At 35.8% G+C, this 144179-nt stretch overlaps 1 protein-coding gene across 6 annotated transcripts; it reads right to left on the bottom strand.

Annotated features, from left to right (window-relative positions):
* Positions 1-46127: 46127 nt before the first annotated feature.
* Positions 46128-136149, bottom strand: LOC149560793 (inositol-pentakisphosphate 2-kinase-like). Of its 6 annotated transcripts, none has more exons than XM_089824815.1 (8): positions 135934-136149; positions 101897-102040; positions 101411-101623; positions 48497-48644; positions 48015-48055; positions 47608-47718; positions 46867-47508; positions 46128-46592 (listed from the first exon to the last, which is right to left on the bottom strand). In XM_089824815.1, exons 2-8 carry the CDS (start codon positions 101996-101998, stop codon positions 46443-46445), a joined length of 1407 nt encoding a protein of 468 aa, XP_089680941.1. In that variant the 5' UTR covers positions 101999-102040; positions 135934-136149; the 3' UTR covers positions 46128-46442. The 6 variants fall into 6 exon arrangements, with proteins under 6 accessions (XP_089680941.1, XP_089680940.1, XP_089680943.1 ...); XM_089824814.1 differs by having other exon boundaries at positions 101897-102030; XM_089824817.1 differs by having other exon boundaries at positions 135348-136009.
* Between the last annotated feature and the right edge of the window lie 8030 nt (positions 136150-144179).

Genomic DNA, 144179 nt, shown 5'->3' with positions numbered 1-144179 from the left:
TTGACCATATAAACCTTAAAACTTCATAATTATTGCTTAGTACTTGCACAACTATAAGTTTGGCTACAATAGCAATCATGCCTCACTTGGCTTCCATGTATTTTTCTTCATTCTCGGCATCCACTATGAGCTTAGCCAATACTATCACTTATGATAGCTTGGAATCAACTAGATTTCACTTGACAACTTAGGTGAAAATTTTCATGCTCAACAACAATATGAAAACTGACAAAGCTTAGAGATTTCTACCAGGTTCTAAACAATAATTTACATCTTTCTTCATGCACATATAATCTTTTTAGAACTAAATCATTGGAATTGATGAATGATATATCCTTTAAATTTGAGTCCCACACATAGCTCTTGATTACCTAGTTGGGGATGGTGTGATCACCTGATCCGTTGGATGAAGTGATCTCATCTAAACTTGATGTAATACAATCTTCCTTTTTCTTCTATGTTTTGTTCATCTATATTTTTACTTCTTCAACATTTTCCTTTCCTTTGCCTTTATTAATCTCACTTCTTGGTGCCGTTGACTTTGTTGGATAGTGTCTGCTAATGTGAAAAGTCTTTAAGCAACTAAAAAAATGTAGTTTGACATAACCATATACTATAATTACTTCTAAAAAGTGTTTCTTATGTAGTACTCAGAAACATGTCCATATTCTTGACAATAGTAACAACTATACCTTGTATTATAATCCCAATTATAAGAGTTGTCATTGTTCTTTACCTTTTTCTGCTTGTTTGATGACCACTTGGGTTTGGATTTGCACTCATATGCTCTATGTCCTTACTTCTGATAGTTATAGTAGTATCCTTCAAATCTTTGTGCTCTTGTGATCTTGGTTCTACATTCATGTGCTTAATTTCCTTGTTTATTGCACTTATGGTAGTGACCCATGAACTTCTTCTTAGAATTCTAATTTATAGTCTTGCTCCTACAAACATTAGTAGTATGACCTATCTTACCACAAGTATGACAAGTAGGTTTGGAGTTTTTACCATTGATATTCCTTTGTTCACTACTTTTAGATGATTCTCCTTCTTCAGTACTAGTGTAAACCAATCTAGTAGTATCACCATTGGATCTAGGAAATCTCATTAGTTGCTCAAATTAGTTGATGGCTTCACTAGGTCTGTTGAAACTTTCAACAAATTATTTTTCTCTTATTAGATCATTTCTCACCTGTTCATTTTGTAATTTTAGTGTTGTGATTTCAATATCTTTTCCATTCAATTCATGATTTGAAATTGTCATTTGATTCAATGTTTCTAGTTGCTTGTGAGAAATCCTATTCACCTCTGATGTCTTCTCTTCTAGTCTATTGGTCAGTATCCTTTTTTCATCTTCAATCATGACTTTGTCTTCTTCAACTTTTTTTTTTTTCTTAGTCATCTCTCATAGCAATACTGATCATAATTCTTGTTCTATCTTGAGATTTTTGACCTCTTCAGTTAGGTCCCCATTCTTTTCCATCAAATTTGCAAGAGCTGCATCAAATTCACTTTTTTTTTCCATCTATAAATAATCCAATAGTGTAAATATCTTGGTAATGTGTGTTATTCTCTTTAATAGCTATATCTTTCCTTCTCTTCAATGATTGCTTCAACTCATCTCTTGCTTCATTCAGCTAATGTAGGGAAAGCTAGATTTCAATATCCTAATTCTCAATAGTGTTTCCCAACTTGTAGACTTTCGTCTCCAAGATCTTTCCTCAAAGTTGTAACGTGTTCCTTTCTAGAGAACTAAGCTCTAATACCAATTGTTGAAAATACAATAGAGAAAGTAGACTTTGACTGGAAGTGGGGTGGGTGAATAAATCCTTCAAAACTTTAACCATAAATTCATTCACCACACATTGATCTCACAATTTGCATGAAAACTGAAACAGCTAGCTAAACATATTCATCCATAGTAGAAAAGCAAGTAACATTCAACATATGTATGGCACAAGATATTTGGTTACCCAAAAACCTTCCAATGAGAAGGTAAATCTGGGGTGGGGATGACACCCATAAATCTCCACTATTGCAGTAATAAAGTGTATCCAATGAAGCTTATAATGTTTGATCATGAAAAATGATCTACCCTATGAAATATTACTCTATTAAAGGCTTACAAGATTGCTAGATCTTACGTTGTTAAAGGATTTCAACACCCTATTAGAAGTGTGTGTGATAAAAGGACTTTAACTTACAATGAAGTAAGCACCTTGTTAAAGTATTTAAAACAACCTGTTAAGACTATTCTATTAATAGATTTAATTGATTCACCTATTAGAATATCTTAAAAATGATCTCATGGTTAGCACTTTGTTGCTAGATAATAGATCACCTCTTTCTTGACATGTACTTGATCCTTACTAATCATATGTATCTCTTCTATCCTCTAACCTCCTTTCCATTCTTTTCTAACTGATTTTGCAATGTATATCAATTCAGAATACCTTAGTCACTAGGAATGCTCTATTTGTGGATGCAAACTTCTCTCTTTTCTCCTTCTACATACACAAAAATTTTAGGGTTTGTATTCATAGGGTCCTCCTTAACAAGACCTAGGTGACTTAGGGTTAGGTATGAATCAATGATTTTGATTCATCCATATTGTTGTTTAATCCTTCCCTTTTTCTGATTGGCTACATATTCTACAGAGAGATTCTCAATTAAGATTCATTCTTATCATCTAGGATCGCAAAAAAATCCTCAAGTTAGCTTCAAAATAGTTTACATAGTAGTTTGTGCCATTAAAAAAAACTATGTCAAAACTATATTTCTCGGCATTTGAAGTTTATGATGCTTGACATCAACTGCAACTTCAATGTTATAACTTGGCATCTAAGTGACTCCACATCCATTAGTTACACAACATCTAAATCACTTGGCATCATTTTTTTGCATGACACTTGGGTGACTTGGCACTAAACATTTACTCGACACATACTAAGTATCTCACTCAACATGCACTACTTGTTGAGCATGATCTGAGTTTTGACTTGTATATGACTTAAGTGTATAGACACTTATATATCAAAACCAATATGATATTAACAAAAACTTGCCAAATTTCAACATTATTTGTTACAATAGGTCTTTTAATAACTTTTACATAATTTTTTCCTTTATCTTTGCTGATTTGAGTTGGAATATCATATTGTGCACCAATTGTAGCAAGTCTTTTAGTGCTATGTATATTCTAATTTCTAGGCACAAATTACAAATCAAAAGCTTCTAAACATTTAATTTAATCCCACACAACATGCTTATAACTTTTTAATAGATCATTATTAGATGTATGAATGCCTCTAACTTGATTAAAAATCAATTCAGAGTCACCAAAAACTTGCAAACAACCTATAACTCTTTTTATAGCCCATTTTAATCCATGCACAAGTGCTTCATATTCAACAAGATTATTGGTACAGCTGAATGTAAATATGAATGATTTGAAATACCTTTCATTTACTGGTGAAATCAACATACAACATCCTCCTGTACCAATTTTGTTGCATAAATTGTCAAAGAATAATTTCCAAACAACATTATATTGCTAGTCTAAAATTAAATCTACACCTTTCATAACATTTGGCAAGAAGTCAGTGGATTCATGAATGACATAATTGCTCAAACTTGGCTCCTCAACTTGTTCCTTTGTAATTTCAACATTTTTAGTAGCCCAACCATCAGTAATATATTAGGAACAATGTCTATCTATGTATTGGGGTCATGAACAATAGTAATTTCCTCTTGATAAAATAAAATAGTCATTGTTTCATTTTCAGTAGTAACAATATTTTCTTCAATGCAATCCTTTGCAATACGTTCAAATGGGATTGTGACCTTTTTTAACTCCAGAAATTGCACCCTATCTCTACATCAAAATACTAGAGATTTGTGGAGAACATGGAATCAGTCCAAGGTGTGGGTGACCTAAAACAAGACTAAACCTTCATATTCTAGATTGGTTCCTATTGGATTTGCATTGGTATATCACTTAATATAGGTGACTAGAAAAGAAATTTGTAAGGAAAAGGGATAAGAAAGACTAATAATAAACAAATGCCTATGTAAAATGGTGATACACCAAAAGGACTGTGATTAAAACTACATTTCCTTGAACATAAGCTGAAAACTTTTAACAATTGACAAACTGATACAATTTCTGACACATTGATCTACACATGAGTATTTCAAAAGAAGACCAATTACTTGAAGGCATTAAAAGGAACTTAATCACATTTAATAGATACAATAAATTGGTACAATTTTTGACCTGCATAACAGGAAAAATCTTAAAGGTTTCAGGATAACACTATAATAAATATCAACTATTAATCTACATACCAAGACATGACACCAAAAATAGATCTCCAATGCTCAATATATTCCTTCAAGGTTTTGAAAATACATTTCCAATATAAAACAATACCTGAAGACACAATGAATAGTAACCAAAGGTCTCAACTCAATATTGAATGATTTGCAAGTACAAGTGATAGAATATATTAAAAACCTCCTACACCAGCCAATAAATGATCCTCAAAATGATGAATCACCTAGTTGGAATACAAACACCATGGAAAGGGGGGGATGAATTATGGTTTAAATACTTTTCAAAACTTGAATCAATTACAAGTTATAAAAAATTAACACATGATCAAGATAGTTAATGAATAACAAAATGACACAATATTTTAACATGGAAAACCACCTAGGGTAAAAAACCACTTTGAATCTGAAACTTTATTGGCCTCTTGGGAAAATCTTTTAGAGCTACAACTCTGGGAAGCAGTAGCACCCTATTCAAGAAACACCAATTTCAAGGAACATCAATCCCTTACACCTGAAGCACCAACTTCGTGAATACAAGAAGCACCAACTTACAAAATAAAAAAATGAGATATAAAATCAGAGGATCATCTCTATTACACACAAATCATGAATCGCTAGTTTAAACTTCTTGTTGAAAACATAATGCAGGATATACTTCTATTCTCCCCAAGACATCTAATATCCAAATTTTTTTCCCCATTAAAATATTTGATCATATACTAACATGAATGAATAAAGAAGCAATATATAACCCTTCTTCTATATCTACGAAAATTTTTTAATGAAAATAAAATCAGAAATATGAAAATAGAAAGTAAAGCATTACCCTCTTCTTTGTTATTAAAAATTTGCCTGCAAATTGTTCGGTCAACAAAGAATTCCACTCAAATCTTGTAACTTCTATCAAAACCACCTAATGGATGTTTTAGAGGAATGTATCCTCTACTTATAAACCAAGAAAGTCAATTTTTTTGGAGCAAGTACATACCGTAAACTTTCATTAGACCAAAACTGCTAAAATTGTCATAATAATTTAGTATAATTTCTAATAAACAAACCTTTTCTCTTTCTATACATGTGTTATGCAAAAAAACCAATAAATTAGGGACATTTCCAAAAAGGTATGATAGTTAGGCTCTAGCTGATAAAAAACCTTGTCAACTTTCTCATAGACCAAAACTATTTTGTTACAACCGTTTTCAAAACCAATGTGAACATTAAGTGTTGATTGTATAACACTTAAGTGTTTGTCTTGAATATGTTTTGAATGATATTAAATAAGATAATTACACGATGTTAAGCATATCATATGCTCATTGTAATTTCATTATTGACATCAATGACAACAATTAAAGACCAAGTACCAAGGGTTCAACATACTCCCCCCTTTGGCATTGATGGCAATACCAACTTCCACATGTATATCCATGTATACCTTTATATCCTATATCTATACTTGTATATCCTTATATCTATACCTATCTATCCATGTGTACTTGTACCTATATATCCATCATGTAGACATCTTCATTTTCATTTTTATCCCCCTTTGACATCAATAACAAAGGAGATATACCAAGGTTTCAATGTAACAAAAAGATAAGAAAAATATGCTTCCCTTGAAACCTATCACTCATTTATGAACTTATGGAAGAGATGAGAGGGATAAAACTCCCAACCTTGTTCCTAACCCTTAAAATATGGCTCTTGAGAGAGGTTTTTTAAATATGTTAGCAAGCTGATTTGAAGAAGAAAAAAATTCTAATTCAACATTACCATTCAAGACATGTTTCCTTATGAAATGATAACAAACACCAATGTGCTTGGTGTGTGAATGCATAACTGGATTCTTAGAAATGTTGATTGCACTCTGATTATCACAATAGATAGGAATAGACACTATTACTTTCATATCTAATAAAGTTTGAACCATCCAAAGAACCTGTTGAAAACAAGAACATGTGGCTATATATTCAAACTCTGTAGTAGAAAGTGTAGTAGATTCTTTCTTCTTACTATGCCAACACACTAGCCTATTACCCAAGAAAAATGTTTCTCTTGAAGTGCTTTTTCTTTCATCTAGACAACCTACCCAATCTGAGTCAGTATAAGCAAAAAATCTAAAATCAAATTGTTTAGGATACCAAATTCCATAGTCAAAAGTACCCTAAATATATCTAAAAATTATTTTAACTACCATAACATGAAATTATTTAGGTGAAGATTTAAATCTTGCAACCAAACATACAACATGCATGATGTTAGGCCTTGAAGCTATGAGATATAGTAAAATACCAATCATGGATCTATTATTAGTTTGATCAACATTAGGAGAATCATCATTTTTATTAAGTTTACATCCTATTATCATTGGTGTTCCCATAGGCTTACAATCTTCCATATGAAATTTATTTAACATTTCTTTCGCATATTTAGTTAATAATATACCATTTTCCAACTGAGAAATTTGCAATTCAAGAAAATAAGATAGTTCCCCAAGCATGGACATTTCAAATTTAAATTGCATAAGCTTTGAAAAACCTTGACTTAAAGCATCATCATTGGATCTAAATACTATATCATCAACATAAACAAGAACAATGAGAACATCATCACATGTACCATATATGTACAAATTGCTATAAATACCACCTCTTCTAAAGCCATTTTTGATAAGATACTAATCCAACCTAGAATACCAAGCCCTTGGAGCTTGTTTCAAACCATAAAGAGCCTTTTTAAGCCGCTAGACATGATTAGGATAGCCTTTGTTTTCAAATCCTTTAGGTTGATCCATATAAACCTCTTCATCAAGATAACCATTAAGAACTATTGTTTTAACATCCATTTGGTATATTTTAAAGCCCTTGAAAGATGAATATGTAAGAAATATTCTAATTGCTTCAATTCTAGCCATTGGTGCAAATTTTTCATCAAAGTCCACACCTTTTATATGCGCATAACCCTTACAAAACAATCTATCCTTGTTACTTGATGTCTTTGCATTTTCATCAAGTTTATTTCTAAAGATCCATTTAGCACCAATTACATTTTTATCTATAGGTCTAGGCACTACTTCCCAAGTTTTATTCTTTTCAATTTGACTTAGTTTCCCTTTCATAGCATTAACCCAAAACTCATCCATACTAGCTCCCCTACTTAGAATTTAAGTGTACCATGACTAGATCCCCTACTTAGAATTCCTTATGTCTTCTCCTTTGATCAGCCCTAGCTTTATACTATTGGTTCATCTTGATAATGTGTGCTTGGACCTCCTCATGTAGATGCTTGATATGTTTAGAACATTCTTCAGCTTCAGCACTTGTCCTCTCCCCTTGCTCTATCTTTCTCAATTCTGGTGCAGTCCTTGGGCTACTTCCATATACAATTTGGAATGGTGATTTTCTAGTACTCCTATTTACAGAGTTATTGTAACCAAACTCTGCTTGTGGTAGAATCAAATCCCATCCCTTGGGCTTATCCCCAACTAAACATCTCAGCAAATTGCCCAGACTTCTGTTTACCACTTCTGTTTGGCTGTCAGTCTATGGGTTATGTGTGGAACTAAATTTCAAGTCTGTTCTCAACTTCTTCCACAATGTTCTCCAAAAATACCCCACAAATTTGGTATCTCTATCAGAAACTATACTCCTTGGGAGACCATGTAGTCTTACCACTTCTTTGAAAAACAAATCTGCAATATGGACAGCATCATGAGTTTTGTGGCATGGAATGAAATGTGCCATTTTGGAGAACCTATCAACCACCACAAATATTGAGTCATTACCCCTTTGTGTCCTCAGAAATCCAAGAACAAAATCCATACTTATGTCCTCCCATGGCTTTGATGGAACAGGCAATGGCTGATATAGTCCAGTATTGTGACTAAATCCCTTGGCCACTTGACAAGCCTGGCAATTCTGTACAAACTTCTTCACATCCTATGACATTTGAGGCCAAAAATAATGTTCTTTGAGAATGGCAATGGTCTTATCTTGACCAAAATGTCCTGCCATCCCTCCACTATGTTTCTCCTTAATCATATTTTCCCTCATGGAACTCCTTGGAATGCAGAATTGACTGCCCTTGAACAACATACCATCCTAAATCAAATAGTCTAGCCACTTGGTTCTATCTACAGCAATAGGCTCTTTACAAGCTTTCCACGCTTCAACAAAATCAAGATCCTCATGGTACATATTCTTGAGTTCAGCAAACCCAACTACTTCAACCTACATTACTATAAGCAACAACTATCTCCTACTTAGTGCATCTGCAACCCTATTAGATTTTCCACTTCTATGCTTCAACACAAATGTATAGCTCTGCAAGAACTCTACCCACTTCATATGCCTCTGATTCAATTTACCTTGGCTATTTAGATACTGTAATGCCTAGTGATCAGTATATAAAACAAATTCCTTTGGCAATAAATAGTGCCTCCATTTCTTTAAGGCCTAAACTATTGCATAGAACTCTTGATCATAAACAGAATACTTCTTTTTCGTATCATTCAATTTTTCACTAAAATATGCAATAGGCTTACCTTCTTGGCTCAATACAGCTCCAATAGCACTGCCACTAGCATCACAATCCACCTAGAACACCTTTCTAAAATTTGGAAGTGCCAACATAGGTTTCTCTTCACCTTCTTCTTTAACAATTCAAAACTTCTCACAACTGCCGCAGTCCATTTGAACTCTTTTCTGTCCCCTCTTATTGTGTCAGTCAGGGGTGCACATATGCCATTGAAATTCTTAATGAATTTCCTATAAAAACTAACCAAACCATGAAATGATCTTACCTCAGTAGTAGACCTTGGAGTAGGCCATTCCAAGATGGCTTTTACCTTCTCTGGATCCATTTTGAGACCTTTAGGTGATATAACAAACCCCAAGTAGACTAACTCCCTTTTTGCAAAGATACAATTCTTAAGATTAATTAACAGTTTCTCTTCCCTTAACCTTTCAAGGACACTACGAATATGCAATAAATGTTCTTCTAAAGTCTTGCTGAAAATTAAAATATCATCCAAATAGACAATAAAAAATTTTCCCAAGAACTTCTTAAGTACATCATTCATAAGCCACATGAAGGTGCTTGGGGTGTTCATCAATCCAAAGGGCATGACTACCACTCATAAAGACCCTCCTTGGTCTTGAAGGAATTTTTCCACTCATCTCCTTCTCATATCTGTATTTAATGATAGCCACTCTTGAGATCTATATTTTTGAAGTACTAAGCTCCACTCAAGTAGTCCATAAGATCATCCATTCTTGGCAAAAGAAATTGGTACTTGATGGTTATCCTATTTATAGCTTGAGAGTCTGTACACATCCTCCACTCTCCATCCTTCTTTGGTGCTAGTACTATAGGTACTGCACGTGGACTCAAGCTCTCCCAAATCAAGCCCTTCCTCAATAGCTCCTAAACCTATCTATTTAGCTCCTTAGTTTCAGTAGGAGTCATCCTGTGAGCAGCCTTGTTAGGAAAACTAGCTCCTGTAATTAAATCTATTTGATGACTAATTTGCCTTATCGGTGGCAATCCTTCTAGAACATTATCAAAGATGATATCTCAAAACTCAACTAGTAAATCTGAAGTTTCAAGTGGTATTTCACTACTACCTTCTTTATCTTTCCTAGGAATCAAAGCATAGAACATACACTAATGTTTCATGCCATCTAAAAACTTCCTTCCATCAACAAGACAAATCCTAGCATTGTTGCATACCTTTTTGCCTTCCTTTTTCATGGGCTTTAGTTTGTGGTGAACTCCATCCTTGGTTAGTGAATATGTGTTTGCATGACCATCATGTACTACATGCCTATCAAACTGCCACGGTCTTCCCAACAATAGATGGAAAACATCCATTGGAATAACATCACAAAGAACTTCATCATGGTAACTCCCAATTTTGAATTTCACTAAACATTGTTCACTTATCAAGACCTTATGATCATCCTTCACCCAGGCAATCCGATAGGGTTGGGGGTGTTTCTCCCTCTTGAGCTTTAGCTTAGAGACCATCTCCTCTAATACCAAGTTATCAGTGCTACCACCATCAATGATCACATCACAACATTTATCCTCACACTTGCACCTAGTATGAAATAAAATCCTCCTTTTTCCTGGTTCAATCTCACCACTTAGTAGGACCCTTTCATTTACTAAAGTCTCTCCTCTTTCTACATCCTTTGAATGTAATGATTGTGCATCCTCATCCACATGAGCAACCCTAACTTGACCCTCAGCTCTCCTATCTATCCTTCCTTGTCATTGAGGGCATTCAAAAGCATGATGACCTTCTTCATTGCAATGGAAATAGGTACCACAAAAGTCTCCTCTTCCTTTTCCACGTCCTCTACCTCTTCCTCTCTGATTTCCAAAATCTTGATCACAGGAGGGGTTGACACCCTCATTCCTCTAGTTCCTGCTAGTACCCATATCTTCATTTTTCCTTTGGGTCTCATTTTGACCTCCAGATGACCTACCACTGCCCCTTCCTCCTTGACCACGCCCTCTTTGTCTCGCTTCAAACCTTTTATTTAACTTCTCTTCAACTCGTAGGGCAAACTGGTATCTTCATTGCAATGGAAATAGGTACCACAAAAGCCTCCTCTTCCTTTTCCATGTCCTCTACCTCTTCCTCTCTAATTTCCAAAATCTTGATCACGGGAGGGGTTGACACCCTCATTCCTCTAGTTCCTGCTAGTACCCATATCTTCATTTTTCCTTTGGGTCTCATTTCAACCTCCAGATGACCTACCACTACCCTTCCTCCTTGACCATGCCCTCTTTGTGTCCCTTCAAACCTTTTATTTAACTTCTCTTCAACTCGTAGGGCAAACTGGTATGCCTCTTCAACATTGGTCATTCTTACTAGACTTAATTCCTCCTGGATGCTAAGTTGCCACCCACTGATATAATGAACAACCTTCTCCTTATTTGCTTCTACATGACCTGCTCTAATTAAAAGTTGATAAAACTCCTCTGTATATTCCTAGACTAATTTTCCTGCTTGCTTTAACCCATGCATCTTCTTAAACAAATCAAGCTCATAGTCAACAGGAATGAACTGCTTCTTCAATTTTTCCACCATACGATCCCACCTTGTGATCTTCTCCTTTCCTCTTCTATTTATTTCTAATTAAACCTCTTGCCACTAGATTTTGGCATGCCCTTTCAATTTGGCCTTTGCAAACTTAACCCTATCTGGAACCCTGATATCCTCATACTCAAAGTACTCTTCCAGTTCATTGATTCAATCGATCAACTCATCTGGTTTTAGATTTCCTGAAAATACACCCACATCAATTGTAGGTCTTTTCCCAAAAATTGTAATGGCCCTAAAAAGCCTCTCCTCTACCTGATTCAAAACTTCTCCGTCAACTTCCCCTTCTAGTCCAATTTCTTCTTCTTCATTGTTGTCCTCACTTTCGTCACCTGCAGTAACATTTGTTCCTCTAAGGAGCTCCTCTTGCAATGCCTGTACCTACTTTGGAGGGCTCTAACCTCCTTAGGATTAATATCTCTGGCTCTTCCACCATGCTCTCTTCATGGAGGCATCTTCTTAATTCAAACCCACAACCACATAGTCCTGGTGCAAACTGCCTCACAGTTGATGCTCTGTCTACACACTCAAGAAAACCTGCTCTGATACCACTTGATGGGGACACAACCCAAGCACAGAATGGACACCAAAGGAAAGGGAAAAATTTATTAACTGTGAAAATATGCTAATCCATTCAATACAGAGAAAATAGACTTCAAAACATGCCCTAAGGTTTTACAACAATATAAATCTAGAGATAAATTCTTCTCCCAGTACCTTCTCTCAAACTCCACTCCGAACTGCCTTTTACAATGCCAGAAATGTTCTTAAATAGACCCCGAAGGGTTAAGGATTAGGAATACATTCTAGAAAGTGCTAGTTGGCACCCACCAAACAAATAGAAGGCTCTAGAAGTTGCATTAGAAGTCGGAACAAAATTAGAAGAATCCAAAAATGGTAACCAAACTTTTGGGAGGCATAACTTTTGAACTGTAGCTTCGATTGACGAACTATTTACATTTTTGAAAAGCTCTCAAAGCACTCTATAGCCCTATGGACAAGCTTCACTCATCCCCCATTTTTTTTCCCTATTCAAGGTCATTTAATGCCCCTAACCTAACTTTGAAGCATTCTTAGGAGGTCACCAGAAACTAAAAAATTGTGATAACTTTCAAACTGTGGGGCCTTTTGACCTTATTCTTTTTTTGGAATGCTCTAAATTATAATTACATTCATCCGACCAATTTACACCCTCTAATTTACTAAAATTATGGCTCAATTACATACTCCTATTTTTTTGGCATTTACACGTATCCCAAGGTGTTCAAATACTCTAACCTAGAACACTGATAGTGGAACTGTGAGAGTTGGAACTTTTATTTGACCCAAATGGGTATCCAGAAATAAAAACACATGAAACAAAAACTAAGTCTAAGTACATTTTTTTGGGTGACACAAGATTGCCCTTATACCTCTGGATCCTCCTGCATCATATTTGAAGAACTTCTTTTCAATAACTATTTGGTACTTTAGATTCATCTAACATATTCCTTTCCATTTCTTTCACTGTTTGGTTCTTTCTCTCAACAACTACATTTTGCTGAGATGTCTTGGATGTTGCATATTTTATTTTGATGCCATGTTTTTGACAATAATCAACAAATTCATCTAAAGTAAACTCACCATATTTATCTGATTGTAAGCATTTCATCTTCATGTCTGACTCATTTTCAACCATTTTCCTAAAAATATTTAACTTGTTAAATCCCTCTAATTTATGCATTAATAATATTACCCATGTCATTCTTGTATATTCATCTATAAAAAGCATGAAATACTTTTTACCATTTAATGACATTTTCCTTGTAGGACCACATAAATTGATATGTACTAATTGTAATGGTTTAGAAGCAAGATATTCTTTTGAAGGAAAAGATGCCTTTTTTTGTTTACCATGTTGACACTCTTCAAAAATAACACTCTTTGGCTTACTTAGACATGGCACACCTCTTACTTTCTAATGCTTACTAACTTTTACCAAGTTGTCAAAATTCAAGTGCCCAAGCCTTTTATGCCATAACCAACTTTCATTCACCTATCCCATAAGAAAAACATATTCATGATTGTTAGTATTTGTGATATCTTTTAAATTGTATACATTCCCTTTAGATCTTTTACCTAATGCAACCAACTGTCTAAATTTTAATTTGATTTGGAAACCATGGTCATCAAAACAACTTCATATCAATGATTACAAATTTGACAAATACTTAAAAGATTGTACTTTAATCCATCAACATAATACACATCATGAATGGACATTTTGTCACTAAGCATCAAAGAGCCCAAACCTTTAGTTTTCCTTGAAGAATCATCACCAAAACTAACATTGCCACCTTTGCAGTTAATCAATTTGTCAAATTGTGTTCTATCTCCTATCATGTGTCTAGAACAACCACTATCAATTATCCAAAAGTCCTTTTCTTCAGAATGTAGAGCCATTTGAACAAACATAGACTTATTAATCTTAGCCTCCATATCTTAGTCACTTTACTATCAAATTCTTTATCAACTTGTAGACTAGCATAAGATTAATCATTCTGAATTGACTTAGTTTTGCAATTACTCATAACATGACCAAAGAGATTGCATTTGTAACAACTTAGAACATTCATTTTAGGAAAGGAATAACCAAAATAAAAATTTGAATACCTCCTTGAAATGTATATGCAATTACTCTTCAAGAACATCAAGATCTTCTGATTCTGAAGAGACTTGCTTCACTTTCTTTTCCACCTTGAATGCTGCTTCTTTGCTTGTGGATTCCTGCTTGCCAAACTTTTTCATTTCATAAACTACAAGTAATCCATGAATATCTTCCATTGTATACCTATTAATATCTTTAGTTTCTTCTATAGAACATATCTTAGAATCAAATTTATTAGGAAGAGATATCAAAAATTTCTTTACAACATCAATATCATCAATTCTTTCACCTAGTCCTCTTATGCCATTTACAGTGTCATCTATCTTAAGTAGATAGTCTTCTACCTTTTCATCATTACCCATCTTAAGGTATTCAAATCTTGATTTCAAATTTTGTATCTTGGGTTCTTTAACTCTATCATTACCATGATATTTGTTTTTCAAATTGTCCCATACTTATTTAGAAGAATTACAATGCATTACCTTAACAAAAACATCTTTAGATAAACTATTAAGTATAACAAATTTGGCTTTCATATCAATTTCATACTTCCTCTTTTCATCAGGATCTATAGGAAAAGTTTTAAGAATTTATAACCATTAAAAAATGAAGCCCAAACATCAACATTAATAGATAACAAATATATTTGCATCATTACTTCTCAAAAAGCATAATCTGATCCATAAAAAATAGGAACCTTTGAAGAACTATCTTGAGCCATAAAAGATAAGTATTCCACTCAACCAAAATCTACCCAAAGTTGTTAAACTTGATGTAGATAACCTTTCTTTGATACCAATTTTTGGAATACAAACACCATTGTGGGGGGTGTGAATCAGTGGTTTAAAATACTTTTCAAAACTTGAAACAATTACAAGTTATAAAAATTTAGCATATGAGAAAGATAGTTAATGAATAACAAAGTGACACAATATTTTAACCTAGAAAACCCCTTAGGTTAAAAAACCACTTTGAGTCTAAAAATTTATTGTCCTCTTGGGAAAATCTTTAGACCTACAACTCCAAGAAGCACCAACACCCTGTTTTAGAAACACCAATTTCAAGGAACACCAATCCCTTGCACCTGAAGCACCAACTTCATGAATACAAGAAACACCAACTTCCAAAATGAACAAATGAGATATAAAATTAGAGGATCATCTCTATTACAACACAAATCATGAATCACTAGTTTCAACTTCTTGTTGAAAATATAATGCAGGATATAGTTCTATTCTCCTCAAAACATCCAATATCCAAATATATTTTCTTTTTCCATCAAAAGATCTAATCAAATACTGATATGAATGAATAAATAAGCAATATAAAACCCTTCCTCTACCTATGATAAACCTCTTCAATGAAAATAAAATCACAAATATGAAAATAGAAACATAAAGCATTACCCTCTTCTTTGTTGTTAAAAATCTACTTGCAAATTGTTCGGTCTACAAGAAATTTCACACAAATCTTACAACTTCTATCAAAACCACCTATTGGATGTTTTAGAGGAATGTATCCTCTACTTATAAACCAAGAAAGTCAAATTTTTGGAGGCAGGTACATACCCCAAACTTCCATTAGACCAAAACCGCTTAAAATTGTTAAAACTGTCATAACAAATTGGTAATTGTTTTTGATAAATAGACTTTTTTTTCTTTCCATACATGTGTTATGCAAAAACTAACATAGACCCATTTTAGCTAACTCAGAGACCTTTCCAAAAAGGTATGATAGTTGGGTTCTATCTAATAAAAACTTGTAGAATTTCTCATAGGCCAAAAAAAATTTATAACTATTTTCTAAACCAATGTGAACACTAAGTATTAATTGTATAACACTTAAGTGTTTGTCATGAATATGTTTTGAAAAATATTGAAGGACATCAAATACAATAATTACATGATGTTAAACATATCATATGTTCATTATAATTTCATTATTGACATCAATGACAACAATTAAAGACCAAATACTAAGGGTTCAACACCACCTTGGGTCGAAATCATGGAAAAAGGCTCCAAAAGGGAGTCAATACTCATCAAAAATAATGACAACTAACTAATAAACTATACTAAGTCATAAAAGAACCTATGATTCACTCCTAACCACCCTAAAAATGCTCCAAATACCATATAGGTTCCCAAATAGACTAGACTAAGTCAAATTTGACTTTGAACTTCCTTCTTTAAATACTCTCTAGGTGACAAGTCAATAGGTTCCTAATTGCTTCATTCTTACTAAGTCTTTGTATGATACATCCACAATCTTTTTGAACTGAACATTATGACACAATTACTTTGACCCATAACAAAGTGAAAACATAAGTTTCTTATTTTGCCACTAGAATAAAAAATATTAAATGATTCAAAATTTTATCATTTAGTATTTCTATTTTACAAATGATACCTAAGAAAAAGAAAGTGTTAGAAATAACACTTTATTCAAAATAAATCTCAAGGCATATTTTGTTATGGAAAAAGAAAAAAAAAAAAAAAAATCCCACTAAAAGGCATCTAGACTCGAAAACATATGCAAAGGAATTTAGGAATTCACATTATGTTTTTAACCCTAAAAATACTCATTCTTCTTCATTTCACATTTGAAGTTTAGAAAACTTAGGAATGAAGAAACACCTTTTCTAGGGTTGGGACACTCAATCTCCTTTAACTACTATATATCATGGCCAGATCTAGAGTAGTTTTAGGTCAAGCTGTCATGAAGCTTTTCGAAGAAGTTTTCTACAACTCCATCATGTCATACTTCATATATTTTTCAAACATCTTGATTCTTGGCTACAATATTTCTTATGGAGGTAAAATGCTTCTTTGAATATGTTATTCAAAACATCCACAAATGTTGTTAATTTGTATTATAAGGTAACCAATTGTAGGGTTTCTACTCCATAGAAATCACTATTACTATTCTAAACATTTCCTCTTTGAATTTGATGTGGGTTTTACATATCCCACTGTTACTATTTGAGGGTTTGAAATTGTTGCTTGATTCTTCTTCTGGAATTTTGTTCATTGTTGCTATAGATAATTGAGACACCATTGGTCGTGGCTAGAACTTTTCTTGGAACTAGGACATTTCCTCCTTTTTCTTCTTTTATTTGAGGGAATATGTGGCTTCTTGCTATGATCTTGTAGTTATATATTGTTGTCATTGGAGGTTGACTGCTTGTCATTCTATCTATAGAATGTTTCCATCTTATTTGTAGTTATTTTTGGAGTTTGTGGAAAAAAACTATAATGCTATGACTATCATTTTGAAACTTTGTGCTAAAATAACACTTGTTTTTGGCTATTGGGTTTTTTCCTTAATGCCAAATTTGGTATTTGTTGTTGATGATGGTTCTGATATCAGCCCACCAAGATTTTGAAGAAGCTTTATGAGGCTATAATTTTTTTAGCATGAGTGCATATTTGATAACTAGAAGTTGATGCCACACATGGAAGTTTTTCTTTTTCCCTTTTTCCATTATTTCTTTCTAGGTGCACACAAATACATGAATTTGGGTATTTACTCTTTGTTCCAAAATTTTCCATTGTTTTTTTGACTAAAGAATCTCACACTCTTTTTCTTCTAGGTTTTCACTTTCATGTCTTGATTTCTTGATACTTTGGTGTCATTTGAAATTAAAATACTGATCCATGTTTTTTGAAGCAATTCTCTTCCACTGACATAATGCATGACTCTAACACATATTTTGTTGTTTGGATTTGATTTTCTTGTGATGGTGCCTCCCTTTCTGCTTGAATAATATTTCAATAATACAAAACATGTATCTTTTATAAGGAAATATTATGCCCTTACATTGTTCACTTCTACACCTTGTTATGGTTACTTGATACTTGAATGTAATGCTTCTCACTAGTTACCTAGAGGAGTGATGTTGGCATACTATTGTTCTCATTCTAAATCCTCTCATTTGCATATTAAATATCTTTTCTTGAAGACTTTCTTTCTATCTAGTTCATAACTCCCACCCCTATGATTCCTCTATTGTTGATAGTCTAATCATGTTGTTCTATTAACAATAGTTCATTGTTTTTATTATTTCAGCATGAACATATTGCTACTATCATTCATGAACTTGAAGCTCTATTTAATTCTTTGTACTTGGGAATAATGCAGTGACTGATGTATTATATTCTCATTTCTATGCAAGTGTAATGATATTCTAGTAACGTAGATGATAATGTATGAGATGAGGTTACCCCCATTGCTTAGATTTTTCTTAAAATCTAACCAATTCTACATGCTTGTAGGACACAACTGATGAATCAACTCAATGTAGAGGTAAGATATCTAGATTAAAAGAAGAAGATAATAATTCATTACATCAGGAAATGACTAGTTCCCCTTGTCTCTCTACATCTTTGTTTGCTTTTCCTTTCATGTCTTGGCATTTGCATAGATAGGAAGCATTAGTATCAGTGGGCTACTCTCACAATCAATTATGTGAGAGAATTTTAGTTTCATATTTTGTATCATTTCATTATTTTATGACTATAAATATCAATTGTATTGTTATGATGAATAATACAAGGACATTATCTATTCTTTTGGCACATAATGAAGATGATCTCAATATGCATGAACTGAATCAAGATGTAAAATGCTTGTGTAATTGTATTAAACCTTGTAATCAAAACTAAATTTCAGCATATGTAGAGATATAGTAACAACTTTAGTGCCATACATAGTGAGGAAAAGCATTTGAGACCACTCTATAGAAAAAGAACCTCCTATTTTGGTTGTGAAATCATGTGATAGGAAAATGGAGAAATAGGGATGTAAGTCAACGATGTAAATATCCATAGGGATTGAAAAATTAGGACAAAAATGAAAAGTTAAATCTAGGTTCCTTATAACCCCATCAGTCTCAATAACTATCCCATCTAGTTGAACTACCCCTTTCTCAAGTGGTTTGTACTTGAGGCCTAGCTAGTCTATAATTTTCTTTGGTATAACTAAGCTACTAGCACCTAAATCTATCATGCAATTATGAATGAGGTATTAGTCTAGTATAACAATAACATAAAAAGGTGGTAATTTCACTAGCTTGGATGGCTGTGGGTTGTATTAGCATTTGTAGCCATTACGACTTTAGGAGTTTGTTTTGCCAAAGCATCATTAGACAAGGTAAGTGACTGCAATGCTTCTATAGCATATCTTTTTGACTGGGGAGTGCTAAAACATCCCACATAGAAATAGTAACATGAGTCTTCTTCAAATGCTCAACAATATTTTAAAAAATTGTACTAACTTTGGACTAATGTTTTGGTACAATAGGATCCTTTTGTTGTTGTGATGGTTGTAAAATTGTCTTTTGAGCTTACATTTGTTGTCCAATTTTTCCTTTAGGTACATATTGCATCTTTTAAGAATTTGAAGGTCTTGGTTGACTATTAGTAGCATTAACCTACTATTTTTTTCCCTTATCAACTTGTTGTTGTGGCTTAGTAAAAAGTTGTTGTACCTTATCAGTTTGCTACTGATCATTTGTGGCCTAGGCCTTTGACCTTATGCTTGTTGCTATAGGTCTGCAAACTTGGTTTGGATCAAAATTTTCTACCATAATTATGACATCTAAATATTAAAATTCAATAAAGTAGCATTAGAGGTACCTTTTTGTTGCATTTGATCATGATGAACTTCTCCTTGAACAATTACCTTTTTGTCCTTTAAGAACACCTTTTCTTCTTGCCTCAAGCTCATGTGCATAATCAATCCAAAAATGACCAGCATTACAAGTATTGCACCACTCCTCATCATGTGCATAGTTGTTTTGAGGAATAGCTACCAACTCTTTAGAAGTACTAGGAATTGCATAATTGTAGGGATAACTAGCTCCTTAACCATAGTTTCTTTGTGTTAGTGTAAATGATTAATTAGTGTTTACACTTTACTTAAGTTTACTCAGGTTAATGCATTATTATATTAGTTTTCATGTAGACACCTAGGAGTATGTGTTGTCATTCAAGTTGTCTTATTGACAACATAGGAGTTAGCAACTAATTTAAGCACATGGTGTCTACAACATCTCTATACAAGATACACCTTGACATGCTTATCCTCTCACTATTGCACATACATTCATGCACAATGGAGGATAATCCACTTTTGGTGGATGTGTGCTTAGTTGTTGAGCTTATCTCTTCACTAACTCCTAGTCATTCTAGAAGCATTCTAGATGCCTTTATATATAGGCACTCCTAGTGTATATTCAATCAATTTCATTCTCATATTTTTATTATGATCATACATCATTTGGTCTATATTGTGCTAAGTCTTGTGCTTCTTGATCTTGGTGTCATTTTTCACCAAGAAAAATTCTTATATGGTATCAGAGATGAGGGAGCTTCATTTCATAGCCATTGGAGAACATTTTTGCTTCACCTCTTGGAGGACCACAATTTAGATCTGGAGAATCTACAGCTATTGGGAGCATCTAGAGCCAAAGTGGACCTCACCATTGCATCCAAAATGTCGATTTAGTGAATTTTGACTATCAATTTTCCTACCCTAAGCCACAATCAAATCCAAGGCAATTTTTTTTGCAAACTAAAACCTGAAGGCCCGATTTGTAAGATTGCTATGATCTCTTAGATCTATGAATTTAATTTTCAAATCTGCATTTTTTAATTTCGGTCTCCGCAATTTCTTTGCAATTTTTAAAATTTCTCTACAATTTTTGTATTTTTGTTGCAAAGAAAATTTGGCCAATTAGGCCTATAGAGAGCATTTATTGTAGGCTAATTGGGTGGTCATATCTTGACAGCCTACGGTTAGCATTAATTTTCTATGGATCTAACTCATCCTCCAATAGGCAACTAGATTCCACAACCAATCACATCTTAGCACACAAATCGATGGTAATACCACATAACTAACGGCTTTGATTTATTTTATAGCGGTGGCTCCTTACATTTAAATGCATTTTCACTCACAAATAGAGTGCGTGCGTGTGGGACTAAAAGTCCCATACAAATCACCCGTTGGCAATCACAGATACACTAACATCTTCAAACTCTAATTGGTGATCGATGACTTGCGTTCATCTTTCTGGCATCTGATGCAACCCTCCACCAACCAACCATAGCTCTCATCGGCCCATTCACTACCTCCCACTGATGCCAAGACACTCATCACTGACTATCCACTTTTGACAACCTTCGCCAACCGTCCACATGACATAGATGTAAGCAGCCATGTCGGTCATCGTTCGAGCCTTCGTACCATCTGATGAAGACTGCCACATCCCATGAGGAGTAAACACCATGTTAGCACCCCCTATAGACTCAATGGTCACATCAGCTCCCCCACAATAGCTGACATCATTTGACACATCACTGTACAACCCACACTGTCAGCTGCATATGAACCCACGTCATCTGTCATACTACCACATCACTGAGGGGCTTTTTTTTTGCTGACATCATCCATACATTCTCTTAAATTTGATGACCATTTGATTATCATCAATAGGCCAAATTGCACTACTATGAGAATTATTTGGACATTACATTTAACCTCTTGTTTTATTGAGTAGACCCCTCACCGCATGCAATTTTGATTTGACAGTCCAACTTTAGGAGGCCATATCTCAGTAATCTGGACTCTAAATTAGGTGCAATTTTTTTTTTTTTTTGGGGTAGAATTTCCTAATTTTTTTAGTGGTGCTATTATTTTCTAGTTTTGGTGCACAGATTTGTTAGAAAAATTAGTTTTTGGCAACTATACCTATCCAATGTTGCATTTTGCAACTTCAAATGCTTCGTACAATCTCATCTAGACACATGTTTAGGTTCTATTTTTTTTGAAAGTGCATAATTTTTCATCTACTTTCTAGATCTATAATTAGATTATAGGCTTGTGTTGATAGAAATACCACTTTTAGAAATAGGTCCTTTCTTTGCATTATATTACTTCAAAATTATTGTATATCTGAGCTACATTGCTTAGTTATAGATTTAAACTCCAAAAGGAGGTTGTAAATAGAAAAATAAAAATTCCACTTAGGCCTAAATTGGAAAGTGGCTATTGTAAATGCACTAAGTATAAAGTGCCAAAATAATTCATTTGGGGGTTTCTTAATTGAGTGAAAAGGGAGGGGTGTCTCTTGGTGTTGTTTTCCTCTTTTCTTGCTATTATCTTTCTTTCCTTGCATTATGGAAAGCCTTTAGCTTCCAAAGTTAATACCACATAACTATGCCACATGGTTAATTAAAAAAATGGTTTGAATTAATGAATGAAGAAGTCTCTCAATATGCAGATGGTTCTTTTCCTAAACCAATAGGTGATCAAGTATCTCAAAATGATATCAATGCTTGGGAAATAATAGATAGGAAAGCCCTAAGCATTCTTTGGTTGAGGGTTGAAGACAAGATCCTCAATTAGATCATGAAGTATAATACATCCAAGGAAAGTTGGGATTCTCTTAAAAACCTATATGGGAAAGTTACTGAGGAGGATGTCTACAAGATTGAAGATGAGCTTATCTCCCTAGATCCTAAGAGCTTTGATTCTATCTAGAATTTTATCATTAAGGTGAATGAGTTGAGAATAAAACTTATTGATTGTGGTAGTCCCTTTATAGATGACAGGTTGATTTATCTAATTCATAATAAGCTACCATCTAAATACTCCACATTTGTCTCTTCTTTCAACACCACAAATACTACCTTAGGGGCTTCCTATAAGAAAATCACTTTTGATGACTATGCTCAATTATTAGAGGATGAACAAACAAAGTTGAGAACAATGGGGATTCTCAAGTCTTCAAAGTCTAAGGCATTGGTGGCTAACAATGAGAGTTCTAAAAATTGAACTAGTAAAAGTTCAAACAAAGGAAAGGGAAAAAAGAAGAAGTGGAAAGATAACAAAAACGGGACACAAAAAAATCATCAAATCAACAACAAGGCAATTCTTCTCCTAATACCAAAAAAAAGGAGGACATTAATTAGGAAAAGAAGAAGTGTGCCTATTGTAAAAAAGATGGATCATGACAAACATTAGTGTTATCACAAACAGATTGATGAGTTGAAGAACATCATAAAGAAACACAATATTCCATTGCCTAATGTTTATAAGGAGAAAGGATCTTCATCTTCAAATTCTAAGAGTAAAGGGAAAGCTTTACTTACAAACACTGTCAGTCAAAGAGAATGGATTATTGACTCAAGTGCCACACGTCACATGGATGCTTCAAAGAGAGATTTTTCTTCCATGACACATTTTGAGGTACCTCACATCTTTGTAGGGGATGATACTAAAGTGGAAGTTGAAGGAAAAGGTGAATTTGAGATGGACAATGGAGCATTCAAGGATGTACTCTATGTTCATAATCTTACCTCCAAACTTCTTTTATTCTACCAAATCACTCACTACGGAGGTGGAAACAAAGTTGAATTTCTTCCAGATTCAGTGGTAGTGAAAAGCATCAAAGATGACTATGGTTGCAATAGGTGAAGCCAATTATGATTGAAGGCTTTACACCTCCTCTTCCTTTGTGCCTAAATCTAATGCACAAGCCTTGTTAATGCATTCAAATATAGAAAGCAAACTGTGGCATGAGAGGTTTGGACATCTCAACTATAGGTATCTTCAATAGCTTAGTAGAAAGAACATGGTTCATGGTCTACCTCAAGTCCAATTTTTAGAAGGTGTTTTTTTAGGTTGTCCACATGGGAATCATCTAGAAAAAATCTTTGACAAGGGGAAGCCTTGGAGGGAACAATGTGTTCTTGAATTGGTTCATAATGATGTGGTAGGCCCATTTTCAGTGCCATCATTTGGAAAGTCTAGCTATGCACTCACCTTCATTGATGACTACTCTCGCTATACTTAGGTCTTCTTCATGGCTCATAAGAGTGAAATGTCTGAATGATTTCTTAGCTTCAATGCTCAAGTGGAAAAGCAGTCAGAGAAAGCCATCAAATTTCTTCGAATAGATAATGGGGGAGTATGTACTCAAGAGGGAATTGATCTTCAGCATTTAGTGCCATACACACCACAATAGAATGGTGTTGCTAAAAGGAAGAACAAAACCCTCAAGGAGATGATTGCTTGCATGCTACTACATAAGTCTCTTGATCAAGTCTTTTGTGCTGAAGTAAAGAATTTTTCTAACTACATCCAAAATAGAAGTCCTCAAAAAGCTTTGGATGGTATAACTCCTTTGAAGCTTGGACTAGTAGGAAACCTTCTATAAAGCACTTTAGAGTCTTTGGTTATCTAGCATGGGCATGAATATCTCGAAAGAAATGCAAGGCATTGAAAGCTCAAAGCAAACCTTGCATCTTTTTTGGAAATGCAAACTCACATAAATCCTACAAGTTGATGGATCCATAGACACATGACACATTCTATGAGAGGAGTGTCTACTTTGAAGAAAGTTGTCCAAGCTTTACTTCTTCAACTCCTCCTTCCTCCTTAATTGAAGAGAGTGACAACGATGACAATGACTTGGAAGATGTGTGTCCATGACCCAAATAGAGGCATCAGCAAAATGAGGTTGAGGATATCCCTTCTATGTCTTCTTCCAGAAAACCTATATGGGCTAAGCAGACATTGGATGTAGTAGGACCATTGGTAGGCAATCCTTTAGATACTAGGAAGACAAGGCAAAATGACACCAAGATCAAGAAGCACAAGACTTAACACAATATGGACCAAATGATGTATGATCATAATAATAATATGAGAATGAAATTGATTGATTATACACTAGGAGTGCCTATATATAAAGGCATCTAGAATGCTTCTAGAATGACTAGGAGTTAGTGAAGAGATAAACTCAACAGCTAAGCACACATCCACTAGAAGTGAATTATCATCCATTGTGCATGAATATATGTGCAACAATGAGAGGATAAGCATGACAAGGTATATCTCTTATAGAGATGTTGTAGATACCATGTGCTTAAATTAGTTGCTAACTCACATATGTTGTCAACAAGACAACTCAAATGACAATGCATACTCCTAGGTGTCTACATGACAACTAATATAATAATGCATTAACCTAAGTAAACTTAAGTAAAGTGTAAATAGTAATTAATTATTAATACTAACATTTTGTTGTCCTTGATCTTTCCTTGGCTGGTTTGATCCTGAAGCTTGATGTGATTGCCTATTTTGCCAATAAGAAGCTTGAAGAGGCCTATTGCCTATTCTAGTTTTTTATTTCATTTCTATAGATTTTCAAATTTCACATCATACTATCACTTTTCTACATTAAGTCCAAAATTTTCTCTTTGAACTCTCTAATAGGAGCTGTAGCAACATGTTTTTCTATTGTAACTTGCACATTAAATACTAGTGTACAGCTGGCTATATTTCTATAAAATAAGACATTAGAGGCCTAGGTGGTAACTTACCAGCTTGCAACAAACTATTTTCATCTCTAACAACTATATCAAATGCATCAAGAAAAGCATGCCCTCCCATAGATTGTATCAGACCTAAAATATCATTGTTAAAAGCCTTCAAATAAACTAATGATCCATAATCATTAGATGGTTTAATAGATGTTGTAATTCTATCTCAAGTTTACCTATCAAAAGGGTTCACAACGCATCCATGTGGCAATTGAGTTTATTGGTAAACCTAATTGAGGTGATACACCAATTATTTCTATGCAACTTTAATTGAATCAACATAAGTTACCCACATTACAAACAATTTCACAATATTCAGATAGGCATGCAATTACAAAAGTATTTCTATGCAAGGACCCAAAATATTTTGCTTTGAAAGGAAAAGCTAAGCTTTACTAATTTTTTGCAAAAAAGAATAAGGATATAAAGAAATACCTACAGTTACAAGTATCGAGATTCTAACATGCAATAAGGAATATAACTTGAATGAAGGATGAACACAATTTAAAATAAAAGAACCCACAATATTGCAAACAAGAATCAACGAGAAGGAAATGTTGAAACTGTATAAATAATGCTGAAAAATATCTGCTACAAAGTGCTCCTACAATCAACGAAAAAATTTGCAATATACAAAAAATCTAAGTGAGAAAGAAGAGACATCATAATGAGGTGATAATACAATAAATAGAGCTCAAAACCCTATCTTAGATATGAGAAAAATGCATAAAAAATAAGGCTCAAAACTCCTCCAACCTATGAAGAAACCCATCAAATCTTCCCTCAAGTACCTATACAACTGATGGCTCACTAGAATATGGTTCCATCTCCTCAAAAAGAATGCAAAAAAGAAAACCCTAGGTCGGATATAAAAAAAAAAGCCAAAAATATCATATGTCAATCTACTCAAAAACATGTTAAACATACCTAGAAAAGCCTCCCAAAGTGAACTACATGTATAACTGGCCTCAACCACCTCATAACCAACTAAAAATAACATTGAAGTGCTCCATAAGTACATGTTGAATCAAAATTTCCCTTTAACTGAAAAAGAAGTTCCTATAGCATGGAGTTGACTCTAACAATCTTTCTTGGCTAAAAATATAGCTCTTTGTCTAATTGCAAGCCACTCTCAATCTCTAAAAATATAACTCAAAGCTCTAATTAGGTATCTTAATCTCGGGACAAGATACTTCCTCTTGATTTATTTAATTTTTTGCATTTAAAATTAATTAACAATATAAAGTGCTTTATAATGATAGCACTTAAATATGTTAATTTCACAGTAACTATGCAAAAATACCTTAAATAATATTTTGTTTATTATCATAAATATATTTAATAATTATTAAATAAATATTTAATATAAAAAATGAAAATAAATTAATGAACAAACAAAATATTGTAAATTTTTTCTTATCATTTATATATTAAATGATAAAAAAAATATAAAAATCTAATATATATAAATGATAACAAAGTATTTTAAAAAAATAAAATAGAAGATAAAATACATTGTCCTTTGTATCATACACGATGCACTTTCATATTGGATTTTCTAATTTTCTTTTGGGCTTTGAGTATGAAAGAACCTTATTTTGTCATTTGCATGTTTGGTTCTTTGGGTGAGCTTTGTCATTTTGTGGTGTCTAGAAAAAATGATGGTTTGCTTGTGAAAATTTCTTGACCTGTTGAATTAATTTCTATTACAAATCGTTTACCATTTTTTCTCCTAGGTATCTCTTTCTATTGGCCGTTGGCTTTCTAAGTTTTCTATTGATACTTGTGACCTTGTTGAGTACTTGTTGTTGTATTTGCTAGATGAATGAAAATAAGGCTTTTATTATAAGGGTTTTCATTTTATCTTATTTTAGATGTGTGTTGGTTGCTTCTCTGCTGAATGGGTGCTTCTTTGCACATCATGATGTTGCTGCATACTACAAATAATATTCATTCTTTTATACTTTACTCATATAGTGCATTTGCCTTGATGAATCTTTGTGATTTGGTTGTAAATTCTATACTTTAACCTCTTAATGATGATCAAGAATTATGTACTATTTTTTTTCTCCTTCTTATATTCTAAACATTTAGCATCTAGTTGTAATAATTACTTTCTATTCTATAGTGTTGATGATAGATGCTTAATAAATATGAGCTTCTTGATCTTTTTAAATAAACTTCAAAATGTTGATAAATGTATTTCTATGAGTTGTGAATTTTATTTCTAGTATTTTAGAGGATATTTGAATATAAAAAACCTCCATGAGAACACTCTATTTAAAATATTGTACTATAGGATATATATTCAGACTGAGCCAGATAATACTACGAAACTTTTGTATATCTATTATGAACATGGGTTGCTCCATTTGTGCTCTTTCTTATATATGTTTCATGCAATCTTCTTGTTATTGTCTATTGGTAAGACTATTCATGTTGAATTCATAACTTGATTAACTTTCTGAACTACATACATAATATACTAGTAACATCTTTGGCTTCTTTGAAAGTAGAATCAACAACCTTTTATTTCTTTACACCTGGGCATGCACTTAAAGAAATGTATTTTTGTACTTCCATGGACAACATGGAAAATCAACTCTATAAAGTGTATTCTATGTTGTCAAGACTCTCTTTCTCTCTCTATTCTTTATCTTTAATCTTTATAAAATCCTCCGTTTACAAGATTTTGTACAACTGATATTGAACTTGAATGCTTCTTATCATTTTAGAAAAAATAAAAATGATATTGTTGCATTTTTTACAACTTGTCCCTATAAATAAAAGATATATATTAGCAAGCGAGATACCATGGATTGTGTCTTCCCATTATTTGAACTTTGAAGTTGCATCACATTTTCTTGTCCTCTATTCACTTTTACTAGGTTGGTATGCTTCGAATTCTAGTATAAAAGTATTGCTGAAAAATCTGGTTCATACAGAAAGAAATAACTTCCACAATATAGATCTGATGTGCACAAAATTTAAATGGTTTTTTCTATTGTATTTTCTTCACTTCCAATTAAAATTTCAGCACTACCCAAATCGTAGATCGAGAGAAATGGCCAAAATATAGTTGATTGTCCAATATAGTGCTAAAACTATTATTGTTTAATTTCCTTTTTTCTTGTAGATCATAGGGTTGATCCATATTCAAATTGGGCACTATATTTGATATTTTATTGAATATTAAGACATATGTTCATATTGACATTGTATCTATTGAAGACAAATTTGATAACAGATCCCTTAGATGTCTTTAATACTTATTTACTGTTGATACTCGGTAAACACTGTAAGAATGTTGTAACTTGGTGGATTAACTAGTTATTGATCATCTAGCATTCATAATTATTAATATGCATGCAAAGGTTAAATAAAATAAACACAAGAGACACCAGATTTAACGTGGAAACCCAATATGGGAAAAACCACCAAGTAACTAGCTACCAATTTTTCACACTTCTGAAGTGAGCCCTGTTAGGAGCCAACCCTATTAAAGGTTACAATACACACTGTTAGGTGTGACTCTATTAGAGGATTTAATCATGCTATTAGGAGTGGCCTTGCTAGAGGTCTTTAGAACAATTCAACTGAACTGTCACCTTGTTAGAGGATTTACAATGGTTATTAAACCAACTCTGTGAAGAAATTTAAAATCACTGCTACAATTTTTAGAAAGCAACAATGAATTGACCTAAATTAAGATGCAACTAGTTTTGCTGAATACAAGTCTCTGTTCATCATCATTAGATCCTCTTTGATCAAGTATAGCTTTGTTGTTCCTCATTGATCTCTGATCATTCTTCAAAATTCGCTTCCACAATAATCAGTCTTCATATCACATCAAAATCCATTCACTCACACTTAGAATTTGCAACTTGACTTCTTATTTATACCATTTAGATTATCAAGTCGGCTCATTCACATGTTACATTTACCAATAAACCATACATCAGTCGGCTACAAATATTACTTTAAATAAATAGATGTTATTTCAAAAATTAATGAAATCCTTCACTGGCTGACCCTGCTCGATAAATACTGCTTCCAAAAATTTCTTGATTTAACCATCCTAACTCGGTTAACATTACAACTTCTGCAAAATCTTTTGGCTACCAAGTTTACTTGGTAAGAACTAAATTTCTTCTTTGTTTGTGAGAGCTCAGTAAGAACTGTTTCTTCCATATTTCCCTTTGATGACTAAGTGAGCTCAGTAACAACTAAATTTTTTGAAAGCTTGGTAACAACTGTCTACTTGGTAGACACTGCAAATTTTCTTTACTGACCTTCTGAGCTCAGTAGACTCTATCTTTTTGCCTTGCTGACCATCTGAGCTTGGTAGACTCTGTCTTTTGCCTTGTTGACCATCTGAGCTTGGTAGACTCTGTCTTTTGCCTTGCTGACCATCTGAGCTCGGTAGACTCTATCTTTTGCCTTGTTGACCATCCAAGCTTGGTAGACTCTATCTGATGACTGATATGATATTTGTGTGACATCAAAGAAAACACACAATTGAACAATTATATCCAACAATCTCTCTCTTTGGCATTGATGGTAACACAACATGTCATAGCAGAATGAAATTTGAAAACAAGTCTTTACTAATAAAATACTTCACTTTCTTCTTCAAACACAACAAACTCCCTCTTTGATAATAATCTCTCCCCCTTACACAAACTCTTATTATTTTGCAAATTTTAGAAAGATATGACAATATATTCTCCCTCTTTGATAGCAAATGCCAAAGACAACATAAATCAACTAAATAGCATTGTATCTAATGTACTAATTCATATGCAATATCTTCATAGGTTTCCTACATTAGCTGATAAATCTTCAATTTTGTTCCTGTTGATGCATCACTAAAACTGTATTTTAGTGAGCTTCAAATAGGGGAATGACCCCTAACTTACCTCTTAGATAAAAGAATGCATCCTTAGGTAAAAGCTTTGTGAATATGTCAGCAATTTGTTCCTTTGTATGGACATATTCTAATCTGATTTCCTTTTCTTGTACCAATTCTCTAACAAAGTGATACTTTATGGCAATATGCTTGGTTTTTGAATGTATCACTAGATTCTTGGAGATATTAATTGCACTTGTGTTATCACAAAACATAACAATGAGTTCTTTAATTTCTTGCTTCATAACTTTCAATAATTGTTTGAACCACACAATGTTTGAACAGTTTACTACTGCTGCAACATATTTAGCCTCTACTGTGGATTGGGATGTACAATTCTGCTTTTTACTTGTCCTAGAAACCAACCTTTTTCCAAGAAAGAAAGCTCCTCTGCTTGTGCTCTTTCTGTCATCAACATTCCCTACCCAATCTGCATCAGTGAACACTTTTAAATCCAAATTTTTCCAAGTTTATACCATAATCCATAATCTTCAGTTCCTTTTAAGTATCTCATGATCCTTTTGATTTCCATCATGTGATTTTCATTAGGTTTTGCTGAGAATCTTGCTACAATTCCTACTGCAAGGGCAATGTTTGGTCTTGTATGCACTACATACTGTAACTTTTCAATCATAGATCTATACAGTGTTTGATCCACTTCCTTTGATTCATCATCCTTGGTAAGTTTTAATCCAATACACATAGGAGTCCCAACTAGTTTGCAATCTTCCATACCAAACTTTTTTAGTATCTCCTTGATATATTTAGATTGAGTAATGTAGATACCATTCTTACTCTGTTGAATTTGAAGACCAACAAAGAATTTGAATTCACCAAACATTGACATTTCAAATTCTTTGTTCATTTGTTCTGAAAATTCTTTGCAAAGATCATCATTTCCTGTGAACAACATATCATCTACAAATATCTCTACTAAAACAATCTTATTATCTAGTCCTTCCTTTATGTACAAACTACTGTTGTCATTAGTTCTTTGAAAACCAATCTGAATAAGATAGTTATGCAATCTTTCATACCATGCTCTAGGGGCTTGTTTCAGACCATATAATGCTTTATGCAATTTGCAGACCATGTCATTCTTGTTTGGATCAACAAAACCTTTAGGTTGTTCAATGTAAACCTCTTCATCCAATATGTCATTGAGAAATGCAGACTTGACATCTATCTGATAAACTTTAAATCTTTTGTATGCAGCATATGCAAGTAAAGTTCTAACACCTTCCAATCTTGCAATAGGAGCAAAAGTTTCTCCATATTCTACACCTTCTTCTTGAGAGTATCCTTTGCATACCAGTCTAGCTTTGTTCCTTGATACCTTACCATCTTCATTTAACTTGTTTCTAAATACCCACTTAGTTCCAATCAAATTCTTGTCTTTGGGTCTAGGTACAAGAGTCCATGATTTGTTTTTCTCTATCTGTTCTATCTCTTCATTTATAGCTTCAATCCAACTTTCATTGTCTAGTGCATCTTTGACATTTCTAGGTTCAAAATCAGCAAGTAAACAAGTGCTTTTCAACTTACTTCTTGTTATTGTTCCTTCTGATTTATCTCCAATAATCTGATCTGGTGCATGATGTTTCCTAACATACTTGGCTAACACATGCTCCTTGCCTTTTGAATGACTTGCATTGTTATCCTTCTATGTCTCAGCTTCTGGTTCTGGATTTGGTTGCTTAGGCTCAGTAGATGTTGATTTGGTAGCTTCTGTTTGCGACTCAGGTTCTTACAACTTGGTAGGCATTAGCTAGGTTTGAACTTCCTGTAACTTGGTTACTAAGGACTCTAAAGTCGAAGATTCCTGATTAATAGGTATATTTGTCATTGTATCAAGTTCAATGTAAACAAATCTTCTATAGTTTTCAGGTTCCATTTTTCTTTCTTCTTCTATTCCTCCTGCAAACTCATCAACTTTCACATGTGCACTTTCTATGACTTTGTGAGTAGATAAGTTCAAACATCTATATCCTTTGCTTTTGCAAGAGTATCCCAAAAATATTCCATCACCTTGAACATCAAATTTACCTTTTCTAGATTCTTTCAAAATGTAACATTTTCTTCCAAATATTTTTAGGTAACTTACATTGGGTTTGTAGCCATACCATAACTCATAGGGGGTCTTGAATGAGTCCTTTTTACTCGGTTCAAGGTATGAACTGTAGTGCTAATAAATTCCTTCTAGTATTTGATAGCAATGTTTTTCTCAATCATTAAGGTTCTTGCACAATCCATGATAGATTTGTTCCTTCTTTCTGCTATTCCATTTTTTTCAGGAGTTCCAGATGTTGAAACTTATTTTTTGATTCCCCTTTAAATGCAAAAGTTATTGAATTCATGTGAAATAAATTCACCACCTCTGTTAGACCTTAAGCATTTCAGTCTTTTCTCTATTTCCTTTTCTACTTTGGCCAAATACCATTTGAATTTTTCAAATGCTTCTGATTTCTCTCTTAGGTACATGACAATCATCATTCTTAAATAATCATCAACAAAAAAAATGAAAAAATTTTCACCAATATAACTTTCAATGCCAATAGGTCCACACAAATCAGTATGCACAATTTCTAGAATTTCTTCAGACTGATAATTCTTGCTTTTAAAACTAGTTTTTCCCATTTTGTCAATTTGACAATTCTTGCATAGACCAACCTTAGGTTTCTTTATGTTAGGAATGCCTCATACTTTCTTGAATTTACTTATCTTTACCAAGTTGTCAAAGTTTACATGACACAACCTTCTATACCATAACCAACTTTCTTCAACTTGAGTAATAAAACATGAACATTCACCAAGTTCAAGATAAAACAAGTTACCTTTTGTTTGAGTGCCTGATCCAATCAGCTTTCCTTTGCCATCCAGTAATCTTGCTTTTCCATGCATAAATTCCATCTTGAATCCATTATTGAGTAGCTATGCCACATCAGCACATTATGCTTTAGTCCTTCTACCCAACATGGATTATCACATACAAGTTCCTTGGTCAGTGAGATTCTTCCTTTTTCTCTTATACAACAAGGTTTATTGTTACCAAATCTTACACTGCCACCATCATAGTCTTCAAAGTATTCAAACTTAGTTTTATCACCAGTCATGTGATGAGAACAACCACTATCTATGATCCATGTATCATTTTTTCTCACATGAGAAATGAGTGCCATTTCTTCTTCATTATCAAATTCATCTTTTACAGCTATGTAAACAATTTCAACTTCTTCTTCATCATTAGAATTATTAGAATCTTTTGCCATGAAACATGTTTTCTTACCTTTATCCTTGAATGATTTGAAGTCTTTCTTGTCATTGCACTTGTGACCTTTCTTCTCATCCGTGTTCTACTTATTTGGGCACCTAGCAACAATATGTCCAATTTCTTCACAAGAAAAATAGATTAGAGGAACCTTACCTTTGTATTTTCCTTTGCCTCTTGAATATTTCCTTGCTAGCAAAGCTTCAACCACTTCAAGATCACTATCTGAACTCTATTTTGATTCTTCATCACTATCTGATTGAGGATCCTTTAGCTTTTTGCCTTTTTCTTTGAGTGAAAGCTTGGCTTCAAATGTTGATTCAATGTTATTGGTAGCTAGAACATAATTGTCATAGTTGTCTAGCTCAAATGCAATCAATCTTCCAACTATGGCCTCTAAATTTATTTTATGATTTTTCTCGCACCTTCTTTCTTGAATTGCAAATACTCTGATTACATAAATGGGAAGTAGAGTTCTAAGAACTTTACTTATAATTGTCTCTTCATTGATATCTCTTCTAGATGCTTTGATTGCACTAACACGTGCTTTAACTCTTTCAACATAATTTGTAATGTTCTCATCCTCTCTCATCCTCATTTGATCAAATTATCCTCTCAAACTTTCTGCTTTGGCTCTTCTCACATTATCATCTCCTCCATAGATCTCTTTCAGCTTGTTCCACATCTCAAACATGGTTTTTCAATCCTTGATGTCATCAAATTCTTCATAACTCAAAGCAGATGCTATATCTATCATCATGTTATTGTGAGTCTTTTTTTCAGCAATATCATTGATAGATAATGTACTAGAGGTTTCTTCATATTTTTCATCAAGGTACTTCAGCCCTGTATCACCAATAGAAGCCAGATGAAGTCTCATCAATCCCTACCATGCTAAGAAGTTGTTCCTATTAAGTCTTGGAATTTTTCTCTTATAAGACATCCTGACCTTTGGCTTAGATCCTTGAAATCTTTTCCTACAAGCACCAAATGCTCTTATACCAATTTTTGGAATTATAGATGGAGTAACTGAGAGGAGGGGGTGAATCAGTTACCACAAAAACAAATCCATAGATCCCTTAGATGTCTTTAATACATATTTACTATTGATACTTGGTAAACACTGTAAGAATTCTATAACTCAGTAGATTAAATAGTTACTGATCATCTAGCATTCATAATTATTAATATGCATGCAAAGGTTAAATAGAATGAACACAAGAGACACTAGATTTAACGTGAAAACCCAATATGGAAAAAACCACCACGTAACTAGCTACCAATTTTTCACTCATCTGAAGTGAGCCTTGTTAAGAGCCAACCCTGTTAAAGGTTACAATACACATTGTTAGGTGTGACCCTATTAGAGGATTTAATCACCCTATTAGGAGTGGCCTTGCTAGAAGTCTTTAGAACAATTCAACTGAACTGTCACCTTGTTAGAGGATTTACAAAATGGTTGTTAAACCAACTCTGTTAAAAGATTTGAAATCACTACTACAATTGTTAGAAAGAAACAATGAATTGACCTAAATTAAGATGCAACTGGTTTTGCTGAATACAAGTCTCTGTTCATCATCATTAGATCCTCCTTGATCAAGTATAGCTTTGATGTTCCTCAATGATCTCTGATCATTCTTCAAAATTTTCTTCCACAATAATTAGTCTTCATATCACATCAAAATCCATTCACTTACACTTAGAATTCGCAACTTGACTTCTTATTTATACAATTCAAATTATCAAGTCGGCCCATTCACATGTTATATTTACCAATAAACCATACATAAGTCGGCTACAAATATTACTTTAAATAAATAGATGTTATTTCAAAAATCAATGAAATCCTTCACTGGCCGACCCTGCTCGATAAATACTGCTTCCAGAAATTTCTTGAGTTAATCATCCTAACTCGGTTAACATTACAACTTCTTCAAAATCTTTTGGCTACTGAGTTTACTCTGTAAGAACCAAATTCCTTCTTTGTCTGTGAGAGCTTGGTAAGAACTATTTCTTCCATATTTTCCTTTGATGACCGAGTGAGCTCGATAACAACTAAATTTCTCTAAAGCTCGGTAATAACTATCTAGTACTCAGTAGACACTGCAAATTTTTTTTACTAACCTTCTGAGCTCGGTAGACTCTATCTTTTTGCCTTGCTAACCATCTGAGCTTGATAGACACTGTCTTTTTCATTGCTGGCCATCTGAGCTCTGTCTTTTGCCTTACTGACCATCTGAGCTTGGTAGAATTTGTCTTTTTCCTTGCTGACCATCTGAGCTTGTTAGATTCTATCTAATGACTAATATGACATTTGTGTGACATCAAAGACAACACACAATTGAACAATTGTATCCAACAATAGCCATTTTTTGTTTATTGCAACGACACTTGAAAATGTGTTGCTACTTTTAAAATGCATTTTGAATCTTAATAAATACCTACCATGTTTATTTGGCATCAAGCTAATACAACATGTGATGTTGTTGGTACAACATGTGAAGTAAAATTATTATTAAATTCATTGATGACTGTTATACACTTATGCAATACTTTTCCAGCATATGTATTTTCGTCATCTTTATATATTTTGATATTTGAATAACCTTATGTTGCTACCTAAAATTTGAAACTCTCTTGTTGCAAGCCATTTATTGATTTCTCCATTCTACTTAATGCTGACCTTGATGCCCTTGTATGTTTAAATTGTCTAAAAGCATTGTAAAAATCACATGAATCAAGAAAAATACCTTATGTAGCTATCAGAATAAATATAAAATTATCACTATCCTCTAAATATCTAAAAGCTGAAAGTGCACTTGTGGCCTCCTTAAACATAATGAACACTTTTATGCTTGAAATCTAAAACATTTCTATCTAAAATCTATAATAACCTCTTCATGTTGTTAAATCTCTAACCTTGGCTCCTCCTATAACATTATGCTGAGATTATTTCTCTATGTAGAAACTTTTAATTCATATATGGATATGACAAATTCCTATAAAATTGTTCCCATCAAACTATTCCTATACAAATAAAACTTGTTGTAATAATTTCAATTGAGCCAGAAGCTTTCATGACAAATTGTCATGTTCCTTCAACAACCAGTTATCCATTATGTGTCTTTAACTGCACCAAGATTTAAATGAACAGTTTCATACTCAAAATTGTGTATGTCCCTTTAATAATAACCTCATTGTCTTTAGTCTTTGCCCCTTTTTGATTTGACCAAAAGGTTCCATGCTTCTAATTTATGCAAGTCCATTCTATGATCTCCTCGTTATCTTCAATCAACTACTATGGTTCAATCGGAAGGTCGTATACCTATAATGACTATATGCCCCCTAAATAGCCTCTCCAAAATCTTCCATTTTTGCCTCTACATGATTCAGTCGAAAGGCTTCAGGCATGTAACTTAAGCATGATCCTTCAACAAACTCAAATCTTCAAACCTATATCTGCTCATGAAACAAACTTATTAGTATCAAACACATTTTTCTATTTTTTTCTTCCTTCTCCTTTACATCTTTTAATGCTTATTGATTTCTCATGTATGACTGATAGGTGTAAATGTAGATCTTTGGCTTTCCTTAGCTCAGTCATTTTTTGTGACTGACATCCTTACTCTCTTTTTTATAGGTTGCATCATAGATGCAAGGATCTTATGAGATCCATCCAATTACAACAAACATTGCTCCATTCCAGGAAATTATGGAAACCAATTCCCTCCTTTATTACTTTCAATTCTATATCTTCAATCGGTTTATATTGATCATGTGCAAAATCATAAGTGCTCTTGTAGCATAGTTTTATGATAATGTGTATTAATTTATCTTTATTTTTACATATATCAATTGTTCTTTTTAAAAAAATTGATTTTGAGATTTTTTTTTTGTTCCACAACATGTGTGGCTTCTAAAAAGAACCAAAATGTTTTTATGTGAAGATTTCATGTAATGAAGGAGTAACAATTGGATTTCAAATTTATGAACTATTATACATTGTATTGTTTTGAATCAAAATGATGAATTAAAAAATCTTTCATATTTTCAGTATTTGAACTAATCTTCACTTTTTTTGTATTTTGATGCAATGCTTGAATTTAATTCTACTGTTCTATTATCAACATACTGTAATCACATGATAGAACATAGAATCATAGGAAATCACCAAAATTTGAATAGATAGAGAGATTTTATAACAATACTATTACAAATATGTTCTTTAACACATATTCGGTATACTTCTACTAATTAATATCTTTTCTTATTGGCCATCATTTATATCTTTATAGCACACACTTATTCCTTGTCTTTTCACTTCAAAACTTCAATCCTTTATTATCAACCAATGTAAGTCACTTTTGCATCATTGTAACACTATTAAATCATGCAAAAAAAAAACCAATATTACCTTGTCAAAGATTGATTCATCAATTACCCATTTTAAACTCTAACACTGAACATCACTTCTTTATTGCATCTACTATCTTTACCAACCATTTCTTTATTCATCATCATATCCTTTTAATGATTTGTAAACTTACATAAATTATTGAGTTAATAAGCTTGACATCAATAATAATATAACAAATGAACTAATTCTTCTACATACCTTCCACTGCTTGGTTATCTAACCTTGTTCATTATCAACATAAATATTAGTTGGGTAACACTTTAGTCTGCTGAGGAAATCATCCCAATGTAAAGCTAATGAAGTGAAAAATATTGTAATGCCCCATCTGGAGATCCTTGAAGACAAGGATGAAAAACAAGCAGGATAAAAAAATTTAAAAAATTAAGTGTAAGAGCACATGATAACAACCTACACAGATCATAAAGATCACAATGGAAGACAGACAAACAACCAACACCAACGGATCTCCAAACACCACTACTAACCCAAACATAAATAAGAAGACATGCGAGATCAACCAAGCTGACAGACCAAATCTGACTCTTGAAAATTGGTTGTCTAAAATCTTAAGCACTGAAATTTCCTAGAATCTTTATCTTAGCTCGTAGAGGTCTGAAACCCATCTCAAATGAATCGTCGCATATATTAAAATATTTCTAAAGTATAAGAAATTAAACGATCTATTTTAAACCCCAAAGGACTACAACTAAAAGATGCAAAATTGGACAAGAATAGAAATAACCTGGATCCAAAATGGGCCACCATAGGGTTGAAGAACACTGAAGAGGGTATCCAAATCAACTCTCACAAAATTTAGACTAGATTGAAGAGTTCCTATTGCCCACCCACGTAGGTTTTTACAAAAACCAGATACTTTAATACAGCATAGAAAAGTATCGCTCAACATTTCTAAAGGAGGGTGATATTTTCAAGGACTAGGCGATACTTCTCTCAAAAGCGTGTCACAATTTAAAGGTTTCGTATGACATTTCTTAGAAGGAGGTGCGATACTTTCCAGTATTGTGCAATATTTCTCCAAGAGGCGTGCAATAGAATCAAGGTATGCATGATATAGTTTCAATGGGCGTGCGATACATTTTTGTGTCGCACCATGCTAATAAAAGGTCACCCAGGAAACTAAATAAAACACTTAGGACAAACAAAAGGCCAAAACTGAGCTTAGAACCTCCACACTAGGGAGTTCCATATTCACATTTCAAGGAAAGAACACTCAAATCAAATAAGGAAATATAGAAAGAATAACATCTAACCATCTAATAGATAAGAGTAAAAATATAGAAGGAACATTGCAGTGAATTAAAGCAACATTGCAATAACTGAAATAACATTGCAAAGAGTGAAATAACCGAACTATGTGTGTGGTTCCTCCCAACCATAATAGTGTCATCAGACCATCGTGGGCCCTAGCCATCCCCTTGCGCATAACATTCCTAAGCTACCGATTGGATCGACAATACTATCACAATGGAAATGTCACTACTAAACATGCTACAAAAGAAAAGAAAATCTAACATGCTAGTAAAAGAGCATAAGATAATCCTATTGGTAGATACATCATCTATCATATGCTAAACATCATAATAAAGAATGCGTCAAAAACTAAGATCATCTAACATGATAAACAAACATCCCAATGAAAGCATAAATCACAAGAAAGCGTACTCTAGAACCTAAAGTACCAAGTGAACGCATCTAGCAATGGTTGCACTAGGACAATAGATCGTCTCTGTATACTGGTCCCTAGTAGTGGTGAAGGTAGCTATGCCTCCCAACTACGTGGCACCTGAAGGTCCACACCCACTGTGCTAATGGAGATAATGATCCAACCACAAATACAAAAAATAACATCCATGGCTAACACACATGCCAAGCAGTATGATGATTGAATCCAAGACATAAACAATGCATAAACTATAGGTCTTGGTCAAACATCTCAATGGGCTACTATGTAGGGACTAACATCTGGTGCAGGAGCACGTCTACGACAGGAAGTTTAGTGGCAATAGGAAGATAGCATGCAGTATTATTACTATCAAACTGTATTGTGACAGGAAGTCTGGTGGCGACAGGAAGGCAACCTGAAATATCAATAAAATGCAGAAGTTTTGTGACATGAAGTCTAACAGCGACAAGAGGACAACATATCAAAATGCAAAAGTTTATATCATATTGAAAAAAATTATAGAGAAATCTGCACAACGAATGTGCCAAATGTAATGAGAAATCTTTTGTAACTAAAAAGGAATCCAAAGAATCATGCAACCGATAGGAATATGAAGAGTCATTTGTAACTGCCCAAACTAATTATAAAAAGAGGAATGATCAATAGAGAGAGAGGAGTTAGTTCAGAGGGAAGAGCAAAAATGTAAAAAAATTATCCCACCCTCTGGCTGTTGACAGTCATGGTGATAGTTGTAATTGTTTTAAGTATTTTCAATAAATTTTAGAGTTCTATGTTATGTCATTTTCTATTTTTGTTATACTCTCTATGGTTCATGTTCCCAATTTATATTCGAATTTGGTTAATGTTGTCCATGTATTTAAATTTTTATAAGGAAGAATCTGGTCGGTTTAAGTTAAATCTATGTAGGAAAGTCGATATTCCTACAAGAAGTCGAATATGTTCATGTCGCATATCTACACATTTTTAGACAAAACTATGTTACTAAAAACTTGCAAAGGTCGTATATGTTTACTTTGAGTCAAAGAAAAAATCAAATTTGGACATAATATTCAGATTTGAGGTTTACGGGTTATATAGCATTGTGTTGATTAATAATCAGTTTGCAATTAGTTTGTTGTTCCATTTTCTGTATTTGCAGATGACCAAGGCGTCCATGTATTTTAATATAAATGAGGAAGTGGTCGGGTTGCACTAAGTTGATGCAGGAAACTAAAATGTGGTGACAGGGGGTTAAGAAAGTTCTTTTCTCGTGTCAGTTTTCACTGGGCATTGAAAAAATCAGTTTGTTAACAGTCTGCAAGAGTTTTTAATCGTTCCTGAAGTTCATGTTGCACGTTCTCATTTAAATATGTATAAAGAGAATCCGTTAGTAAATTGCAGAGTTTGATTTTAGTTTGATCCTGGAAGGTGCATGTGCCCCTTGAAGCAACTCAGTTGAGTGACTATTTTCCTCCTAAGTTTTCCAAGGTGAGGCTCTGCATCATTTTTGGTATCAGAGCTCAGAAGATTATGAGTGTGTAGAAGGCAATCTACACCAGGCAGAGTTGGGTATATGATTTTTGTTAGTAAAGTTTTGTGGTTGCAGGTGTTAGTTCACTTGCTACAGATGGGTGGACAGGAGGTCTACCAGGTGAAGGCCATAGGAGATGGTCTAGGGCCAGAGAAGATGGTCCTTTGTGTGTCACCAAAAGTCTTGGGGAGAGAGGCAAGAGGGACTCTCAAGTGAGGGATAAAGTGTTGGTGTTTGTGAGAAATGCAGTACTGGAGAAGTGGGCGTTTGGAGGCAGCCATTACAAATTTCAGTGATGAGAAATTAAGTTTGAAGAAATGGTTTAGTAGAGATGTGAAAGAAGGTGAAGAGGAAGAGGTAGAGGTTCATGTTTTTTTTTTGCAAGTTTCAGTCAAGCACGTTTCCATGGGACATGGAAACTTTTCAATTTTGGGAGTATGGTGCAGGAGCACGTCTACGACAGGAAGTTTAGTGGCGACAGGAAGATAGCATGCAGTATTATTACTATCAAACTGTATTGTGACAGGAAGTCTGGCGGCGACAGGAAGGCAACCTGAAATATCAGTAAAATGCAGAAGTTTTGTGACATGAAGTCTAACAGCGACAGGAGGACAACATATTAAAATGCAAAAGTTTATATCATATTGAAAAAAAATTATATATTTAAGAGAGAAATCTGCATGACGGATGTGCCAAATGTAATAAGAAATCTTTTGTAACTAAAAAGGAATCCAAAGAATCATGCAACCGATAGGAATATGAAGAGTCATTGTAACTGCCTAAACTAATTATAAAAAGAGGAATGATCAATAGAGAGAGAGGAGTTAGTTCAAAGGGAAGAGCAAAAATGTAAAAATTTATCCCACCCTCTGGCTGTTGACAGTCATGGTGATAATTGTAATTGTTTTAAGTATTTTCAATAAATTTTAGAGTTCTATGTTATGTCATTCTCTATTTTTGTTATACTCTCTATGGTTCATGTTCCCAATTTATATTCGAAGTTGGTTAATGTTGTCCATGTATTTAAATTTCTGTAAGGAAGAATTTGGTCGGTTTAAGTTAAATCTATGCAGGAAAGTCAGTATTGCTACAGGAAGTTGAATATGTTCATGTCGCATATCTACACATTTTCAGACAAACTATGTTACTGCAAACTTGCAAAAGTCATATATGTTTACTTTGAGTCAAAGAAAAAATCAAATTTGGACATAATATTCAGTTTGAGGTTTACGGGTTATATAGCATTGTGTTGATTAATAATCAGTTTGCAATCAGTTTGTTGTTCCATTTTCTGTATTTGCAGATGACCAAGGCGTCTGTGTATTTTAATATAAATGAGGAAGTGGTCAGGTTGCACTAAGTTGATGCAAGAAACTAAAATGTGGTGACAGGGGGTTAAGAAAGTTCTTGTCTCGTGTAAGTTTTCACTGGGCATTGAAAAAATCAGTTTGTTAACAGTCTGCAAGAGTTTTTAATCGTTCCTGAAGTTCATGTTGCACGTTCTCATTTAAATATGTATAAAGAGAATCAATTAGTAAATTGCAGAGTTTGTTTTTAGTTTGATCTTGGAAGGTGCATGTGCCCCTTGAAGCAACTTAGTTGAGTGACTGTTTTCCTCCTGAGTTTTCCAAGGTGAGGCTCTGCATCACAATGTGCCACAAGCTAGAAGTTAATTTCCTTTGTCTAATAATTATCATGCTCGATCTATCTGTTTTATGTCTCTTGCCAAAGCACCATTACAGAGTAGGATCTCTTCAATATATTTGCAATCAGCAATTCGAGAGCTTTGTAAAACTTTGGACTCCTTTTCTTTGACTCTGCATTATACCCATTGTCTCTACCTTTCATTTCTTTTACTTTTATCAAGTGAAAGGTTAATAACCGTCTCAAAAATACATTTGCTAGAAGTTTATCTTAAACCTTTTTTATATATGAAAGGTTAAGGTTAATGGTTGGGTGGAAAATACGTGTTTTGAAAATTTATCTTAACCTCTTTTTGATGGAGACGTTAAGATTTCAAAGTCAAACACGTGTTTTGAACCCCAAACCTTAACCTTTTTAAATGTTAATGGTTAATGATTTGGTTGAAAATACGTATTTTAATTCCCTCCATTAACCTAAAAGAACTTTTGACTCGGGAACCAGAGTTTAAAAATTTAAAGTGTTGGACAGAGCTGGGAACAAGCCAAAGATATTTGAATGGCGAAATTTCTCAAAAATTCTGAGGGAAAGTGGCCATTTTAATGCTTAAAATAAAGCATATTCTAAAAATAATCATAGCTCAAAAATGCGAGAATTGAGGCAATTTTTATATTTGGGCAACAATACACATGCCTTCCCACATTCTGTAAGCATCTCTACCAGAACAGTTGCAACAATAATTAAAATCTTTAATTTTTGTTTTGTCTATCATAATCGTGAGTACCTTGAATGTAGTGGAAGATCCGCTTAGCTAATCCCTACTAAGGTGTCATCAAACAAGGGTGAAGTGCACTTTGCCTCAAGCTTAACCCCTAAATGAAATGGAGTTAGTGCAAGCTTCAAATCAGTCGTGCAAAATATGTGTATCAAGTGCATACTTGAGTTATCCAAGGAAGATACACGAGTAACATTTTATAACAACTTGTCACATGCAATAGAAAAGTTATGTTAATGTACATTGTTAGTAACATGCAAGGGCAACATTTGATAATAATTTATGTTTGGGTTTGATAACAAATTTGTTAATTGTAAAGTTATGTACGTCATATTGATGAACATTGTTGCATGACTTTATTAATACAATCTAAGTAAAATGCTCCTAGATCATTCTAACCAAGTTAAAAAGGCCTTGCCCATTCGAAAGAGTTGATGAGGTGCGGAGCAAATCTTAGCTGGCGTACTTGAAATTTTGGTAAGTTTCCCTAGTGCTCATGAATATCCCCTGCTGGAGAAAATAAGCTCTGAACTCAGAAACATTCTAATAAGCAAATGCTAGCATTTCAGCTCGCAGCCTCACGAAATCACTAAAAAGGTCATGTAGAATAAACGATGTACATTATAAATAATGTGATCGAGGGCCACCACTCTCTACTTCCAATCGGGTTTTCTATATTTTGTTTTGAAAACTACTGAAACTACTTTTGTACATCTTAAAAGCAACTATAAAAAGTATTGATTGAAAGAGCCTACAAACTCTGAATGCTTCCTTCTTTCAAGTACGGATGGTCGACCTTATTTAGCTTAGCTACCACCATCTGAGGGGGAAAAAATCAACTACACCAGCTGGGGCTTGTTCCCCACTTCATCGACCCTTTCTACTAGGTAACGCTTTTTAATTTGGTTAGAATAATTATTTGCAGTCTAGGACCATGTTACTTAGATCTAATAAGGCATGCTACAATGTATTATCAACAAGACATACATAACTTTACAAATACATGTGGCAAATTTGTTAAACAAAAATGTTATGAAATGATGCCCCATCTTATTAGCATCGAAGCATTAAAATATTTCAATCTACACTTCAAATGTAAAGAAATAAAATAAGAAATTTACAAACGAATACAAATTGCTCTTCTTTTTTTTAAATGGACCTAATGAAGAATAGACAACTAAAACAATTTGAAATCTACTTCTAGATTAAAATGCAATTCTGCAAGAGTATAAAAGAATAGGAATAAAAAGAAGAAAATAAGGCAATGTTTCAAGGGACCAGACCACACTCACCCCGGCTCATTTACAGACTTACAAGAGACAATTGGCATTACTTGTAAAAAGCAAATCGAAGAAACATCAGTATTGATGTTAATTCAATGTCCTGTAGTCTCTAAGGACAAAAGCTCACGTCAGTCAAACCTTTTAGCCTTTTACTGGAAGAGACCACATATAAACCATCCTGAAATATTAGCATAACTTTTTAGTATCTTTAACTAAGAATTTAAGCAAGTTGCTGCACACGGAACTAAATCTTGCATTTATCTCAATAAGCAGTTGCTATGCTTCCTACAAACAATTTATGTTCTTTTGTCTTCTGAAATAACTTGCATGGCAACTTCTGCCTTGGCCTTCATGTAACTCCTCATTGCCTTCCTGACAGTTGATTTTAAAACTTTTATAGGAAGAAATTCTTCTCTAGGAAGTAGTCTCAATGAAAATAGAAACAAATGTTCATCAGCCACAGCTGCATACAAAATCAATATTTTTATAGAGCGATCAAGAACAGCATTTATTATTATGTGATGATGGATTACAAAACTAATCTCTGCATTAATATTAAATAAGGATGAAGCTATCATAGCTTAACTTTTCGATATGAGAGTTCACTTGAAGAAATTTGCCACGATATGCATCTAACGCTATTCACATAAATCATCACAAGGTGTCTGAAAATCATCTACATAATTGTGAAACTATTAGTAGTTTTGAAAGCCGACTGCTTCACATGGAAACTATGACAAACATAGACACCTCAACAATCCAGGTATCCTCTACGCATAGCTTAAGTCCTAACTCAAAGCCATTGACAGTCTCTTGAAATTTATAACTGCACCTGGCGGAACGCTAATAAAGGTCAAGAGAAGTAGAGCTTTAGGATATGATAAGCACCTATACTTCCCTTTGAAGCACCATCCAAATTTAGCTTTCAAATTGTCTTCAAGTCCATAAAGTCTGCAGGTTTGCTCATTATCGGTGATCCAAACCCACCCTTAACTACCTTTGAGTTCTCCTACACTTAAAACCAGTGATTCCAATTTCAAACATTTCTTTTAACAGAATAATTCAACAATTTCTTCAATAATTATAAAGAACTACTATATTGAAAAACATTGTATCATCAAAGAACATATGCATCGCTCAAGAAACTTTCATCATATATCATATAACAAGTACATGTAGCCATTCCTTCTGGAATGACATTTACAAAGAATGGTCATTGATGGCCTCCACAAAACATGAACTGGACATTGCATAGGTTTTGGTAGAATCAACACAAAATATTGATCCAAAAATAAAATAACCACTTTTCCAACACTTCAGGCGTAGGAAACTATTAGTTTGGAGCTATTTCTGGCAATTATAATATAAAAGGAAGCACAGGAAGTTGCTCTGGCATAGGATATGACTCGTCTGCATCTTTTAGCTCAACAATGATGTGATGAGACCAATCAAAGCGATTCACACATTTCAGAATCCTCGTGGTTTGAAATTCTCTTTGTTCCATGCATTCTGGTGTAAGTACTCACTATTTTCTGATCCAATTTGTAATAGTGGATCATTTTTTCCAAACGCTTCAAATCCAAATCTAGGCAGTGTGCCTGCAAATACAGTTAATAGCGACAAGCTATGTTAGTTCATTGATGACACAAACAGCAAGCAATGCTCAATTGGTTAATTAACTGTCAGGTGCTCATGTTTAGAGTTTTTATTGTAGTGAAAATTAATATGCCTTATCATACCCCAATATTTCTTTGACTTTCCAATATTAGTGCATCACTGCACTCTTGTGACCTAATAACTTCAGGTTACCAATAGCTTATCATACCCAAATATTGGCCAGTTTGAAGAAAATGAGAGAGACTGTTTGCAAACCTTGAAGCGAAAAGTTTGATTAGTTGCTGTAAAGTGCATCATATTATTTCCATCCAATGAATTTACATCTGCGGCATCATGATTCACAGGCTGGAAAGTGAGCATTAAACTACAGTCTTTTGCAGTTGTGGCTACTAGAAAGTCACGGACGACCCTTCTGCTTTCCTCAAGTGAAAGAGAGGTAAAGTAATCATATATATGAGTTTGCATTTGACTATCAGATTCATCTGAAGAACAAGTGCATATCTGGCATGGTTTCCTCATGATGTTGAAATATGCATGGATTGCGCCTTCAATGTCATAGAGGTCCATCTTCTGAACAGCAAGAAGCTTGCTTAACATTCTAGTTTCAATAAGAGATTCTGTGATAAGATCCTTTAAGCATGACATTCGCTCTCCCTTTTGGCATGTCATTACACCCTCGAGTATGTCTTCCAAGTATTGAACTGCCTGTTCAGTGATGGAGCCATCAAGCAAGCCTTCCTCTGCATAGCCTCCCAATCCACCAAAGACCAGCGAGCCATTCAAAAAAATCCTTAAATTATTCTGCGGGGTTTCCAAAAGTCCCACAATTGCTTGATGGATTCTATCACGTGATTCAGAGAACAAGTCTGTTGGACAATACTTGCTGATACTGGCTACCTGAAGTACAAGGAAATTTCATTATAATACTTAATTTAGGGAAAAACAAAATTACATGATTATTTTGCTTTTTTAAGGGAATCCAGGATAATGTTTCACCTCCTTTTGGGATAATTTTAGATGTTGATGCATTGAAAATCGAGACACAAGCCTCTTCAGGTGATTCTCTGATGATATGAAGCTTGAACAAGGAAGAAACCCACATTTTGGCTGCCTTCAAAAGATTAAATAAAGATGGCACCAACGTAGCAGCAACCACAACATCCATATATTTTTTTCATGTAAGATCAGCGTACTCATTGTTAACATGTGAAAATGTAGATCATGGAAATTGAATATAGACAATGGTGTTTGTAATTTGCAACTGGAAATTCATGTTTAACCAAAAAGAATTCAACAGTCTAAAGTAAAACGAATATTCAGTATCCCACATGTATCCTGTAAGGAAATTGTAAGCAGTTGAAGAACTAGAAGAAATGATTTAGTATTAAGATAGAAGAGATTACCTTGATCTCTACTGCGATACATGGTGCAGAACCATCAAGCCCTGTGAATTCAAAAGGAAAACTGCATTGATGTCAAAAATAACAGAGGATTTGATGATATATTAACAGTAAAAAGCAGAACAAAGATACCACATATGTGATAATGGTATGAAAAAAAAAAAAAAAAATTTACAGAAATTTTTTGGTAACTTGGAGAATACCTCTCAAACATTTTATTGATATAAGGCAGCACTAAACGAAGGACTGTGACTTGTACAACAAAAGAGTTGAAAAGGAAGACAAACAACATGAAAAAAAGATCCAGAACAATATGATTCTACCTTATGAAAAAGATGCACGATTTCACAAGTTGAGGAATACACCTTAGCACGTTTAGTGATAGAAATGTGGGAAATATTTATAAAATGAGAAATGATGCTGTAAAAGGGGTTGAAAGGGCAAACAAATCGAATGAGAGAAACCTCCACAAAATACAATCATACCTTGTGAAAAGGATGCATGATCTGACATAAGAAGTGCCAAGCCACTCTGGAGATTAATTCTGCTATCTCTAATCCTCCATTCTGGACGTTCCTTATAGATGTTTTGATCCAAAGCTTCTAAAAACTCCTTTGAAACACAAACGAGTGTCTGCAACAGCCCAAATGTCTTCCAAAATTCAGATATTAGATGAAACAAAATATAAAGAGAAGAAAACCTCCCCTTGAAATAACAATTTGCTGATTCAAAAGCATCAAAACAAATGCCATAAGGCAGACTTCTAAGTAAACAGATGAGGTAAAAAGCTACTAGCTACAGAAAAACATAAAAAGACAGATAAGAGGAAACTATTATAAGAATATCAAATAATTTACATCCTCTTTCCTAATGATCCCAATAATGAAAAGCTATTGGCAATTTAATACAGGAAAAGAGCAAACTCTAGAGAATAAAACTCTTCAGACATAGAGAAGTAATGATGAAAATTGGATAGCAATACCCTTTTGTTTTCTATGATGTCTGGTGTCTGCTTTAATTAGTGTCACAAATGCAATACTCAGCTTATACATGGCATAATTGTGTGAAGGTGGCTAGTGACATCCCATTTCTTAATCATCTTCATCACTGATTTCCAGATTTGCATCCATATCACAAAATCTATTATTCACAAAATCCATTTCACAATTTGCTTCCAAAATTATAGGGCCTTTTTTAAGATCTGATTCTTCCGAGTGCTTTACCAATTATAAGTTTTAATTAGGGTAAATTTTGTTTACCATACAGGGTAAAAGGATACTTATTGCATGTAGTACAATAAGATATAACACAGAACAGATACTTTATTCATATATGCAATATGCACTCCAATGCTTACAATATGATTATGGTGATGTCTCAATAGTCCATTCCAGACGGTGTACATATACTTTCCCAAAGGGGTGACTCAACCATCACGCACCCTTTCAGATACACTTCTACCCGCCAGCTACAATATAGAATTTTTCGACATCATCCCCCCCAAAAAGTAAAGTCATCTTTGGACAACAAAATAAAGACAACCCTTACAACAAAACTCAAACTACAACCAAAACAAATAATTACATCAATATTTAGACACTAAGAAGAGGGATGCATCCCTAGTGTAGTAGCCGTCCGTGCCCTAAGCTCATTCATCTCAGCTCGTAGCTTATACACTTGCTCCTTTCATACATTAAATTCTGCTTCAGCCTCCATCTGAAGTTCCAATGCTGATTGCATCATTTCAGCAATCTCTCCAAGCTCTCTCTCTCTCTCTCTCTCTCTCTCTCCTCTGCCACCCGCTCCTTCTCTGCTGCCAACTGTTCCTTCTCTGCTGCCACCTTTTGTAGCTGACTCTGTCGAGCTAACAATGCTGCCCTCTCGAATTCCCAGGTTGCCCTCTCCGTGGCTAGCCTGGTAGCTGACTCCTCTCGAGTCCTCTCCGCTGCTACCTGGTCTGCCTAGCTCCTCCAAAGGGTATAATACGCATCCCTATGTATCTCGACTATCTCCTGAGTCAAGGCCTCTACCTGGATCTCTCGTAGTGGCCCAATCCTGGTGCATCTTTGTACTCTCCACACTCGGCCACCCTCGCTCCTCAAAACAAATTGTAAAGGCCGTCGAGCATCCTACTCTCATGAAGGATCTCACTCTCCTCAGAAGAAGTCTCCTCACGACCACTGTCAGTATTTCCACCATCCAGTCTCAATTGTTTTTGTCTGACCGTAGTCTTGGTGCCAAGTGTATCGAGATGCCTCCACTGCATGATCGAGGGTTCGCCTAGCACGAGTGTTCCCAGTTTGGCCTCCAATGCATTGTTGGGGATCATCCACGACGTTGCCTCCAAGAATAGCCCAATGGCATAGTGTGGTATGTAGAACGTTTTGTGCTGCAATGTCAAATTTATATATCCGTTCTGCCAACAATGTAGCCCAGTCATACACTCTTCCATTAAGTTGTACACTCTTTCATTTAGTCGTACACTTTTCCTTTTTGTGCTTCATTGTTTACTTTTTGCTAAAGTTTGCATTTCATTATGTTATCTTGTTTTCACCCATGCTACTCACCCTTGTTTGAACCTCCAGAATTTCATTTTCAAATCTGAATTTGTAAAATATATCAACCCTTGGCTCATTCCTATATCATTCAACCATCTTTTAGGGTTTTACGAGTGATTTGCATGCCAAAGCAGTGAATCCAAAGAATATGTTCCCCTAGCTTCTTATCCATTCCCTGGAAAGGCTATGCCAACTCTACAAAGGGAAAATCCCTTGGGCGCAGTCCCTGTTTAAGAACACCAAGGGAGAATTCAAATCATTCCTGTGATGGCACAAGAATATCCCAATGTCCGTATGCCTAGTCAAAATTTTGAACTCGTGAAAAATGTAAATCGTTCACTTTTTTTGAATTTCTAAAAAATCACAAGAAGTAATATGGTCCCTAAAGCCTTCAACACATACAAAATTATACATACTAGTTTATCTCTATTTGCCCAGTCATGTTTTTCCTGTTTTCTCATAGTGTTTGCACTTTCTGTTTCAGACAACCACAGTAGGGTCATCAAGTGTTTTTACTATCTACCAGTTTATAAGCAGAGTACAGAGTTTGTTATAGTTTTAATATCACTACTATCAGCACAGTGTTCTTTGGCCTCTATTTTCAAGCATCATCTAAAGCAGTGTTAAAGAAAGATTATTTATTGTTCGTCTCCATTAATAGTAGTCATCAGCACTTTTTCGTCATCACCCAACATTACAGCAGCATACCACCTCATAGGATTTTCCCATTTCTGCTTCAGTCATGAACAGCAAGACCATCAAGTTTTTTAGCAGGCTTTCAACAGATTGTAGTATTTGTTGTAGCTACAATATCACTTTTATCAGCAGTTCCTTGGCCTTCACTTTCAAGCCTCTAGAACAATTTTATATGCAGAATTTTTATTGATCGTCTCCATCTAAAGTAATCATCAGAATTTTTCAATCATTACTTGGATAGCATTATACCGTACAGCAGCTTGACAAGACACCTCAAGCCTAACATTGGCAGTTCAGCATTTTTGCTCGCAAAGAAAAAGAGTAAAACTCTGTAACCATGAAATCCCTTTGTTCTTATTTTTGATGGTTTCCTTTTTATTCTATTTAATTGTTGTTTCCAATTTTCAAGTGTAACACTTAATTGTCTTAACAATAATTTTAAACTCTAGCTTTGCCCCCTTACCAATTTGTTTGGTCATTTGTGGACTCGAATAGATCCATTTACACTTTGCATTTTGCAGCTAATAGGACAGTCCTTGAACTCCCATGACCATATTTGCTGCTGTCATTGATACCATATAAATTGGAAAGTTAAAACTGATTTTCTAGTAATTTAAAGTTGCTTTGAGACCTTTAACCTTTTGTTAGCTTTCCACCAAAATTGTAATAACATTGAAGAAAGAAGTGAATCAAATTCGCATTTGTGTAGACTTTTGGTGTTTGAATGCAGTCACCATCAAGGACCCATTCTCAATACCCTTCACGGATAATATCCTCGAGGAGGGAGCAGAGAACAAAGTGTAGTCTTTCATGGACGATTTCTTGGGGTACAACCAAATCTCCATTGTGGAGGACAAATTGAAAACTACATTTGTGGTCGAGAATGGCATGTATGCTTAGAATTGAGTCTCATTTGAGTTGTGCAACACTCCTGCCGCCTTTCAAAGGATAATCCTCCATATCTTTGATAAGATGTCCACTGGAATTTCAACACATTTTTACATGACTTGTCCACCTGTAGTGCACAAGACACTCACTTGGTGGCCCTGAAGGAATGAATGTGTAACATCCTCTTTTTCCAAGTCTTAACTAACAACTAAAATATCAAAGAAATACAGTTACTACTTCATATTCATAGGGAGACAGTTATATCAATTATGATCATGTGAATGAGATTAACGGTTACAATCACTTAAACGAGAATCTCATAACTAACAATTGAAGTTAGCATCAATAAATTTACCAAAGAATTTAAAATCTACATACCGTAGAATTCAAAACCGAAAACTGTCTAGGGATGCTTCTGCAAAAACCCAAATTAGTCCACAAAATAACTCTTAAGGAGCAAATAGCTATACTACTTTATCGTAATAACAAATACCAATATGTCATCTAGGGCATAAAATACCACTATATCAATTAGGGCATCAAATGCCACTCAATCATTTCGGGCATCAATTACCATTGAATCATTTAGGGCATCAATTACCATTGGATCATTTAGAGCATCACATACCACTGTATCAATTAGAGAATCAAATATCACTGGATCATTTAGGGCATCACATACCACTGTATCAATTAGGGCATCTATTATCATTGGATTATTTAGGGCATCTATTACCATTGGATTATTCAGAGCATCTATTACCATTGGATCATTTAGGGCATCACATACCACTGTATCAATTAGGGCATCAATTACATTCAATTAGGAAAATACACTCATATTCATTATTCAAATAAATGAAGACAAAGATAACAATCCATCAAATAAACCTATCTTTTGCATATAGTTTTATTTCATGTTCAATTGGAAGAACAACCGATCTAGCTGGTTACCAATTATATTGACAAGAAAAGTTGATTTCAATGAAGGAAAATAACTGAAACGATGATATAAATCAAATCCATCTTATCTTCTTACTTGAATAAACATCATAAAAGTAAATTACCTGTTACCCATAAATGTTTGAATGCTTAACTTGTCTTTGACTGATGCACGTCCTGACATCTTGTGGAGAGGGGAAACATTGTAAGGGCCTTAACCTCCCAACCACGAACCTTTTAACTTATCCCCACACTTTCTCTAACTAGAAAGGCCCTCCATACCCGGAATAGACATGGAACACCTTGTCAGCCACTAAGCATCCTGGGACTTAAGTCACACCACTCGTCTTGACAATAGAGAATGAATTGGTTATGCATGAGCTATTAAATGATTCTTTAAAGGTAATAAATTTATTGTATCACATCTGATTTTGTTTTCATGTTCTTGTAGATCTTTATCTCACCTCTTCACCCTCTTTCTTGGCCATCTAGCCGGGTGAGTCTTACGTGTGAAATCTCAGAGTATTTCCACTCTTTTGCTGAACCCCAGCTGGTGTTAAAGAAATAACATAATCTCATTATTGTCATAGTACATTTCTTATGACCCGAGAGAATCGCTTAAGAATTTACAAGGTAGCTTGAATAAGGATTCCGACTCGAAACATGAGGCGTCTTGGCATAACAAGAAACATTTGATTCAGACTTAATAGGGAGAGATGGACTCAACGAATATACTATCTAATATTACAGTCAAACAATGAGACAATCGAATTATTGATTCAATTCTTACACTTGTATTTTGAATGCATACGTAAAACAATATAAATTGACAAGGCTAACCACATAACCTGATCAAGAGAGGTAAGAAGCTCAGTTTTGATTTTCGTACTATCGGCTTCAAAATTGCGCATCGCAAAATAGAGCTCAATTCAAATAGAACTATGACTCGGATGGTCCTCAATCTAAATGCAGCAAATTAATGATGAGAAAAGAGGGAGAAGACATATAATGCAAAAATCGAGTTTTTGGTTCTTCTATCTTGCACCTGAAAGAAGGCATTCGAAAAAAATATAAAAGCTTCAAAGAAGTCATGACTCTTTGAGCAGTTATGAAAGAAGAAATTCCGACTTCTTGTACCGCCAATAAAAGATGCAAAGTGTACATTCTCGCCTCTTGTTAAGACAAATAATTATGGGGAAGAATTTGAAAGTTACTAAATCAAAAAAAAAAGGATAATTTATTAAATTATACATATATAAATATATATATATATTTGCACATATACATATTTTTTATTTTGAATGGTGCCGTTATATTATTATTATTTATCTAAGGTTGTACCCAATAAGGTATGCATATCTAAATACGGGTATTACTTGGAAGATTATTTCATCTTCATATCTTCTCAAGGTATATGCCTATTTAGGTATACGTATTTTAACAGGCACCGCACTATTATACCTATGTGCACACACATATATACGTATTAATTGAAGTGATGAGAATGTCATTATAAATCATTAAAGGTATGTACTTTGATTAAGTTAAAATGTTTAAGGTTTTAATGATTGTCCAATAGCTCATGCGCATCCAATGATTGTATCTCGTTATGCAGTCGCTAGGTCCTCAACCATGCTAATTCAAGATTCATACTCATTTGCCTAGTGATGGTGATGCCCTTGTGCCCGATTCTTTTCTGACAATGCTTCCACCCCTTTGATGTGCTCCCTAGAAGGAAATTCTGCACATTTAAATCATACTACCATAATCAAGTTATTAATCCTAATTAATCATAATGGCTAACCGCCTTTTCAATTCCCATGAATTCATGATAAATAACCAACTATCCACAATATCATCATAACAGTTAACTAGCATGTCCTCTTCATATGAAATTATAACGATTAACCATCTTACCATTTCACATGATTATAACAAATTTCAATTGTCAACTAACTTCATGTGAGACCTCAACAGCCGTATGAACATTTTAAATTGGGTCAAAAAATGGGATGTAACAGAATGGAATGCTGTTGGAAAGCCTGGCTTGCATTGAATTTGAAGAAATGCAGGTTTATGGTGCCTCAAGGAAGTTGCTCGGACATATTGTCTATAAGGCTAGATTGAAGACAGATCCAAAGAAGGTGAGACCCATCCTTGAGATGCAGCTCCTGGAGTTACATTCGTTCTTAGACACATTGGGTATTTACCCAAAGGTCATCAAGAACTTCACATAGTTTTCCTACCCTTTGGATATGCTGACACAGAAGGACGAGTCATACACTTGGGAGACCATGTAAGGAGAGCCCTTCGAGGATTTCAAAACAAGGCTAGTGACTACGCCTATTTTGGCCTTATCCAAACTAGGATAAAGAATCCCACATCCATGTGGACACCTCAAATTATGTTATCAGCGCCACCCTGGCACAAGTGGGGGAGCATGGGCTAGATCATCCTATCTACTTTGCAAGTAGATTGCTATCAAAAGTTGAGTACCATACAATGGAGAGGGCAAGTCTCAGGATGGTCTATGTAGTGCAGAAGTTTTATCACTATCTACTGGCAACTCCGCTCACCAAGTGGTAATGTACCTAGTGAATAAACATATTATTCAAGGAAGGATTAACAGGTGGCTCCTACTTCAAGAGTTTACCTTCACAATCATTGTACGACAAAGAAGCAGCCATGTAATTGTTGCTCAATTGTCTCAGATCAAGTCAAAAGAACTACCAAATAGAGTGAACGATGACTTCCCCAACATGCATCTTCCCCATATATTTGTATTGTCATTATAGTACACCACCATCGGGGGTCTCTTGATCATGCAATTCCTGAGGGACATGTCACCACAAGAATGAAGTTACTCCTGTGGACCCAAGCATTTCAGTTGATCAACAGGTTGCTTTATAAAATGAGACCCAACCAAGTTTGAGGAGATGTGTTATGGAAAAGGAGATTCTCGCAGTGTTAGCAGAGGCACACAAAGGACCCGTAAGAGGCCACATGGGATGAAACACCACGACTCGAAAGGTGTTACTCACAAGCTTACAATGGCCCACATTATACAATGATTCTCGTGACTAGGTCGTAGGGTGTGACACTTGCCAAAGGGCAAGCAAACCACTCAAGAAGGACTTTGTGCCCCTCAGTCCTTGCATATACTGGAGTTGTTTGAGCAATGAGGATTGGACTTCATAGGGCTGCTAAAGGCAAGTCATGCATGAAGGAGTCAACATGTAATGGTGGTGATTGAGTATCTAACGAAGTGGGCCAAAGCACAAGCCCTACCAGACAATTCAGCCTTGAGCTCAAGGTTCTTATACGAATAGATCATCACCTAGTATGGTGTTCCCATCCAACTCAATAGTTATCAAGGCGGGCATTTTGTGAGCCATGTGGTGAAACTCCTAAAGATCGAGTTTAAAATCTTCCTCTTTGTCAAGCTCTTACTACTCCAGAGCCAATAAGCAAGCAAAAGCCACAAACAAGATACTAGCCTCTGTCATCTATAAGTCTTGTGGCATTGTGCAGGAGGATTGGGAGGAAAAGCATTCGTCGATACTATGGGCCTACAAAATCACTTATAAAATCACAAGAAGCTAGACACCTTTTGAACTGATGTATGGCCAAGAAGCCATCGTACCGGTGGAGTTCATAGTACCTAGTCTATGGATGGCCATCGAAAATTGGCTTGGCAACATAGAGAGTTTGTAGGAAAGATTGTACAAATTGAATAAGCTAGATGAACGAAGACTAATGGCTCAATGGATGGCTAAGGTGGCCTAGGTATGTTGGAAAGTGTGGCATGACAAACATACTCAACGTATGAATTACAAGCTAGGACAAATGGTGTTGAAGTACAATGGCCGCAATGAAATAAGACCAAGCAAGCTCAAAGGCCAAACATACTCAACGTATGAATTACAAGCTAGGACAAATGGTGTTGAAGTACAATGGCCGCAATGAAATAAGACCAAGCAAGCTCAAAGGCCGATGGCTTGGCCCTTATGAAGTTCAAGAAATTGGAGAGAATGGAGCAATAAAATTAGCAAGTTTGGATGGTTAGCCAATCAAGGAGCCTATGAAAGGGTCAAAGTGAAGATAGATCACAACCAAGGGCGATGAATGATGAATTCCAACAAGGAGGCCAAAAAGTCGGACAGGATGATCTAGGTAAGTAATAAATTTGTTAAAGAAAAATAAGAGAGAACTCTCATCTTATGATGATTCACCATATGACAAGTGAAAATCATACAATAAGAAAGACCAAAATAGAACCCGTACAGCAATATGGAAGAAACATTGTACAACCCATCAGAGCACTGTGTCGAAAAGACAAAAGGCAAGCAGAAAAGGCAAAAGGCACACACTCATGCAACCGTACAACAAGAAAAGAAGAAAAAAATAACACCATATAGATATAAGCAAAAAAGGACACAACATTACATTGTATGGATATAAGTGTAGAAATGAAGTCAGAGGGAAAAAAAAAAAGGATCATTGTACGGTATTCACCTTATGTCAAGGCAAACCATACGGCAAAAAACACACTATACAATAGGGGAGAAAGGTTCGCATAGATTAAAGTAATCGCACGGTAATAGAAGAAAAGGCATGGACAACAATACAAGACTGTATGATTGATTGGAAGGCCATATAAACATCATAGGCAGACATTATATGGCAAGAGGGGTTACACCTAATTATCAAGTTGTATTGCATTGTCGTACAACAAGAAAAGAGCATAAGAAGGTGCAAGACCAGATTATTAATATATTGACATGAGAAAATGCCATTTTGATGGGTGGCATATGGAAGGTCACAAGGTGAGCATGGTCAAGGAGTGATTATTGTCACAACCATACTAGGATTGCCAATTGCCATAGGGAAGTAAATAGGAGCCATGCGGCAATAAAACTCTTGTGCATAAGGACAAGTCGCGTGTAGGGTTAAAGACATTATCAACAAGGTACTTGTTGTGGTGGACATATATATATATATATATATATATATATATATATATATATATATATATATATATATATATATATTGAAATTGTACGGCCACAAGAGCATTTATAGACTTAGGAAAAGGATACTGTAGAAAATGGTTATAGTAACTATCACTTGGCACAACAGTTGTACATTCTGCAATGGACAAAGGAAAGGTTGCGCAGACATTGCCATGAGGAGTGAAAGTTGCAGGCAAGATGGATTTGGGTAATGCCGCTAGCCTGCTAGGAGAAAGAAAACATGACCTACGATTCAGAGGCAATGACAAGGTGACAGTGGATACAATTACATTTGCAAGTTTGAATAGCATTGAATAAGAAACATGGTGGCAAGGAACACTTAATGACACCCATCAAGAATACCCTTCTATGTGCAAGCAGACACTGGGCCATTCAAAAGCTTGTGTTTCCCGTTTAAGATTTTGAGATATCCATCAAGGCAATGATTGAAAAGTATGATAAATATAGTCAAAAGTGTAACAAATCGGATTTTCATAACAAAATAAAGGCGAACTAGAAAGAGTTTTCCTCAACAAATTATTGAACAGATATATTGAATTCCTTTTCGTGGGACATTAACTGTTTTTTAACTACCAATGATTAATTGAAATAACAAAGCTCAACTGAAATAACTATATCAATGATCAACTGTAATAACTATAATAACGATTAATTGAATTAATTGTAACAATGATCAGCTGTAACAACTATAATAACGATTAACTGAAATATCTGTAACAATGATCATCTGTAATAACTGAAATAACTATAACAATGGGCAATTGTAATAACTGAAATAACGATTTACTATTTTTCCATACATAAGTAAAGTAAATGCTTAACATGAAAAAAAAAGAACATACAAGAAATATCCGGTAAGTCTTTAGTTGGTTGTGCAAGCCTCGGCTTTCGGTAAGAGGAGAAGCATTGACTTAGGCTTAACCTCCCAACCTTGGACCATATTTATCCCCACACAATCTATTGAGTAGAAAGGCCTGTTTATCGTAAGGGTAAATTAAATGAATGCATTCAACTAATTTTATGGTGTGATGCATTCTTTTCTTTTTGTGCGATTTGCTCACCGTGTACCGGACGATGGGATCTTTCTTTTTTCTAGGTTTGGACTGTATGTTCTTCCCCTCTTCAGCTGTAACCTCCTTTGCGTCATCTGCTTCTCTGTATACATTCAGACACTCATTTTTCTCTTTTTTCTCACCTTCGTCGACCCTTAGCATATTACAACTCGAAAAGAGTTCGTAGTCTTCTATTTGCCAGTGGTAAAGGCCATTCACCGAGTCTAGGTCGTCGTCATTCGATCCTCCTTCTAGTGTTAATACTCCTTCGTCCGGTTCCATTCTCCTCTTTCCTTCGTCGTCACTATCACCTTCACCTTCTGAATCTGACGATGCTACCTCTTCACCTACCATTTGTGTGTGCAAGTTAATTATGAATCTTTTGCCTCCACGCTCCATTGATAGAGTATTTCGTTTCCAATCATGTTTTACTTTTGCTTGTACTAACCAAGTCCGTCCCAGAATAGCATCATATCCTTTTCTTTTCAATGGAATGACCATAAAGTCCAATAAAAATGGCTGTGTTCCAATAGTTACCGGTTGCGCCCTTAAGGTTCCCAACGGTTTGATCTCGTGTTGGTCTACCATGAGCAACTGGAATGTAGGTGGCCACAGCGTCGGCTTTCCCAACTTCTTCCAAGTATACTCCGGCAACACATTCACGCCGGACCCTCTATCGACAATTGTGTCTGTCAGAACATTTCCCAAAATCCCCATCTCGACGACCGTCGGATGCCTTCCTGTTGTGAGTGCCAGAAGCATTGGGTTTGTTGCTGTCGTTCCCCTACTATCCCTTCCTGTGTCCTCCATTGCTTCCGAAAACAGTGTATGATTCAGAATGGCCGTCCGTAACTGGGGCATTGTGAGAAGGTCACTTATCTTGACCGGTATCTCCATTTGTAAAATCTGTTGTACAATGTTTTGTTCCGCGAAGTTCCTTGCCAAGGTATCGGTGATGTCCTTCAACTGAGATGTCTCCGCCGACGATGCCTTTCCAATTTCCACCTGTGCTTCCCCAAATTTCCTCTTTTCTTCCGTCGGATCCGGGTACTCTTTTGCTTGCCTCCGCATAATTGCTAGAACCTCTTCTTCATCCGTTCGGACAATGATCAAATTCACTCCAGACTTCAAGCACTTAGCATCTTCATGGTCGCCGAGTCCGCACCATCTGCATAATAATTTTGGTGGGTTCACCATTGTACAGTCTCGCGCAAAATGACCCCACAAATTACATGCTCAACATTGAACAATCGGCCGTCCATTTGCATCATACTGGATTCGACTTCGACTGCCATTATTATTGTTACTGTTCGCATTGTTGTTGTTTTTCTCTCTACTATTATTCCTATATCCTCCTGACGTGGCACTTACATTATTGGTATTTCCGCTACTGCCTGACGGGGACGCCTCCTATGTAAGAAGTACCTGCAGAGATCCTCTGATCTTCATGTTAAAGGGACATTCCTTGGTCGAGTGGCCCATGATCTGACAAATGTCATAGAATTGGTTCTTTGGACAGGATCCTTTAGTGTGATCATTGGTCTTACACTCCGTGCACCACAGCTCACTACCTTTTGGCTCCTTTTGCATGTTTTTAAACTCCTTCATCATGCAGATCATGTCCTTCTGTAAGGCGCGGACCTTCTTGCTACTGCCTTCATCGTCGCTGCTATCTTCTCCGACAGGCTCGTCATCAGAATCAGATGAGCTAGTGTTCTTTGTTTTCTGCTCGCTTTCCAAGTTTAATGCTCTGTTATAAGCTTCCGTGTATGACGACAGTGGCACAATTTTCATTTTCTTCCGCAATTTTGGGCGTAGACCTTCCACAAACCATCTTTTCTGAAGTCCGTCCACTCGCTTATTTTCCATTTTATTTATCAAATCTTTTAATTTCCTGGAGTAGACACGGACAGTTTCATTCTTCCCTTGCTTGGTATCGAAGATCTCGCCAACAATTTCATTATCATCGCGCAACAGTTGAAACTCTGCCAGAAACTCCTCTTTAATGTTATTCCAACTGTCTAGCTTCTGCGGATCTGTACTAGTAAACCAGTCAATTGCCACACCCCGTAGGGTTGCCGAAAATTGTCTCATCCAGTCGTCTTCATCAGTTATGCCATTTTCCCTCCAGATCATTTCACATGTCTTGCAGTGTCAAATGGGATCAGCCATACCATCGCCATCGAACTTCGGCAGTTTCTCTTTTGGTCCTGCCATCATGATTGGTTTTTGTAAACAAGCATTGCTCGGTCTTGCAACACTGGCGATGTTCACTCCCACACCGTGGCTTTGCACTCCCACACCGACGATCTGCACTCCCGCACCAGTAGACTTTTGTCCCACACCGGCGATCTGCACTCCCGCACCCACACCGGCGGTCTGCTCTCCCACACCGGCGGACTACACTCCCACACCGGCGGTCTGCTCTCCCACACCGACGGACTACACTCCCACACCGACGGTCTGCTCTCCCACACCGGCGGTCTGCTCTCCCACACTAGCAGACTGTTCTCCCACACCGGCGGACTGCACTCCCACACCGGCGGTCTACTCTCCCACACTGGCAGACTGCTCTCCCACACCGGCAGACTGCACTCCAACGCCAGCAGTCTGCACTTCAACACCGGCGATCTGCTCCTTCACACCGGCGGTCTCAACAGCTGTGAACCTTGGTGAAGGAAAAGGATCTTCTGAAGTTGTCTCCCACGAAAGTGTATCCCAGACGAAGAGGTCACTCCACACTCGTGCTCCCTCGGCACTCCGAGCCATGCAAGTCGATGCTTTTCCGTCTAAATTCTCTTCCCTCAGCAAACACAAATTTAAGAACTCTTCCCGTGCTTCTTCCACCAACTTCACCTGCTGTCGAGTCTCCTCCAACAATTTCTCTGCGCTCCTGTTTCCGTCGGCAATCTTCTAGAATCTCCTTCGGCACTTTGCCTGTTGCACCAGAATTAAATGTTCTTGTGCAGTACGGATTCCATCTTTTCCCTTCTCCTTATTTCGATCCTTGTTAAGCTAATTTGGCATTAATCTTCATTCCTCCCATCTTCCAGGTTCATAGGGCAACGGCGCCAAATGTTTACCATAAGGGTAAATTAAATGAATGCATACAGACAATGGAAACACGAACAGCAGAGCCTTTTAGATTATTCGCATATGCCAGAATATTACATTATGCTTCATAAGATGAATGATAGATGATGAGATACAATGATCCCAGACGAGATATAAATACTATCCGCCAAACCTTCCCGAAGGAGTCCGTCGACCACAAACATTGTCCGCTACAAACTATTTACCCGTCGACTACAGAATACAGAAACACCGACGACAATCACTCCGTCGGCTACAGAAACACCGACAACAATCCAGTTGGCTGACAAGGCCCTCCCTACCCTGGGATCAGGCTTGGAATACTTTTAGTCCAACCACCTGAGCATTCCGATGTTTAGAATGTCCGCACAATTATAGAGAGACATGTATGAATAATTGGCTCTACTGACATCAAGTGATCATAGATGGAAAACATGCCTTAAAACGACCTTGGCCAAGGTTTTCTGATGGGTTCAATGACCTGATCAGCACCGCTCGACTTGACAACAGGGGGACAATAATATGGACGAACATGAGCTATTAAATGAAATTAATTTAGATTTATTGTATCATGTCTAACTTTTATTTCCATGTCATTGCAGATTCCATCTCACCTCTTCACCTTTTCCATGGCTATACAGCCAACAAGTCCTAGGTGCTCGAATCTCAGAGCAATCGGCTCTGTCCATTGATCCTCAACTGATTCATGACTATTATATGTTTCCAACTTATCACAATCTGTGATTTGATGAATGTGTTCTTAAAGACTTGCAGAAAATATCATTTGATTCTGACTATCAATGGCATAAATAAATTATGATATCATGTCATGGATACTTGGCTTTTATTTGTCATAAACAACTCCTTCTTAGAGAGGGTCTCACTGATGATACTTAAGCATGATGAATATAAATTGTAGCTTAATGCTATGGTAATCAGAATGCAGTAACAACTGATAATGAAATATATAGCAATACTTGGAATATGATTGACCACATAACCTGGTATAATCTGGAAAAGATTGGAGTCTTGCTAGACGCTAATGACTCAGCTTTTCCTCAGAATAATCTCCAGGCACAAACTCAATGTGACTTATAATCACGTCTTCAGCGAAGAAAAATAATAGAAGGCAGAACGTGAAAGAGATTAGCAATGTTTATAATGTAGAGATATTATGTGATATCTGCAGAGGTATCAGGTGGTATAAAGAATAGAGGTCGAGTGATAGAAAGGAAGTCAGGTGATGAGAAGGAAGTTGGATGATGAGTTATATTATCTTCCGTCTCTCTCGACCTCATGATATATGAATGTTCTAAGTCTCTTTGGCTTCCAAGAAGCCATAACTCCTAAAGAAGAGACTTGGCTCTTGGACGCCAAATAAATATGCCAAATGGTCATTCAGTTTTTAGCAAGAAAATGAATAAATATGGAAAAAGAATTGAAGGTTATAAATCAAGAACAATTATAGTGTATATCTATCTACTTGCACGTAGATATACTTATGAGGTGGCATCAATTTATTTATAAAAATAATAATATGGTGTCACTTTATTCTTATATCTATGTGTATGTAGATAGGTATACATTATAATGATGTGGTGGAAAGATCAATCAAAACCTTTTGAGGTACGTATTATTTTTAATTAAATTAATTTATGTTTTTAAAAATGTTTATTTAATAGCTCATGCAGGTCCATCAATTGTATCCTTAAGTTCAAGTCACCAGTCCTTACCAAGGCAATTTAAGGTCATACCTATCAACCTAATAATTGGACTAATTGGCATCATATTATTTATAAAAATAATAATATGGTGTCACTTTATTCTTATATCTATGTGTAGGTAGATAGGTATACATTATAATGATGTGGTGGAAAGATCAATCAAAACCTTTTGAGGTACGTATTATTTTTAATTAAATTAATTTATGTTTTTAAAAATGTTTATTTAATAGCTCATGCAGGTCCATCAATTGTATCCTTAAGTTCAAGTCGCCAGGTCCTTACCAAGGTAATTTAAGGTCATACCTATCAACCTAATAATTGGACTAACCTAGTATCCCATTCCATTGATCCCATTTACCACTGCTTCCCCCCTTCATCTTCTCCTGCAATCGCCCGTGCAATATTTCCATAATAATAACAAGTTCCATAATAATTTCATAATAACATTTAATATAGATAAAGAATTTTATTATTAACCATAATTCGAAAATCAAGCATCTGCGAAACATCACATGACAAATAATGGATAATGACCATCTTCATTAAATAGTCAACATAATGAATACAACGGATATATTTAACTACCTTCTTCACATGATTATGAAAGAAAATCCATTTAATCAAAACAGCTATAAATAAATTTAAAATTAGGTCAAAATTTGGGATGTAACAAGAAGTTTGTCTTTGAATACCAACAATGCTCAATCACCATTTCATTTTCTGCCCCCACATTCAGCTAGGTGTTGGACATTCCCAAACAAGAGCGAAAGGCTAATAAACTCACAATAAAGATGAGTCCAGACCATAAACAAAAAATTCTACAATTGATATGCCAAGGAGATTTAACACTAGCCAAGTGGGAGACTGTGACACAAGCAAACAAGGGGCATGGTCTAAGGAAGTCATCTATTGCGTCCAGGGAATGGCGTTGTTTCCTAGATATTATGAAAAGTAGGTTGACACAAGCTAGCAGAGCTTCAAATTTTTAGGCGAAGGTAGGGGACAGCTATTAAAAAATACGAACGTAGAGAAATTTCAAATAAGCATATCATAACATTGATACAACATTCATCATAGACACTTTAGAAACTTAACTGTTAAAACATAACATTAGACTTGAATTGAGATTTCATATTTGAATTGATAAGAAAAATAACAAAATTCAAATCCTTTCATTGTCAATGTATGGCATACAAATAGCAAAAAATGCCCAAAGGCTCCAAATTTCAACCATGAAATGACAGCAAATATTAAATTGTAAATGTAATAACTAAACTACTAAAAAGTAAACATTGCACAATCATATATATTTACCCATAATTAGAAGATAATAGGTCTAAGATTCTGAAGTAGATTTGACACTCTAACCTCCTCTTTCAACTATTGTTCACTCAACCAATTGCTCCTCTTGTTGCTCTTCTCCTTTGTGAATGTGAAAATGAATTTATTTTTCTTATTTTTGGTTATTTTACGCTTTGACTAAGTCTTGGTATTGTTAAATGTGGTTTGGGTGTCCTTGTGGGCCATCTAGCCTTTCTTTTCAGATTTAAAAATGCCTTTTTTTTTTACACTAGCAGTACAAATCTAGCTTGAGCCATAGAGGACGCCTAGAAGTCCTTGAGATAGGTAGGGGACTTCTAGTCATAGCCCACACCCTGTTGCTCTCAATGTGGCAGTTTGGGGATGGTACTTGATGTGGTAAAAATGGGACAACTTTGGGGACGGCAAATTCCAGTCCCCGCTTCCCCCTACCATCCCTGGGGCAGGTGCGGGTGGAATTTCATAGGGGACACATCCCCATGGAACATGGATGAAAAGAATAGGATATAACAAATAGACTGCAACTGAATTCAGTTAAGAACACTGGAAATAGGACAGCCGAGGCAACGCATTACAAATCAGCCTCAAACTAAAATCAGAGGTTGGTAATGTTATCTGGTTGTTGTTTCAAGTACTTGTAGGTAATTGTGTATTTTTTGTCAAACTATGTTTCTTGAAACTTCCTCTCTTTGCCTATTCCGTCTTCAATCTTGCATCATCCAATCATATCCCCCTAATCAACCTTTCACATTAGTGAAGGATTAGTGATACCCATTAAGCTTTTGGTCCTATTCAAGCATAGTGGGTCATCCCCCTTCCTAATGTACAATAGGAATAGGATTGATACCCCCTAATCCCCATTTCTTATCATGCACTACAATTTGAACTCGTCAATCCTCCTTAACCCCACTTCTTATTGTGCATTACTATTTGAACTCCAAATTTTAATTCTCTCCACATGTATTGAGAGATTGGTTGATGATATTAACCTTCAAGACCTCATAACTGATGAAATATGGAGTTATAAGAGAGCCAAAGGGGCATTATTTTCTTTAAATCCCTATGTTCCTATGAGAGACACTCTACAACTAGGTAGTGTTTAATTTATGCTACCATTTATTTTAATTTTAAGCTTATTAAATTCCTACTAAGTTGTACACTGCATTTGCTATCTTTGCAAATTTTTGGTGTGAAGATTATGGTACCACAATACCTAATATTTGAAAACTTGTGTGCATTTTATCTCAGACTTGTAGTGCTTCTAGTTGTGAACGCAATTGGAGTGTTTTTGAGGTCATTCAAACAGAAAAGCATAATAGATTGACTCAAATGCACTTCAATGACCTTGTCTATGTGCAATTAAACTTTCAGTTGCAACGAAAGAAAGTACAAGGGCAAAGTTCACATAAAGCACTTGACCTTGATGACATTAATCCATATTTGGATTGGATTATTGAGCTTGATGATGTTGATGTGGATCCATTGTTAACTGATGATGAGTTATCTCATTTGGAGAGTGAGGCAATTGAATGGGAAGAGTAAGCGGCAGCACATGAAGAGGCAAAAAGCATGGTCTGTCAACCACAAAAAGGTCATTTCCTCATATACATGAATCCTATCACTGTGGATGAAGCACCTATTGAAGCATTTATTTTGGATATTGCAGCTATACTTCAGCAATGCAGAGAATGGCAAGGAACTTTTTCATTCATACCAAAACTTGAAACTAATATGTATTCAAAAGTTACATTTTGCTTCACCAATAAACAATAGGGAGAAAGTTTTTCATCTATACCAATACTGGAAATTAATATGTGTTCAAAAGTTGCACTGAGTGAGGATATTGCAACTACGCTTCAGCAATATTCGCAATGGAAAGACTTTTTGGTTCATAATGTCATGTCCCCTTTCTAGCGACATAACTTCTATCGGAGATTTGCCTATTATTGACTCTCGTAGGCAAATGACTTTGGAGAGAGAGTCATTTTATTTCCAGAAGATTACATTCTTGCTCTCGGAGAATAATAATTCAGTAAATGGGGCCTACTTGTTCTAATGTCGAATTGAGATTGTACTTTTAACTTTATAAAGTTATTTATTTAATTTTATAAAGTTAATTAATAATAAAAGTGCATTATAATAAGATATGATAAAAGACAATTCTGGAAGCTTCCAATGTCTTCTCAAAAAAAAGAATAAATAGAGGACATGAGGCACCCATTTGGACAAGCGATTTTGTGGATTTAACTTCTATTCATATTGGAGCAATTTGTAGTCCCCGAGCTGCAAATTTCCATTAGGTCTTTGGGAACGAAAACTCCTTTGGATCTGCATAACTGAGGAGGTGAGATATCCTCTGAAGGGTTGCACATTGGAGGTGGTCTTCAGCCATTTCATGTTGGGCTTATTTGTGTATTCAGATTGTTTGAAGGGTGACGACTTCATGGAGTTCTAAGGTGGGATACTTGTATCATTCTCATCAGTTAATCTGCGAGAGACAAATTTGAGTTGTCCATCACACATAGATGGTACAGAACTGACGAATTTGAAGGGAAGCGGGGGAACACTTCCTAGATACTAATCTCTCATATCCGTCCCAAACTTCATGTCAATTAATGCGACATCATCTTGAAAACCAGGCGAATCAGCTCTACCAAAAGGGGTCACCGTATTGCAAGCTGGAAATTATTAAATAAAAAAATCGCACGGGTTGTACAAATACGGCAGCAAGGGCAGACAGGTTCCGATCATCTTCAGCGCAGGGTTGAGTCCGAGCCACCACCATCATTTTTAGGGAGCAATCATAATAAATAATTGAAGCATCCTTGTATAGATTCGTATGGCAGTGATATTACTTCAGCAGCATCAGTATCCGCCCAGGCTGTGGAAGGCAGGCTATAAACTGTCTTGAGTCTCCATTCGAACTCCATCATTCAAACCGGCAGGAACTGCAATCGGGCTTAGAAAGGAGCGGCCTTGAAGTACATTCCTGACAACCCATGGAGAAATGACAATTCCAAGTTTTTCTTTGATATTGATTTAACTGTATATGTCTGGTTCTTACAGTCTTGACGCTATTATTTTGGATTATTATAAAGACATGCTATTGTCATTAGAAATTGTAACAGATCTGTTCTCGAATACAAATTACAATAAGATCTACTGAATATTGTTAAAACTACTATTATTCATGGCAATTATTACTTCCATCTTATTTGGCAAATTTGTTAAAGACATCACAATCTTACACATTTAATGGTTGCATGCCAAGTATTTGACGAATTGCCATAGTTCAGTATTGCTTCCTTTAATGATCTTTCTAACAAGGGTCATCTCAGTGGTCTCAAAGCAATATTCCTACCATCCTGTTGGGTAGAATATTTTATGCAACCATATTCCAGATATTATATTCGCAGAAGAACAATATTTAAGGGCAGAGATATGGGTGAGAGACGGTCACAGAGTCCACCTAGATTTCACAGAGTTGATGACGATGAAACCAGAGAGTTTTACAGAATCATGACTACTGGACAGCAAGAAATAGCTTAGTCACTACAAGCTTTGACCACCATAATGGAGAGAGTTGTTCAGCCCAGGGTTCAGGAACAAGGTAGAGGTACACCGGATCATGACAATAGAAGTGTGGCAGGCTCACAGGGTGCTCCTAGGCGCAGATCATGGACAGCGAATAGGCCTACTCGTCCCACTTTCCTGAGGGAGGAAGCTCAGGAGATAGGAGAGGACGAATTGCCGAATGATTTTCAGGATGATCTCAGAGCTGCTACTACTGAATGGCAAGCATTACCCCTGCATGTGCGTGAACTATTGAACTTTGACCGCTATCTAAACCAAAGGAGAGAGCATATGAGGAGCAGCCGTTAGAATAGGAGGTCTAGAGGAGGTCATGATAGTGAGTTGCAGCGAGCTGTTAGCAAACTCACTTTACCATCTTTCGATGGTAGTGGTCAGATGACAGCGCAAGCTTGGGGTCATAAGTTGGATACTTTCCTAGCATTAAGGCCTATGTCTGAGATAGATGCCATCAGGTACGCCACCTTGCATTTGGAAGGCACAGCTCATGACTGGTGGTCACATGGGATGGTTACTTTGCAACACAATCAGGTGACATCCTACCAAGACTTTGTGGATAGATTAGTTGAGCGTTTTGATAAGAAGGATCCAGAGATTTATTTCCGCGACCTTGCACAGTTGAGACAGTTAGGCAATTTGGAGGATTATATTAGTGAATTCCAGAGGTTGTCAGTTATGGTACAAGATGTCTCTGAGAGACGACTGGTTATATTATTTACAGAAGGATTGTCTGAACCCCTCAAAGGGTGGATTAAGGCATTTGACCCACCAACACTGCAGGAAGCTATGAGGAAAGCACGAAGTATGGAGCTTACAGCACCGTCTAGCAAGTTCACTACCAGGAGTACTACTTCTTTCAGAGACAAAAGGAAGTTTGATAAAAATAAAGGGAAGAGTATTGATACCAAAGGAAAATCTACTACACCCCTGGATGCAGAAGCATTAAACGACTTGCGCAGAAAGAAACTATGCTTTTATTGCAAAGGCCCATATGACAAGGACCATGATTGTCCTTTAAGACCTAAGGGAAAGGCCAATAGAGTTATGTGAGCATATTATGAAGGATCAGATTCTGATAGTACAGCAAATGAGGATAATCACAGTAGTTCAGAACCTGAAGGAGAAACAGGAAATTCAAAACAAAGGGAAGAAATTGAGTTACATTTACAGCAGGGGCGTTTGTCTAGTATTCATCAGGAGGGATCTTTTAGGTTACGTGGTGTTCTAGCAAGACAGAAGGTGATCACATTGGTTGATACAGGTGCCACACACAACTTCATTGATGCACGATTGGTTGAGCGCCGTGGAATCAAGACAAAGGAGTTTGAGGGTCTCCGAGTACAGGTTGCCGATGGATACACTCTTAAGTGCAATAGAATGGTCAGAGACATGCCTTTACGTCTGAATAATTATGAGTTTAAAGCAGATTACCATGTCGTCAATATGGGCGACTTGGATATCGTCTTGGCTATGGCATGGTTACGTTTATTAGGCAAAGTCACTTTCCGTCTCAAGGACATGGAGATAAAGTTTGAGGTAGATGGGAAGCAGCATGTGTTGAGAGCTATCAGGAATAGTGATATCCGAACTATTTCTCTTAGAAGATTGGAAAGATTGGTGAGACATAACGATATGGAATGGGCAGCCGTGTGTACTCTCATGCCTACAGAGGAGGAACAACAAAAGACAGAATATCATCCAGACATCCAGATATTGAGGGAAAGGGTAAGGTATTCAATGACATTCCACCTGGTACACCACCTGATAGAGGGATTGAGCACGTCATCGAATTAGAAGAGGGTGCTAAACCAATCATGATCACTCCATACAGGCATCCAAAGAGGCTCAAAGATGAAATAGAGAAAACTATCAAGGAGCTTCTCGCGATGGGACACATCAGACCTGGTAAGTCTCCTTTTGCTTCTTCAGTAGTTCTGGTAAAGAAGAAAGATGGTTCATTACGAATGTGTATAGATTACAGGATGCTGAATAAGAAAACCATTAAGAATAGATATCCTATTCCACGGATTGATGAGCTAATAGATGAACTACATGGGGCATGCTACTTTAGTAAGATTGATTTGAGATCCGGTTACCACCAGATTAGAGTCAGAGAACAGGACATAGAGAAAACTGCTTTCAGATGTCATTGTGGGCACTTTGAATTTATAGTGATGCCGTTCGGGTTGACCAATGCACCAGCTACTTTCCAGTCCACCATGAATAAGGTCTTCCATCATCAGCTGAGGAAGTTTGTATTAGTTTTCTTTGATGATATCTTGGTATACAGTCGGGCATGGCATGAGCATATGGAGCATTTAGAGACAGTACTGAGTATCTTGCAGGCAGAGTCCTTGTATGCTAAAGAGTCCAAATGTGATTTGGGCATGACCAAGTTATTATACTTAGGTCATATTATCAGTAGAGAAGGAGTACGGATGGATCCTGATAAGATTCGTGCTATTGTGGAGTGGCCTATTCCTGAGAACTTGACCCAGCTGAGAGGATTCCTTGGGTTATGTGGCTTCTATCGCAGATTTGTTTGCGGATATTCGCGACATGTGGCTCCTATGACAGATCTGCTTAAAAGGGGAGCTTTTGTTTGGACAGCAAAGGCACAGGCATGTTTTGACAGATTTAAGGAGATCATGACTTCATGTCCGGTACTAGCATTGCCCGATTTCTCGAAGCCATTTGAACTTCAGTGTGATGCCTTAGGAGATGGTATTGGGGCTGTTTTGATGCAGGACAAACACCCAATTGCATATGAGAGCAGGAAACTCCGTGGGCCAAAGAAAACATTCAGCATTTACGACAAGGAGATGTTAGCTATCATGCATGCATTAGCTAAGTTCAGGCAGTATTTAGTAGGTGGTAAGTTTTGTATAAAAACTGATCACAACAGTTTGAGACATTTCCTTGGGCAGAGAGATCTCAATGATAGACAGCAGAAATGGGTGAGTAAGCTACAGGCATATGACTTTGATATATCATATGTTAAGGGCACCCAGAATGTGGTAGCAGACGCCTTGTCACGCAGGCCGCACCTTAGTTCGATGATTGAGATCTCTGAGGATTGGAAGCATCTGATTATTGCAGAATATGTTAGAGACCCTTGGGCATCTGGTATAGTTGATGGGACAATTGTCGATACTAGGTATTCACTTGTGGATGACTTGATCATTTACAAGAGTAGGATTCTTTTAGTCCCAGGATCGAAGGTGAAACGGTCTATTATGCGGACTCTTCATGATTCACCCATAGCCGGGTATCCCGGATATTTTAAAACATATAGACAGGTGCGGGAACGGTTTACATGGAAAGGACTCAAGAAGGATGTATTGCAGTATGTTCGTGAGTGTCCTGTTTGTCAACAGAATAAACAGGAGCACACCTTCCCAGCAGGACTCCTACAGCCACTTCCGATCCCTAGACAAAAGTGGGAATGCATATCCATGGATTTCATTACAGGGTTGCCCAAGGCTCAGGGACGCGATTGCATTTATGTGGTGGTGGATAGACTAACGAAATATGCTCACTTCTTTCCCATCACCACGACTTATACAGCAGTACAAGTAGCTGGGGTATTCTTCAAAGAGGTTCTCAGGTTACATGGGATACCCCGTAGTATTGTCAGTGACAGGGATAGCAGATTCTTGAGTCATTTCTGGAGGGAGGTGTTTCGATTATGTGGCACTGAGCTCACACCCAGTACTAGTTATCACCCGCAGATTGATGGACAGACGGAGATAGTAAACAAGTGGGTGGAAGGCTACTTGAGGAATTACGTGGCTGATCAGCAAAAGGCATGGGTGAGATGGATTTATTTGTGTGAATATTGTTACAATACTACTTTTCACATGTCAATTCAGATGACACCTTTCCGAGCATTATATGGGTATGATGCACCGAGCTTTATTGACTTGCTGATGGGGGATGTTCGGGTTCCACGTGCCAGAAATTTGATTCAAGAGAGTAAAGACATTATTAGCACTCTTTGGGATAACATTGCTCGGGCACAGAATCAGTATAAGCAATATGCCGATCGAAAGAGGACAGAGAGGAGCTTTGAGGTGGGTGACATGGTTTACCTCATGCTTCAGCCCTTCCGGCAATCGACTCTTAAAAGAAGTGGGTCAGAAAAGCTTAAGCCTAGATATTATGGGCCTTTCAGAATCACCAGACGAATAGGGGAATTGGCCTATGAGCTTGAGCTCCCAACAGATAGTAAAGTGTACAATGTGTTCCATGTGTCGCACCTCAAAAAGGCGCTGGGACAGAATGTGGTACCTTCTACCATATTACCTCCTTTGGATGATGAAGGGTAATTGATCTTAGTGCCGGAATTCATTTTGGAAAGCAGGGAAAAACAGCTCCGCAGAAGGGTAATCAGAGAATATTTGGTTAAATGGAAAGATCTACCAATTGAAGATGCCACTTGGGAAAATGAAACAATTTTGCAGCATCCAGCTTTGAGATTGCTTGAGGACAAGCAATTTCAGGAAGGGCGGACTGTCATGTCCCCTTTCTAACGACATAACTTCTATCGGAGATTTGCCTATTATTGACTCTCGTAGGCAAATGATTTTGGCGAGAAAGTCATTTTATTTCCAGAAGATTACATTCTTGCTCTCGAAGAATAATAATTCAGTAAATGGGGCCTACTTGTTCTAATGTCGAATTGAGATTGTACTTTTAACTTTATAAAGTTATTTATTTAATTTTATAAAGTTAATTAATAATAAAAGTGCATTATAATAAGATATGATAAAAGACAATTCTGGAAGCTTCCAATGTCTTCTCAAAAAAAAGAATAAATAGAGGACATGAGGCACCCATTTGGACAAGCGATTTTGTGGATTTAACTTCTATTCATATTGGAGCAATTTGTAGTCCCCGAGCTGCAAATTTCCATTAGGTCTTTGGGAACGAAAACTCCCTTGGATCTGCATAACTGAGGAGGTGAGATATCCTCTGAAGGGTTGCACATTGGAGGTGGTCTTCAGCCATTTCATGTTGGGCTTATTTGTGTATTCAGATTGTTTGAAGGGTGACGACTTCATGGAGTTCTAAGGTGGGATACTTGTATCATTCTCATCAGTTAATCTACGAGAGACAAATTTGAGTTGTCCATCACACATAGATGGTACAGAACTGACGAATTTGAAGGGAAGCGGGGGAACACTTCCTAGATACTAATCTCTCATATCCGTCCCAAACTTCATGTCAATTAATGCGACATCATCTTGAAAACCAGGCGAATCAGCTCTACCAAAAGGGGTCACCGTATTGCAAGCTGGAAATTATTAAATAAAAAAATCGCACGGGTTGTACAAATACGGCAGCAAGGGCAGACAGGTTCCGATCATCTTCAGCGCAGGGTTGAGTTCGAGCCACCACTGTTATTTTTAGGGAGCAATCATAATAAATAATTGAAGCATCCTTGTATAGATTCATATGGCAGTGGTATTACTTCAGCAGCATCAGTATCCGCCCAGGCTGTGGAAGGCAGGCTATAAACTGTCTTGAGTCTCCATTCGAACTCCATCATTCAAACCGGCAGGAACTGCAGTCGGGCTTAGAAAGGAGCGGCCTTGAAGTACATTCCTGACAACCCATGGAGAAATGACAATTCCAGGTCTTTCTTTGATATTGATTTAACTGTATATGTCTGGTTCTTACAGTCTTGACGCTGTTATTTTGGATTATTATAAAGACATGCTATTGTCATTAGAAATTGTAACAGATCTGTTCCCGAATACAAATTACAATAAGATCTACTGAATATTGTTAAAACTACTATTATTCATGGCAATTATTACTTCCATCTTATTTGGCAAATTTATTAAAGACATCACAATCTTACACATTTAATGGTTGCATGCCAAGTATTTGACGAATTGCCATAGTTCAGTATTGCTTCCTTTAATGATCTTTCTAACAAGGGTCATCTCACATAACAAAACTTGAAATCAATATGTTTTCAAAAGTTGTACAATTTTTTGGTTTATGATATGTGTTAAACTCAATTTTAATTTATATAGATGGAAATTAATGATATGTTCTAAACATTCAATATATGTGTTATTGGAATATATTTTTGAAAACTATGTATTTTCAAATGTTTGATGAATTTGTCGAGTTATTGCCTAGTTTTTCCTTGAGTTTTTGTTGAGTCCCCAATATTAAAAAGTTTTTCCCTACCGGCTTATTGCTGAGTCCAAGCTTTTTTACTATGGATAAAACTGCTTAGGATCAATTCAAATGGTTTCCTTGGGTAAGATTCTATCTCATCAAGTGTATATAACTACCAATTCCTACACTATTGGCTAATAATTTTGTTCATTTTAAATGTTCATAGAGGGTCAACATTTCCAAGACTAGTGTCTTACAATGAATTTCAAAGTCACAATTGACCAAAAAACACAACACATTAAAGAGATATAATAAAGACCAACAATTAGCCAAAGAGACATTCAGTTGCAAGTTTGTACTACAAGATTGCTATCTCTTCATAATTGCAAGATAAGCTACTAATTGCAAGATAAGCTGCTTTACTTCACGAATTCCAAAGAAAATATGGTGGTAACAAATGTAAAATATTTTGATTGAGCCCTCTCCATAGAAACAGGGGAAATGGGAAAATAAAGAAGAAACTGTTGTTCCACCTAGAAATTCCTATGAAAAGAAAACAACTGTAATTGGAAAACAAAGCAATGTAATTGAAGAAGAATATGATGCTGCTTCTTTAGAACAAGGTGACATCTTGGGAAGGATCTCTCTAGAATATCCTCCATGAGGCATTGAATATGACCATGCCTTGCATGCAACCTCTATTTTATATCGTGCATTTGCACTTTGGCCTTTTTATTTATACATATGTTACCTTGAGGTTTTGGGATGTGGGGACACATTTCCTTGTAGCCAATATTTTGAGCCGTTTTTGGCAGCAGCTATGAGAAAGCAAAACGGACATTTATATAAAATAGAACGATTTTAAATATGTTTGGTTTTTAATATTCATATGAAAACATGGCTAAAACATGCATATATACATTATAGAACCTTAACAAATAATAGGGGTTACATTACTTGAATTGAGAGTTGACATGAGAGCCAAAGTCAAACAAATTATCAAAACTCTAATATTAATACTATGGGGCAGCCAGAGGGCATCCCTGAGGCATCCCTATTTCCAACACGGGTCAAAATGTTTGGGGATGCATCCCTGAGTAAGCGTGGTTTATACCAAGTTTTTTGTGCTTTGTTTTCCCTACTTGGTGAGCTTTCTTGTGCTGTTTGATATGTCAAGTTCAGCTCTTATGCTTTCCACTTAGTTTATATGTGTTTCTTGTCTACATAGTTTTACAATCTTATTGTCCATGATTCATGACATTTCTATTTTCCAATGTCAAATGATCTAATGTTGTCTCTTTTATCCTTACGTTCCATTCTTATGTGTTGCTTGCATGTCACGATCTTTGTAATTATTATATTGGCTTATGATCATTTATCATATCTACACATTATTTAATGATTTATGATACATATCAATCTTTAATCCTTGCCATGCCCATATCTTTATGTCTATAATCCTCGTCATTCTTATCATGCTATAGTTACATGTCATGTCCCTCTTCATACCCCCATCGTTAACACCCTATTGGTATTTTATGATCCTTATCAAGCCTTTCGAGTTATCATTTTAGCATTTGCCTATGTTGGGGCAAACCCCTTTAGATGTGCCTTCAAAATTAATTCCTACTTCTATGTCTGCACAATTTTTTCTAAATTAATTTACCGCTAAATTTAAGTGCTTATATGATCCTTGTCTTTAAGGTCATCAAGAATTCATCATTTGCCTATATTGAAAGCAACCTCTAACACATGCCTTAATTCTTATCTCCAACTTAAGCATGTTGTATGATGTTACCTTCACTTTAACATCTACCTATATCGGGGGCAAACCCCTTTAGATGTGCCTTCAAGCTTTTCTCTTATGCATGGCTGCACAATGTTATCTATAGATATCTACCACATCCTTGATGTGCTTATATGATTCTTGTGTGACAAATGGATTTACATATCTAAATCATAGATGGTGTAGCTATAGACTCCCAACATTTATAAATAGATATCTGAATCCCTTTCACATAACATTAGCTGCTTTTAACATTTAATAGAAAATAACTGTAATCTAGATCAACGATCAACTATTCATAACTGTAATTCATGATCAGCTGAAATATATAAATTAACGACTAACTATCATAGCTATATTGATTAACAATTAACAGAAAATAACTGTAATCATATTCAATTGAAATAACTAGATTAATGATTAACTATTCATAACTGTCATTCATGATCAGCTGAAATATATAAATTAATGACTAACTATCATAACTATATTGGTTAACAATTAACTAGAAAATAATTGTAATCATATTCAATTGAACTAACTAGATTAAAGATTAACTATTCATAACTGTAATCATGTTCAGCTGTGATAACTAGATTAACGACTATCATAACTGTATTGATTAACAATTAACAGGAAAATAATTGTAATCATATTCAATTGAAATAACTAGAATAACAATTAACTAGTAAAGTAAATGCTTAACAAGAAAAGAAAGGAACATACAAGCACCATTTGTGGATCTTTAGCTGGTTGTGCAATCCCTCGGCATTAGTGAGAGGAGAAGCATTGACAGAGGCTTAACCTCCCAACCTCGGACCATACTTATCCCCACACATTTTATTAATTTAGAATGGCCCTCCCTACATCGGAATCGAGCTTGGGATGTTCTTCAGTCGAGCCACCTGAGCATCCTAGTGTTTTGAATGTCCGCTCAGTTATGAAACGGTCATGCTTACATAACTAGCGCTATTGACATCAAGTGATCTTTGGATGGAAAACATGCATGGCTACATAGCCGAGTGATTCCCAGGTGCTTAAAAGATTTACGAGCACTCTGCCCTATTTACACCTCTTCACCCTTCAAGCTACATTGTCTAGGAATCTCGAGTGTTTTGATGAGCATTCTTCCCTTAATATCTTTTAATACAATTGCGACAACATATAGCATATTCTTGAGATCAGCAATACTCATTGGATAGTATTTCTAGTTCAAATATTAATATACTTTAAGACACTTTCATATGGGTTGTATCTAATTGACTTGTGAAAGTTTAAGGGAAAAGGACTGTCAATAAGGACATTGAATAAGTAGCAACTCATATTGAATCTTGATAATAAATCTGAAATGATAATTATCTAAGACGCCTAACTGGTTGCTTGGAAAGTAATAAAATAATATGGTAATGTCATAACATGACCTGATATAAACTCTGGAAATGCTTGAATCGCCTACAAATCCGAATTGGAAACTGTTCCTCTTTTGTTGCAAACGTTTCAATGTAGACTTACTCCAGAGTTTGAGTCCTCACGGCAGAAAATTTTATGACAATTGAATGCATAGACTGGAAGTCGATATAGTGAACTTCAACTCATGGGATATGTGGGTTCAAATGCTGAAGATGTTAGAGGGACAAGGAACGCAGTAGTATTGGAAGGCTGATGGTAATATGATAACAAAGGAATGCAGTAAGAAGATGGTTGAGATGTGCGGAAATACAATCAAGGAATGACTCTGAACGCTAAGGCAATTGAGCATAAATAAGTATCGAATTTCATACACAGCTTAAGTTTAAGGAAGGTCGTGCCTTCTTGGCTTCCGCCAATTTTTAAACGATTTGAAACCATTTGAATTCCAAGTATTAAATCGATAAAGAAAAAGAGAGGGAAAAATTAAAGGTTGAAGAAAAAGTTGGAAAAATTGTAGTTCAAATATATATTATTATAATATATACTTATGCATGTTCAGGTAAGTATATAAATAGGGTGACATCATTAGGTTAAGTTATTATAGTTTTTTGGTGCCATTTCATTTGTATATTTATATCTATGTATATAAATATTTTTTATAATAATATGATGAAGATCATTTTAAAATCTCTTGAGGTATGTTTTATATTTTAAATTAGATTATTTTATATTTTTCCTAGAGTATTTTTCTTAATAGCTCATGTGGGTCTCATAAATGTATCTTGTGATCAAGTCATCGCATCCCTTCCAAGGAAGTTTAAGGTCATACCTACCGATTTTGGTGATTGAACTAAACGAACATCCCATTCCAATGATCCCGTTTAGCAATGCTTTCCCCCCTCTTCATCTTCTCCTACAATCACCCATGAAAAACACTTTCGCCATAATAATAATTCCATAATAATTCATAAAAACATATTAGTCGTTATTTTAGATCAAACAGCTGCTAATCACCTAATAACAGTTATTGGTCACTAACCATCTTCATCAACTGTTAATAGAATGTATATAAATAACTAACTATTTCACATGATAATGAAAGAATAATTCGTTAAATCCATCAGCTATGAACAAATTTAAAATTAGAGCAAATTTTGGGATGTAACACCTTGTCTTTAAAAGTTATCGGTATCTTATCATTTGCCTATATTGGGGGCAAAATTATTAACTCATGGCTTAATTCTCCTACAATCACCCATGAAAAACACTTTCGCCATAATAATAATTCCATAATAATTCATAAAAACATATTAGTCGTTATTTTAGATCAAACAGCTGCTAATCACCTAATAACAGTTATTGGTCACTAACCATCTTCATCAACTGTTAATAGAATGTATATAAATAACTAACTATTTCACATGATAATGAAAGAATAATTCGTTAAATCCATCAGCTATGAACAAATTTAAAATTAGAGCAAATTTTGGGATGTAACACCTTGTCTTTAAAAGTTATCGGTATCTTATCATTTGCCTATATTGGGGGCAAAATTATTAACTCATGGCTTAATTCTCATCTCTAACTTAGGCACAGTATGATGTTTTCTTCATTTCAGCATTTGCCTATATTGGAAGCAAACCACTTTACATTTGCCTTCAAGCTTATCTCCGACTTATGCGTGTCTACACAATGTTATCAATAAATATCTTATATTTACCACATCCTTGATGTGCTTCATTTTAGCATTTGCCTATATTGAGGGAAAACTCTTTCAAACATGCCCTCAAGCTTATCTCCTACTTATGTGTGTCTGCAGTATGCTATCTATGGATATTTACCACATCGTTGATATGCTTCTATGATACTTATCTTAAGGTCATTAGCATCTTATCATTTTACTCTAATGGGGGCAACATTATTAAGTGTTGCTTAGTTCTTATCTCCTACCTACGCATTTGTATGATGTTATCTTTTACTGGACTTACATTTTTTTTGTCATCTCTTCTTATTCCTTGCATATTTTGCACATAATCAATAGGAGGATGGCGTGTGTGTCACTACCATTCCTCTATGAGGTATCTTTTGCAATGATAAGCTCGAATTCATTCCATTGTCTAATGGAGGATTTACCACTTCATCCACACAATTGGAGTACTTTCTCATTGAGCTATCTACGAAGTCACCTTTTTATCTGCACAGTCAGAGCTTTGTATCCCTTCCTTAACAAGGAAAAACTCTCATCAATCTTCATTTTTACTACATTAAGGATAGTTAATTTTCAGTGCAAGTTGTGGTTTTTAGTAAATTCTAAATATTTGTAAAAAGCTACTCATTGCATATTTCTGCTGGTTCGCAAATATCAAGAGCATTAAATACAGATGAAATTCAATAATGATATGTTGATTTAATCAAATCATTTATAGTTTTACTATTTAAACATATTTACTACTAGTTTAATTTGATGTGCATGCACTTACTTGTTCACATTTACATCAAAGTGAGGGCAATATGTAATGGTAAAAACTTGTTTGGGGCCTGCTTTGATCATAGTGTTATAAATGTAAGAATCGCTTAAGGTAAATGAAATTGGCTCATGACATTTGTATCATGGTCCCCTTCATCAGCAATTCCTGAATTTGCATCACTGGTGCCGAAGCACGTATTCATCACCCTCAATCAAATCTGCTGATCCAAATCACTAGCAGCTATAAGCGAACTTACTCTGGATAATATTAATTTGTGTGCTTGGATATTGTATTTGAAGACATCCATTCATTCCTTTGAAAATCAACTAGAAAATTATTGAGCACCTCTAAATTTAATTTGCGAAGGAGGATTAAAATTCTTAATTTAGCACATAATCAAAGATACATCATCCAAAGGCATTGCATGTTTGGCTGCTATTGTCAATCATCTCAATAAGAGCAGTAAAGCTGGTCCACTGGGGGTCGGCCTAGAGAAGATTTGACTTCAGAGTTCAAAGATTCCCCAAAAGTATTCATACACTCATCTCATTCTCAAACCAACTCAGATATCAAAATCGATGCAGGTAAAATTGATTGGACCACACCCTGCCAGTTCAAATCCACAAGTTTGAAACCAGGTCTGTATTCACGAAGATCAGCTCTGCATTCACAGATTGAACAACAGACAGTCAATTTTTAGAACCTGACATTTTTATCGCAGAATACTAAAAATCCCAAACCAAGGTGAATCAGTTATTGATAGGGCATCTGATGCATAGGTACACCTCTGGAACACTTCTTGTGGAATTAGCACTCAAGAAACTTCAACAGTGGGCTCTTACACATCATGTAAAGATTCAAACCAAATTCATAAGCTGGGACAGCATCCAAATGCTTTAAAGATTCGTCAATAACTTTCACAAATTCCTTTTATGAATTGATTATGGATAATTTAAACACGTTCTTCCCAATTATAGCTCAATACAATCAGTAGAATAAAAGTTAGAAAACTTTTGCCAAAACTGCTACCATTGAAATCAGATTCTGACCAGTCTGTACCAAAATAACCATAGCTTTCTCAAATAACAATGAGATTAACCCAAACCAAAATTAAATTTAAGCTAACTCAAATACCTTTCCAAAAATATAAGTTGCAGGTCTGTATCAATTCATATGTTCTCATACCAACAAAAACAAGTCATATTTCTGGAAAAATTGTTGTTTTATCAGGATCGGTGCAAATTTATAAACATTGCCTCTTTGGTATATGTTTTCCAAGAGCAGCGATCTCTCTAGATTATATTGTGGAAAACACATGGAGAGACATGTCCCTTCGTGGGACATGTCTATTCATTATTATTATTTAATTAATATAATAATTAATTATTTAACGATATATATATATATATATATATATATATATATATATATATATATATATATATATTAGTCTTATGGGTTTATCCAAATGAAGCTACTTAACATTAACATTCCCTCTTAGCTAGGGAGGATAAACGCAGAGATACTACACCAATAGTAATATTCGTAATGACAAAATTTAAGGATATCTTTGATCAGAAGATATCCACCATTTTGATATCACATTTGGTATCATGAGTATTGGCCTCCAGAATATCAACATATGATATTCACCAATTACTTTGAGTAATGGCCTACAGGATATCGACACGTGATATTCAATGAGTACTCGATAAGGTAATGGCCTATAGAATATCAACATATGATATTCACCAAATACCTATAATACATCTATACAAACAACTCATAGATCATCAAGTGAATGACATTTAACACTTAGTTGTTGATTTACAAAATATAATTTATCATGATCTCTTTCAACATTTATATAGAATGTATATCATGATTTAAGTTATTGTAAGATCATCACCTTCAAATAACTTCTACAAATACAAGTGATAATCATTTGGCAATCATCACTTCCTCATAATGTACACAATGGGTAGGCCCATGTGATGATCCCAATCTGATCATCTCTCTGAAGAACAAAATAAATCTTTTTTTATTATTATTATTTCCAATTTTGTGTTGAACTCTTCCTTATGTTCTTCCATTATATACCTTATTGTTGAATGGTTGTGTCTTTAGATTTTAAAAAATAACATTTTATTTTATATTTAAGATTATTTTTATTATAATGTTTGTCTTATTTAATAACGAATATTTATTATTTTATAATACATGCAATATGATAATATTATATTTAATATAGTTAACTAATAAGTTATATTATTATAATATTATTTAATATTTGTAGATTATTAATATTACATTGATTATTATTTAATGCTTAATATCATACTTATCAATAATAGTAATAAGGTATTCAAATAAAGTACACTGTATTTTTTTAAAAATATATTTGTATTGTTTACGCTAATTAGAGCTCATGATAGCCCATTACAATCATATAGTCACACGTATCAATCATCTGAGCTCCTCATCCAATAATGCTTCTGATGGAGCATCAGACTACCTTTGAATTTGATATCGATTCTCCTTTTCCTACAAGACCATCCTTGACAAAGGTCAAGGCAAAATAGCTCTTATAGTACGTATAGAAACACAAGTAAGAGAGATCTACAATATTAGCAATACAATATTTAGAAATTAAATCAAAAGAGAATATTTATCTCAAGTTGTCAAAGGATAATGCCCTCCGCTTGACTTTTTTTATTGAGCTCAGTTCTTAATTAAGGGAAACGGAGGTATTCCCCTCACTCGCCAATTTAAAGACAATCATCTTGTTGTCGCGACCCAGCAAGAAGGGCGGAGTCAATTCCAACACATCCTCCTCCCTTAGTCACGACTTGTGCCATCACTATTCAAACATCCCCATCATGCATTTTTCTAATTATGCAAAAAGCAATTTTATAGAAGTTATGTGCTAAGAGACATACATCCCACATGTTTTATCACCAATCCCTTTACAAGTTTGCACAACTGATTTCTCTCTTCCAAACGCTGCAATTACTATCTTAAGGATCTCTCTCTTTAGTTATTTTCTACCATCTCATTATGCCTGACTGTAAGTGTAGTCAGTAATTATTATGTAGCCGACGAGTAGAATTAATTATATCCGAATGGGCGCGACGGTTGAGTCACCCCTTCGGGAAGATATATGTACAATGTCCAAAATGGACTTTAAGCATCATCGAAGCACTACTTAATCTCTTCGGCATATATGCGAATAATAAAAGGAGTACTATTGTATTACATGTTCTTGTCTATTGTCTATATGCATTAAACTATTTACCCCATACGGTAAACATTTGGGGCCGTTGTCGTGGGAATGTACCCGGGTCACCCGCATGACAGACGGGAATACTCACCACTATACTACGACGACAAAGGAGCCAGGCAGATCAAGCAACAGTTGAGAGGGCTTGGAGGAGGCAGTTGCCAAGTTAGCCGCAGAGAGGGCAGCCTAGGAATCTGAGAGGGCAGCCTTGCTAGAAAATAGAATCAGTTATAGCAATTGGCAGCAAAGAAAGGGAAGCTAGCAAATGAGAAAGAAAAGGAATTGGGAGAGATTGCTAGGATGATGCAGTCAGCTCTGGAGCTTCAGATGGAAGCGGAAGCCAAATTGAAAGTTCGAAAGGAGCAAGTCTACAAGCTACGAGCTAAGCTGAGTGAACTGAGAGCACAGACACCTAACACACCAAGGACCCATCCCCCTGCCTAGTATCTGTGTATTGATATAATTAGTTGTGCAATATTCAATTTTGAGTTTTGTTACATTGTCGTCCGAAGACAACTTTTTTTTTTGGGGGGGGAAGGTGTAGTTGAAAATTATTATGTAGCTGACGAGTAGAATTAATTATATCCGAATGGGCGCAACAGTTGAGTCAGCCCTTCAGGAAGGTATATGTACACCGTCTGGACTTTAAGCATCATGGAAGCACTATGTAATCTCTTCGGCATATATGCGAATAATAAAAGGAGTACTGTTGTGTTACATGTTCTTGTCTATTGTCTGTATGCATTAAACTATTTACCCCATACGGTAAACAGTAAGTGTCACCCTTATCCTCTATTATCATATGTTGTCTCCAACTATTATTTCTTTTTCTAACTGATGACTTAGAAATTCTCTATTTTTCCTTAAAGGTTCTGCAATGGTAGATTTGGTGAAATGGAATTGTTGTAATCTAATTCAATGCCTTATAAAAGAATCCATTCCATATAGTTTGTTTTAGATTATTTGTTGATGTCTTCATTCATCTTAAAATAGCCAAAACTCTCTGCTAGATATCGCTGCACATTCTTAGCTTCTCCAAATTATTCCCCATCGAGTAGATACTAGTTCAACATTCACGTGGGCCTTACCAACACATGAGAACGATAATCCTAGAAGAATACGGTTGTCCGCTACAAGAATGTTGCCACCAATCAATGATAGAAAGGAGACTCCCAAAATACACTCAAAAACCTTCATTCACTCATCTTTTCAATCACTATACCAAGCTGCAATTCTCACCAATCCTTTAAATATTAAAGAAAAATATGCATCTACATAACTAGACAAAACTGCTCAAAGAAATTTCGCAATCCATAACTTTCATGTCATATGATGTCGACAAAGCACAAGAAAAAAAAAAGCGCTTGAGCGTGAACAAGCACTTGAGCGTGAAAAACCAAGCCATGAACATTTGCTTTTGTGTGGAATGCATGAGAGCACTTTTCCCTTTGGAAGGAATTATTTTAATTTTACTGTCACCACTCCGCCATAGACTTTTTGTTGGCGAATGAAGATTTGGGAACTACACTTGCTACAACACTACAAGTTCCACAAATTTCTATTGTTTGGCGAAGTGAAATCCGTGCATGCGAATATCCCCTTCTTAGAATTCCATACATGAAAAGTTGCAAGATCTTTATACGTGGCTCTGCCTCTGCCTTTGAACAGATAAAATATCCACTATTTTTTATATCCATTTATCAAACTGTTTCGTCCAAACAGATTTTTATTTATTTTTTATTCTGTTTAGAGTTGTATCTCAATTTCATTTCAATAGAAGTTATTTAAGATCTCTAAAGTCAGACCAACCAAACTTGGAATGACAAATAAAAGGGAGAGTTTGAAAGCAAAGATGTGAGAAATAGATCGCGAATTAACCAGGCCCTCCCAACCCTCTGTCACACTGACTAGCTGTGAATATTATATTGGCTTTGACTTATTTGCACAACATTTACTAACTTCAATTCGAATAGTAATAAATCTGAATGCTTCTTACATTTGCAACTAGGCTCTGATACCATGTTGTGTTTTTAAGGATCAGTGCAAATGTATTAACATTGCCTCTTTGGTATATGTTTTCCGAGAGCAGCAATCTCTCTAGATTATATTGTGGAACACACATGAAGGCATGTCCCTTCATGTGACATGTCTATTCATTGTTATTTAATTGATAACATAATCAATTATTTGACTATATATATTAGTCTCGTGGGTTTATCCAACTAAAGCTACCTAACATTAACAAAAAAACTCGAAAATTTATCATAAAACTCACAAAAAACAAACTTCTTTTTATTTCACTTCTTCTTCCAACTTCTCCAACCATTACATTCTAAAAATCATTTCCAATACGTCATATTTTAAAGCCTTTTCAAGTTCTACAACCAACTAATTACCCCTCATGACCATTCACATTCTCCCTTACATCAAGTTTACATATTGTCAACAGGTTGTGACAATATTTAATTACATATTTGACAATTTTGATCTAGCTTGACAATATGACTCTAAACATAATAAATGAACCTAATACATATCAAGTAGGATTAAATTAATCCTCTTACATCAATAATTCTATTTTAATCAAGTTTGAACAATATGACTCTAATTGACTTTACAATAGCCCTAATTTCATTTGACACATAAATGGCCTAATAGATCTTATTGAATTCAAAGAGCAAAAGGAAAAAATTTCCTTGAATCTTCATCGCATGTGTGCTCCTCCACCAGCATCACTTTCCCATTACCAGCTATCAAGCTAAGTATTGCATTTTGTTAAGTTCATGAGGATCGCTTGCAGATGTACTAAGCACTACCATGATTTTTGGTATGTCTGTTCCAAATGCAGCATCCTCTTATATTAATATGAGGAATAAAGCAAGAGAAGACAGGTTCCTTCATTAATATAATTAATGGGACATATCTCTTCATTAATATAATTAATATAATAATGATCATAATTATAATTATATATATATATATATATGAATCATTATTATTATATTAATTAATCTTACAAGTTTATCCTACTAAAGGTACCAATCATCAACACTCCCTCTTAACTAGGGAGGATAAAGACACAACCATATATTACCTCAATGTGATATAAGAATATCTTTGATCAAAGATATTCAACATTTTGATATCGTATTTGATATCAAGAGTATTGGTCTCCTAGAATATCAGCGTTCGATATTCACCAAGTACTCAAATAAGGTGTGATATCACAAGTATTGGTCTCCCAAAATATCATACGATATTCACCAATAACTAAAAAATAAGGGTTGATATCACATCTGATATCAAGAGTATTAGCCTCCCAGAATGTCAATGATGTTCACCACGTACTCAAAATAAGGTTTGATATCACATCTGATATCAAGAGTATTGGCCTCCCAAAATATCAATGATATTCACCAAGTACTCTTTAAGTAATGGCCTCCCAGAACGTTGAGATGCAAGACATTCACCATATACTCAATTGTTTGATCTCATTGTTGGAAATATAAGAGGAGTAACTAAGAGGGGAGGGGTGAATCAGTTACCAAAAAAATAAATCCCAAATCCCTTAGATGTCAGTTCAAAATGTTAGAGTGAATAATTAATTAATTATTAATTATTTATTCTATTTACTTAAGCTTACTTAGGTTAATGCATATTTAGTAGTTAATGCATGCAGTGATGAGTTGTTGACAACACCGGAGTTTGTTTCCTTCTAGCATGTTCCACCTTTTTATGAAAGTGTGCTTGGTTATCAACCTTATCTTCTACCTCTTTCCAACTTGTTCTACAAGCTTCCATGAGGCCGTTATATTCGGTCTCTCTCTCATTGTAAAAACATTGCATTCCATTGTAAATACAATTTCATTGTTTTGCATATTTTTTCTCTCATGTTCGTTTAGGGTTTTTCCAAGCTCCACCTCTTCCTTCTTGATTTCCCTTCGACAAGTTATTTTGCATGTAGGTGATCTTGGCGACTGCAGAGTTGGATTTCATCAACTCCTACATGGTATCGGAGTCTCCTTGCTGCTGCTTCGTTGAAAGATTTTTGAAGCCGCAATTCGGAGACACAAACCCTAGTTTGTTTGTGCATTTTTCTTCAATCCATGGGAAGAGCATTTTTTCGGAGCACTTTGGACCCAAACGAACGTTGCCATTGGATCCAGAAGATCGTTTACAATCAGGATTCATATAAAACTTTTCGATTTTGGAGATAGGGCTCCAAGAGGCAAAAAAAAATTAGGTGCAGGCCCTTCCGTACAGTCGTACGGATGATTTTTTGAAGGAAATTTTTTTTTAAAGTTATAGATTTCGACTGCCGCCACCGCCACGCCACACGCGGACCGCCTCAGTCGACTGCGCGGCCACCGAGCCATCGCGGCTGCACCGCGGCCCGGCCACCACTCCCGTCAAGCGGCGCCACCTTTGCGAACCGCTTGCACCTGGCTCCTCATCCGCTCTGCCAGGGATCTCCGCCCGTTCACCACCTCCTATGCTGCTCCCCTGTCAGCAATCTGAGTCAGCTCCTACGCCCAGTCAGCAGCTGCCGCATGGCAATTTTTTGCCTAGTCTGCAACACACTCAGCAGTACAGTCAACACATTCGCAGGTTGACACGTGGCAGGTCTACCACGTGGCCCCTGCCACGTCATCCGTACTTGCCACATGGCATCCGTGTGGCACTGTCACGTGGCTTCTTTTTGCCTTGACGACTGTTGGGCCATCAAATTTAATGGCGTAGAATGCTAACGTCATCCTGCATCATCCACCTCTTGTACCTCTCCAAGGTCATTTTGGACCTACCTTCGGTTTTTTGGCCATAACTTGAGCATATGGAAGTATTTTTCCGATCCAAAAGAAGCGCCAGAAAGCTAGTTCCGAAGCAGAGACATTGGTGCAAGTATTTTCAAGTTTTGATACAGTTTTGTTGCCCTTTTTTAAATTTAAGTCCGAAGTTGTGTTTTTGACTCCGGCATGCATATCTTTTGCGTCCCATGTCAGTTTTTTGAAAACATTATATTTTTGGAAAGCTGGTTTTGTCATCTTTTCAGAAATGAAGTCTTTTTCCTTAGATTCTAGCCCATGCTCTTTCTCTCATGTTTTTGGCATTTTTTCTATATAGTGGATTTCTTGGGTGTTTTAGGTCCGAGGATCGTTTTCCTTGCATGGTTTCTTTTGTTTTAGGCTGTACTTTCTTTTGTGTTAGTTTTTTTCTTGTTCTGATCATTTTAGACATCATTTGTAAGTTCTTTTGTATACGCCTTGAGATAAAGTGCCACTTTTGCATTCAAGTTCATAAATATTATTTTTTGAGACAGTTGTACTTGCAATATTTTTATAAAGCACAATGGGGGGGATAGTTGTTTGTTGTTTTAGGCCTTCTCCCTTTGTCAAGTGAGTGTCCCTTCCATGACATTAGCCCCATGCAACGTCGATGTGACTGTCTTTATAGGTGTTTGTACCTCTTCCTCTCTCGTCGTTCTTGGTTCGTCTGCAGGAGATTTTTGGGCCACCTTCTCAATTGCCTGTCATCTCACCTCGTCTACATTAAGGGGGGGGTTATGGTGTTATTCTAATGCATCCGTGGTTCGATGGTTCGATAGTGTGAGCTATGTATTCAGTGGTTGATCCTATATACGAGGCAATTGTAGTGGCTGGCTACCTATGCATTTCGGTAAGATGGATCATCTACCATATAGACACACTCGGTTCGTGTCTTCTTCTTCCATGCAGGTTCTTTAGATCAGCAGTTTCTTTCTTATGGCAGATTTTGCGGCTTCTTCATACTTTAGTGATACTCTTCATGATCACTCCTTGTTCCTATTTTAGGGGACATTACCCTAGTTGGAGGCTTCTTCAGTTCTTCACTAGGTTCTTACCTCTTTTGGGGGAGGGTTTTTCCCACGTGATTTTTTCTCTTTCCCCGTTTTCAGAGGTTGCATCTCTTTGCATTGTACATGGGTACCTAACATGGCTTCGTTGTCGGGACCCATTCTGCATTTCATCTTAGTTTTGTGAGCTTAAGGCATTCCCCTAAGTTGCACTTAAGGGGGGGTGTTAGAGTAAATAATTAATTAATTATTAATTATTTATTCTATTTACTTAAGCTTACTTAGGTTAATGCATATTTAGTAGTTAATGCATGTAGAGATGAGTTGTTGACAACACGGGAGTTTGTTCCCTTCTAGCATGTTCCACCCTTTTGTGGAAGTGTGCTTGGTTGTGAACCTTGTCTTCTACCTCTTTCCAGCTTGTTCTACAAGCTTCCATGAGGCCTTTATATTCAGTCTCTCTCTCATTGTAAAAACATTGCATTCCATTGTAAATACAATTTCATTGTTTTGCATATTTTCTCTCTCATGTCCGTTTAGGGTTTTTCCAAACTCCACCTCTTCCTTCTTGGTTTCCCTTCAACAAGTTATTTTGCATGTAGGTGATATTGGCGACTGCAACATTGGATTTCATCAACTCCTACACAAAATAAACTCTGAAAGCTGAATTGTTGATGCTCAGCATACACATTTAATGTTGTAACTCGATAAATACTGAATGTACTCGGTAATGAATTAGATTTGCAGATCTTAAGATGTTATTAGCGATTATCATTACTTTAACTTAAATGCAAGCATAAAAGAAATAGCATGAACACATTTGACACCAAGATTTAATGTGGAAACCCAAATTGGAAAAACCACCAATTGCAACTAGTTACTAATTTTCACTCTTCTGGAGTGAGTCCTAGTAGGAGCCAACCCTGTTAAAGGTTACAAAACACACTATTAGGTGTGACCCTATTAGAAGATTTAATCACCCAGATAGGAGTGGCATTGTTAGAGCTCTTTAGACAATTCAATAGAACTGCCACCTTGTTAGAGGATTTACAAATAGCTGTTAACTCTGTTATGAGATTTAGATCACTGCTACAATGGTTAGAGAGTGTCATGTCCCCTTTTCAAATAATTAAAAAATAATAATCTTTGCTAAGGCAGGCAAGCCCAAGAAAGTGAAGTTTCGGAAAAAGGGGGTTAATCTTTGGAAATCGTTGGACTAATAAATGAAAATTATTATTAAAATATGTTTCATTAACCTCTCTTGGACGTGAGTTACAGTTATGCCCTCTTTTAAGGGGTTTGGAGGCATTTTGGGCAGAGGCGAGAATTTGATTTTTGCTCATTCTTTGTTATTCTTCAGAGGCTGCCAAACCTGTGGAGAAGGAGACCCAAGAACGGGAGTTTGCAGGTTTCCAGGGAGACCCAAGAACGGGAGTTTGCAGGTTTCCAAGAAGGCTAAGGATGGGAGTTTGAAGCCATTCCATGTGCATGCTCATACAGAGTTTGCCTTTGTGCTGAACAGTGTAGATTTGTGGGTTTTTGGGTGTGTTTTTTGCATGAGTTTGGTGTTTTCAGTTGAGCATTTCATATCAGTTTTGGTTGTTGCTGTATTTCAGACTTAAAGCTGTTAAAATAGAGCTGAATATATGTATTGGGACGTGATTAAACTTCTGAGATAGTTTATTAGTGTTTTTGTGGTGTTTCCGAGCATTTTTGTGTTAATTTCGGGAGCCCGATGAGCATAGTTTTTGTCCTACATTTGTGAGTTGTTGTGTAAAGGCTATATAGACCTGGAAATGTCATTTTGTAGGCTGTTATGCTGCTGAAATTTCTGTAAAAATGGCTATTTTCAGATTTATTAATAATAGGTGAAGCTGTGAAGCTTTTGGCACCATTTCTGGCATACCCGATTTGGGGTTTCTTGAGAAATTTGGAGGATCTTTGGGATATTAGTTGTTTGATTTTAAAGATCTGATTTGAGGCTTGAAATATCATGTAAAATCAGAAAAGGGACATTACAGTGGTATCAGAGCCATGATCTTGTCAGCCTGAGGGTTTGTAGAAGTTGCATGTCAGTTTTGACAACTACCCAGATCTTGCATGTCATAATTTATGATTGCATGTTGCTTCTAATCAGCTGCATGTCAAAATTTATGGTTGCATGCTACTTCTAATCATTTTCATGTTAGTTCTTAGTGAATTTGGTGGTTGTAGAAGTTTGCATATCAGTTTTGACAACTACCCAGATCTTGCATTTCAGTTTTGAGAACTACCCAAATCTTGCATGTCATAATTTATGGTTGCATGTTGCTTCTAATCAGCTACATGTCAAAATTTATGGTTGCATGCTACTTCTAATCATTTGCATGTTAGTTCTTGGTGAATTTGGTGGTTGTAGAAGTTTGCATGTCAGTTTTGACAACTACCCAAATCTTGCATGTCATAATTTGGTGGTTGCATGTTGCTTCTAATCAGTTGCATGTCAAAATCTATGGTTGAATGCTACTTCTAATCATTTGCATGTCAGTTCTTGGTATTTGAAGAAGTTATATCCTATTGGGGTTACACTCTATTTTATCCAGAATGGATAGGTATAGTACAGAGTCTCAGAGGACACGATCTTGGACAATTGATATCCAGAGTCAAAACAGTATAAAGGATGGTTATTTAGACATTCGAGATAAACTTATAAAAATAAGCCATGATATGTTTGAACAGTTGGTTGAGCACCACCGTATAATGAATGACATGTTGTCCGACCCAACTAAGGTGGATAAATTGACTGGATTTCTATTTGGCAGATTTTCTCACAGGGCAGATGACACAATTACCAAGAACTTGCATGAAGAGTTTGAGAAACTAGCTGATAGCCAGGTAGAGGTCTCAGATTCTACTCTGCCACAGGAGGTGGTGGGAAAGGATATTACACAGATTGATAGTAATGGTCAACTTGATACTCAAATTGAGACAATTGTTTACAGGTCGTCAAAGGGTGATGCCACAGGTATTCAGGATGGTATAGTTACAACAGGCAGTGACTACAGTGTAGTGGGTTCAGATGATGATTATGAGGATGTTGTTGTGTTGGATGGTGAGATGCCTGGTAGAAATGACCAGACATTGAGCATTCATGATTTTGCTGAAAAAGAGTACCAGGCACAGTTAGATGCTTCACCACATGAGGTTGAGGCTGGTAGTACTTCACATGATTTGTCCAGCCAGCTGAAGGTGAACAAAGATAGTATTGTGACTTCATTATCTCATCATGACAGGTATGTGGAGTTAGTTGGTATTGGTCATATTACTCAGGTGAGGAGTTTGCTTGAGTTACCAGTTGATTCTAGTTTATGGATGTGGACTCGAGATTGTTATATTGGCATTTGGGATTCAGTTGACTGGAGATCTTTAACACTTTTTGGTAGCAGTGTTTGTTTGGGTGCTATCATGGATTTGATTAGCAGATTACATGGTGTTGTCTTTTCTTGTGCCTGTATCTTGTCTGATGTTGGTATTAGTTTTTATACACCGATGTTGGGCTTTGTTCATATATCCAGTCGACCATACTTGCTGGAATGTGTTGATGATCTTTCATATTTGGCAGTGTGTACAGATGAGTCCCAGGATCATATTGGCATTGATGACATCCAAGAGGATGTAGTGGGCAGTTTTGAAAACTTAGTTTCCTTGGGTACAGAGGAGTTGGACAGCAGTGCTAATGTTTTTGATACTCTGTATGTTGATATGAGCTTTAGATTTGATTCACAGGATATGGATTGTAATACTCTAGAGACTAGTGACTTTGATTATACTCCTTTAGACAGTGCATCAGAGGAGGTTTGCAGGAGACAGTCAAGCCAGTGCCATCATGTGTCTAATCAGTTAAGAGTTAGTGACCGAGACATTGCTATCACTTGCCAACATTTTGATGCTGCTCGTCAGTTGTTAGCAGTTTATGGATGGTGTTCTCCTACTAGGGATGAGCAAGAAGGAAGTTATCTTTCCTTGACAGAGATCCACTCTTTATGGGAGGCTATTCGGATTTTGAGACAGAATTATATGCATTTGGTAGCCGACAGAGATTATCTTATGGAGTGGGGCAGTACAGCATATGATGCATTGTTGGCCAAGGAAGATGAGGTGAGTGAGCTTACTGAGCAGCTTGAGGTGACTTCTGAGATTCTTGAGAGTACACAATTGGCTTTCAAGGAGTCACAGTTTCATTTGGCTAAGGTGACCATGGAGTTAGAGCGACTACAGTCTTTACCTGATTCTATACAGTCACAAGCTATGGTATTTGGTGATCCGAGGGTGTCCATGGCCGAGATTGTCAAAGACAGTGGAGATGGGGATGCATCCATCCTTGATACTAACATTGGCATATCAGGTTCATTCCCACTAGAGTCAGGTTTAGTTGAGTTGGGTGTTGTAGCAGATTGTTGTATGCCTGACAGGGTGGTGGCCTCTAGTACTGAAGGCACGGAGACTAGAGATGTATCAAAGATCATGTGTGATGTTGGTGAGTCGGCAGTTGGCATGGTTCCTGCTAGTAATACTACTCCCTTGGTGATATCTTCGGAGGTAGTAGTTAGTTCCAACATGGTTAATGATCAATTGCAGTTAGTTTCATCTGGATTACAGTCTGAGCCACTGACTGAGATTGGCGCATTCTATCGGCATTACACTATGAGGTACACTCATCAATTTACCTTTGATGACCATGTTGATGAGATGATGATACAAAGATGTACTTTGGTTCCTAGTGCTTATCATCAGTTATGGGATAGTTTGACACCTCAGGATGAGGGTTGTGATGGGCATGACATGGCGATAGGTTCTACAGTTAACAGCTTGATAATACATGACTTAGAGCAGGAGTTTCAGAGTGATGCTTCAGCGGGTGTTGTTATTGATTCTACTCCTTTGGCTATGACACCTCCTGACTTAGCTGCTGATCAATCACAATGGGTTGTATCACTTGTTCATGGTGAGTTGTTGACTAAGGTTGGTTTTTTTTATCAACATTATATTGCAAGGTATGTACATCAGTTACCATTTGATCCTTGTGTTGAGGAGTTGATGGCAGGAAAATTTGGTTTGGGTTCCAATTCTTGCTATTTATCTTGTGATGGCTTTTCACCATCAGGGGTGCATGGTAGTTATGGTTATGAGATAGTGGTCGGTGATCTACAGAGTTGTGTTGACTGCAGGCATTGTATAGTGTGTGGATTCTCCATACTTGGTACAGTTTCATTCGGGAGCATTCACCATTGTTGCAGAGTTGGATTGTACATTCCGTATAGGCCAGTGGAATGCATTGATGGTATTTACTGTGTTGGTAGTCCACTTTACTTGGGTTTTGATGTTCTAAGAGTTTGTGTCTCGTGGGTTTCTGACTGTGGAAGTTGTGATTTTGGAGTTTGGTTGAGCTATAATTGTCAGTTTGATTATGGATTCCTCTTGGTCATATTGCAGAGGATATTGCAGGAGCCTGTGTTAATTGGTAGTAGTATAGTTCATGACTACATTTGGGATCCAGGTGGATTGATTGGTTTATTGTTTAGCCATTGCTTGAGGACAAGCAATGTTTGGGAGGGGAGGACTTTTCATGTCCCCTTTTCAAATAATTAAAAAATAATAATCTTTGCTAAGGCAGGCAAGCCCAAGAAAGTGAAGTTTCGGAAAAAGGGGGTTAATCTTTGGAAATCGTTGGACTAATAAATGAAAATTATTATTAAAATATGTTTCATTAACCTCTCTTGGACGTGAGTTACAGTTATGCCCTCTTTTAAGGGGTTTGGAGGCATTTTGGGCAGAGGCGAGAACTTGATTTTTGCTCATTCTTTGTTATTCTTCAGAGGTTGCCAAACCTGTGGAGAAGGAGACCCAAGAACGGGAGTTTGCAGGTTTCCAGGGAGACCCAAGAACGGGAGTTTGCAGGTTTCCAGGAAGGCTAAGGATGGGAGTTTGAAGCCATTCCATGTGCATGCTCATACAGAGTTTGCCTTTGTGCTGAATAGTGTAGATTTGTGGGTTTTTGGGTGTGTTTTTTGCATGGGTTTGGTGTTTTCAGTTGAGCATTTCATATCAGTTTTGGTTGCTGCTGTATTTCAGACTTTAAGCTGTTAAAATAGAGCTGAATATATGTATTGGGACGTGATTAAACTTCTGAGATAGTTTATTAGTGTTTTTGTGGTGTTTCCGAGCATTTTTGTGTTAATTTCGGGAGCCCGATGAGCATAGTTTTTGTCCTACATTTGTGAGCTGTTGTGTAAAGGCTATATAGATCTGGAAATGTCATTTTGTAGGCTGTTATGCTGCTGAAATTTCTGTAAAAATGGCTATTTTCAGATATATTAATAATAGGTGAAGCTGTGAAGCTTTTGGCACCATTTCTGGCATACCCAATTTGGGGTTTCTTGAGAAATTTGGAGGATCTTTGTGATATTAGTTGTTTGATCTTAAAGATCTGATTAAAGGTTGGAAATATCATACAAAATCAGAAAAGGGACATTACAGAGAGTAACAATGAGATGACCTAATTTAGATGCAACTGATTTGCTGGTTACAGATTTCTATTCTGGCTTGTACATGATCCTTCCTAATCGAATGTATCTCTTTAGCTCTTTAAACACATCCTTCTTATTTCCGGATTTGCTTCCTTAGAGCAATCCTCAAATCTTCAATGTTGTTCTTACTCACACACATTATCCCATAACTTGACCTTATATCCTTCCTATTGTCAAGTCGGCATGAATACAACTTAGAATAATTAACATTTATCATCTCAATCGGCTGGAATCAATTTATGCCAAAACAGGAAAAACCTTCGTTAGCCGACCCAGCTCGGTAGACACTAACGCAGAAACAATTTCCCTATGTTAACCGACACTACAAACTCGCAAAGATCCTTTGGTAACCGAGTGATCTTAGTTAACACTGATTCCATCCAATATTTCCTTCATTAACCGAGTGAGCTCGGTTAACACTCATCTTCTGCAGACTTTCCTTCGATGCCCGAGTGAACTCGGTAGACACTGTCTTTTGAACAAGAACGCTCGGTAGACACAGAAAACTGTCTTTATTATCCAAGTGAGCTCGACATACACTGACTGATAATGATATGACATTTGTGTAACATCAAAGACAATACGCAATTAATCAATTGTATCCAACACTCATAATACAAGTTATTGTAAGATCATCACCTTACAATAACTTTTGCAAATACATGTGACATCATTTGGAAGTCATCACTTCCTCATGATGTACACAGGGGGTAAGCCCATTAAAAATCACATAATAACGAAGTATATTCATGAATCACAATCCTCTTGACTGCCACAATTTATTGATCGCTAGAGAATCCATCTCAACATGGTTTACCCTCTCTGAATCAATATGATCGAGAACACTTACGATTAACTAAATAACATCCTCAATTTTCTCCCTCTCTTTCAAGGTTACCTCTAATAACATGTCAGGCTCCCTCTGAATTTCGATCTTCATTTTCTTGCAATAACATTCTCGGAGGAAAAGATCAAGGAATATAAATCTTGTAATATAAATAAAAACAATTTTCATAATAATATAAGATCATTCCAATTCAATATAGATAAATATCTAATTTAAGGATATAGTTTTTTCAATACTCAATTATATTTGTAAAAGATTATATTACTATCTTGGTGCACATCAACTAATTCTTTTACATTTTATAATGTCCAATTATTAAATTTAAAAGATATTAGTTTTATATATTTCCACATATATATATTTCATACTTATTAAATACTTCCCATATATATATATAAAAGAAAGGAGCCTAAAAAATATATTTTATATATTTTATAACAATCATAAAATGAAAACTCACCATACGTACTTACTTTAGTGGGGTCGGTGTCTTCATGGTCCATGGATCTTACACCTGTCCTATTTGCTTATGGTAACTTGTACGCGACTCTCCTCCTTTTAGTCATCTGATATGCCTTGCATGGTTAATGCTTAGATACACGTTACGAGTGTTTGGGGTCCAATGCTTATGCCTATTGCCTTTTTTTCCTCTTATGACTACCGCTGTTTCTATTTGATAGTTGTACGGTCTTCCATGTAGGCTTCTTGAAATTACTGGTGATTGCTATTAACTATTAATAGAGGGTCCATCCTCCATACCCGCGTGACATGGGACACTACCATGACATGTTTTGTCTTTTGTGCTTGATATTAGGTCAAACATAATTTCCACTGCATATATTCTTCTTCTTTGAATATTAATCTTCATTCAAGCTCTAGTTTGGACCTTAATAATAAATGTCCATATATCCATTAAGATTACCAATAGAAGCTCATACTCCGAGCTCGATTCAAGAAAGAGAGATCCATATTTGATTCAAATGGCTTCTCAAAAGCTTCATCGTCCTCTCATTTCAACCTCAAAGACTTGAGAAGATCCTGATATGAGTATTCAAGCTCAATTACCCCATATGATCACATTCACTCTCACAGTTTCCAAGAGATCAAAATCATACGTAGCAATCAAATAACTTAGAGTTTGACAGTTTAAAACACAAGGTTGCATGCAGTTAAATAATATTACTGGTACAACAATTTGTCCTTGACACCTATACTTAGATGTTAGATGATGCATGCTTGTATAATCACAAATTGCAGTACTTGAACATGTTTCAGCAGGGTCCAATAGTATTATAGAATAAATTTATTAAATTAGTAATCCATTTGGATCTGGAGATTCTTTTGTAAACTAAATTACTGGGGACATCATTTATGATTATAGTTAACTGATGCAAGAATTCAATTCTTAAACTTTATAATCAGTCAAACAACTGTTTGGTATCACCCAGCCGCAAAACATGAAGCTCACAGTAACATTTGATTGCTCTTGCTAGTAACTGTTTTTCAAGATTCTCAGATTTTGTGCAAATGACACTAATGTATCCCTGTGACTGTGAGAGATGCATTGAACAATTTGTTCTATAATAAGCCCACAATCAAATTTTGCTGTTACAAAATGACTTCTCGCACCAATCAATTTCACACCTGTTTGAAATGATTTTCTCCCTTGAATGATGGCAAAAGTCCTTAAACAACATCCTTTCCATAGTTATCAAAAAAACTATTGGGACAGGATCATCTAGAGGCAAAGGAAGCAGCTATGTTGCAGATGCGAATACGGAAAAGAATAAAGCTATAAAGGCCTCTCGACTTGTAAAACATTCCAAAGAAAATCTTGATCGTGTTTGAACCAATCACCTCTATCAGTGAACACCATTCTCAGAGATATCAAGAATGAAAACCATCTCAACAAAACATACAATAGTGTCCAACTGATCATGTTTGTTCTGAAATCCAAGCATTATTTAGATCAAATAAATAGTATGCTCGTAAAGAAAAATATTATTCATCTTCACACTGTTTTCCTATCAATTGCTGCACAAAGGTAGATATATTCTTCAAAGCACACTTCAAATGATCCACAGGAATCGGTACTGCTCTGATACCATGTTAAGTTCATGAGGATCACTTGCAGATGTACTGAGCACTCCGTATGTGTGTTCCAAATGCAGCATCCTCTTATATTTATATGAGGAACAATGCAAGAGGAGACATGTCCCATCATGAGACATGTCTGTTCATTAATATAATTATTATAATAATAATCCTAATTATAATTTTATATCTATATATATATATATATATATATATATATATATATATATATATATATATATATATATATATATATATATATATAATTATGATATATTTATATGAGGAATAAAGCAAGAGGAGACATGTCCCTTCATGAGACATGTCTGTTCATTAATATAATTAATATAATAATAAAACTAATTTTATATATATATATATATAATTAGGATTATTATTATATTAATTAATCTTACAAGTTTATCCTTCTAAAGCTATCAATCATCAACACATTTAATAGTTTAATTCTAAGTTGTCCATTCGGATGCAGGTTTGAGATTCAGGTTCAACATTCTCTGAAGATTTCTTCAGCTGGGTTCTGTTTTGGGTTTGTTTTGGGTTTGTCTGTGCAGAGCATAAGGTATTTTTGGTGATTCAGATATGCTATATTATTGTGGAATCACCAATCTATAAGGTTTTTACCATTCCCACCTTTCTATTCTTGATTTGTGCAAAAACTGTAGTTCCAGATTTTAATGATGGTGAGACAGACTCTCTGATGAACCTGAAAGCGCATCTTGATCCAAACCACAAGACAATCCTGTACGGCAATTAAACAAGAGCCCACTGCTTTCAAAATGTCAGTCACTGGCTAGGTGCAAGATGCATTAATGGTTTTGCCGTCCAGTTATTCTATTCAGTTTGATGGAAGCATTCCATGGGATGTTTTTGCAAACGTAACAGAACTGAGAGTGCTCAGTTTCAAGAACAATAGATTGAAGGAAGTCTTCCAGATTTTTCAAAGGTGCATCTGATCAAGAAAATTGAAATGCTGCCTGCTAGGGAAAGAAAACACGCTGCCTGCTGCCATGTGAGAAAAATGCTGCTGTGGGAGAAAAACGCTGCCCGTGTGAACAAAAACCTGCATGAGAAGGAATGCCCGGTTTCATTTGGTTGAAAAAATTAAAATAAAGAAAAGTCAAAACTTCCATCAGATGCCCAAAGGCGTTAGAAATTCACCCAATTTGCACCAAATTCATTCCGGGCACACCTTGACAAGTCAACATTCACCGCAGATGATCAAAAAGTCATCCAGAGTCCCTTTGACCAAATTTCCAGTGAATTACACAGGGGGGAACCGAATTTGAGACGAATGAACTTTCAAATTCGGTGGGAACTGACAGAATATGGTAACTTAGGTTTAATTTCAGTATTTAAGTTATTTCAATTATCAGTCAACTTTTGTATAGGGTTTATAGTGTTTTATTGATTGCATTTGGTTGATTGGCTTAAATAAATTTGGTAGGGTGTGATAAAAACACGTGTAATAGATAATGAACAATCAAAATGAAAATATGACGTTAGAAAATCAAGCATGTTCTCAACCAAGAGAAAAAGAAATTCCTCAGTCATCAGGTATAGTGCATAATGGGCTAGAATGTTATCTCTATTCTGAACAAAGCCATTTAGAAATTTGTTTTAAGTTTTTTACTCATTCTTGTATGCCCAGAATCCTTAAATTTTATCCAACAGCATTAAGACATGAAATGAGCTGAAAAGAAGCCTCTTGAAAAGTTCTGAAATGCATGCATAGATAAATGAAAGTAAATTGCACTCGTCTGAGGAAATTTCATGCAGTTTTCAGGGCAATTAAGAAATTAGTCAAAAGAAAAGTTGTTCAATTAAAATCTTGGCATTATGAATGCAAATGAAAAGAACCATAGTCAAATTATAGTAATAAATGAAAGTAAATTGCACTCGTCTGAGGAAATTTCATGCAGTTTTCAGGGCAATTAAGAAATTAGTCAAAAGAAAAGTTGTTCAATTAAAATCTTGGCATTATGAATGCAAATGAAAAGAACCATAGTCAAATTATAGTAATATAAATTTTTAAATATAAGGAACGTTCATCTGGCACAGAGCATACCCCAGGATCAACATGATCAGAACCTAATAAAGGACCTATGACATGTTGCGCATATCCCTGGGCTAGAATCTCTTTAGAGTTTGATGCAACCACTTCTTGCAACTCAGACCACAGCACTTGTTCTTCAACAGACAAAAGTGGAGCATCCTTTTCTAAGCTACTGCAATTGGGTTTATCTGGAGAAGCCTTCTGCACACGTAGTACCTTTCCAATCTGCAAAAGGGCACTTGCTTCTTAAAATGAAAATGTTCCTGACAATAAAGTAGCAAAGACACATCCATTTACCAGGTTGTCATTATATAGAAAGAGAATCTCTGCACACCTTATTCTAGGATCAACGAATTCTCTAATACATTAATTAACATAATAAACAAAAACTAGAAAAAGAAGAGTACAACTTATATGCCTAAACTTTATCCAAATTATTTATAACAGGAAAATCCTAGAAACAAAGTAAAATCAAGCCAGGGTGAGATGAGGTCATACAAATTCTGGTAATGTTCCATGATAGCCCATTACAACATTGGCTGCACCCTCGCCTCTATAACCCCAATCCTTTGCATCTTTTGCCTCTAGAAGGAACACCATATTTCTCAGGCCCTATATGACTTTCAGTTTGCCTGCAAAAAGCTGAAGAATACTATAAATCTCTTTTGCAGAGTACTGGGTTTCGCCAGCTAGACAAGGTGACAAGTCAATGGCAATAGAAACAATCAGGACTTTGGCACCCAAAAATTAATGCATTACCAACATATAGGAGATTGATATTGGACATTTTCACATCACAAGAAATAAATACAAAAACTTCAAAGAGAATAAACATATCAAACCAATACATTACACAATGATAGCATGACCAAATCAAAGTACCAGAACTGCTGCATCTCCATGGTAATTAATAAGTAAAAACTCTTTTGGATGTGCAACATGAACTTCTCACACGCATATAATATCCTCCACTATGTTAATGGGTTCCTCACACTCTCTCCCCCTCCCACATACCACGCATTGCTATTTAAGGTACACACAAGTGAGCTTGACAGAACAGTATTAATCAACAAAGTAGTCAACATAACTACAATACGCCATCTCCACCATCATATGCACCACTCTCCATACACCCAGTACTACCCCTTTGTTTATTTTTAAGAAAGACTGCCAGAATTTAAAACTGGTAAACTCCCAATTCTGCAGCCCTTTACAAAAAGCCAGCATATGCAATATGCAACATATGGGTTATTCCTAAACTCTGCAATCCCAAACTTTTAGGGAAAATACAAGCACAATTTCAACACAACATAATTTCATGTGCAATTAAAACAAGACTCTGAACATCAAATTTAAATAATAACAATAAACAAGGGCTCCACTGCAGAAAATAACAGAGAGAAACAGAAAATATTGATCACCTGACTTAGATGTAAAACACAGAGACAAGCATAGGGGTAAATCAGGAAAATATCAATAATCCACAAAAATTCCACAATAAAATTCAGGAAGCTCCAGACCATGGGGAATGTAGGGATTAATAAGCAGATCCAAAATCCAAGAAAGAAAGTAATTGCATTTAATGAGGTATAAACATAAGTCTCCACCTATAAGACAGGAACCAAAAAACTCATAGCGATTAGGGATTTTGAAAAGTTTTGGCATATGGCTTAGCATCACAGATAATTGCAATTCGCGACACAACATAAGTAGATGTGTTCAGGGATGGTAATGCAGCTAAGCTAAGCTTGAATAGGACAAGAATTATAAATAATTGTTACAATGCTCAACATAGAAATGAACAAAAGCCTGCATTTAGCTTAGTTCTATGAATTTGAAAGATACTCTAGGTTTAAAAGATTGACAAATCTCCATGACGTAAATTACCTACGCCAATTTGCTTCATAAGCAACCTGCAAAATATGATAAATGATACGGGTGTTTAGGCTCCCTTCCACAGTGTCCAAACAAATGCTTCTTTTGAGAAAGCCATTCAACGCATAATTCAAATGAAGCATTCAATTCTTGCAAGGATACAAAGTTTTCAGAAGGCAAAGAAAACTAGAACAAACATTAATTTTTTATAAATAATTCAACACAGTTTTTTTGAACGAGTATGAATCTGAATAATCTCAGTTAGTGTTGTGTGGTTTACACACCATTGCCCATTGCCTAAGGGGACCCCTCTTTTTGTTGCTAGAGTAGACCAATTGGTCTTTAGGGTCCTTTTATAGCAACAACTTTTGGGTCTTAGCTTTTAGTCGAGGATGTTAAGGGGTCAAGGTGCCTTGAGTTGGGTGGGCTTGTCATGATTTTGGTTAAGAAAGGTTTTGGGGGAATTTAAAGGTCAAGTCTGTGATGGTAATTTTTGTGATGTAGCATTTGTTTCTTGAAGCAAATTTGAATGAGACTTGTAGGGGTTATATCTGGGTTGTTCTAAAGGTTAGGGAGTCATGATTTGGTAAGACTTAGTGTCTCAGTTTGGGTGGAGTGGACAGATCTAATATCTTTCAACACACTGAATTTTTTCCATGAAGTGACTGAGATTGGCCAAGAAAAGATGGAATCCACCCTTCTTTGAGTGTTTTTCCCCGACATAGGCGAATTTCCACCCACCCTCCAACTAGGTCTATGAGGATAGCACGTTGGCAATTTGAAGTTTTGGGCGAAGTGGTGAGAGAGGGAGGCAATTTCAATGATTTGCAGACTTACAATTTTCTTATGACTGAATTGCCCAAAAAAGGGTGGAATCACCACTTTTTGCGCATTAATACCCAACACTGCTCAATTTCCACCCTCACCTTTTTGGCAAAAACCTTTGGGAGTATCGAACAATTTGATGAAATTTGGCAAAATATGGGGGAAAAAACTTGGAAAGGGCTGAAATGTTGGTGGAAATGGTTGAGTTTGTTGAAATTGCCCAAGAAAAGGTGGAATCCACTCCATTCTGAGCAATGTTTACCCAATCTTTGTCGATTTTCACTCCCTCCTTTTAGCCCAAAATTTGATGTCAAGCAAAATAGTTAGACTTAGTAGATTTGAAGGAAGTAAGTGAAAGTTGGAATAGTGGTTTGATTGAAAACGTTTGGAGGGAGCAGCTTTGAGTTTGCAATCAATGTCATTACCAGACCCAGCATTTTTTGCCCAAAACTACAATATTTCCACATCCTTGTTAAAGCCAAAAATTTCCTCCTGTCATGGCCATATTTCATTACAATTGAAGTGGGCAAGTAGTATCAAATTTTGGAACTCTTGGCACCAAGGATTTTTTTTTTTTTTCTAGGCAATGCTCAAGAAAGGATGGAGTCCACCCTTTTCTAGGTATTTTTTGCTCAAGAATCCAATATTTCCACCTCCTCTATCTAGACCAAAATCCATTGCAAAAGATGGTGTGTTAAGTTTTTTGTGCTTAAAAGGGAAGATAAGTGCAATTTTGGAGTTTTTTTTTTTTGTTTACATTGCCCAAAAAATGGTCGAATTCACGCTTTCTTGGGCATTAATGTCCAAACTCCTACGACTTCCACTCCATTATTATGCCAAAGTATGTTGCTAGGAATAGAGGCATACTATGTTGTTTGCGAATTGGATATAAGACAATTTTGATTGAAGACATTGCCCAAGAAAGGGTGAAATCCACCCTTCTGTGGGCATTTTTTGCCCAAGAGTCACTCAAATCCACCCAACAACTAGGCTGTTTTGATAGAGGAGTTCAAACGATCTTTAAAAAAAACACTAAATCTAATATAAAATGTCATGTAAGGGTATCGGCCTCTATAAAGGAGAGTGTAATTAAATTTTCTTTAAATACTATTGGTTAAGGCCTTACATATCGAAGCCCACCTAGCCTTGGGATGCAGAAGTCGATGCTTGCAGAAGCGGATGCTTTGTGATGCGCACAGGATGCATTGCATTTTGAGGTGTCTATGTTGTAGCTCCCGTAAGCCACAAGGATACGAACAACTTCCAGGCATGGAAATTCATCCTCCCTAGAATCAACTCGGCGATGAGAATGAGAGTGATCGCGACAAAGATGAATTGTGGTGTTGGGTAATCCATAATAATTCCCAGCTTGCTTGAACAAGAAATGTCAACCCAAAGAGAAAAGGCACAGAGAGCCATGAAAGCTGAGCTGATGACCAACTTTTTTTCATAATACTTTTGTAGAGAATGACAATACCAGACAATAGTGGTCGCTATCATTTGCCATGCGTTGTATCCTATTATTAACTTTAACATTTTCTATTGATTTTTTTTTTTTTTTTATGTTAAAATTTACAACTTGAATTTTTGTATTTTAAAATATTCAATTTAGATTTTAAACTACATATAAAATTGAACAAATCTAGCATTTAGTTTAAATTTAACAAATATATTATGTCTTACACACACAGACACAAATATACACGCATCCACATCCCCCCAAAAAAGAATTCGCACATCTAGCATCTGCTTCTGGATCTGCATCCGAATCGGTAACTAAGGTTTAGGCCAACTCACCCTCCTTGAGTAGCATGCCATTACACCCAAGCCCCTATTAATTAAGGCTTTCACTCATTCATTTGGGCATCACTTCAAAACTAAATCATATCTGCTTATAGCAGCGGCTCCTGCCCAGAATTAGCAGTGAACTGACATTAGAGGGAGCAGCGAATTAGCCTGAAAGAAACAACAGTTTTGGACTCGCAACCATCTTTTGAATAGCAGTGAATTTACAATAGGACTCCGAGCTGCTTCTGGGAGTGCTGGAGTGAGATAAGTATTGGTCGATCAATATTAAGAGTGAGTTAGAAGACAGTGATTCTGGGTTAAATGAGCAGATTTCCTTGAAAATTATGGAATAAATAGAGTGAGAAAACAAAATCTGGATATAAAATTCATTGAAAAGCTTATGCTTTTTCCAGATTTTAAGTAAAATTCATAACTAGGATTGTTTCATCATTAAAATCAAACTTGAAGATAGAGAAATTTGATCTTGAAAACCCATTTTGCCTCCTTGTTTGATGTTGATACAATATAATTCTGTTTCATACTTGCAGATCAGCTTCACTTTATTTCATCAACTTAATGCATCTTTTTCTCTCTTGTTTTTGCACCATGAAAAGGGAGAGGCATGGAAAGTGAAGGATGGACGCAAGTTCAAGCACGAGACTTTCAATATGAGAAGGAGAGGATTTAGCATCAGGATCACCAAGGGAAATTTCAGATTGTGATCAAAGAAAATATTATCATGAACATCAATGCAATCAAGTTCACATCAAGCAGCTCATGAATTCAAATGTAAATTCAAGTCACGGCCATGAAGAAAAGTTTCAGCAAATGGAGCAAATCAGAAAGATGAGGCAATTTGAGAACATTGGCCATCCTACTCATCCTCAAGGAGTTCTAACAATCGAGTAAGAAATATATGCAGTTCTAACAAAAGCCTTATACAAGACAAGACTTCCAAGCAAATGTTCTTAAATAGATCCTACAAGTAAGGTTGATAAGGTAACACTATGTTGTCTCCTCCAATCATAAAATTCAAGATCAAGCACAAGCAAACATAGAATGCGAACTGTCCAGTCTTCTCATTGGTTGGAAAAAGCTTTGTAATTTTCTTATTGACCCATGATTTGGTACCCTCTTGTAACTGGTTGTAAATTTGGCAACCCTAATTAGGGTTGTGGGGATGAATCTCAGCCCATGATCTCCAATCGATCTTGGCCCTTCGTTACAATGGAAGTTATAAAAAAAGCCAAGGCCTTCTCATTTGTAGAGGGCTAGATTCATTAGAGAGGAGTTAGAAAGTTAGAAGCTAAAGAGCTATAAATAGATTAGAGTAGGCTAACTAAGGGAGAGACTTGATCGAATTGTTGTTATAATACATTTGAAGTAATGCATAATTCATTATTGGTTCTTCATTGTAATGACCCTGCTCAAATATGATCCCAAAATGCTGATAAAGGTTCAACAAAACACTTTGCATACAAGGGTCATATGACTGATATAAAATTCAGTTTGCTTTTATGGCTCTTTCCTTCACTTAGCATCAATAAGAATGCTTGCAAGAAGACTCTAAATTGACTAAACAATGACCTAACATGAATGTGCAACCTATTTTGACAATATTCAATGCATATACGTGACTAAAACTACTTGCAATATGCAACTACAGCAACTAGTAATTTTGATAAACACTTGGGATGCAAAATTATAACATTATTTATGCCAAAAAGAGAACCTACAACCAATTGACATTTTGTCAAACAATTGGCATGCAAACTAATAAGCTGATCATGAATGATAAATACATATTCAATTACACTATATCAAAACAGCAACTTATGTCTCCTTTATTGCAAATAAAATGTCAACTACAATGCTAATATGAAATTGCCAAGACTCTTGGCTTACACCCGTAAGAATAATGCTTAAATCTGTTACAAACTTTCACCTACAGCCTTACCTTCTAATATGCATCTAAATGATAAGAACAATGCATGTAATATCCAAAGGAACCTGATTGTAGATGGCTGTAATAATTTTCTCCAATGCTGCCTTTCTGCTTGACTTTTTCCAATCTGCTTTTTCACTTGCTTTTTTTCGGATCTGCTTTTTCGCTTTGCTTTTTCAAATTGCTTTTTCGGACTGTTTTTTCGGATCTGCTATTTCGGACTGCTTCCAAAAACTCTAACCCTTTGGTAGTCTGAGTATACAAATTAAGCTCAACTTGAAATGGCTGAATACCACTTCCAAAGTGCAACCCTTCAAAAGATCTTTCACTTCCTCAGTTATGCGATCTACTGGGAGGTATCGTTCCCAAAGACCAATAGACTATCTGAAACCCTTGGCTTCACAATAGACCATGTGATTGTATTCACAATCTGACGTCAAGAGAAATAATAAAAACTGGATGATGAGAATGAAGCCCAAGATGCCTATTTATTCTTTTTCTCCACTTTCTCCAAAAACTTCTAGAACATTATTTTTATTTTATTTATTAAGTGACTTTATAAGATATTTTTCAAGTCACTTTATCAAATTAATTAATATAAAGTTACCTTTTTAATATTTATTTATTTTATTTAATTAAAATAATTAATTAGTCATCCTCATAAAATATTCATTATTTTGCACATTTTAATTAATTAAATTAATTAAATCAAATTACCGCCAAAACGGGGACATCACAGGCCACCCCCCCTGAAATTGCTTGACCTCAAGCAATTCACCACCTGGATCCCACAAGAACTGCATAATGTCCCTGTCATCGCCAAACAACTCTTGCAACATTTGCTCAATCCATTTGTCATTCTGTCGTACCAACTCAATACCACCAACGCATTCCACTGGCCTAAGCAGAATGTACAACCCAACTCTGCAACAATGGTGAACATTCCCGAATGAAATTGTACCCAATATGGAGAATCCACATACTGTACAACTCCTGCAGTCAACACAACTCTGCAGATCATCGGCCACTATTTCATAACCATAACTCCCATGCATCGCTGATAGCGAATAGTCATCACATGATAGATAGCAAGAACTAGAACCCAAACCAAATCTGATGGCCATCAAGTCCTCAACACCTGGATCCAATGCAAACTAATGAACATACCCTGCAGTATAATGTTGATTAAAAGAACCAACCTCAGTCGACAACTCGCCATACACAGGTGATGCAACCCATTGCAACTGATCACTAACCAAGCCGGAACTAACTACTACTTCCGAAGATATTGCCAACGGAGTAGTGTCACTAGCAAGAACCATGCCAACTACCAGCTCACCAACATCACTCACGATCTCTAATACAACATCACTAGTCTCCTTGTCATCCGTAGTAGAGACCACCACCAAGTCAAATATACCACCATGCTCAGCTGCAGTGCCCAACTCAATTGAACCTGCCTCCAGTGGAAACAAACCAAACATGCCAACACTGGTATCGAGGACAGATATATCCTCATCTCCACTACCTCTATCAACCTTGACCATGGACATCCTTGGATCACCAGACACCGCAGTTTGTGACTGTACAGAATCTAGTAAAGACTGAAGTCGCTCTAACTCCATGGTCACCTCAGCCAAATGAAAATGTGACTCCTCGAGAGCCAACCGTGTACTCTCAAGGAACTCAGAAGTCACCTCAAGCTACTGAGTGCGCTCACTCACCTCATCTTCCTTGACCAATAATGCGTCATATGCTGTACTGCCCCACTCCATAAGATAATCTCTGTCGGCTACCAATTGCATATAATTCTATCTCAGAATCCGAATAGCCTCCCATAAAGAGTGGGTCTCTATCAAGGAAAGATAACTGCCTCCCCGCTCATCACTAGTAGGAGAACCCCATCCATAAACTACTAACAACTAACGAGCAGCATCAAAGTGCTCGCAAACGATAGCAATGTCTCGCTCACTAACTCTCAGCTGACTAGACACATGATTGTGCTCACTGGTCAAACTCCTAAACTCTACCCCTGGTACATTGTCCAAAGCAGTAACCTCAGAATAGCTATCATCTATAGTACTACCATCCAAATTTTGCAGTCCAACTGCTGAACTCGTATCATCAAACGGAGTGACTGAAGCATCAACATAAACCTCTGTATCAAAGGAACCCGCTGAAGAGGCTAAGTCCTCAACACTGTTAACAACATCCTCCTCGGTGTCATCTGTAATAATCAAATCCTAGGACTCTTCTGTAAACTCTATCATATCTGAGAGATCATCAACCCATTCCAACAAGAATGGTCGACTAGATACATGAACAATGCCCAGCACAGGTGTATAAAAACTAATTCCAACATCAAACAAGCTACTAGCATGGATGAGAACTACACCTGGTAAACTACTAATCAAGTCCATGATGGTGCAACAGATACTATTACCAAAAAATGATAGACATCTCCGATCAAAACAATCCCAAGTATTGAAATAAGGATTCCAACATCTAATCCATGAACGAAAATCAACTGGCACCTCAAGTAAACTCCTCACCTGAGTAATGTGAACAATACCAATTGACTTCACGCACCTGTTTACTGTACCCACTACAATCTTTGAATCTGGAGTGTGAATGCTAGACATACTCATATCATCATCAACATGTGACCCGACTGTAAAAGAAAATTGAGTCTCTGCCATATGTGCTAACTCCTGAACTAAACTCACCTCGAGAGGAAGCTCGTCCACATGTCTCTCAGAATCCTAGAGAGCTAACTGAGTATACATCAAGGAATTCCAAGTATCCTCCAGCTCATGAGAAAATTGGTCGACCTCCTCTTCCTTCTTCTTCAATGCATTTGAATAGATCCCCACAAGATTAAGGAGATGATCACGATCTGAAAGTAGGTGTATGTAACTTACCTTCATTGCTTCCATGCCTTCCTTGATCTGATGTAAGTCGTCACAAGAAGAACTTGCCATGACTCCTTTCTATCTCTCCTGCAGTTAAATCATCCAGATGTGATTCTCGATCAATCCACGCATCCTATCATGATGAGATAAAGCCACAACAATATCCTTTTTCTTCGTCTTCAACTGGCTTGCCAAAACATGTGAAGAACTACTAGCCTCTATCTCATGCGAAGAAGCATCCAACTATGCCTGATACTCATTTTCTACAAAGTCCTGAATGCTCACTTTCTAATCAACCATACTATCCTCAAACATGACAGTATCCTCAACTGCTGTAACTTCATCCAGCCCAACTGTACTGGAATCACTATCTATGTCAATCACGCAGTCCAGTGTGCCTAAGATATCACCTTCTGATGCAACTAGCTCAACCTGCACAACATCTGTAACCACTTCTGCCTATGAAGATGATGCAAATAAACCATTACCTGAAGATGTGCTAATGTCTCCCTGTATCGAATCAGCATGTCTGTTAAAATCCTCATGCAAGTTTCTGCCTATCATAGGAAAAGTACTTCGATCCTTAGGCCTATCAATCGGGCTCTTTAACCACGTACATGCCATAGGTGAAACATTCCTCTTTTTTGTCCAAACCCACCATAAATCTTCTGCCAAAAGTTTAGAAATTTCATCCTCCTCCTCAAACAAGATTGTGAACATGATAGAGTGCATCGATGCTAATATGCTGCTGGGATGAAACTCATCCATAATATTCCAAAATGTGTTAAACATCTTGCGAATGTCACCGATACAACCTATTGCCAACATAATTCTTTCAAATCTAAACCTTGCAAATACTTCAAGTAATCTTGCCCTTTTTGTGAAATAAGGGTCTCGGATGTTGTCCAACTTTTCGAAGCTTTTTACCATGGCGTGAAGTATCTCTCCCATAATCTGATCATCATAAGAATTAAGGCCAGCTATTATCCTCATGATTTCAATAATGCAAGAGAGAGCTGCAAGTCTTATCACCTCATCATGATGTCTCAATAAGCGGGGCTTAACCAACAAACCAAATGCTGGAGATAAAGTTGTTCGCATAGCATCGGGTTTTGATTGATCAATCTTGCCTAAATAATTTTCCAACTCCAAAATTTTTAGAAGGTCCTCTGTTCGCTGAAATGGGCAATCTAATTTCTTCTTTGCATTGTGCATTCTTTCTTCCAAATCCCTATCTCCTGTTGAATTCATTCTGAAATAACCCAGTCAGGCTAGCAGGAAACCGCTCTGATACCATTGTAATGACCCTGCTCAAATATGATCCCAAAATGCTGATAAAGGTTCAACAAAACACTTTGCATACAAGGGTCATATGACTGATATAAAATTCAGTTTGCTTTTATGGCTCTTTCCTTCACTTAGCATCAATAAGAATGCTTGCAAAAAGACTCTGAATTGATTAAACAATGACCTAACATGAATGTGCAACCTATTTTGACAATATTCAATGCATATACGTGACTGAAACTACTTGCAATATGCAGCTACAGCAACTAGTAATTTTGACAAACACTTGGGATGCAAAATTATAACATTATTTATCCCAAAAAGAGAACCTACAGCCAATTGACATTTTGCCAAACAATTGGTATGCAAACTAATAAACTGATCATGAATGATAAATACATATTCAATTACACTATATCAGACCAGCAACTTATGTCTCATTTATTGCACATAAAATGTCAACTACAATGCTAGTATGAAATGGCCAAGACTCTTGGCTTACATCCGCAAGAATAATGCTTAAATCTGTTACAAACTTTCACCTACAGTCTTACCTTCTAATATACATCTAAATGATAAGAACAATGCATGTAATATCCAAAGGAACCTGATTGTAGATGGCTGTAATAATTTTCTCCAATGCTGCCTTTCTGCTTGGCTTTTTCCGATCTGCTTTTTCACTTGCTTTTTTTCGGATCTGCTTTTTCGCTTTGCTTTTTTGAACTGCTTTTTCGGATCTGCTTTTTCGGATTACTTTTTCGAATCTGCTTTTTTGGGCTGCTTTTTCGAATCTGCTTTTTCGGATTTGCTTTTTCGGATTGCTTCCAAAAACTCTAACCCTTAGATAGTCTGAGTATACAAATTAAGCTCAACTTGAAATGGCTGAATACCACTTCCAAAGTGCAACCCTTCAGAAGATCTTTCACTTCCTCAATTATGCGATCTATTGGGAGGCATCGTTCCCAAAGACCAATAGACTATTTGAAACCCTTGGCTTCACAATAGACCATGTGATTGTATTCACAAGCTGATGTCAAGAGAAATGATAAAAACTGGATGATGAAAATGAAGCCCAAGATGCCTATTTATTCTTTTTCTCCACTTTCTCCAGAAACTTTTAGAACATTATTTTTATTTTATTTATTGAGTGACTTTATAAGATATTTTTCGAGTCACTTTATTAAATTAATTAAATATAAAGTTACCTTTTTAATATTTATTTATTTGATAAATTTATAAATAATTAACTTAATACCACTTATTTATTTAATTAAAATAATTAATTAGTCATCCTCATAAAATATTCATTATTTTGGACAATTTAATTAATTAAATTAATTAAATCAAATTACCGCCAAAACGGGGACATTACATTCATGGTGAATTGCTTAATATTGCTTTGAAGTGTTGCATGGTTTCCTCAATCTTTCACTTGGAGTACATTGCTTTTCATGTTGAAGTAGTTTAGTTATGAAGTTGCATCTACTAGAGTCTGAGTCATCCATAATTCCTTGCATTCATCGTTAGAAGTAGAAGTAGGAGTTTAGTCTAAGTTAAAGTTGAAATGGAAGTTGGAACATCAAACTACATTTCTATTGCACATTCTAAAGCCATATCTTTAGATGTGCAAGAGTTGATATCCATTGAATTAATATGTAACCCCCCTTGTGATTACCAGTAAATCACATTATTTCACCACAATAGAAAGAACCTTGAAGTCATTTCATGATCTTACTTTGCAAGCTTAGCATGAGAGATGACCTTATACCACAAGGGGATTTAGTATCTGGTGTTTCATTATGGTGCAGGAGCATCCAAGGGTAGTCAGCAATCCAATATGCAGGAGCATCAAGCTTGGATTTGTGGACTTATAGTTCACACGGTTGGGGATATATTTGAGACATATTGGTGGACCTTTTCCTATGTGCGCATAATGTTGTAGAAATCGTCTTGGAGTTGGAGCCTTTTTAGTGGTTGTTGGTAACATGTTCCTAATTTATTGGCAAACTTTGGAGATTGTTTTCACGAGCTTCAATTCGTGGGAGTTGGATTATGCGCTTTTGGATTTAATTGTTGGATGGCAGGTAGATCTATGTCTAAGTATGCATACTTTTATGTTGTCATATGAGTTAGTTATGCATTGTAAATGTGGAGCCTATCCTAAGTATTTATTTAATTTAGTATGTCGGGCCGACTTGTATCGAGTGTGTATTTAATGTATGTGTTTATTTAATGTAACTTGCTAGGCCGACGTGTGGCTTGGTTTAATATAAGTAGAGGGTCTTGTGATGTCTTAAGTCATTCAGTGCAACATGGAGAAGACAAAATAGCTGAGAAGAGTGAAGTTTAGAAGAGCTAATAGCTAAGTGATGGCTTGGGAAACAAGAAGGTTGATTGGTGGCTTGCGAACACAAGTTTAGATTCTTCTTGGAGTTCTCTACCAGATTGTGGGTTCGGGATAGCTAGGAGTTGGATCTTGTGAGGTCTTGCAAAACTGTTATTGTAATTGCTTTGTATTTAGTCGTAACTTGGAAGGCCTTACAATCGGGCATGTTGGATGTCAATCTATTGATTCTATTATGAGAATTGGCATTGTTGTGGATCTAAATCTCTGTGTTATTGTTTATATTCCGTAGTAAGGTTATTTGGGGCTAGGTCATCTCCTTTGGAGACTCACCTGCCTTGTACTAAATCAAGTGGTATAAGAGTTGGTTGATCTTGTAGAGCCAGTTGATCCTATGGAGCCTCTGAAAAGATTGAACCCTCGAGCGATTGCAGACCTTTGTGATGCTATGGAGACTAAGATTTTAGAGAAGGTTAAAGCAGACTTCATATCTGAGATGGAGCTGACAAAGAATGATATAATCGTTGAGATCATGAGAGCTATAGTTGGTGTACCTCGGACTCTGGGTACTGAAGATGGTTATGAGAAAGCTGCTAAAGACTTTGAAGTTGCTAGATCTAGTGGTGACGATAGAGTTGATCGAGTGGAGAGAACTGTGGAAGACAGAACTAGATATGGAGCTTGCTTAAAGCTAAAGCATGAGATGGATGTTTCCAATTTTTCAAGTACTTTGAATACTGAAGACCTGATTGATTGGATTGGTGAATTGGAAGACTACTTTGAGTTAGAGGATATTAGAGATCCGCTTAAAGTGAGGTTGGCACAAGCTAAGTTGAAAGGACATGCTGCTTTATGGTGGAAAGAATTGCAAAGAGATAGAGAAGAGGAAGGTGAAATGAAGATCGCTAGATGGAGATTGATGGTGACAAAATTGAAGGCTAAGTTCATTCTCGTTGATTATAAACTTGAATTGTTCAAGAGGTTGCAGAATCTGAAATAGAAGGATGTGTTTGTAAAAGATTATACTGAGGAGTTTTACAAGTTAACAATTCGATCTAGACATAGAGAACTTTCCAAGGAAAAGGTGGTTAGACATATTAATGGTTTGAGGTTCAATATTCAAGATGAGATTGGCATGTTGAAGGTTGATTCGGTTGAGGATGCTTATTAGGGGAGAGGACGCAATAGTGGAGTGGGGTCCAATAGTTGATCACCCTATGGTGAAAATAGATTCCAATCTTCCAACACATTTTGACTATATATTGTAATTAATTGATCTATTTGTAAATATATAAAAAAGCTAAATGTTAATGAAAAATATAACAATACTTGAACACATGAAAACTTATAGATGTTATAGAAAAAATAAATAAATGAATTCATTAATGAGTGAAATAAATAACTTTTTGTCTCAAACAAAATATCATAGCTATCTAATATATGTATTTCACTCAAAACATAATATGCTCACTTAAATAAACATTGATATCTTAGTGTACACATACTATTCTTATGTGTAAAACTATTGGGGTAGCAATGTATATGCATAAAGTAAACCATATCAATAATATGCATCATCACAAATATAAAAGGTAAATACCAATAAATGCCTTGTATTTTCTCATGAAATGTGTGAGATTGTCAAAAAAAAATTAGTGTCCAACTAATAGTCCCTGTGTCTTGGATATAGGTTGTATTTTATATAATAATGTGTTATTTTTATAACAACAAATAATCTTTTTATGTTGAAGTATTTATCCTTTTGTGTTATATATAAAAGTTATATATAACAAATATTTATGATTAATAATAACTATTTGGTCCATTTAAGTTGCATATATGTTACTTTTCATATAGTTATACAATACTTTATTAACAACAAATGATAATTTTAAATTCAATTAGTAGAGATTTTTAGATTAAGCTTTGGTCGAATGTTCAAAAAGTCACTTTTTAGACACATTTCACTAGGTGCACTATGTTAACGAGTTGCGTGATGAGTCACACTTTCAAATCTTGGTTGTAGGTAGTTCAATGTCCATTTTACATTTCAAAAAAAAAAACGAAGGTCTTACGACATCTCGTGTAACAGCTACATGTTGACGAAGTTAGCCCTCACCACTACTAGTTCCTCTCCCCTAGTATGTGCTAAGGGTAGAAGAAAAGTTGAAGAGAAGACATCAAGATAATTCCCGAGGAAAGGAGAAGACGGAACACTCTTTCAATGACAAATAGATTGTGGAGGATGAATCAAAACCAGTTGAAAATAAGACAAGAACAAGTAGAGGTGCATTTAAGGGTACTTGTTTCAAATGTGGTGAAGGACACAGATCTATTGAATGTCCCAATGCTAATGTAAAGGTTAGTGAGAAAAGAGTTGTTGTGGTGAATGAGAATGTGGATTCAGTGAATGAGCCCAAGGTGGAGGATAATTTGTTGATTCGGAGAGTATTGCTTGGTAAGAAGATGCTTGAGCCTTGTGATAGGAGGGACCTGTTCAACACTCGTTGCAAATCTAGAGGTAGTTGCTAGAATGTGATTGTGAATGGTGGTAGTACCGATAACCTTGTTGCTAAGGAGGTTGTTCAGAAACTTAGTTTGAAGAGGGTGAGACATCCTTGTCCTTATAGGATTAATTGGCTGCAAGAGGAACATGCTTTGGAAGTGAGGGAGTAGTGTCTTGTGATTTTTCAGATTGGCCAATATGTAGATCAAGTGCTATGTGATATTGTGGACATGGGCAGTTGTCACATATTGCTTGGTAGACCTTATCAGTATGATTGCAGAGCAGTGCATGATTGTGTCAAGAATGTGTTTACTGTTGAGAAAAGTGGCAAGAAGTTTTCCTTGATTCCTTTGCAGAATGTAGAGCTCTATAGGAGGAACCTAACTTTTGGTAGGAGAATTGAGTTGAAGGATTCTGAAAGGGTTAGAGATCGGCGGGGAAAGAAAACTTGTTGCACATCAAGGACAGAGGTGAAGATGATAGTTGTAGAAAGGGAGTTGCTGAAGTGGAACAAAGGCAAGAGTACACAAGTGGATAATGTGAAGGACATGTATGTGAAGAACCAATTCGGGGTTTATGTGTTGAACCCTGGAACATGTTCTTCTAGATGTTAAGAACATCTTTTCTTCACACCTAGGGTGTCTGATGCAAGAGCATCTTGGGGTAGTCAGCAATCCTATATGTAGGAGCCCCAAGCTTGGAGTTGTGGACTTATAGCTCGCGCAGTTGGGGATATATTTGAGACATACTGGTGGACCTTGTCCTGTGTGCGAATAATGTATGCAGTAATCGTCTTGGGGTTAGGGCTTTTTTAGCAGCTACTAGTAACATATTCCTAATTTAATAGCGGACTTTGGAGATTGTTTCCGCAAGCTTCGATCAGTGGGTGTTCGATCATGCGCTTTTGGATTTGAATAATTGGATGACACATGGATCTATGTCTAAGTGTGCGTAGTTTTGTGTTGTCATATGAGTTAGTTATGCATTGTAAACTTGGGGCCTGTCCAAAGTATTTATTTAATTTAATCTATCTGGCTGACTTATGTCTTGAGTGTGTATTTAATGTAACTTGCTAGGCCGACCTGTGGCTTGGTTTAGTATAAGTAGAAGGCCTTGTGATGTCTTGAGTTATTAAGTGCGATATGGAGAAGACAAAGTAGGTAAGAGGAGGAAATTTTAGAAGAGCTAGTAGCTAAGTGTTGGCTTGGGAAACCAGAAGGTTGCTTGGTGGCTTGCATGTAAAAGTTTAGATTCTTCTTGGAGTTTTCTACCAGATTGTGGGTTTGGGATAGCTAGGAGTTGGATCTTGCAAGGTCTTGCAGAACTATTATTGTAATTGCTTTGTATTTGGTCGTAACCAGGAGAGCCTTATAGCCAAGTATGTTGGATGTAAATCTATTGATTCTATTATGAGAATTGGCATTGTTGTGGATCGAAATCTTTATGTTAGTGTTTATATTCCGTTGTGTGGTTATTTGTTGGGGGCTAGGTCATCTCCTTTAGAGACTCACCTGCCTTGTATTGTATCACATTCTGAAACATTAGATGTTTGATTTTGTATGTTGTAGTGGGATAAAACTCACATCAATAGTTAGCAGAGCCACAATTACCTCATGACATAATGTTATAGATAAATACTACATAGAAGCTTCAAATCTCATTATATAAGCAACAAAAGAAAATTAGTGAGGACATGAAACCATTCAAGAGAATTCGTGCATGTGGTCTTCTTTATTGAATTTTGTGCATATGGTTTTGTGAAGGTTATGGTAATTAGAAGTGGCACTTATTTCTATAGCATCTAAAAAAATCTATTTTCAATTATGCTTTGATGGATATCAATAACCTACTCGAAAGCTCCAAATTGAGCAAAGTTAAGCGGGATATTGGTTCATTTATTTGAAAAAGTTTCTAAAGCCTTCTCAACAACCACATTTTGCATGCATATCTACCATATATATGTGATCCTAACAGATTCAAAAAGTACGTAAAGCTACAATTTGCAACACATGGAGAAGTGTTCCGAGCTGGTAATATACTTCAATAATTGTTGCAATGCTTGATAAAGAAATGAACACAGGCTCACATTTAGCCTTGTTCAATACATTTGAAAGATAGCATCAATGTTGAAAATTTTGAAACATAGCTTCAAGTTTTCAACATTTTATATATTGACAACATGATATTTTAATGCCTACAATTGCACTTATACGTCGAGCCATATATACATACATATGTGTGTGTATAATTTTATATTGAAAGGAAAAAGAGAAACACATGATTTTAAATTACACATGCACATGTATATATATACATAGGCATAGGTGTACATACAATCATAAGTGGCATCAAATAACACGATGCCAATATAATTATATTTTGTATATTATATCAACCTTGAGCAAGTATAGTTATATGCCTCTCATCGATTCCATGATGTTGAGATATTGCCACCCCAATATCAGCTATAATCTTCTTTTCAAATTCGTTTAAATATTTTTTAGTAGTTCCACGCTATGCCACTCCGTTTTTTGTAATGGAGAGAATGTGCAGTGTTATATGTGAGCATGCTGCTACCAAAGGGTGCTCTCTCTCTCTCTCTCTCTCTCTCTCTCTCTCTCTCTCTCATAAGTATAAGGACTCTGAAATCTTAGCAAAGAATATCTATTACACGGCATTTGATATATCATCATTCTTGTTGCACATATGGCACCTCAAACTGCAATTAACCACAGCGAGTGCTCATAGTTCATAAAGCAAGCTTGTGACTAAAGCTCTTGGTCACGTGTTGCGATCACCCAACATGAATATCAATTCCCAGGTCATGCTATCATTGCCATAATTCACTTTTACACGCATTCCATCCTTTTTTTAATACCATTGTTAATGAATGATCATACTAATGTTGTACATCCACGATTCAAGGATTAGAAATACTAGCATTATCCGAAGGCCTTGAATAATGATTTAGAGAGCACAGAAGCTATTTTATTTTCCTTCATATTTCTATTTTGGGTGCATCAGGTGATGGAAATCATACAGACCGTATAGTTCTGATCAGCTTTTATTATTCTGATTTCTAGTAATCACAGTCAATGTGTATCGTGTACAACAAATATATATAGAGCTTATCCTAATATTACTCAAGAGATATGCTTATACAGTGGTATAATCTATATGCCATTGAGATAAGACCCAAACTTAAGTAGGAATTCTGATTGCTATACTTAAATGCAATGTATACATTGAGACCTCCCAGGATACACCCTAGACAAGGAAGGTCAACCACGAATGGGTAAGGAAGAGAAGTATCCCTGCAAGAATAACCGAAAAATGTCAAAATGAGAACAATGAACAGCTTAAAACTGCATATGTCGGGTCAGTTCATGATCGTCCAAATATAAATTTTCCGGTAATCAAGTCGAGTGGTGGGTGATCAGGCTCATACACTACCCATCTAAATCCTTTGCCAAGACAGGTTAGAAGCATGCTTGCCGCATTTGATCACCATAGGTCTAGGTGCTAGGTGACAAAGGGGAGGTTGATGGAGGGAATCCACTGCGTTGTCTGCTGCTTAGCCGACACTCTAACACCAGGATGCTCGAATGACAAAACCATGGTGCTCCAAGCCTAAACCGGGGTAGGGAGGGCCTTTAGTATAAGAGATCGTGTGGGGATAAGTTAAGGTCCGCGCTTGGGAGGTTAAGCCTGTGCCAATGCTTCTCCTCTTCACCAAATGCTGAGGCTTGCGAAACACATTAACAAATATCGACACTTGTATGATTCTTGAACTTGTGTAAGTTCCCTCATCTTATGTTCATGTTATTCCTCGAATTGTATATTTATTTAGTTATGTTCATCATAGTATCAAATGATTATGGTAGAAGTGGTTATGGAAGTTATATTAGTCTCTTTTCATATAATTAGGAAAGGGATTTTTTCTTAACTGTTGTTTACATATTCTTGTATATTGAACTTAGTTGTTCGTTTTCTTTCTAAATGAAGTAACCAATATAACTGCCTTTTGTCCTTCTGTCATGAAGGATAGATTTATCTCTAGAATTAATCTTTTTTTCTAGCATACAAAAAAGGTATGTTACATTGGTGACATTAGCAAGCTCATAGCCCCAAAAGCTAAAGTTTCCCCATGACAATCCCTAAATATAAAACCTACACTAGACTTCCCTCCATCCTTAATCGAGGCTCCATCAAAAATTGGCTTTCACCCACCCTAGGGAAGGTGCAATCCATCTAACATTTGATCTTTCCACTTTCTTCCTACCGGTGGCTTCCTACTTGCCTATTCTATACTTCAAACTTGGCCATGTTGATTGCCAGATTTCATCCTTATTAGACAAAGGTACATGTAGGGAAGTATTCCAAGGAGCTAGATTAACACTTTCTTCTATTGCAAGATAAATTCTTAAGAGGGTTTTCTCCAAAGGTTCTTCCTTTCCTTGAAAAAGGTGCCTATGTCATTCCTTCGACAGCTCCCATATGATGATCGATGGGCAAACTTGCCAAATGCAAGAAAAGACCAAACGAGGAAATTTACGAGGCCAACAAAAAAACAAATCCTTTAGTGTTCTTGGTAAAGGTCCATGCCAACCCAATTTCTTTTGAACCATAGCCCAAGCAGCCAAGGCTACCTTACAATTTAGTACCAAATGATAAGCATCCTCACCTTCTTCCTTTTGCATACTACATCTTTGTTACATCCCAAAATTTTGACTTAATTTTAAACTTGTTCATAACAATTGGATTTAACAAATTATTCTTTCATGATCATGTGAAATAGGTAGTTATTTATATAAGTTGTATTAATTGTTAATGAAGATGGTCGTTAACCATTAACTGTAATTAGAAGATTAGCAATTGCTTGATTTGAATTATGATTAATAATTTAAATCTTTTTTATTATATGAAATTATTACAGAAATTTGTTATTATGGCGAAGTGGTTTCTTGGGTGATTGCAGAAGAAGACAGAGAGGAGGGGAAGCATTGCTAAATGGGATCATCAGAATGGGATGTTCACTTAGTTCAGTCATCAAGATCAGCAGGTATGACCTTAAACTTCCTTGGAAAGGACACAACGACTTGAACACAGGATACATTTGTGGGACCTGCATGAGCTATTAAGAAAACAATCTAAGAGAGCATAAAATAATCTAATTAAAATATAAAAACATACCTCAAGGGAATTTAATTGATCTTTCATCATATTATTATAATATATATGTATATACGTACATATAAATATCACAAGGAAATGGCACCACTATATTATAATAATTTAATAAAATGATGTCACCCCATTGATATACTTACATGAATGTATGTAAATATATATTATAATAATGGTTGAATTATAATCTTTCCAACTCTTTCTTCCAACCTTTTATTTTTTCCCTTTCTTAACAATCGATTTAACACTTGGAAAATTGAATTGGCACATAATCCTTTAAACCGGTGGAAGCCAAGAAGTCGCAGCTTGTTCCTTTATATGGAAGCCGTGAGAGGAGTCAGGCAACATATTCCTTTTCCCCTCTTCTTTCTACTATTGCGTTTCAAACTTCATTGCCTTCACACCCGACTTCTCCTCATCATATCAAATTATTTACTTCAACCGATACCTGCAATACCATTCACTAAAGCCTTGATCAAGCAGTTCGAATTGCTACTCCTTGCCGTGCAAGCATTCCGGCTAAAGATCAGAGGTTATATGTACTGAAAGTGACGTCTTAAGCAACTGAAGGGAACCAAACAGATTGCAAGTTCTTCAAAACAATACCAAATTCTTAGCAGGTCTTGAGTTACCTTTCCAATGTTTTTGAATACAATTTCTATAACAGCCGGCTATGCACAGGAATCTCCTTTCTTTATGATTGTGATCATGTTATTTATCTTGCTAAATAATCTCTGTGAATTATAATGAATTTTCTTCATACTTTCATAGTATTTAGGATCATCATAAAAGAAGTTGAATAGTATATCTTAAAGAATAATTTCTAAATGTAATACGAACATGTATGAATGTTGTTGATCTCAAGAACAAGCTTTATTTTGTCACAAATCTTGATAAAAGATATCAAGAGCGGAATGCTCATAACTTTTCAAAACGCCTGGGATTCATCGGCAATATAGCCATGAAATGGTGAAGAGGTGTAAAAGGGTAGACAGCTCATAATCTTTCAAAACACCTAGGAATCACTAGCTGAGTAGCCATGTATGGTGAAGAGGTGGAATAAATCTGCAAGAAAACAAAAGAGAGATTAAACATGAATAATTTAAATGAAATATATTAAATAGCTCATGCTCATCCCTATAATGAAACCTGTTGTCAAGTCGAGCGGTGGTGATCAGGTCATTGAACCCATCGGAAATCCTTGGCCAAGGTAGTTTATAGGCATGTTTGCCATCTAATGATCACTTGATGTCAGTAGCGTCAATTATGTAAGCATGTCTGTTTCATAACTGAGCAGACATTCTAAACACCAGGATGCTCATGTGGTTGCACTAAGAACATCCCAAGCTTGATCCCAAGGTAGGGAGGGCTTTTCTAATTTAATAGAATGTATGAGGATAAGTATGGTCCGAGGTTGGGAGGTTAAGGCCATGTCAATGCTTCTCCTCTCACCAAAGCCGAGGCTTGCACAACCAGCTAAAGATCCTCCAGATGAATTTTGCATGTTCTTTCCTTCTTCCTTGTTAAGCATTACTTACTTGTATGAAGAAAGGATAGTTGATCTTATTATTTCAGTTGATCATAAATGTAGTTATTTTCAGTTGATAGTTTAAATAGTTAATTCAGTTGATCATAAATACAGTTATTTTTAGTTGATCGTTAAATTAGTTATTTCAGTTGATCATGAATACAATTATGTTTAGTTAATCGTTAATCTAGTTATTTCAGATGATTAAGAATATTGTTATCTTCAGTTAGTCATTAAATTAGTTAATTTCAGATGAACATTGATATGGTTATGTTTACTTCAATTAATTGTTAAAAATAGTTAATGTCATATGAAAAGGATTTTCAGTTGGCTATTTATGAATGTTGGAAATTCTCTATTTAAACTGTCTTTGTTATCAATATGAAAAACCGTTTGTTACAATCTTGAAGGTCCATGCACACCAAACCTTTGGCGTCTGTCATCAATGAGAATTCTCCTTTTTGTCGCAAGCCAAGCAAATGACCCCCGCCTTTGGAAGGTAATTTTTCCTCCAAAATAAATTTATGGGCCACTCCTCATCCAGAACTTCATCAGGAAGAATCTGATAACCAATCTTGACAGAGTAATTTCCACTCTTTGCAGCACAATAAATTAATTTGTCTCCATTTCTAGTTCTCAAAACTTTTCTACTGTCAAAGAGATCTTGCAATGTCCTCTTCCAATGGGCGTCCAAATTCACATGATCTAGAATTTTCCATCTCCGCCCCTCACCATATGGCATCACCACTCTTTCCAAATAATCAGCAAACTTAGAACTCCAGAGCTGTTCCAAACAAATTCTAGCTTCTCTCAAGTTATGATCCATCCCAATTGCAAGGTAGCCTCCCCAAGAATCAGTCCAAAAGTTTGCCAAGAGTCCATTGCCATTTTGCCATAATAAATTATTGATAATTAAAGGTCTGCAATCTAATAAGAAGTTCCAAATAGCAAAGCCCCCAAGGGGATTTGTGATGGTTAAGATTAGACTATCCATTTGGGAATCTAAATAATTAGCTAGAAGAATCTTAACCCAGAGGAGTTCGAGATTAGCATTCATCTAATGCTTCATCAGCACCTAATGCTTCATTCATGAGACTCCAATTCCTTAGCCCAGCACCCCTATGATTTTTAGGTTTAGAAATTTTGTCCCACGCAAGTAAGGTTTTTTTCTCTTCCTCATTCCCCCATTCCAAAAGAATTTTCTCATTCTTTGTTCTATGATTTTGAAAAAAATGGGGATCTTGAGACAACTCAGTTAGAAGACTAGAATGGCTTAAAAGCATAATTCTCCCAGCCAAGGTGAGCCATTTGCTTCTCCAGCCTTTCATCCTTTTGATTCAATTATCCACCTAATTCTGCAATAAATTTGCCTTGGAAGCCCCTCCAAACAAAGGAATGCCCAAGTATCTAGTAGGTAAACACCAATCCTGATGCCTACTACAAGACTGATTTCCAATTGTAACACCCGAGGTGTATTAAAAAAGTAAATTTCAGATTATGCAAATTTATGGATTGGCCTGATATCTCACTATAATCATCCAAAGATGCTTCATAGCTCCGGCCTTTTCAAGTTTTCAACATTGACAATTCTTCATAATGTAAATTACCTACGTAAATTCACTTGCTAAGTTAAGCAAGCTGCAAAATATGATAATAGGTAAGGGTCTTAGGCTCCATTCCCTAGTGTCCAAACAAAAGATCCATTCGAGAAAGCCATTCAATGCATAATTCAAATGAAGCATTCAATGCTCTCAAAGGAAACAAAATCTTCAGAAGAAAAATAAAACTGGAACAAACATTAATTTTGATTCAATGCATAATTCAAATGAAGCATTCAGTGCTCTCAAAGGAAACAAAATCTTGAGAAGAAAAATAAAACTAGAACAAACATTAATTTTCTATCAGCATTTTAAAGCAATGTTTATCAATGAGCATGAATTTAAATATATCTCGGTAAATTGGCAGAGCCACAACTACCTCATGACATGACATACTAGATAGATACTACAAGGAACTTCAAACCTGATATACAAGCTAAAAAGAAAATTAGTTAGAACTTGAACTCATTCAAGAGAATAAATGCATGTGATCCGTTTTATGGAATTTTATGCATAAGTTTTTGTGAATGCTGTGGTGATTGAAAATGACACTGATTCCTACAACATCTGGAAAAAAAATCATAATTTCAATTATGTTTTGATGGATATCCATTCCCTATTCCAAAGCTGCAAATCCAGGCAGCATGCTGGTTTACACTTGCTTTGAAGTTTCTAAAGCCTTTTCAATAATGCATTTTGATGTGCTTCCACATTTTACACACATATCTATAATATATGTGTTCTTTACACACATATATATGACAATTTAAAGTATTAGTTAATGAAGTACTGCAATGGCAATTAAATAATTGATTTATGAAACTGTGCATGACATTCAGCTCTTGGTTTTACACCAAGAAAATTAAATTGAGATAGCTCACAAGACTTGTATATCTTAGAGTGGAGCAAGTTCTGTGGAACACACATACCAAATAGAAGAGAAGATTGATCTCTCTTAAATGGCACATTTTAAACTTAGATTGAATTGTGCACAAAAATATATAAATTTCTGATAAGTAAAACTGTGCTAGCACTTTGCACATAGAATCTGCATATGTCTGACCAAATTTGTCAATTTGGAGATAACATAAATAAATTATTATTTTGGGTGAACGTCAATTATGTAGGTGACAATACAGGCATTATTGTTTTCCCCATACGCATCTCATGATATCTGATGAAATTGTGACGTTCAAAGATGTCCCTATGGCTAATGCCAAAAAACAACATACTCAAAAAGCTTACAAAAAGATTCAATGCTAATGCAGATTAGGGAAGCTCTTTCATTCAATGCTCCTCAAGTTGCAGGAAAACCAGTACAAGTGCCACATTATATTAACTGAAAAATTAGTTTAAAATACAGACTAATTGTGCATACTTGTTTTTTCGGGGCCTTCTCGTTTTCTGGTTTGCAAAAATGGTCCAAACTACAGTACCAAACAAAAGAGCAGTTGAAAGAATTTCCAAGGGTTTGTAATATTTGGCATGCTGTAGGTCACTAAAGTCAATCATCATTGCACGATGGACATCTATGAGAGCAAAGTGATACAGTTTTCCCTGTGAGTTTTAAAGAATAGCATTTTTCCCATTGAGATTTGATTTCTCGAATTGTGAAGTAAATTACTCCCAGAGATTTTACAGATTTGGGACCTCAGAGCATCCCCAAAATATGTGCCTTTAGTATACACTGACCTAGATGACTTATACCAGGTATAGGTCAACCCAGATTAACCTATATAGCTCATGGTTAGTAATTTTGGGCCCTGAATCCAATTTAAATTTCCAAGGTTCCCACTTATTTTAGTTGGCTCCTATAGGAAGTAATCTAAAATTTTCACTATAAAAGCATGCCATTGACTTCATTTGGAAACATGAATGAACATAATATGATGATGCAATCATCGTGGACATCCCAATTTGACATAGAGATTGCAAGGTGAAAGCAAAGGGTTTGAATTCATCCATTCAGTGCCAAAGGGAGCTTATCCTCTATATCATTCAAATCAAGAATTGAAACAACAATACAAACCATGAAATTGCAAAGGGATTATAAAGATCGTTAGAGTGCTTTAGCCTTGGGGGCTTGGTATGATTTCTATACTATTTTCATATCTAATTCTTTGTTCTTTCATATCTATATATGCACATGTACATTTACATACTAGGGTTTCACAAGTATAGAATTACATCCATAACATTTTTACATCTATGTTCTGAATTTAAGAAGTGGGCTGCAAACACAATATTTGGTGAATCAAAATACCTGTGATACCAATGTTAAGTTTTGGAAAATCTTGCAAAACTCAAAAGAGTTGTATGCAAACCAAAAGCCATCTTATTAATTGAAATTGAAAGAATATATACAATGATGGAATATCAACAGTCACCATAGCCATGAATTTGAAATGTTTATGTGGCTATAATAAAAACAATAAAATTAAACTAAAACTATTCAAAACTAGGTGTTTAATTACCCCAACTTGTCGAGGTCATAACTTTTGACCTAGAGCTCGGACTTCGAAACCGCTTACACCGTTGGAAAGAAAAACTAAAAATCTAATTTCAGTCCCTAAAACAATAAGCCTACGACTGCCTAGTTTAGGGACCGATGAAAGTTTCCGCTTGAAACTTTGGGCAGAAGACCTCCGAAAAGGCAAAATAAAGACATAGAAAAACAATTTAAAAATATGAAAAAAAATACTTTCAAACATTTGATCTTCTATAAAATTTGGATCATTCCTCCCCCCTTAAGAGGCAATGGGCCCCATTGCTCAATCTTCTACAATAGATAAGGGAATTGCACTCCAATCTGTTCCTTGGTTAACCATTTGTCCTAATGAGAGAATTGACCAGCTCGAATCACCCTATATAGCAGAATTTTCTGATTTCTCAAAGATTTCAGCATGACTTTAGTGACATGATCACACTGTGATGGAGTAGTAGGGGATGGATTCAATTCTGTAGCATGAATATGTTCAGCAGCTTGAGAGATGTCCAATAATGGAGGAAAATAGGGTCGTAACAGTGCCACATTAAAAACTGGATCTAATCCCAAAAATTGTGGCAGATCAAGTTCAAAAGCATTCTCACCAACTTGTTTCTTAATGGTATATGGTCCATACCAAATAAGACGAAGCTTTCTATAAGGTCCTTGGAGGCGCTCCATCTGAAGATGTAGCCATACCTTGTCACTAATCTGGAAATGATGGGGAGTTCTATGTTGATCATGTCTTTCCTTATACTTCTTATTGCTCTACTCTAAAATATCACAAACTTGTTGCTGTAACTGTTTGATCTTTTCAACAAATTTGTCTGTGTTATCTACCTCCTTTTCAGTATTTAGTGGCTGACTAGATTGCAAGATGGGTAGCGCTACATCTATAGGTCCCAATGGTTGATAACCCAAGACAAATCTCAAATGAACTATGTCTTATAGTAGTGTGGAGTGCAAGGTTGTAGCTATGAGCTATGCTGCACATACGGCAAGCTCTCATCCCATGTACGTGGGTGTTTGGAGTGGTACATTCGAAGGATATGGATAATCATTCTATTGACTACCTCTGTTTGGCCATCTATTTGAGGATGGAATGTTGTAGACTTTGTCAACTTCGTGTCCATTCTAGCCCGTAATGAAGACCAAAAATTGCTGAGGAACTTGCTATCCCTGTCCGAAATAACGTTTTTTGGCAGCCCAAAGTGAACCCAAACATGTTCAAAAAATAGCTTGGCGGTCTCCTCTGCTGAAATCATTTTTTTACAGGCCACCATGATAGCCATCTTAGAAAATCTACAGGCCACCATGATAGCCATCTTAGAAAATCTATCTACTACCACATATATACAATCATTTCCCCTTCTGCTACTTGGGAGCCCAACCATAATATCCATTGAAACAGAATACCATGGTTTATCAGGGATAGATAATGATAGATAAAAGCCCAATTTATGATTTGAAGGCTTTGCAATTACACATGCAACACAAGATTTTATATATAAAATAATATCATGTTTCATTTTTGGCCAATAGAAATACTTCTGGAGAATACCAAAACCAAAATGTCCTGCCACCTGGCTATAGTGTGCTTCCCATATCAGTTTCTGTCTTTCTTCACTAGGGACACATATGTGACCAATATGACAAAGTAACCCATTCTGTATATAAAATTCAGGAACATGCTTCCCTTCTAAGACTACATTGTAAATGTTATAAAAATCAAGATCATTACCATATAGTTGAGCTCAAGTTTCTGTTTGATGTCCACAAGAATCCAACACCATTGTCAAACCTATAATTGGAGGCCTACTCAAATAGTCTGCTACTTTATTAGTACTGTCCTTTTTATGACGCATGTTGAGGTGAAATTGTTGCAAATAAGCTAACCACCTCTGATGCCTATCATTCTACAACTTCCCTTGTGTTTGCAAGAACTGAAAAGGTTTATGCTCTGTATGTATCATCGTTTCCTTTCCCAAAATATAGTGCTTCCACTGTTTACAAGCCTGAACAATGGCATACAACTCCTTGTCATAGGTAGGGTGCCTTCGAATTGTTTTAGAAAATGTCTCATTATGATATGCAACGGGATGCCTGTGTTGCATGAGTACAGGCCAAGAACGTAATCTGATGCATCTATTTCTATTTCAAATGATTGTTGCAAATCTGGAAGGACCAATACTGGAGCTGAACATAATTTGAGTTTTAATTCCTCAAATCCTTTTTGTTTGTCCTCTGTCCACCGAAATTTCACTTGTGTTCCACCTTTAAGTGATTGATTAAGAGACCATGATAAATGTGAAAAACCAAATACAAATCTGCGATAGAAATTGGCTAGACCCAAGATACTGCGAAGTTCTATGAAATTTTTAGGAGGTGGCCAATCTCTGATTATTTGTATCTCTATAGGGTCCACATGAACACCCTCACGATCAATGATGTACCCTAAGTACTAGATGCTTTGCAACCAAAAGAGCACTTGTCTATGTTGGCATAGAGTTTATGAATCTGCAAACTCAAGAGTACTTGTTCAACATGTTGCAAATGTTCAGACCAAGTTCTACTAAAAATGAGGATATCATCCAAATAAACAACTACAAAAGAATCAATGAATGGTCTAAGCACATCATTCATCAACCTCATAAATGTAGCAAGAGCATTTGTAAGGCCAAAAGGCATAACCAGCCATTCAAATAAACCTTCCTTGGACTTGAATGCAATCTTCCATACATCCGTTGGATCAATTAGTACTTGGTGATATCCGCATTTCAAGTCAATTTTTGTAAAGAACTTAGCCCCCTTAAGTTGATCCAAAAGATCATCAATTTGAGGAATTGGATATCTATTTTTCACAGTAATTTTGTTAAGTGCCTTGTAATCAATACAAAGTCTCCATGTCCCATCTTTCTTTCTTGCCAAAACAACAGGGTTGCCACAAGGTGAAGCACCTGGCCTGATATGTCCCTTTTCAATCAATTCTTGAATTTGTCTCTTAATTTCATCATTTTCCATAACTGACCTCCTATATATTGGCTCATGCGGTAATGGTGTTCCTGGAACTAGATCAATAGAATGCTTGACTTGACAGTGTGTTGGGACCCTTGCTGGTGATTTAAACACACTATGGTATTTTGTCAAGATTTTATCCATCTCCTTTTGCTGGTCTACTGTTGTGGCCAGCTTAGTGCGTGTATTAAGGACAACTAACTTTTCTTTCTCAGAACAAATCATGAGTACAAAAGTTCTAGTTTGAGCAATTAAACATTTACATTGTTTAGCACTAATTAAAGAAGTTGCTTGAGTTGGGCATAACTCTGGTATTCGATATTTCTTTTCACCAAGCTTGATTGTGACACGGTGTGGTCTAGATTCATACACCCCATGCCTTTCATACATGTATGGTTGCCCCAACAAAACATCACATACATTTAAAGGTGCTACATCACAAATTACTTCATCCTTGAATGGTTTGATTGAGTATGATAGGCGATACTGCTGATTTACCTAAATGTCTTTTCCTTCGTTAACCATCCCATAGAGTATGGTTGCAGATGTCTTGTCATCTTTAAACTTAATCTCTTGGCTGTCTCCATAGAAATTAAGTTCTTTTGGCTACCACTACCAACAATAAAATGTAGAGACCACATCTGTGAATGGAACAATCCCTCTTCATTTTCACTTGGAACTGCTTACGTTGTTGCAACTATGGCATACAGGTCTGCTTCTATCACTAAATCATTATCAGGAGTTTCTATTGGTGTGGGTTCAGCTAAACTTCATCTCTTCGTATTTTTGTCATCAAGTTTTTAATTCTTCAACACTCCTTTGTGTTATGAGTTGGACTCTTATGTATCTCACTATTCACACCACATGCCCGTATCTATTTGTGTCTTTTTAGTAGCCCACCAGGTATTCTTGGGTGGATTTGAGGGAGGTTCCTTCCCTATTGGTTTTCCTCCAATTTTATTACTGCCTTCACCCCTTGGCTTATTATTTCAAAAGTAATCTCTTTTTCCTTTCTATTTGAGTTCAATTTTTGTAGCATATTTGTTAGCAGCTACCAATGTTTTAATATTCAAGAATTCCATTTCAATTTGAATGTATCTATGAAGCCCACTACGATATTTCAGAATTTGATGCTTCTTTGAATCTTCTATACCAAGTTTTGTAGAGTGTGCATGGAATGTATTGGTGTAATCTTGTACAGATTGGTCCCTCTTTTGTTGAAGCAACTGCCATTCTATATATTTTTGTTCATATACATCTTCAGGCAAGTATTGCTTCTTTTATGTATTCCACAAATTCTACCCAAGTGGGTTTATTATTAGAGAGTATTTCCAATTCTTCTCCAGCTTCGTGTTCCTTATACAATAATCTTGTTTCCCATGCTTGTTTGACATGGGTTTCAGCTTTCAAGAGGGAAAATGTTAATTTTTTCCGCATCAAAAAAATTATTTACAGAAAAGTATCATTCTAACTTGGACAACCAATTATCAACTGCATCAGCATCAACTTTTCCTTCAAAATTTGGGATATCAAAATTCACCTGTACTTTAAAAGGGGTGTTCCCATGGAACGGTGCTACTGAATTGGGTACTTGTTGGGACTTCAAAATTTCTGAAAACTTACTCATCATATCTTCTCGTTGCCTAGCCAAAGCCTCTTCCACCATCTTCTTCATAGAGTCTACCAAATTATCCAACATCTTTGGTTTTGTGCACCGCAAAGGAAGGTATTCCAACAAATTTCTTGTGGCCAATCCTAATCTTTGATAGGAAGTTCTTGTGTTAGTTGGCATACAGGAGCATTCCTGCTCTGATACCACTGATTTGAATTTAAAAAGTGGGCTGCAAACACAATATCTGGTGAATCAAAATACCTGCAATACCAATGTTCAAGTTCTGGAAAATCTTGCAAAACTCAAAAGAGTTGTATGCAAACCAAAAGCCATCTTATTAATTGAAATTGAAAGAATATATACAATGATGGAATATAAACAGCCACCATAGCCATGAATTTGAAATGTTTATGTGGCTGTAATAAAAACAACAAAATTAAACTAAAACTATTCAAAACTAGGTGTTTAATTACCCCAACTTGTCGAGGTCATAACTTTTGACCTAGAGCTCATATTTCAAAACCACTTACACCATTGGAAAGAACTAAAAATCTAATTTCAGTCTCTGAAACAGTGAGGCTACGGCTGCCTAGTTTTAGGGACCGATGAAAGTTTCGGCTTGAAATTTTGAGCAGAAGACGTCCGAAAAAAGCAAATTAAAAAAAAAACTTTTTAAAAATATGAAAAAAAAAATCCTTTCAAACATTTGATCTTCTATATTATCTGGATCAATCTAGCTCTTTATTTTCTAGATCGTTACTCTAGGATGTATGAGCAACACACGACATCTTTCTATAATGGTTATTTGTAGAGGTGGATATCACCAAATCCCTACAAAGCCACCAAAACACACATTTTCTAGATTTTCTAGGTTTTATAAGCAAAATTTGTTGGCATATTTGAGTACCATTTTCGCCAAAATCTTGGGATCCCCAAAAGTTTCATGCTCAAGTATATGTCAACCGAAGTTGATGTATACCCTTAAAATCAATTTATACATCACTACAAGTGGACCTGTACCCAAGACAAATCGCTTTTTGGGTTGTTCCTTTCAGCTTAGTTCTGGATCTATTCTATTGTGGGTACAGTCTACTGTCCAAAATATAGCTTCAAGTTTTCAGCATTGACAATTCTTCATAATGTAAATTAGCAAGAACAACTCACTCCATTCCCTAGTGTCCAAACAAAAGCTTCTTTTGAGAAAGCCATTCAATGCATAGTTCAAATGAAGCATTCAATGCTCTCAAAGGAAACAAATCTTCAGAAGAAAAAGAAAACTAGAACACACATTAATTTTCTATCATTTAAAAACAATGTTTATCAATGAGCACAAATTTGAATATATCTCAGTAAATTAGCTGAGCTACAACTACCCCACGACATGACACACTAGATAGGTACTGCAAGGAACTTCAAACCTCATATACAAGCTCAAAAGAAAATTAGTGAGAATTTGAAATCATTCAAGAGAATAAGTGTACATGTGATCATTTTTATGGAATTTTGTGCATAAGTTTTTGCGAATGCTGTGGTGATTGGGAATGGCGCTTATTCCTACAACATCTTGGAAAAAAATTCATTTTCAATTATGTTTTGCTGGATATCCATTACCTATTCCAAAGCTCCAAATTAAGCACAGCCAGGCAGCATGATGGTTTGCACTTGCTTCGAAGTTTCTAAAGCCTTTTCAATAACGCATTTTGATGTGTTTCCACATTTTACATACATGTCCAATATATATGTGAATCCCACTTTTTCTTCACACACATATAAAACAATTGAAAGGATTGGTTAATAAGGTACTGAAATGGAAATTAAATAATTGATTTATGAAACTGTGCACGAGATTCAGTTCTTGGTAAAAAAAAAGTAAACTGAGATAGCTCACAAGACTTGTGTATCTTAGAGTGGAGCACGTTTTGTGGAACATACCCAAACACATACTAAATAGAAGAGAAGATAACTCTCTCTTAAATGGTACATTTTAAACTTAGATTGAATTGTGCACAAAAATATATAAACAATTATGCTAGCACTTTAAAACATAGGATTTGCATATGTCTGACCAAATTTGTCAATTTGGAGATGGAAGCACAAAATAAATTATTTATTTGGGTTAATGTCCGATTATGTAGGTGACAATATAGACATTATTGTTGTCCTCGTATGCATGTCCCAAAGATGTCCCTATGGCTATTGCGATAAAACAACCTACTCAAAAAGCTTAGAAAAAGATTCAATGCTAATGCAGATTAGGGAAGCTCCTTCGTTCAATGCACCTCAAGTTGCAGGAAAACCAGTACAAGTGCCACATTATATTAACAGAAAAATTCGTTGGAAAATAGAGACTAATTGTGCATAGTTGTTTTTTTCCGGGCCTTCTTATTTTCTGGTTTACAAAAATGGGCCCAACTACTGTACCAAAAAAAAGAGCAGTTTAAAGAATTTCCAAGGGTTTGTAATATTTGGTAGGCTGCAGGTCACTGAAGTTAATCATCATAGCATAATGCAGATCTACGAGAACAAAATGACACGGTTTTCCCTGTGAGGTTTAAAGAGTAGCATTTTTTTAAAGCCAACTAAAAATAACATAGAATACCAAATCTGGCCGGAAACCCCTGCGTCATATGCAACCCATGGAGAAGACACAGAAAACCAGAACAGTTGCGTGCCACTAGAGGAATGGACCTAGCTTTAATGATAGCAGATCTCCACAATCTATAATAATCTAGCTAAATATTTCTGAGAACTGTTGTGCATATGTTTTTCCCATCAACATTTCAGATCAGAGAATTCTTGCATCATTGAATTCTTGCATCCTGATGATGGATTCTGGAGTATGATCTGAAACGTTGATGATAAAAGAACATATACACAATCGTTCCAAATAAAATTTAGCTAGATGTACCTAGCTTTGTCTCTCATTGGATTTAAGCTTTTTCGCACCACATTTCTCAAGTGATGTTCGGTACATACAGAATTAAATAAAATGAATTGAAAACAAAAATGCCAAAAAAAAGAGATGATGATTGAAGTATATACAGTTGAAACGAGTAGATGTCTGTGAAGCCGACAAACTCTTCCCTCTTCGCCACAGATTGGAAAGAGAAAATGCCTCTTTTGAGCAATAAGTATCAAAAGGGAATGAAGCACCTAAATTACTTGAGTATCCCTCTAGATACATATCACTCGCCAACAAAGCCACACGCCCACACACGTGCCCACTACTGAAGCTTCCATCTGGTGAAGTTTCTAGGCAGACCAATCCCATGTTGAAGACACGTCCCCCATCTAAGAAACATCATAAATACAAAACATTTTCCTCTGCTCCTCAAACAAAAAGCCATGTCCCAAAAGCGATGGGTGAATCAAGAAAAAGGAAACAACCCGCTAAAATTCAATAATCAAAATCACGGAGCTGCAGACCATAAGAAATGCAGGGATCAATAAGCTGGCAGAATTTCAAAAAAAGATAGGAAGTGTGTTTGCTGAGTGGAAACCTTAGTCAGGGACTAATAAAAAAAGACTCCATTTATTTTTCAAAACCAGATTCAAGCGCACGTCTCATTTTCAAATGACAATACACGGATGATCAATCAATGAATTTTAACATAGACAGACATCTCACCCGTAAGCCTAAGCCGATTCAACTGTTAATCTGATAGAAAACTTATCAACAATCCCCAAAATGTACTTTGCCACGTACACAGAGAATTTGAGAATAGCTTGTTTAAAATAAAAAGGGCAAAAAATTCTCTGAACTTTTCGAGCTGAAATGAGGCGGATATACTTTACTTTTCGGACTGATACTCTTCTTTTCTCACATATTTCATCGGTTCGCTTTGACTTATTTTAGTCCGCTTCCAATTTATTAGCGCATTTTCAATTATTTTTTAATGATGTCATAGCGACGTAAATTAATAATAAAATAAAAAGTTCAAATATCTAGCATAGTAAATTTTCATGTCTCCTATTCTTTCTATAGACTGGAAAACTTTGCCTTGTAGTAAATTTTCACGGCCTATTCTTTTCATATTGTTGTATCGTACTATAAATGGAAAAATATGGCTTGTAGTATGAACTATAAAAGACTTTTTCTTGTTTCTATTTAAATTAAACATACAATCTTAAAAAGAATTTTATTCCTCTAAATTTAAGCTATCGAAGGAAGATAAATGTATTTAATATTACAATCAATAATTTAAAAAAAAATTTGATGACAAATAAGAAAGAAATATAGATATTTCTTAAAATCTATTTTAATTTTAATTGAGTGTATGAAAAATAAATTCTCAATATGTTTTATATATGTGAGGTACTTCAATATTGCTTTTATATTATATTTCAATCGTCTTTATTTAAGTGGTATCTTATTTTATATTAAATTTATTTTATTTATATTATATTATTTTAAAGATATTATCTTTGATTTGTTATACATAATAGAAATTATTTTGATAGGTGGGAGGTATTCTTTGAAGAGGAGGTTTTCCCTTCATTCTTGTCCAAAAGATTAACACCTCAATTCCACTTTAGTGGGGCGGGGCGGGGTGGGGGTTCACTCACTATCCTTGATTTTTTGTAATAGTTCTAATTCCCAACCTAGTCATGGGGTCCATATTCCTACAATCCAATGCAGACCCACCCTTAATATAGTATGGGCCATGTCATCATCATAGGTTAGAATTGTTTAGCAAATAGGTTATTTGTTCTCCTTCTTATGCATAAGAGGATAGAGCTGAACGAGTGGAGAAAACTATGGAAGACAGAACTAGATCTGGAGTTTACTTGAAGCCAAAGCATAAGATGGATGTTTCTCAGGTACTTTCAATACTAAAGGCCTGATTGATTGGATTAGTGAATTGGAAAACTACTTTGAGTTAGAGGATATTGGAGATCTACTCAGAGTGAGGTTGGCATAAGCTAAGTTGAAAGGACATGCTACTTTATGGTGGAAAGAATTGCAAAGAAATAGAGAAGAGGAAGGTGAAATGAAGATCACTAGATGGAAATTGATGATGACAAAATTGAAGGCTAAGTTCATTCTTGTTGATTATGAACTTGAATTGTTCAAGAGGTTGTAGGATCTAAAATAGAAGGATATGTTTGTGAAAGATTATACTGAGGAGTTTTACATGTTAACAATTTGTTCTGGACATAGAGAACTTTCTAAGGAAAAGGTGTTTAGATATATCAATGGCTTGAGGTTAAATATTCAAGATGAGATTGACATGTTGAAGATTGATTCAGTTGAGGATGCTTATTGATATGTGCTAAGGGCAGAAGAACAGTTGAAGAGAAGACATCAAATTCTCGAGGAAAGGAGAAGAAGGAACACTCTTTGAAGGACAAACAGATTGCTGAGGATGAACCAAAACCTGTTGAAAATAAGACAAGAACAAGTAGAGGTGCATTTTAGGGTACTTGTTTAAGATGTGGTGAAGGACGTAGATCTATTGAATGTCCCAATGCTAATGGAAAGGTTGGTGATTAAAGAGTTGTTGTGGTGATTAAGAATGTGGATTCAGTGAATGAGCCTGAGGTGGAGGATGATTTGGAGAGTATTGCTTGGTAAGAAGATGCTTAAGCCTTGTCAAAGGAGGGACTTGTTCAAGACTCGTTAGAGGTAGTTGCTAGAATGTGATTGTGAATGGTGGTAGTACTGATAACCTTGTTGCTGAGGAGGCGGTTCAGAAACTTGGTTTGAAGAGGGTGAGACATCGTTGTCCTTATAGGATCAGTTGGTTACAAGATGAACATGCTTTGGAAGTGAGGGAGCAATATCTTGTTGATTTTTTAGATTGGCCAATATGTAGATCAAGTGTTATGTGATATTGTGGACACGAGCAGTTGTCACATATTGCTTGGCAAACCTTGGCATTATGATTGCAGTTTAGTGCATTATTGTGTCAAGAATGTGTTTACTGTTGGGAAGGGTGGCAAGAAGTTTTCCTTAATTCCTTTGCAGAATGCAGAGCTTTGTAGGAGGAACCTGAGTTTTTGTAGGAGAATTGAGTTGAAGGATTCTGAAAGGGTTAGAGATCGGCAAGGAAAGCAAACCTATTGCACATTGAGGATAGATGTGAAGATGATAGTTGTAGCAAGGGAGTTGTAGAAGTGGAACAAAGACAACAATGCACAAGGGGATAATGTAGAGGACATGTATGTGAAAAACTAGTTCAGGGTTTATGTGTTGAACCCTAGAAGATGTTCTTCTAGCTGTTAAGAATATCTTTTCTTCACAACTTGGGTATCTGATGCAAGAGCATCCTTGGGTTGTCAACAACCCTGTTTGTAGGAGCATCAAGCTCGAATTTGTGGACTTATGGCTCACGCAATTGGGGATATATTTGAGACATTGACATACCTTTTCCTGTGTGCTCATAATGTTTGGAGTAATCATCTTGGAGTTAGAGCTTTTTTAGCGGCTACTGGTAACATGTTCCTGATTTAATAGCAGACTTTGGAGATTTTTTCCACAAGCTTCAATCTGCGGGAGTTTGATCATGCGCTCTTGGATTTGAATCATTGGATGGCCCAAGGAGTTATGTCTAAGTGCGTGTACTTTTATGTTATCATATGAGTTAGTTATACATTGTAAACTTGGGGTCTGTCTTAAGTATTTATTTTATATAGTCTGTTAGGCCAACTTGTGGCTAGAGTGTGTATTTAATGTAACTTGCTAAACTGACCTGCGGCTTGGTTTAATATAAGTAGAGGGTCTTGTGATGTCTTGGACTCTTGAGTCATTAAGTGCAACATGGAGAAGACAAAGTAGCTAAGAAGAGCAAAGTTTAGAAGAGCTAGTAGCTAAGTGTTGGCTTAAGAAACAAGAAGGTTGCTTGGTGGCTTGCGTACACAAGTTTAGATTCTTGTTGGAGTTTTCTACCATATTGTCGGTCTGGGATAGATAGGAGTTGGATATTGTTAAGTCTTGCATAACTATTATTGTAATTGCTTTGTATTTGGTCATAACCGGGAGAACCTTACAGTCGAGTATGTTGGATGTAAATCTATTGATTCTATTATGAAAATTGACATTGTTGTGGATCTAAATATTTATGTTAGTGTTTATATTTCGTTGTATGGTTATTTGTTGGGGGCTAGGTTATAACAATTACCCTTTTTTATAATGTTATAGATAAATACTACAGGAAGCTTCAAATCTCATTACATAAGCAACAAAACAAATTAGTGAGGAAATGAAACCATTCACGAGAATTTGTGCATGTGGTCTTCTTTATTGAATTTTGAGCATATGGTTTTGTGAAGGTTATGGTAATTAGAAATGGTACTTATTTCTACAACATTTGAAAAAATCTATTTCAATTATGCTTTAATGGATATCAATAACCTATTCCAAAGCTATAAATTGAGCACAGTTAAGCAGGATGTTGGTTCATTTATTTAAAAGAGTTTCTAAAGCCTTCTCAACAAACACATTTTCATATGCTTCCACATTTTGCATGCATGTCTACCATATATATGTGATCCTAACTGATTCGAAAAGTTTTGATGTAAAGCTACAATTTGCAACACATGGGGAAGTGTTCCAAGCTAGAAATGTACTTCAATAATTATTGTAGTACTTGGTAAAGAAATGAAAACAAGCTCACATTTAGCCTTGTTCAATACATTTGAAAGATGGCATCAATGTTGAATTTTTTTTAATATAGCTTCAAGTTTTCAACATGTTTTCATTAGTAGTATATAATTTTATTAATATCCATAGAGAGTCACATCAGAGAATAACATCACAAGTCTTCCATTTCATGCTGCTACCATAGTAAAATAATATTAACCTATACTCTAACCACCACCCACATCTACCATTAAGCTTCAACCCTGGTTCAAAATAGAAATTGCATCATAGATACATCAAAAGACTTTTTACATTCTCCATCTTAAACATCCTGGACACCATTTCCACTTCGTAATTTGACAAAGCTTTAAGAGGACACAAACCTTGATCAAAAACTAAAGGACTTACAAAAAAAACCAAATTCCACAGTAATGACATAGCAAGCACAAACTGTAAAAACTATCCTTACTCCTAAGCAGTCGTTGGGTTATCAACACACCTCACCTGTTCTAGTTTGACCACTAGCATAGAACAAATAGTGGGAAGTTCTCCACAATGCCTCTTCAAGTTTGCGTAATTCGAGTTTGTGTTTGAACAAAGCCTCCCAGCGCTCCTTCAGATAAGCATCCTGGTTGTTCTTCCCTACCACCTGATGAAAGAAATGAGCCCTTATTGCTTTGCAACATTTTCATCCTCGTAACACTCTGAAATGTTAGTTCCCCTTTCAGGGACCACCCATTCTAAGATGGAGTCCATTCCCACAGGATTCCCCCATCAAGCAGAGAATTCATTACCTATTTCACCATGTCCTCTTCAACTGCCAACTCCAGCCCCAATGCCAACACCATGGAAATTATGTCAATTTTGAGTTTCTATTGCCAATGATTCTAGAATTTACTTCCCACAGCATTGAGAACCACCTCCACCACTTGTCTAACTTTAATCTTCAAGAGACCTTTCATTCTCTACTTAGAAAGTGGCCCCAAGAGATATTTTTGTTGTAATTTGGTTGTTGTAGAAAAATTAGCCTCCTTTTTGTTCGCCACTAAACACTTGTGAGAAAAATGTGAAAAAACATCGTCTTATAATAGGAAAGAGGCCACATTGATCATTAATGATTGTGTCTAGTAGTTTGCAATGCAAGTAGTAATATGTGATTTCGCTTGCATTCTTTGTGCGGTGAAAAGACATTCCTTTCCTTTGTTAGTCTGGAAAAGACCACAGACACTGTCATTGTTACTTGATGCAAGAGTATGCAATCATTAAAAGATTGCCCTTAGATTGAAAAAGCCACCTAACTTCACAAAGAATTTGACATGCTACTATTGTTGCCTCTCGCATACATTGTTTGTCACCTCATCAACTTCAAACACATCATAACTTATAATATTAATTGCATATATGGACTACAAGGACTGTTGTCCTAAGATATTCAAATTTAAATTTAACTTCCCGCTCCAAGGGTAGTGCCCATTTGGAAAGTCTATTTGCCGCCATGTTACCCTCTCTACAAATATGTGAGACTTTTAAATTTTCTACTTATGAAAGAATGTCCTTAACCACTGAAATAACTAGTTGTAAATGCTAGGGTGCAATGTTTTCCCTTTCAATAGCATTTGTGATAATCATCAAATCCCCCTCAAATGGGTATTCGTGAAAGCCAATGCTTTGTCAAGTCTCAAAGCCACCACAACTGCCATTTCTTCAACAAGATTATTAGTTGTTACATCCCAAATTTTTGATCTTTTAAAGAACATTATAGTCGTTGCTATGGTTAGTAAAAACTTTCAGATGTCATGATCTTGTGAAATGGAAGTTATGGTTAAAAGTTTTTCTTTTTATAGGTAACATTTTTTATTTTTCATTGATAGTAAAAAGAGGAATTACATTGATTTTACATTTGCATAAGTTGGCCAAAAGAATTACAAACATATATCTTCCCTACCCCACAGATGTATATAGACATTAAAAAAAAAAAGGGCATTAGCACCCTATCCAAAAAACAATAGCATCCCAACCCACAAAAAAGGCATTTTAGATGCCCAAGGCAATGACACCGTCCACCTTTTCCAACCACCTATGCTTAATCCTTAAACCATTGTGTCACCTCCTAAAGTTTGGAATGGTTCGCATTGTCCTAAACTGACCTTGGCATGCCGAGAGGACTAGTTCCATGACCATGCTTGCTGCCCATATCACTTGCACCCACCTCTTCAGTCAATGAGATGTCCAACCACATGCCTTTCACCGTGGAATCTTGAACATCCTTCTGAACTCTCCTCTCAAGCTAGTGTCACAGGGGATGTCCTAGAGCAGTCACTCTCTTACCTGGCATTGCCTTCATAAATCCTCGCCTCTCCTCACTCGACAACCATATCTTCTCCTGCAGAGAATTCCACAATCTTCTTCCACCCTTTCTCTGCCTGTGCTACGTGCACCCCTTGTGGATTTGCCAATGAACAGACGATCACAAGTTGAACCAATAATCCCCTCCCCTAATCAGCCTCCATGGTTCCTGTCCCATCTCTAACCCCACACCCAGTATAGTTCTATCCACAATATCCTCCAGTCCCTGTAGCCATTGTGGGTCAACAAATGATGCCATGACCCTATAGACTTCCTCCTTGGTCTCACCAACTAGTAGCGCTAATGCCATAAAGAGCGAAGCCACATTTAAGTTGGAGCATCTCTTCTAGTAGGATTCTAGATACTCCATTCTATACATTTGTTGGATGCCATCCAAGAACTCCTGATCATCAAACATGAAAATATTTTTTAGATGCCTAACTGTGATCTTCCCTTCATAAAATTGTGTCTGATTGTCTGATTCAACTACAAAATTAGCCTCAATTTTCGTCTCTCTACTGAAAACCCTGTGAAGTGCCCTTCCTTTCCTCCTTGAAATCACACTTCGAACAATCTGGAAGCTTTCTCTATGCGGGGTGCCAATAAATAATTACAATCTCTATCACATGTGAGGGATTGATATTTCATGAATGTCATTAGGAGTAATGATTCATGATTTGAATTGTATTTCCTTCGTTAATTGGCAAAAACACTTTTTTGGCCTCTTCATTGTGTTTTCCAATCGTTATTCCAAGTCAAGAAACCTAAGGTCTTCAAAAAATTTGTTCTAAATCCCCAAAGCTACATTTGCGCCCATATTGGCCAGTTTGTTTGCCACCTTCTTTTCTTCTCTATATACATGAGAAACCTTAAAGTTCTCGAACTCCATTAACAATGTTACATCCCAAATTTTGACCTAATTTAAATTTTTTTTATAGCTATTGCATTGAAAGGATTTTCTTTCATAATCATGTGAAGAGAGTGGTTAAATAGATCTGTTGTATTCATTATGTTAATTGTTTAATGATGATGGTCGTTATCCATTGTTTGTCATGTGATGATTAGCAGTTGCTTGATTTCAAAATCATGGTTAATAATTAAATTTCTTGTCTACATTAAATGTTATTATGGATTTATCGTGGAACTTGTTATTATTGTGGAAATGTTGCACGTGTGATTGTAGGAGAAGATGAAGAGGAGAAGCATTGCTAAACGGGATCAACGGAATGTGATGCTAGCTTAGTCCAATTATCGGGTTGACAGGTATGACCTTTAATTATCTTGGTAAGCACTTAGCGACTTGAACATCAAGTACAATCGATGGACCCGCATGAGCTATTCAATAAACATTTAAATCATTAATTATTTTGATTAAAAATAATGCGTACCTCAAATGGTTTTTTATTGACTTTTCCACCACATCATTATAATGTATATTTATGTACATGCACATAGGTATAAGAATAAAGATGACACCATAACATTATTTTTTATAAAATAAATAATATGATGCCACCTCATAAGTACATCTACGTGCAAGTAAATAAATATATTATAATCATCCTTGATTTATAACCTTCAAATCTTTTTCCATATTTTTCCAATTTCTTGCTAGAAATCGAAATGCACATTTGGCATATTTTATTGGCGATCAAGAAGTCAAGTCTCTTCTTTATGAGTTATGGCTTCTTGGAAGCCAAGAGGATATCAAATACTTCTTTATATTATGAAGTCGTGAGAGTGAGCATTATTATTGATGACATATCTCTGCATTATTACACCCGATATCCCTCTACATATTTCCTTACCGTGATTTACCATTTCATATATATTTCCTTGCTGATACACATGATTAATAACCATGAAGTCTGCAACCATAGTTCTTCCATGAAGAGGGTTGATTGATAGCATCCAGCCAAGACTCAATTGTATTTCTAGATTTTACT

The sequence above is a fragment of the Cupressus sempervirens genome, chromosome 4 (assembly GCF_028749045.1).
Source record: "Cupressus sempervirens isolate cs-2001-9-10 chromosome 4, ASM2874904v1, whole genome shotgun sequence".
NCBI lineage: Eukaryota > Viridiplantae > Streptophyta > Pinopsida > Cupressales > Cupressaceae > Cupressus > Cupressus sempervirens.
Note: the sequence above shows the minus strand (reverse complement) of the source record. Positions and strands in the feature narration are given on the sequence as shown.

What these genes read in the sequence shown, in the direction of transcription:
- LOC149560793 (XM_089824815.1), bottom strand. Translation starts at nt 101,998, where the DNA reads ATGGTGTTCCTTCTAGAGGCAAAAGATGCAAAGGATTGGGGTTATAGA. An exon ending in GTATCGCAGTAGAGATCAAG is followed by an intron (nt 47,719 to 48,014) that starts GTAATCTCTTCT and finishes TTTTGAAGGCAG; the next exon opens with CCAAAATGTGGGTTTCTTCC. An exon ending in TAAAATTATCCCAAAAGGAG is followed by an intron (nt 47,509 to 47,607) that starts GTGAAACATTAT and finishes CTTGTACTTCAG; the next exon opens with GTAGCCAGTATCAGCAAGTA.